Genomic DNA, 144,179 nt, shown 5'->3' with positions numbered 1-144,179 from the left:
TGATAACTTCCCCCCTAAATCATGGGAATGTTTGAGTAGATGTAAAGTAAGTGGGATTAACTGAGGGAGAGGACGTCAAACTATAGAATGTTGCTATTTCACCTAGGGGTCCTTTTACTAAGGTGGGCTGAAAAATGGCCTGTGCTAGTGTAGGCGCGCATTGTGGACGCGTGCAGATCCATTTTTCCGTGCGCCTGTAAAAAAATGACCTTTTTAACCAAAACTGGACGTGCGGCAAAATAAAAATTGGCGCGCGTCCATTTTGGGTCCGTGACCTTACCGCCACCCATTCACTTAGCGGGAAGGTCTCACACGCTAACCGGGCAGTAACGGTCAATGTGCGTACAATGCCTATTACTGCCCATGCAGTAATTCCATATTGACGCGCATTGGGCACGTGTAGGCACCCACGCGGCTTAAGGGTCCCCTAATTGGTTTGGATTCAGCTAGGCAGAGCACCTTCTTTTTCTGCTGCCGTTATTGTGGAATGCTTTTCCTTCGGATGTTCAATCCGAGGCCTCCCACGTTAGGATCAGGTCTTCTTTTAAATTCCATCTTTTTAAGCTAGCATATTGGAGCCATAGGCAATTGGGCATCTCCAGGCCTTCAGTGATGTTGCTGTTGAATTTGTATATATTTTTGGGTCAACGCTTGTCCTTCAAGGATTTTATTTGTCACATTGCTTTTTAGCAATATATACTATTGTGGTTCAGTCTGTGGCATCCAGCATGCAATAGCTGCTAGGATTGCCTGACAGGGCGACTAAAATGATAGCGGGGATGGGACGACTTCCCTATGAAGAAAGACTAAGGAGGCTAGGGCTATTCAGCTTGGAGAAGAGATGGCTGAGGGGAGACATGATAGAGGTATATAAAATAATGAGTGGAGTGGAACAGGTGGATGTGAAGCGTCTGTTCACGCATTCCAAAAATACTAGGACTAGGGGGCATGCAATTAAACTACAGTGTAGTAACTTTAAAACAAATCGGAGAAAATTTTTCTTCACCCAACGTGTAATTAAACTCTGGAATTCATTGCCGGAAAATGTGGTGAAGGCGGTTAGCTTAGCAGAGTTTAAAAAGGGGTTGGACGGTTTCCTAAAGGACAAGTCCATAAACCGCTACTAAACGGACTTGGAAAAATCCAAAATCCCAGGAATAACATGTATAGAATGTTTGTACGTTTGGGAAGCTTGCCAGGTGCCCTTGGCCTGGATTGGCCGCTGTCGTGGACAAGATGCTGGGCTCGATGGACCCTTGGTCTTTTCCCAGTATGGCATTACTTATGTACTTATATCTCTCCATTGCCATCCTAATTGGTTTCTGTATTTTACTGATTAAATAGTAATGACTCTTGAGGTTGGCTTTTTTTTATTGCCGAAACGCAGGACTTTGTTGAGTCAATGTTTTAGTTTTTTTTGTATTTTTTAATAAACTTACCTTTGAGCTGGAATTTCTGTGGTCACTTCCCAATTTTTTTTTCTTGTTTTTCATTTTTTGTGTGTGGTTTTTGGGGCATCTTTTCCTTTTCTGCTTGTACGTTGTGTATTTTTTGGTATGTTCTATTTGTTTTTGTCCATTTGTTGTCCCCCTGTTCTAAGATGGAGTTCTTTTCACTCATTACTTTATAGTATTGTACACATCTTTGCTTTGCCTGCCATTAAAGGCAGCATGTTAAGTAACAATACATGTAAATACAAATCAGTAAGAAATAGAATTTTGCTCTATATCAGAAAATACGAGCAAGAGAAGTGTGGGACGACTCCTGTGCATTCAATTAAGTAGCATTCCACATGCAATTGCTCCTCAAGTTAGGCACCATTATTTTATATAACTCCTGTTATTCTTCCATCGCTGCGTACCCCCTGTGCTGTCTATTCAGTTCTTTCAATGTGTATTGTGTTTGACATTGTAAGTAGCAATACTATGCCTTAATGGGAGAAATACTATAACTGGCATTCAAAAATGAGCACTGAAAAAAAATAGACACTAAGCATTATTCTGTAAAGGGCATGTGCCAGAGGCATAGTCAGACCTAATATTTTGAGTGGACCACTGGGCAAACTGGGTGGGCACATGTGGTCTCTACATCCTCCCTCCTACCTTGGCACCAATAAAATAACATTAAATACCCGAGCTGGTGGGGATCCCCTAGCCCTACCTGCTGCAGAAGTCCTCCAGAGGCACGAACAGCTCTCTCTCCTTCTTGCTGTAGCTGGCTACACTGTGCACACGCCAGGGGCATAGCTACGTGGGGCCACGGAGGGCCTGGGCCCCCGTAGATTTGGCCCTGGACACCCCTTCCGACAGCCCTCTTGACCTCCCCCTCCTGCCGCCAACCCGCCGTCGCCGCCTGCTACCTTTGCTGGCGGGGGACCCCAACCTCCGCCAGCCGAGGTCCTGTTCTTCCTTCGTTCTGTTTCTGAGTCTGACGTCCGGCATGTACAACGTGCAGGACATCAGACTAAAACGAAGCCTTGCGCGGGATTGGGAAGAAGAGGACCTTGGCTGGCGGGGGTTGGGATCCCCCGCCAGCAAAGGTAGGCGACGGCGGGTTGTTGGCGGCGGGAGGGGGGGTCGAGAGGGTCGTCGGCAGGGGGGTCCAGGGGCAAATCTATGGGGGCCCAGGCCCCCGTGGCCTCACATAGCTACGCCCCTGAATGTAATGATCTTAGAACTGGAATTATGTGCTCCTTATCCCACGATATTTTATAATTGACGCAATGCCCTTCATGGCTGAATGTAAACATTACAATAACCTAATCCTGACCAGGGCGGTCCCGAGGGCTGTACGAATGCTTCAAATGCACAGGACAGAAGGGAGGCAGGGCTGCAAAAATTGCTACCCCTCCATTGTCTCCCCTGCTTGGCTGTGGCACAGTGGGAGGGGCAGGAGTTTTAGGAGGCATGCTGCACATGGCGCAATTCCATCTTGGGACACTCCTGGTCCTGACCTGAGGATGAGGATTTGGCCTTCAAAAGCTAGTCAAAAAATGTAGGGGCCCTTTTAACTAAGCCGTGGTAAATAATGGCCTGTGGCAGTGTAGACGTGTTTAGAAGGCGCATGCCAGGTCAGTTTTTACTGAGTCTGCAAAAAAAGGTGTTTTTTTTTTAATGTGACGGGAAAAGGACATGTGGGAAAACTGAAACCAGCGCACATCTAAAACCAGCCTGAGCCCTTAATGCCACTCATATACTGTGCATCAAACCTATCTATGCAGTTACAGTACATAATGGGGTAAATTCTATAAATGGAGCCTAAAAAATTGGTGCCAAAAGAAACTAGCTTAAGCAGTATTCTATCCTATATAATAAAAAGCACCTCCAACATTCTGAAGCTGACTCCGTGGCACTGTGGCAGTGTAGGGTTCGTAAGTCTGTAGTTCAGCGTTTCATTGGCTCTCACTGTCAACGAAGAACCAATCAGACAGAACGGAACTTGGAGGAGGGAAGTGGAGTGGATTGAATCTCTAACAAACAATCATATACAGGGAGGTACGAACATCAGTGGAGGCAAGTGCACAGAATGGAAGGGAAGACAAACATTTAATCACTTTGTCACTCACACACACACACACACACACACACACACACACTCAATCACTCTGTGTATCTTTCTCTTACACTGTCTGTAAAACACACTGTCACTCTCAGTCTCTCACAAGTAAGGAGCTCTTCTGATGTGATTGTTAAACTGATTGAAGGGCCTGAACAAGGAAAACTTTTACCACATTGTAACACAGTTTACACAAAAAATATTGTATATTTATTTATTTATTTATGGCATTTATATCCCACATTATTCCCGCCCATGGACAGGCTCAACGTGGTGTACAATAGTCTATTAAACAACATTAATACAAAATACAGGAATTAGCGTCAGAGAAGGGAAAGAGGAACAACAGGAGGGAGAGGGAGAGAGGGGAAGGTGACAATTTGTCGATGTGGCTGCCGTGGCTCAGAGGGATGTAACACCAGGAGGGCCCACAGCATATGCTCTACCGGAAAGGAAATCACTGAGATGGTTGATTTTTAGATTTCGTTCGTGTCAGATAGATGAGAAGAGCTCTCAAGCAGTCTAAAGTGTGCAACCGTTGGTGTTCCTCTGTTTCATGTGGAGGAGGATGAAAGGTTGGCAGCACAATGAGTTGATTCATATGAAAAGGAAATCTTACACATGTAAACAACAATTATATTCAGAATACAACCGTGGAAACATTAATGGCAAGAACTCATTACATTGCTAGCGCCCGTTTCATTGCGTTAAGAAACGGGCCTTTTTTACTAGTAATTCTATAACTGCCCCTAAAGTTCCGCACATTTTATAGAATACATGCTTAAGCAGAAAGTGAACTTGAAAGGACCTTACAATAGCGATGTGGGGACCTTTGCAAGAGCAGACCATGACAAACCTCTACCCCGATGAAGAAAAACGAAACCTGGCCATGTCAAATTTTTGAAAATATCGGGTAGATCTATGAAGATGCACACAGCGCCATAATTATATGGGACGCTGTGCCCAAATGGGAAATGCTGTTGATTATTCTGATGATCCCCGTTCTTAAAAAAAAAAAAATGTAAAAGAAAGGGACTGCGGAACGTATAAAAGTGTGGATGTTTTTGGACATAATTTAAGCAGAAAGTCAGGCATAAATTTAGGCACAATCATTTGCACCGATTGAAAACGCATGCCTAAATTTACACGTGGAGCACCATTATTTTGTAATTACATGTGTAGCTCAAAGCCACTCCCCTGTTCCTCCCTGAAATGCTCATGACCCTCCCATTTCTGCGCACCCTTTTTTGGAATGTGCGTAAATTTTAGATCCTGCGCCTAGCTTTACATGCGTTGGTCCCAATTAAATCTAATTTATGCCAATAACTGCTTGTTAAGCTAATTATTGGTACTAATTGGCTTGTTATTCAATTAATTTGCACACGCAAATCAGGAACGCATCTAAATTTGCACATGCAGTTTTTGGTAACCTTTACAGAATTGGGGGGGGGGGGGGAATCTTTATGACAAGAAACAAATGCCATAAAATCAGAAAGTGCAGGTAAAAAAAATTGTATCTGTACACTGCAGCCCGGACGCCGCACCATTACCCAAATCCCAAAGTTCAGGCCATATCACTTATTCTTTTTTATAGGTATTTAATAATGATTTCACAAGCAAAACACACTTGTTACAGCAACACAGAGAAGGAATAAACAGAAATTGGATTTATATTTCAGGTAACTTCAATCTCTTTCTTAGACCACAAAAACCGAGAAAGGGGGAACATGTCCAAAAAATAAGGAGATCAAGTCATGAAAAAACTCTAGTAGGCAAAACGTAACGTGAGTTTACACCCGCTACATTTTCAATTAATCAATTGGATAACTCAGTAAATCAGTAGCACCCGAGTCTTTGGTTTCCTGTCTCATAGCTAGGAATAATTTCCTGCGGTTTTGTGTAGACTCGGTAACATCAGGGTAAACCCATATTCTTTTTCCAAAAAACACAAAGCCTTAGAATACTGGAAATAAGCTCTTAAAACCATTTGTAAATCTTGCTCAAATACAAAGGCAATAAGTAAAGTTGTACGTTCCATAATTTCCATATTAAACTGTTCGAAAAAAATCTGAAGGATTATGTAAATCTAAATTTTTCCTAACATCTTGTGCTCCTGGTTGTCCTCCTGTATCTTTTTTGAAGAAATATAATAAATTCTATTTAATGGAGGAATAGTTTCAGTAGTAAATTTCAATACATCTAGAAGGTATTTTCTGAACATATCAGCAGGAGTTAATTCAGGAGACTTAGGAAAATTTAATAAATGTAGGTTAAGTCTTCTAAACTGGTTTTCCATCTGTTCAATTTCCTTTTGGGTCATTACTTTATCTTTCATCAAAAGTCAATAATGTTTGAAAGGCTTTAACTTCACTTTGTACTTGATCTATTTGAGTGGTACATGTGGAGGGGCATAATCGAAAGAGGCGCCCAAGTTTTCCTGAGGACATCCTCGCAGGACGTCCCGGTGAAGGGGCGGAGAAACCCGTATTATCGAAACAAGATGGGTGTCCATCTTTCTTTTCGATAATACGGTCAGGGACGGCCAAATCTTGACATTTAGGTCGTCCCTAGAGATGGTCATCCTTAGACTTGGTGGTTTCTGATTTTCGGCGATAATGGAAACTAAGGACGCCCATCTCACAAATGACCAAATGCAAGCCCTTTGGTCATGGAAGGAGCCAGCATTCATAGTGCACTGGTCCCCCTGACATGCTAGGACACCAACCTGGCACCCTAGGGGGCACTGCAGTGGACTTCAGAAATTGCTCCCAGGTGCATAGCTCCCTTACCTTGTGTGCTGAGCCCCCTCCCAAACCCCACTCCCCACAACTGTACACCACTACCATAGCCCTTACAGATGAAGGGGGGCACCTACATGTGGGTACAGTGGGTTTGTGGTGGGGTTTGGAGGGCTCATATTTATCACCACGTGTAACGGGTGGGGGGGATAGGCCTGGTCCGCCTGCCCGAAATGCATTGCACCCACTAAAACTGCTCCAGGGACCTGCATACTGCTGCGATGGACCTGAGTATGACACTTGAGGCTGGCATAGAGGCTGGCACAAAATATTTTTAAACTATTTTTTGAGGGTGGAAGGGGGTTAGTGACCACTGGGGGAGTAAGTGGAGGTCATCCCCGATTCCCTCCGGTTGTCATCTGGTCAGTTCAGGCACCTTTTCGTGGCTTGGTCGTAACAAAAAAAGGACCAAGTAAAGTTGTCCAAGTGCTTGTCAAGGCCGCCTTTTTTTCAATTATGGGTCGAGGACGCCCATCTCTTAACCACGCCCAAGTCTCGCCTTCGCTACTCCTCTGACATGCCCCCGGGAAATTTGATCGTCCCTGCGACGGAAAGCAGTTGGGGATGCCCAAAATCGGCTTTCGATTATGCCGATTTGGGCGACCCTGGGAGAAGGACACCCATCTTCCGATTTGTGTCGAAAGATGGGCGTCTTTCTCTTTTGAAAATAAGCCTGATAGTCTTTACTTGCTCTATATAGTGGTAGCAAGCAAATCTACCTTACTCACAGTAGCAGACATTTCTGCCATTGATTTCATCACCATTGCTTCTAAACTTTTCATGGCTTTCCAAATACTTTCCAAAGTTACCTCCACGGGGAAGCCATTATCATCTGCTCCCTGGATGTCTATTCCAGCAGCATTTTCCCTGACAGTCGCACCCTCATCACAAGGCTTCTGACCAACTTCGGGAATGAGGCTCTGTTTGCAAGCTGTAAACTAGACATTAATAAGCCAAATTCTTCCCTGCTATCACCCTTCATTGGCAACAGCAAATGCAAGTCATAAGCAAAACAATAACACCTTAAGCTCAATTGCCTAATGCATATAATTCTTATTATTTTTTAAAACTGTATCTGCTGTAAGTGAATCGCTTCATAAAGGCAGGTAATAAATCTCCATTAAATAAATATATTCAATAAATTATGGAGGGGGGGGGGGGGGGATGAATGTTTCATGGCTTGGACCTCAATGGGCAAAACCTGATACTGTGATGAATACTTTAGGAGGACATAGAGCAGCATGAATTGCAGACTCCTTTTCTGACCTGCCTGCTGAGCAGCTCAGGTTTACTGATGAGAAATGGTTCCCACCTACCTTATACTGACAGCTGAGTCCTTAAAAATGTTCCTGGTGTAGCTGAGCATCTATTATAGCTCTTTGGCCAGAGACACAGATAGGACCTGCCGAATCGCACTCAGGAGGCAGAGGGGTGCCAAGAGGCATGGTGGGGCACAGCATGCTTTAAAAGAGGAGGTAAGAGAAACATACAACCATCCCTCTGTGAAGTAGCACAAGTTTGGGAGAGGGCTAGTAAGAGATAGAGACAGTCCCCTTCAAAGGGAACTCTGGGGAGGGGGATCCCTTCCTGTTCTGAGTGGACCGGAGGGAACTCGGTGGAGAATGGCTAAGAAGCACAGAGAAAATTATCCTCAGTATAGGACAAAGGAAGCTTTGTATTTGGGTTGAGGTGGATAAGGGGCTTGAAGATCATATTCAGCACTGATGGACCTATCAAGTGATGTATCTGATGTGGACAGAGAGAAGTATGACAGTTCAGACTTAATCTTTTATTTTTAACTTACTCTCTTCTGACCGTCATTTTTATTTCCTTGAGTTCAAACTTCAAGCCTTGAACTTTCCAAGGAAGAAATGGCACATAGCAGCCTCCTTGTGTCTTTCTAGGTTCTGCCCCTCCCCCCTCCATACTCAGTGTTACTTAACCGGCCAGGAATGGCTCCTGGCCAGTTAAACAGTGCTTAGCCAACTAAGTGCTAATACTCAGTGCGAGATAGCCTGTCATCTCCACTGAATATTAGCGCTTAATACATAGTGGCTAATGGGCTGTATTGCATATAGCTGACTATTGGTGAATATTAAAACACTAGCCAGCTAAGTTAGCAGGCAAGTCTGACCGCATAAATAGCAGTCCTATCTTGCCCACTATAAATTTAACCAGCCAGTGCTGAATATTCACTTAGCTGGTTAAGTTTGAGCTGGCCAAAAAAAAATAAAAATGGATATTCAATGCCAGTCACAGAAAATGACCCAGCATTGAATATCTGGGGTCAATGCTGATTGCTGCACTTATGCAGGCTGCCTCCTGCGGTCTGAATATCGGGCCCTGTGTCTTTAGGCTTTGGTAGGGTTGTTGTTGTCCCTCCACCCCTAACTCAGAGCTGGTAAGTTACCCATTCCAAGAGGAAGACTGTTTGGCCAGTCCTGGATTTCTGCCAACCTCATTCTGGTGGGTTCTCACTCAGTCCTTCTGCTTGTCAAAATGTTTGTCCAAGTTTGATAGAGACAGACTCTGGACATTAACTTTCATATGCCCACACTTTTTGTGTACTTGGGTGTGTTCATGCTGTTAAGTAGGCTTGGAGGCCTATGATAGTAGCTCTATATGTGGAGGGGCATTTTTGATATGTCTAATTCCGATTTTGGACATTTTGTAGAAAACGTTCAAAAATCCAATAGTGAATATGGCCATTTTCAAATCAGAAAAACGTCCAAATTTTGTTTTGAAAATGGCCATTTGATAGATGTTTTTGTGCTCAGTGCATCTATATTTTGAACCATTTTTTGGAAAAAAAAACAAACAAACCAAAATATCCAAGAGAAAAACACACAAAAATAAGCCATTAGGATGTATGAAGGGGGGTGGGGGATGGGGAAGCATTATTAGTAGACTGGCCACACAGGCCGCACCCCGTCAGTCCCTCTCTTTTTCCTCCAGCGGCACTTATGGGCTGCCTGCGGCCTGCACCAGGGTTTTTTCTCTGAACTGTCCTGCCCCTTCTGATGCAACTTCCTGTTTTCTGAGGAGCAGGAGAGACTTGCTGAACTAAACATGTATACTCTAGAGGAAAGGAGAAACAGGGATGATATGATACAGACGTTCAAATATTTGAAAGGTATTAATCCGCAAACGAACCTTTTCCGGAGATGGGAAGATGGTAGAGAGGACATGAAATGAGATTGAAGGGGGGCAGACTCAAGAAAAATGTCAGGAAGTATTTTTTCACGGAGAGAGTAGTGGATGCTTGGAATGCCCTCCCGCGGGAGGTGGTGGAAATAAAAACGGTAACGGAATTCAAACATGCGTGGGATAAGCATAAAGGAATCCTGTGCCGAAGGAATGGATCCTCAGGAGCTTAGTCAAGATCGGGGGCGGGGCTGGTGGTTGGGAGGCAGGGATAGTGCTGGGCAGACTTATACGGTCTGTGCCAGAGCCGGTGGTGGGAAGCGGGACTGGTGGTTGGGAGGCGGGGATAGTGCTGGACAGACTTGTACGGTCTGTGCCAGAGCCGGTGGTTGAGAGGCGGGGCTGGTGGTTGGGAGGCGGGGATAGTGCTGGGCAGACTTATACGGTCTGTGCCCTGAAGAGCACAGGTACAAATCAAAGTAGGGTATACACAAAAAGCAGCAAATATGAGTTATCTTGTTGGGCAGACTGGATGGACCGTGCAGGTCTTTTTCTGCCATCATCTACTATGTTACTATGTTAGTGGTGCAACAGAGATGGTAAACAAGGAGCGGATAAAGCAGATCCTTGTGGTAATTCCCAGTCTAGTTCCAATCCATAACCACCCTCTCAAATCTCCTCTGTACAAATGCTGTATGCAAACCATTCTAACGCAGTTCTCCAAATTCTATATACGACGCTAAAAAATGTGCAAGTGCAATTTAATTGAATAACAAGCCAATTAGCACCAATAATTGGGTGCTATTAATAGGTTATCGGCGCTCATCGGTACTAATTAAAATGTTTAGGCACTGAGATCTGCATGCAAATTTTGCGCAGCTCCAAAAAAGGAGCGCATCCATAGGAGGGTCATGGGCGATTCGTGTTCGTGTGATTTATATGCATTGTTATAGAATAAGGGGGATCTGCATCTAATTTAGGCATGAGGATTTTACACCAGAATTCAGTTGGTGTAAATTCTCGTATTCCAGTGCTAAGCACTATTCTATAAATGGTACCTAATTTTTAGTGAAACTCTATAATGAAACAGGGAAATCCAAACTTAATTAATAACTATTCAACCACTCCAGAAAGTTTGCACAATTAGTTTGCGGGTGTCTCCCCAATGTTAAACAATTATACAAATAGGAACCACCATACCCTGAAGATAAGTACTGTTGGTCTTTTAGATTGCACCTTGATGGTCCTCGGGGTTGATAGTGGGGACTGACTGTTTTGTGGGGTTTTGAACAAGGGGTGGTCCGTGCAGTCTTTATTTCTCATTTGAGTCGAATACAGTCTGTGTTACTTTGGTGTTTGCTGTCCCCCATTACATGATTGGTAAGGAAAAAAAAGGGGGTTTTAAAATCATTCGTTTTTCTCACTCACACTGAGTTTTTGCGTTTGATTGGTTTTTCTCTTTTTTCTCCTTACTGGAACCAATGATATTAATGGAAACCTAAATAGATGGTGGTTTGTTAATACATTTGTATTTTTCCCTATCCGGAGATTTGAGGTTCCTATTTGTATAATTGTTTAATATTGGGGAGACACCCACAAACTAATTGTGCAACCTAACTTTTAATGCCATTTATAAAATAGCACCTAGCGCTATTTTTTTTTTCAGCACCAATTTTTTGGCATCATTTATAGAATTTGGTCCTCTGCCACTTATCCTGCACATTGAGCATGAATAACCACTGCCAGATCATGTTTTGATAGACTAGGGTGCAAGTTAATGAGAGTCATTTGCATGCAGCTATGGAACGCACTACCGAAGGCCATAAAAACAATGCAAGACCTAACTATCTTCCGAAGGCTACTGAAAACAGATCTTTTCAAGAAGGCATACCATAAACATCCATCTTAAACACTAAATAGTAACATCATACACGATCTATACAAAACCGAACTTCTATCGCATGAATGCTTAACCTCTTTGCTATTAATGATCAAGCACTACCACTATATACCTTATGTCAATTATGCTCTCTCTATAGTCGATAACCTAATGTATGTTACAATTCAATTTATTATTCAGGAACCTTCATGCAATACCATAATGTATTCTTCTTTACCATGTATGCATGTATGTATGCACATGGTATATATATATATATATATATATATATATATATATATATATATATATATACCATGATCTGTTCCATATATATGATGTTCCATGTATGTTACCATGTATGTATGCACCTTAACACAATACCATATATAATTCAGTTACCCGGAAATGGCAACCGCCATTACGGCAAATGTAAGCCACATTGAGCCTGCAAATTGGTGGGGAAATGTGGGATACAAATGCTACAAATAAATAAATAAAATTCACTGACGACAGCTGAACCTTCTGTCCAACTGGATCCCTAAACTAGGAGCAGTTTCCCGGGCCTGGAGAGCACTTCCAATACAATTGGGAAGGTCATCAGTACTCTTTGTCATCTACCTAGGAAGAGACACTTTGGATTCAACATGCTAACCACACTCGTTGATTTCAGCTCCTGAAAGCCAAATGCCCAAAGCAACCATGTTGGACAGAACACACATTTCTGAAGTAATTAAAGAAAGCAATAGAAGATTATGGGCTGAAGATTATGGGCTATCTTATATTTGCTAAAGGTTCATCCACAAGGGAGCAAGAATGGATCTAGTTATTGAAAAGAGGAGTTTTTAGCAAAGTTACTTTTCCTATCCACTCTTTATCCATCCCTAGTGAGAGTGGAGAGCAGGAGAGATTTGCACTAAATACTCTTTCACCCTGGTGTTTTGCTCTCGTGATCCCAGAAGAGGAAGAAAGGGCATTTTCTTTTCAACAAGATTGAAGATAACTTCCTCTTGAGAATATCACTCCCCCTGAGACTCTCTTAGTCAAAGAAAGAACCATGGAAAAACCACATAGTAATATATAAGAAAGGAAGACTAGGCTCCAGAAACCACATCTCTAAATCTTTGTCAAAAAGAACAGTAGGTCCTGCTCTTCTCTTGCCTTTGATGGCGGAGCCTGGTCTGTTCTCAGTTAGACATTTGTAACATAAGCGAATTGATACGTCGTATTGTTTGGTATGCTGTACTAAGTTCTGTTCACCAATAAAAAACGATTTTCAGAATAAAAAGAAAATAAAAAGGAAGACTAGACATTTATTTTGCAATAACCGTTCATGCAAGAAGCAGATGGTCTATGAGGCCTAGTGAGAGAAACAGGTGAGCGCAAACATGGAAGGAAAATTCACTTTCATAGTGTTAAGCATCAGTCACCAGTGATTAACTCCTTTGCAAAGTCATTTGGTGTCAGCGATAATAACAACACTTTAATAGTAATTGCAGTGTCTATTGGTATTTAAACAGCAGCACTCATTACAGGCATCATGGAAGACCACTGCTGATGGTATGAAGAATGATGCCTGCAGAATGTAACAAGACCTAATGAAGCAGTTAAACCTGCATTACGACTTCTTTCTGTGTGTGTGGGCATGTGTTTTGTATAAAGCTATTTTTATTCTGAAAATGAATTATAGGATTCACTTCGCTAAATATGGCTGCTCCCACTTTTAACTCATTCTGTATCTTCTCTCTGGATTGCTGATGTGTACTGAGAGAGCAGGTCTGGGCCCCAGGTGGGTATAGAGAAAACAGAGTTGCCAAATTATCCAGTTCCCAGGAGGGAGACTGTGTGGCCACCCTGGTTCTGAATTTAAATCCCAAAGTTGTGTTGCATTTGTAGTGTTTGATTCTATGCATTGAAATCAGTGCTCCTGGTCCCAGAGAGCACTAGGATAGGGTTGCTTGAATTCACAGACTGGTTAAAACCTGGAACTGGGTAACTTCACAACTCTGTGATACTGTTCGCCTGGGCTCACATTCTACACTTGAGATTCAAATGAGTGTATGATCATAAAGGATCTGTGAGGGAAGTGGGGGGGGGGGGGAGTGGTGCCTGCATGAGAGAAGAGATCTTCCTCACTGGGAAGGAAGTGAGAGGGAACCCTTCTCCTTCTATTCTGCCTTCTTCCCCAGCCCTCCCCAGTTCTAAATCCCTATCCTAGATCCTCTCCTCCTTAGTTCCAGATCCTCCTGTCCTTCCTCCATCCTAGAATCTTCATCCTTCCTTTCCATTTCATATTATCCCCCTCTACCATCTTTGATCTTTCTCTTCTCCATCTCTATCCAGTCCTTTCCTCTCTCTCTCTGATTCTTCTTCACTTTTCTCTCTCACTCCTGAGATCATTTCGCCATGATTCCGAGGGAACGGTACACTCTAGAGAGTAAAGAACTTTTGTGCACGAAAAAGGAACAAGACTTGGGTGTGATTGTATATGATGATCTTAAGATGGTCAAACAGGTAGAAAAGGCAACGGCAAAAGCCAGAAGGATGTTTGGGTGCATAGGGAGAGGAACGGCCAGTAGGAAAAAGGAGGTGATGATGCCCTTCTATGAGACTCTGGTGAAACTTCATTTAGAATATTGTATACAATTCTGGAGACCACACCTTCAAAAAGATATAAAAAGAACGGAGTTGGTCCAGAAGGTGGCTGCTAAAATGGTCAGTGGTCTTCATCATAAAGAATATGGCATGGAGACAGACTTAAAGATCTCAATATGTATACTTTGGAAGAAAGGAGGAAAAGGAATCTCTGGAATGAGGAGGCATAGGATGAAGGTGAAAGGGGATAGACTCAGAAGTAACATGAGGAAATATTTCTTCATGGAGAGGGTGCTGAATTTGTGGAATGGCCTCCTGGTGGAAGTGGTGGAAACAAAAACAGTATTCAGGAGAGCTTGGGTCAAGTACATCTCTAAGGGAGTGATAGGGAGAGTTCATGGCATGGATGGACAGACTGGATAGGCCATATGGTCTTTATCTGCCTACATTTTTCTGTGTTTCTATGCTACTGTACTTCCTGTCTTCCCTACATCAATCACTCTGATCCCTTTTCCCTCATCTGAAAAAAAACCCTTCAAAAACCTTCTACCCAGAAAGCAACTGTCACTGGAAACAAAGGACCTCATGTGGCTTGATGATCAGCACACGTGAGTAACATAGTAAATGATGGTTGATAAAGACCTGTACAGTCCATCCAGTCTGCCCAACAAGATAAACTCATTTTACATGGTATGTGATCACATTTTATATGTATACCTGAGTTTGATTTGTCCTTGCCTCTCAGGGCACAGACCATAGAAGTCTGCCTAGCACTGTTCTTGTATTAAATGCTCTGAAGCTAATGTTGAAGCCCCTTTAAAATTTACACTCCAGTCCATCAATATCTATTCAGTCACGATCAGGGCGCAGACCGTAGAAGTCTGCCCAGCACTGGTTTTGCTTCTAAACAGGATTCCTTTGTGTTTGTCCCTCACATGTTTGAATTCCATTACACAGAACATTTGACACCTGAGAGTCAAATTCCAATCCTCCTCCTGATACTTTCATGCCCCAGTTTGACTGTGTAAACCTTTACATGTGAGTTTTGTGGTCAATGGGTCTGAATGGGATTATCAAAGATCATCATTCACCCCTTACTCCCAGGGACCATTTCTGGATAGGGGGTGGTGTGAAACAGACATCCAGGGTCCTGGTTTTGTGTGATCCAAGTATAATGGTCCAAAGAAGTGAAATGTCAACAAAATCTAGACACCCATTGATTTGGCTGTTCAAAAACGAATTTAATTTTGCTGGTTGAATTTGTGGATGCAGGACAAATGGCAGCCGAAAAAGACAATGTAAACCAGAAGTTATCTGGTGGTATCTAGTGACATAGAAGATGATGGCAGATAAATACGTAAAAGGTCCTTACATACAATCTGCCCAGTAAGGTATTTAGGGTTGTAACTACTGCTCTTTGTAGTTTATCCCCAATGTCTTTGTTTAGAGTTCTAACATGTTAGTTTTAACATTGGTGATACAAAGCTGAGGTCAACTGAGGCGAACTCTAACAAATTAGGTGGGAAGATACCAAATCCTCTCCCAGTCTGGCTAGGACTCACACTTGATGATCCAGTATTTCCAGTTGATTCTCTCCTGGTCTAGACCAGCTACTACCTAACTGACAGAATCTTCAATTGTAGTCTCTACTCTCCTCCAGCATCTCAACAGAGTTGTGGTGAAACCATTCCAACTCCTTAACATGAGTCCTCCAGACCCTAGTTTCTTTTCCCAAGCTCCAGGTGCTCTAGAACTTCTAGGAGCCCACTCTCTAGTGCCCCAACATTCCTGCCTGAGTTCCAGCACACTTTAGGAAGTGCAGAAGCATTAAAGTTACATAGAGGGGCATAATCGAACGGGGGCGCCCATCTATAAGGACTGCCCCGTAAAGGGGCGTCCCCCAACCGTATTGTCGAAACAAGATGGGCAGCCATCTTTTGTTTCAATAATACGGTCGGGGACGGCCAAATCTCAACATTTGGGTCGACCTTAGAGATGGCTGACATTGGTTTTTCACCGATAATGGAAACTAAAGACGCCCATCTCACAACCGGCCAAATCCAAGCCATTTGGTCATGGGAGGAGCCAGCATTTGTAGTGCACCAGTCCCCTCACATGCCAGGAGAACAACCGGGCACCCTAGGGGGCATTGCAGTGGACTTCACAAATTGCTCCCAGGTGCATATCTCCCTTACCTTCTGTGCTGAGCCCCCCCAAAACCCACTACCCATAACTGTACAACACTACCATAGCCCTTACAGATGAAGGGGGGCACCTACATGTGGGTTTGTGGTGGGGTTTAGAGGGCTCATATTTACCACCACAAGTGTAACGGGTGGGGGGGGGGGGGGGGATAGGCCTGGGTCTGCCTGCCTGAAGTGCATTGCAGTACCCACTAAAACTGCTCCAGGGACCTGCATACTGCTGTGATGGACCTGAGTATGACACTTGAGGCTGGCATAGAGGCTGGCACAAAATATTTTTAAACTATTTTTTGAGGGTGGAAGGGGGTTAGTGACCATTGGGGGAGTACCTACATGTGGGTACAGTGGGTTTCGGGTGGGTTTTGGAGGGCTCCCATTTACCACCACAAGTGTAACAGGTAGGGGGGGGATGGGCCTGGGTCCGCCTGCCTGAAGTGCACTGTAGTACCCACTAAAAACTGCTCCAGGAACCTGAATAGTGCTGTGATGGAGCTGGGTATGACATTTGAGGCTGGCATAGAGGCTGGCAAAAAATGTTTTTTAATTTGTTTTTTTTTGGGTGGGAGGGGGTTTGTGACCACTGGGGGAGTAAGGAGAGGTGATCCCCGATTCCCTCCGGTGGTCATCTGGTCAGTTCGAGCACCTTTTCAAGGCCAAAGTTTATGGGGGCGTGTCCGAGGAGTGGTGAAGGCGGGACTGGGAGTCTGGAGACACGGTCCGTGTTTCGGCGTCACAAAACGCCTGACTCAGGAGTCACGATAATATTCAAAGGATATACTGAACAAACAAAGCTGCCCGAAGGCATCCGCTCGAGAGAAAATACTTACGAACCGGCACTCCCCAAAGGAGTCCGCTCATTGTTTGTGTTGGGTCCTTGTGTTCAAGCAGCAAATAAAGCGTCTTTTAAGCACTATCGATGTTGGATTCGTCCTTTGGTCAGCCTCTACTCTTGTTTGATTGGATGATTTGGCGTAGAGGTTCTTCCTGTTTGCTGTTCCTCATCTATTTCTCCCTGACATAAGAATGGGCCTGTTTCACCTCTGCTGGCACACCGAGCTCCTAGGCACTGCTGCAAAACTCCTGGCTGGTCCTACATATCTTCCTCATTAGCTCCAGCTGACTTCAGAACAGCAAGTCAGGTCACCAGTAGCCAAATGGTTGCAAGGGCAAGCTGAATATGTCTTCCACTCTGTTTGGAATGTCGGTCTTTCTCAATGTCTGCTGGTAGCTGGCCCAACAGTAAATCCTTCTGACTGTGCTTTCGGCAGCTCCTGGAATCACTTCCGTAAGGTCATCTCTGTGATGCTGCAAGCAGCTGTTGCAGAGAGGTTAGGAACTTAGATATCCTCTCTTGTAACACAAAGTTCCATGCATCAGAGACCTGTGAATGCCATCAGGTCTTGTGGGTAACTCTGCAACTGAGACAAACTCTGGGCAAACAGTTTCTCTGCTTCATTAGTCACCAGGTGTCTCATTTAGACCAATCAGGCAGAGGTGTATGCATGCTTAGCAGATGGGGTAAGGCCTCAGATAATGAGGGACATTATTGAGCCATCCAGGTGGTACAGGATGGTGCACTAACAAGGGAGTTAACTATGAATACCTCAGCCCTGTATCTTCTCTGTGAGCCTCTCTTCCCCAAACTTCCCACAGGGAGAACTGGATGGAGACTGCACGCAGTCCTTTCACACAAACAATATGTGCTTGGATAATATCAGAGCAGCACAGCATCCGGAGAACAGTACTGCAAGAAATTATGTAGAAGCCATGGTAGTGTTGCTCATAGGTGGTCGGTGGCCCAACTGTTTGGGGAGGCTAAAGGGGGCGGGGCCAGGGGTGGAGCTTAAATCCATAATTGTCTGATAACACACAGAAAAAAATAAATAAAAATAAAAGTCACAATTAATATCTTTTATTAAATTTAGATATTAGATATGTATCATATGTCAAAGAATAAAGTGGTTGCTCAAAGCATATTCTAAGCACAATCGCTCAACTGCAAAACATTATGCACAACTTTGTGCAAAAACACACTCAGAACCTTACTGTACCATAAATATTACACTGGGCAGAAACTAATACACCAATATACCACCCATACGGAAAATGCAGACCGTCAACAATATGAAACAAGGGATCATATCATCACAATTCTCATGTAGAGCCACAAAACACCCTAATTCATGTTTAATGTGGGATAAAATGCCATAAATAAGTAAATAAATATAAACTTTTAATGTTGAGCACCTGATTCTCAAAGTGGACATATTCCAAACAATATAATGATAATAAAATGATCTTTTCTACCTTTGTTGTCTGGTGACTTTTTCTAATCATGCTGGCCCAGTATCCGATTCTTCTGCTATCTGTCCTCAGTGCAGGTCAGGAAGTCATCCTCATTAAATATCCCCCTGGCAACCCAAGACACCTCCAGCCAACCCCCCTTGCTCTCCCAGCAGTAAGGTAAACAAACCATAAACCAATTTCTACAACTGGTTACACAAGGCTAGAGGGCTTTCACTGCAGCTCCTGCTGTGAGGATGGAGGTAAATCAACAATTTAAACCCCTCAGAGCACAGCAGGGGAGGCTTAGCCTCTCCAAGCCTCTTACACCGGGCGCCTATGATGTTGCTCATGAAATGGTTCATGGCCTGTTAGACCTCAGGCCTTCAAAGGTGACTCAGGCAACATCTCTAAAGAAGGGTAAAGAAGAAAGAGTTTTGACAGAACTTCTCTTTTCATTGCACCTCCTCTTGAAGTCTTTCATGACCATTTTGATTTGATTTATTAACTTAATATTCCATTACTTGAAGCACATCATGACAGATTACAATCAAAAGTACTGTGCTCAATTTTGCCATAAATAATACAAAAGCAGTGAAAAATAAGTCCAATAATTTTCTACTCATGTTCAAAGCGTTCTTCAAGCAAAGTCCTAAAGGGCAAATAATGAAGCTTTTCTCTTAAAACTACAGGGAAGTTATTCCAGATGTAGGGTCCCGCATAAAGAAATTACCCTTGCTTAAGTGGATGACAGATGTGGATGTAATGTGCCCACACGATCTCACAATTTTCAGAGCCTGTGACGATTCTAAACTTGTTAGTAATGGACTTGCACTTAAATAGTAGTGTTGTTCCTATAGGGACAACTTTGAGAGATTTCCACAGATAAATTAGGGGCCCTTTTACAGAGCGGCGGTAAGCCCAATGAGGGCTTACTGCTCGCTATTCTGGGGACTACTGCTGGCCCAATGTGGCTGCTGGCGGTACTTCTTCCAGGTTTGAGCGTGCACCATTTCTGGGGGAAAAGAAATGGTTAGCACAGCAGTCACCTGGCGGTAATCAGGCATCGCTGTGTGGGTTACCATGGGAACCCTTACTGTCACCTCATTGGGTGGCAGTAAGGGTTCCCTGCCACATGGCCACACAGTAAGAGTTTTCTTACCGCATGGTCCATTTTGTGTTGGGGGCTTTTTACCTGCTGCAGTAAAAAGGGCCCTGGCACGTGGGGAAAACAGCTACCGCAGGGTCCTTTTTCCCCGCAGCTTGGTAAAAGGATCTCTTAGGGTTTTAAACCCCCTTTCAAAACTGTCTTCCCCTGTCTGTAAAGGAAAGTACTTGCACGGTTTTATTTGTCCCGTTTTTGGATTGCGCTCACACCTTTATTGAGTAGTACATCAAGGTGAGCTACATTCAGGTACACTGGGTAATTCCCTGTCCCTGGAAGACTCCCAATCTAAGTGTGTAGTTGAGACGATGTAGGGTTAAATGACTTGCCTAAGATCACAAGGAGTAGCAGTGGGATTTGAACTCAGCACCGTTTGGAGATCAAGACTGACACTTCAACCACAAGGCTCACCTTGGGGAAAGGAGACCGGGCTGGGGTGGCCTACTTGAGGTACATTCTGGGGTTTAATTTGAAATCATAGCGCTTTCCGTATGACGCGTGACTCTATGGGGAAAGCGCGCATGTTGGACTTGATTCAGTACGTGGCGCCCAACGTTATACTATAAAGGGAGCTCCTGCGTCAAAATTTGGGCTCTAGGACTCGCACCGGAGGCGTAGCCAGATCTCGATTTGGGAGGGGGCATGAGCCCTAAGTGTGTGTGTGGGGGGGGGGGGAGGAGAGGGCACATTATGCCATGCCTCCCTGCCGCTCTCAACCCCCACCGTAACCCCACATACCTGGGCTGGCAGGGGTCCCCAAGCCCTGCCAGCAGAAGCTTTCCTGTAGCAATATTCACCACCGTGCCACCTGCCCTACTTTCCCACCCCGGCGTGCATGCTCGTTTTTAGTATCCTATAAAGGAAAGGATGCATCTACTTTTCTTCATCGAATAGGATTGAAATAGAGGAATGGTCTAGTGAACTTTGAGCTGTTTACCTTTTGTTTGTTTGTTACATTTGTACCCCGCGCTTTCCCACTCATGGCAGGCTCAATGCGGCTTACATGGGGCAATGGAGGGTTAAGTGACTTGCCCAGAGTCACAAGGAGCTGCCTGTGCCTGAAGTGGGAATCAAACTCAGTTCCCCAGGACCAGAGTCCACCATCCTAACCACTATGCCACTCCTCCACCCTAACCACTAGGCCACTCCTCCACTGTTGCTACTATTTGAGATTCTACATGGAATGTTGCTATTCCACTAGCAACATTCCATGTAGAAGTCGACCCTTGCAGATCACCAATGTGGCCGTGCAGGCTTCTACATGGAATGTTGCTAGTGGAATAGCAACATTCCATGTAGAATCTCCAATAGTAGCAACATTCCATGTAGAATCTCCAATAGTATCTATTTTATTTTTGTTACATTTGTACCCTGCGCTTTCCCAGTCATGGCAGGCTCAATGCGGCTTAAATGGGGCAATGGAGGGTTAAGTGACTTGCCCAGAGTCACATGGAGCTGCCTGTTTGAATGTGCCTAACTTTGTGCTCTGGACATTTACAGTTGAAGATAACAAAGGAAGCTAAGTGCATGCATTTAATACTATATATATTAGAGGCACTGCTCAGATCTTTGAAACTGTTGTATATGTTTTTATTATGAAAACTGAGTAAGGTAATAGCCATATTATTTTCCTTATTAATGGCAGTTGTTTTTTTTTCTAGCAGTGTTTTTTTTTTTCTCTCCCTGTTGTTTCCCACTGCGGTTTTTACAATCTGCCATTGAGCTGATCAGAGCGTGCCCTATGGGGTTATATCTTGTAAAAGTCTACGACTTATCCCAGGGCTGCTGAGGCTGGTATTGATTAAGAAGTAATATGCTAGTGGCCTGCTGTTTCTCAATTTTCAAGAGCAATATACGTTTTTAGGTTTTTGTATTTATACCTCATAAGCATGCATTAGAGCATTCAATTAACATAGATATTTTGCGCCTGCTGTTCGTGAAGGCTGACAATACAGGGTAAATCCATGCATGCACAAATCAAATATTCCCATGAAATTTTCCTCTCATGACCTAAAAACATCCCCCCTCTCCTCATAGAAGGGATCACCTCTTTTTAAAACAACTTTGGAAGCCCACATTTACTCACAGTCAGGCAGCAGTGTTCGGCCAGGGCTACTGACCTAGGCAAATGACTTTGGAAATCACCCTCTATCAGTATATACAACAACGATGTAAAGGAAGCTACAATGTTTACAGCACCATGACACAGTTTCTGCTGTCAAGATATGACAGTTCACATCCCATTGAATTATTTATCCATGTCAGACCGTCTCTTGGGAGCGGTGACAGCTCTCTAGAACTGTTTCCTCTGCTTGGCCCTGAGGGCACCTGACAGGACAGATACCTCTTATTTTAGCAGCCTGGGGATCATGGGGAGGGGCAGAGAAGGGGGAAGTTTATTGATACCTGGTGTACTTTTCCAATGCAGAGTCACAGATAAAGGGATCTGAAGAGAGAAGGTTCTGGGACTGCCATCCTAGAAGCTCATGAATGATGCCATCTCTGACTCTTCTTTGCCAGTCTAGTAAAAGGTATCAAACTGCAGAGACTGGGCATCCAAAGGTCAGATGACATTTAATGCAAGTGCAAAGTGATGCATGTGGGAAAGAGGAACCCAAACTATAGCTACATGATGCAGGGTTCCACATTAGGAGTCACCGACCAGGAAAAGGATCTCTAGATGTCATCGTTGATGAAATGTTCAAACCCTCTGCTCAGCGTGCAGCAGCGGCTAAGAAAGCAAATAGAATATTAGGAATTATTAGGAAAGGAATGGAAAACAAAAATGAGAAAGTTATGATGCCTTTGTATTGCTCCGTGGTGCGACCACACCTTGAATACTGTGTGCAATTCTGGTCACCGCACCTCAAAAAAAGATTTAGTGGAATTAGAAAAGATACAGAAGAGGGTGATAAAAATGATAAAAAGGGGATGGGACGACTTCCTTATGAGGAAAGGCTAAAGTGGACAGGGCTCTTCACCTTGGAGAAGAGACATCTGAGGGGAGATATGATAGTGGTCTATAAAATAATGAGTGGAATGGAATGGGTGGACGTGAATTGCTTGTGTACACTTTCCAAAAATACTAGTACTAGGGGGCACACAATGAAGCTTTTAAGTAGTAAATTTAAAACAAATCAGAGAAAATATTTCTTCACTCATGTAATTAAACTCTGCAATTCGTTGCCAGAGAATGTGGTAAAAGCAGTTAGCTTAGCAGGGTTTTAAAAAAAGTTTTGGATAACTTCCTAAAAGAAAAGTCCATAAGCCATTGTTAAGATGGACTTGGGAAAATTCCACTGCTTATTTCTAGGATAAGCAGCACAAAATCTATTTTACTGTTCTGGGATCTTGCCAGGTACTTATAACCTGCAGGGCCGTGCCGATGCGGTAAGCGGGGTAAGCACCGCAGGGGGGCGCCCACCTCTGGAGGGCGCCGCCGCGGTGCTTACCCTCACCCCGCGTCGCCAAGGCCTTTAAATCTTTTACCTCGGTCGCAACAGCGTCAGTGAAAGCGCTGCCGACGTCTCCCTTCCCTTGCACTCGTTGGTTCCCTCAGTGTCCCGCCTTCTTCTGACGTCAGAAGAAGGCGGACACTGAGGGAACCAAGAGCATGAAGGGAAGGGAGATGTCGGCAGTGCTCCGCTTTCACTGACGCTGCTGCGACCGAAAGTAAAAGATTTAAAGGCCCCAGGGCGCGGAGGGAAGGGCAGAGAGGCATGGATGGGAGGGCAGAGAGGCATCGATGGGAGGGCAGGGCCCAGGGAGAGGACAAATTGCTGGAAGGGGAGGGGAGAGAGGATTGCTGGCTATGGATGGAGGAGGGAAGGGCAGAGAGGGACAAGGATGGACATGGGGGCCCAGGGAGAGGACAAATTGCTGGAAATGGAGGGGAGGGGAGAGAGGAGGATTTCTGGCTATGGATGGAGGAGGGAAGGGCAGAGAGGGACAAGGATGGACATGGGGGCCCAGGGAGAGGACAAATTGCTGGAAATGGAGGGGAGGGGAGAGAGGAGGATTGCTGGCTATGGATGGAGGAGGGAAGGGCAGAGAGGGACAAGGATGGACATGGGGGCCCAGGGAGAGGACAAATTGCTGGAAATGGAGGGGAGGGGAGAGAGGAGGATTGCTGGCTATGGATGGAGGAGGGAAGGGCAGAGAGGGACAAGGATGGACATGGGGGCCCAGGGAGAGGACAAATTGCTGGAAATGGAGGGGAGGGGAGAGAGGAGGATTGCTGGCATGGATGGAGGAGGGAAGGGCAGAGAGGGACAAGAATGGACATGGATGGGAGGGCAGGACCCAGGGAGAGAGGAGAAATTGCTGGAAATGGATATAGAGCAAGAAATGAAGAAGAAAGGAGAAAAATAAAGAAATAAATGGAAAGGAAGCCCTGGAAATGGAGTTAAGAGGACAGATAGCAGCAGAATCAGATACTGGACCAGCATGATTGAAAAAAGAAAGTCACCAGACAACAAAGGTAGAAAAAAATCATTTTATTTTCATTTTAGCATTTGGAATATGTCCACTTTGAGAATTTACATCTGCTATCTTATTTTGCAATGTATAGCAATTTGTTTCTAAGAATATTGCTGACAATTCCTTTCAGTGTGGCAAGTGGTGAGCGATCAATTTCATGGGGGGGGGGGGGTGATCATTTTCACAGGGGGGGGGGGGGGGGCGCCAACTGATAGTCTGCAGGGGGGCGCCAGAGACCCTAGGCACGGCCCTGATAACCTGGATTGGTCACTGTTGGAAACAGGATACTGGGCTTGATGGATCTTCGGTCTGTCCAAGTATGGCAACACTTATGTACTTATGCTCTTATGAGAGCCCAGGTTTCTCTGTGTTTAGCCAGGCAGCTAGATCACTATATGACTGTTATTAGGGAAACAAAAATGCATCTCCTCCCATTCTCTCTCTCTCTCTTTCTCTCATAGAAACACCCCCCCCCCCCCCATCCTAACTGTACCTATAAAGGAAACATAAACCATCCCCATAAGTGCTGTGAGCCCCATCCCCCGCCTTCCAAACTCTCTGAGCTGAACCCGGTTTATAATCATACCGTTCACAGTATTAATTTTTTTAAAACCCTTGCATGTTATCTGATTTTATGATTTCTTTTCTTCCTTTGCCACCCACTCAAGCAAACTAAAGATGAATGCATCCTATGAAACCATGCAGATAATGTTTTAAGCTATTATACCCCTGTGGACAGAATATAGGACATTAATTCTAAGCTCTTTTTCTTTCTGTAGGTGAGAGTTTCAACGATTCCATGAAAAATATTGTCCTTCCGTGTTGCAAATCGGGATTATTATGCAGAAATGAGACTGGAGGAAAATTACCTTTTATTTTAGGCCTCGTAAAGAGGCAGAGAAAGATAGGGAAGAACAAAAATTGCCCCGTTTCCCTGGGAAGTAGCAATTTGTTGCTAGCGTATGTGCAAAATTGAATAGCACAGTGAAGTGTGTGTATTCGAGTGGATGATGGGAAAGGGAAGACAGAACAGTAGATTGTCTGATCACTGCCAGTGGTGGGTGATATGGGCATTGCATTTTGTCTAGCAAAAAAGGTGCCCGTACTCAAATGCCAGGCCACCCTTCAGGGATGGAGTGATCACTGAGGGACCCACCCCACAATAGCCAGGCCCCCTGCAACCAGACGCAGAATCTATGACAAGGCAGAATTTGTATGTAGAACCTGAGCTCTTTCATTAAAATATGAGAATCATGGGTCAATTTTAGCAGACAACGGAAAAGGTGCCGGTACTCAGTACCCCCAAGGCCCCCCTCAAAAAAAGCCCTGGATATGGGTGTGGTGCATGAGGCATCTCCACAGCTTTCTTGCTCAGAATAATGTGCTGAGGGGTCCTTTTACCAAGCTGCGGCAAAAGGGAGCCTGCGCAGTGTTTGTGGCTTGCGCCGAGGCCCCCTTTTACCGCAGCAGGTTAAAGGCTATCTTTTTCTGAGGACAAAAAGTGGAAACAGGGAGCTCTATCAGATGAGGCAAGGACTCTACAGAGAGAGGCTTTAGGTGGATGAGAGAAGCAGCATGCTTTCAACACAGCAGCACTAAAGGCAAGTTTGGAGGGCTGAGATGGGCAGGAGCAGAGAATAAGAGGACATGGACTGTGAGGGGTGGGGGTGGGGTGCAGGAGCACCAGGAAAGGTAAGCAGGAGAAAAGGGAAAAGTGAAAGATGCAGACCCGGGGGGGGGGGGGGGGTGGAAATAGGGGATGGAAAAAGCAAAGAAGGGAGATGGTGCCCATGGAAGGGAGAAAAGAAAGGGAGGAAGGAAGAAATGATGACCATGGAGATGGTGCCCATGCAGAGGAGGGGAAGGGGAGAGAAAAGGCAGCAGATGGTGCCCATGGAGGGGAGGAAGAGGGAAGGGAAGAGAAGAGAGAAAGACGTGAACGTGCCTATGGATAGAGGGGAAGGGAAGAGATGGAAACTGGATAGATACAGGGCAGGAAGCGAAGGAGGAACAAAATGATTAGAAAGATAAAATCATGAGACAACAAATATAAGAATAATGATTTTTATAATTTTTAAAGTTAATATGTAAGCCTGAAATCTTTTGGTGGCCCTCGGAGCTTTCTCGAGACCACTTTGTGGCCCTTTATGTGAGAAAGGTTGAAGACCACTGGTTTAGGATGTCTGTACATCCCTCAACATCTGAGATGATTGTTCTGTGCATATAGAATATTCACGCTTTCCTAAGTATCTAAAATTGTCATGTTGTGAGATTTCCCCTGGGCATTGACTTATTAGCGCACTGTATTAATTATGAGACATAATCTCCTGTAGCATAACACAGACATATGAGGATATAACTAAAGCTAGAGTGCAATTATTGAACAGTGGTTGTTTGATGACTTGAATAAGAATAAGATGGGGAGGGATTCAATTGGATATTGTCCTTGGTTAAAGTTCATGTTTAGAATGTGATGCCTGCTAAAGCTCAGAAAATTCCTATAATGAAAGTAAGAAGGTTGAGTCTTTGTGCTTTCATCTAATCTCAGTATTGCTTCTGTCCATAACAGTTTCTGAAAGAAACCCACTACTGTCAACCCTTGTTCTGAAAATCAGTCATGCTTTGGAACTACTTCTACTATTACTACTACTTATCATTTCTATAGCAGTACTAGACTTACGCAGCCCTGTACTCTAAATATGAAAGCGACAGTCCCTGCTCGACAGAGCTTCCAATCTAATCAAGACAGACAAACAGGACAAATAAGGGAGAAGGACAAAGAGTAGCAAGATTCCGGAATCCTAGAGAGTAGCAAGATTCTGTGTAGAATCCCCAAAATAGCAAGATTCTGTGTGGAATCCCCAAAAGTAGCAAGATTCTGTGTGGAATCCCAAAGAGTAGAAAGATTCCGGAATCCCAGAGAGTAGCAAGATTTTGTAATCCTAGAGAGTAGCAAGATTCTGTGTGGATTCCCAAAGAGTAGCAACATTATGTGCAGAATCCCAAAGAATAGTAAGATTCTGGAATCCCAAAGACTACTACTACTAGTACTTATCATTTCTATAGCACTACTAGACGTATGCAGCGCTGTACACTAAACATGTAAGAGACAGTCCCTGCTCAACAGAGTTTACAATCTAATCAAGACAGACAAAAAGGACAAATAAGGGAAAAGGGAATTACTTAAGGTGGGAATGATAAAACAGATATGGGTACTGAACAATTGAATAGGGGATAGGAGTTAACAGCAGCCTTGTAAAGGTGGGCTTTTAACCTAGATTTGAAGACCGCCAGAGCTGGAGCTTGACGTACTGATTCAAGAAGTCTATTCCAGGCATATGGTGCAGAAAGATAAGCTTTGGAAGTTCAAGATTCTTGGTATCTAAAGGCAAATAACAAATTTTCCATTCCTCAAACAAATAAGGATTTCTATTTTTTTGTTGGAGCAAATCTGAATAAGAATATGACTGCTATGGGAGCAAAAATGTTTACCCTGGGAGATTCTGAGGGTCAAATATAGAAATAGGGATGCAATTACTTACTTGTTTTTTTAGGATTTAGTTACCACCTTTTTGAAGAAATTCACCCAAGGTAGTGTACAGCAAGTGTAACCTGGACATAGGCAATAGACAATTACAGTAGTAAAAAAACATTGAAATAGCAATAATGTTATAATATAGTATGCTACTTTCATTGTCAAGACCTCTCACATTTAAACTTCTTAGTAGACAGATTATGGCTAGACAGATCTGAATGGGCAGGAGTGGGTTACGACAGCAACTCCAGTAGTGGGCAGACTTCTATGGTCTGTGCCCTGAAAATGGCAAGGACAAATCAAGATCAAGAATGCCTATGTTATATTGCATCATACCATATGCTATGAATTTATCCTGTTCAGCAGACTGGATGGAACATACAGGTCTTTATCTGTCATCATCTATGACAGCCCATGGAGTCGTAGCAAGTGCAGCTGCAGTAAGTGCAGCCAATGTTAGTCCTTGTCCCCCAAATTCTAGAAAAGTCGCTAAAAATTGCGCACACAATTTCATTGAACAACAAGCTAATTAGTGCTCTTTCAATTGAAAGGAAGTTCTGGAATGAGGGGGTATAGGATGAAGGTGAAAGGGGATAGACTTAGAAGTAACCTGAGGAAATACTTCTTCATGGAAAGGGTGGTGAATTCGTTGAACGACCTCCTAGTGGAAGTGGTGGAGATGAGTGCTTGGGACAAGTACATAGGATCTCTAAGAGAGTGATAGGTAGAGTAGATGGCATGGATGGGCAGAATGGATAGGACATATTTATTTATTTTATTTATTTGTTGCATTTGTACCCCACATTTTCCCACCTATTTGCAGGCTCAATGTGGCTTACGTAGTACCGTATAGGTGTTCGCTCAGTCCAGTAGAGAGCACATACAAGGTTATATTGTAGTTAAAAGGTCATGTGTTTCAGACACCAAGAGGGTTGGAAGGAGGAAAGGTTGTATGTTGTCCAGTACGATGATTGGTTTTGCTGTGTTGCCGGGTGCGGGGGTTTACGTTGGATCGGTAGGGTTGGCTAGCCTAGTAATCTAAACAGTAGCCTACTCCAAGATGGAATTTGACAATGTATAAACATATGCTGCCAGATTCTATATAGCGCGCCTAGTGTTCCATGCTGAAATCTAAGCGTATTCCATAACAACGCGCATAATTTAATTGTCTTAACAAGCTAATCAGTGTCAATAACAGCACCTAACAAGCAATAATGAGCACTAATTGGCAATAATTAGAATTTACACATACAACTCATTAAGGGGTCCTTTTATTAAGGTGTGCTGAAAAATGGCTTGCGGTAGTGTAGGTGCGGGTTTGGGGTGCACGCCAATCCATTTTTCAGCGTGCCTGTAAAAAAGGCCTTTTTAAAGTTTTTGCCGAAAATGGATGTGCGGCAAAATCAAAATTGCCGTGCGTCCATTTGGGGTCTGTGACCTTACCGCCAGCCATTGACCTAGTGGAAAAGTCTCGCTTGGTAACCGGGCGGTAATGACCTACGTGCATTAAATGCCACTTGCTGCACGTCTGATACGTGCGTCTGCAAATAACAATTATTTTTCAGCCGTGTGTATTGGACGCGCGCCAAAGATGAAATTACCACAAGAGCCACGTGGTAACCGGGCGGTAACTCCATTTTGGCACGTGTTGGGTGCGCATAGATGCTTACCCGGCTTACTAAGAGGGTCCCTAAGTGTATTCTGTAATGAACTGCGCCTAAATTGTAATGTGCACAGTTCAAAAGGGGTGTGGTTATAGGCGGAGAAATGGGCATTTTCTGGGCATTCCAAAATTTACATGCATAGTTATAGAATATGGCCCAATGCGCATAAATCTACATGCAGGGGATTATACCACATTTTCAATCGTGTAAATGGTGGCATGTAGTTTTAAACGCTGGGATATCAACTAAGCATATTCTATATACTACGCCTATATCTAGATGTCGCTTATAAGTAACATAGTAACATAGTAGATGACGGCAGAAAAAGACCTGCATGGTCCATCCAGTCTGCCCAAGACAAACTCATATGTGTATACCTTACCTTGAATTTGTACCTGTCCTTTTCAGGGCACAGACCATATAAGTCTGCCCAGAAGTATTTCCCGCCTCCCAACCACCAGTCCCGCCTCCCATCACCGGCTCTGGTACAGACTGTATAAGTCTGCCCTCCCCTATCCTTGCCACCCAACCACCACCCCCTCTTCCCCCCACCTGCTCCGCCACCCAATTTCAGCTAAGCTTCTGAGGATCCATTCCTTCTGCACAGGATACCTCTATGCATATCCCACGCATGTTTGAACTCCGTTACCGTTTTCATCTCCACCACCTCCCGCGGGAGGGCATTCCAAGCGTTCACCACCCTCTCCGTGAAAAAATACTTCCTGACATCTTTCCTGAGTCTGCCCCCCTTCAATCTCATTTCATGTCCTCTCGTTCTACCGCCTTCCCATCTCCGGAAAAGATTCGTTTGCGGATTAATACCTTTCAAATATTTGAACGTCTGTATCATATCACCCCTGTTCCTCCTTTCCTCCAGGGTGTACATGTTCAGGTCAGCAAGCCTCTCTTCATACGTCTTGGAACGTAAATCCCATACCATCCTCGTAGCTTTTCTTTGCACCGCTTCCATTTTTTTATCATCCTTCGCAAGATACAGCCTCCAAAACTGAACACAATACTCCAGGTGGGGGCCTCACCAACGTCTTATACAGGGGCATTAAAACCTCCTTTCTTCTGCTGGTCACTCCTCTCTCTATACAGCCTAGCAATCTTCTAGCTACTGCCACCGCCTTGTCGCACTGTTTCGTCGCCTTCAGGTCCTCGGGTACTATCACCCCAAGATCCCTCTCCCCGTCCGTGCCTATCAGACTCTCCCCGCCTAACACATACGTCTCCCTTGGATTTCTACTCCCTAAGTGCATCACTTTGCATTTCTTCGCATTGAATTTGAATTGCCAAACGTTAGACCATTTTTCTAGCTCTTCAGATCTTTTTTCATGTTTTCCACACCCTCCGGGGTGTCCACTCTGTTGGAAATCTTGGTGTCATCCGCAAAAAGGCAAACTTTACCTTGTAACCCTTCGGCAATGTCACTCACAAATATATTGAACAGAATTGGCCCCAGCACCGATCCCTGAGGCACTCCACTACTCACCTTTCCCTCCTCCGAGCAAACTCCATTCACCACCACCCTCTGGCGTCTGTCCGTCAACCAGTTCCTAATCCAGTTCACCACTTCGGGTCCTATCTTCAGGCCGTCTAGTTTATTTAAGAGCCTCCTGTGGGAAACCGTGTCGAAAGCCTTGCTGAAATCTAAGTAGATGACGTCCATAGCACGTCCTTGATTTAATTCTCCTGTCACCCAGTCAAAGAATTCAATGAGATTCGTTTGGCACGATTTCCCTTTGGTGAAACCATGTTGTCTCGGATCTTGTAACTTATTGGCTTCCAGGAAATTCACTATCCTTTCCTTCAGCATGGCTTCCATTACTTTTCCAATGACCGAAGTGAGGCTTACTGGCCTGTAGTTTCCAGCTTCTTCCCTATCCCCACTTTTGTGAAGAGGGACCACCTCCGCCGTTCTCCAATCCCTCGGAACCTCTCCCGTCTCCAAGGATTTATTAAACAAGTCTTTAAGAGGACCCGCCAGAACCTCTCTGAGCTCCCTCAGTATTCTGGGGTGGATCCCATCCGGCTTTGTCCACCTTTAGCTTTCCAAGTTGTTGATACACACTCTCTTCCGTGAACAGCGCTCTATCCACCTCATTTTCAGGTGTACTTTTGCCAGTCCCTCTCGGTCCTTCCCCAGGGTTTTCTTCAGTGAAAACAGAACAAAAGTATCTATTTAGCAAATTGGCTTTTTCATCATCATTTTCTACATAGCGTTTTGTTGTATCTTTTAGTCTCACAATTCCCTTTACAGTCTTTCTCCTTTCACTAATATACCTGAAGAAGTTTTTGTCTCCCCTCCTTACATTTCTAGCCATTTGTTCTTCCACTTGCGCCTTCGCCAGACGTACCTCTCTCTTGGCTTCTTTCAGTTTCATCCGGTATTCCTCCCCGTGTTCCTCCTCTTGAGATTTTCTATATTTCTGGAACGCTAACTCTTTAATCTTTATTTTCTCAGCCACTTGCTTTGAAAACCATATCGGTTTCCTTTTTCTCTTGCTTTTATTTACTCTCCTTACATAAAGGTCTGTATGCCACACTGGGAAAAGATCAAGGGTCCATCGAGCCCAGCATCCTGTCCATGACAGCGGCCAATCCAGGCCAAGGGCACTTGGCGAGCTTCCCAAATGTACAAACATTCTATACATGTTATTCCTGGAATTGTGGATTTTTCCCAAGTCCATTTAGTAATGGTTTATGGACTTGTCCTTTAGGAAACCATCTAACCCCTTTTTAAACTCTGCCAAGCTAACCACCTTCACTATGTTCTCTGGCAACAAATCCCAGAGTTTAATTACGCATTGGGTGAAGAAAGTTTTTCTCCTATTTGTTTTAAATTTACTACACTGTAGTTTCATCGCATGCCCCCTAGTCCTAGTATTTTTGGAAAGCGTGAACAGATGCTTCACATGCACCTGTTCCACTCCACTCATTATTTTATATACCTCAATCATGTCTCCCCTCAGCTGTCTCTTCTCCAAGCTGAAAAGCCCTAGCCTCCTTAGTCTTTCTTCATAGGGAAGTTGTCCCATCCCCGCTATCATTTTAGTCGCCCTTCGCTGCACCTTTTCCAATTCTACTATATCTTTCTTGAGATGTGGCGACCAGAATTGAACACAATACTCAAGGTGCGGTCGCACCATGGAGCGATAGAATACGCTTAGCTGGAAATGTTTACCGCGCAGATTTTTTGGGTGCCCATGGTCTTTATCTGCCTACATTTTTCTCTGTTTTTTAAATGTTTTTCTATGAGATCTGTGGTTAAGCGCTATTCTATAAAGGTGCGTACCCTTCACAGAAAAGCGCTTAGCGTCTATTTTTTTCTGGCATCTGATTTTTGAGTAACCAAAAACACAAAAACCAATACAAAACTACTCAAATGAAAAAGAAAAGAAAATTACAAAAAACATTATTAATGTGGTGGTCAGACCCAGTGCAAATTGATCAGTTGGGAAGCAGCTTCTTATACAAGTGCACTATCCGCCATCATTGCACCAGTCCAACCTGCCTTCCTAACACTTCAGAAGTCAAATGCTACTAGCATAATACAGTTCAAAGATAGAAAATCCATGAAAATGTTAATTTTTTCTTATCTTGCAGGCATATCTTCTGATGCCAATGAATTCTGAAATCAAAACAAACTCTCCCATACAACAGTCTCTGGATCTTGTTCAGAGGCAGCTCCTGCACGATCAATGAACCAAAACAATCCCCTTCTGTGCTCAGCTCACAAAACTCTCATCCCAAAATCCAGTGCCAAGTCTTCAAAATGTTTCTTTTCTCCAGTCTTTGTTCCCATAATTCTTGCTCCCTACATGGTGACCATGTTTCACCCTAAGTCGGCATCATCAGGGAAACAAACTATATAATAAATACAAAAAGCAAAAAGTCAAAAATCCAAAACATAACAAAAGCACAATCATCAAAATTAATCCTCAATCTCAATCTGTAAAACTATAAACAATATCCACAGCTACCTGCAGTAGGACTCAATCATTCCCCGCCAGCGCTTCAGAAGGACGCCGGCGCATGCGCTCCTAGAACCAGGTTACCCGCCCATCATCTCAAGTGGGAAATTTAAGCCCAAGATTTTAAAGTAACAGCTGCCACTTGATTTCCTTGTTTAGGGGTCCTTTTACAAAGGCGTGCTGAAAAATGGCTTGTGGTAGTGTAGGTGCGGGTTTTGGGCACGATCCATTTTTAAACTTTTTGCCGAAAATGGACATGTGGCAAAATGAAAATTGCCGTGCGTCCATTTTGGGTCTGAGACCTTACTGCCAGCCACTGACCTAGCGGTAAAGACTCACACAGTAACCGGGCGGTAATGACCTACGTGCACCAAATGCCACTTGGCGCGCGTCTGTTATGCGCGCCTGAAAATAAAAAATATTTTTCAGACGAGCGTATCGGACACATGCCAAAAATAAAATTACCGCAAGAGACACACGGTAGTCGAGCGGTAACTCCATTTTGGCATGCTTTGGGCATGCATAGACACTTACATGGCTTAGTAAAAGGGACCATTAGTCCCTTAGGGGCCATGGTTTGCCAATCAAAAATAAATGGAAATTGAACTTGATATACAGCTGTTCTGAGGTTTTTGCAACTACATTCAAAGCAGTTTACATATATTCAGGTACTTATTTTGTACCAGGGGCAATGGAGGGTTAAGTGACTTGCCCAGAGTCACAAGGAGCTGCAGTGGGAATCGAACTCAGTTCCCCGGGATCAAAGTCCACTGCACTAACCACTAGGCTACTCCTAATAATGCGGCACTGTTACCTCTTCTCTTCAGGTCAATTTTTAACAACACCACAAACATTAAATCTTGCTCAGTATGATGACACAGGTCCCAGTGGCTGACCAAAGGAGCCTCAGCCTTATGTGTATGCAAAGTGCTAAGGTGTTCCGCTATCCTGTGTTTTATCCCGTGCTTTGTACATAAGTACGTAAGTATTGCCAAACTGGGAAAGACCAAAGGTCCATCGAGCCCAGCATCCTGTTTCCAACAGTGGCCAATCCAGGTCACAAATACCTGGCAAGGTCCCAAAAAAGTACAAAACATTTTATACTGCTTATCCCAGAAATAGTGGATTTTCCCCAAGTCCGTTTAATAATGGTCTATGGACTTTTCCTTTAGGAAGCCAGCCAAACCTTCTTTAAACTCCGCTAAGCTAACCGCCTTTATTGCATTCTCTGGCAACAAATTCCAGAGTTTAATTACACGTTGAGTGAAGAAAACTTTCTCCGATTCGTTTTAAATTTACTACATTGTAGCTTCATCGCATGCCCCCTAGTCCTAGTATATTTGGAAAGCATAAACAGACGCTTCACATGTACCATTTTCAACATGGGCATTGTACCCCATACACCAGCTGGGATGTATTGCAATCATGGCGTGCTCTCAACTGGAACATCAAACCAGTCACAGGATGTATCACTTCACGGGTGACGCACGCGTGCTTGCAATACACACAATGGTCACACGCCATATAACCTCTGTCTGAGCCATCCCTCACTGCGTTACCACGACTTGCTAGTATGTCACCCAAATCCCTCCCTCTAGTGTAAGCAAAACAAGGGAGACTGGTAAAACCATGCAAAGTTAGGAGGGGCCAGTGCTGGCAAATAATTTTCCTAATTTTGAGTGCTATTTATAGAATCCAGCTCAAGGTGTTCCATCTACAGCGAACGACGCTCCAGAAGAAGATAACAATTTATTGGATTACAACAGGACTCGACACAGCTGCGTTTCAGCCTAAAAGACCTGCATCAGGAGTCTTAATGTGGCTATTGTCATTGGTTTCTCAGTCAAAAACTTACTGCGCTTTATGCACCGAAGCAAAACAGGGCTATGATCTCTTAACACTTTCTGACTCTGAGCTCAACCTCGTAGTTGTGAGGAAATTATGGACTCCGAGTTCAGCCTCACAGTTTTGGAGGAGATTATAGCCCTGTTTTGCTCTGGAGCATACAACGCAGCAAGTTTTTGTTTGAGAAACCAACGACAATAGACACATTAAGACTCCTAATGCAGGACTTTTAGGCTGAAACACAGCTGTGTCGAGTCCTGTTGTTATCCAATGAATAGTTATCTTCATCTGGAGTGTTGTTAACTTTTTGAGTCATCTCCGCTGTAATGGGACCGCTGCTTTTTAACATATTTATAAATGACCTAGAGATGGGAGTAACTAGTGAGGTAATTAAATTTGATGATGACACAAAGTTATTTAAAGTTGTTAAATCGCAGGAGGATTGTGAAAAATTACAAGCGGACCTTACGTGACTGGGAGACTGGGCGTCTAAATGGCAGATGACGTTTAATGTGAGCAAGTGCAAAGTGATGCATGTGGGAAAGAAGAACCCGAATTATAGCTATGTCATGCAAGGTTCCACGTTAGGAGTCACAGACCAAGAAAGGGATCTAGGTGTTGTCGTTGATGATACGTTGAAACCTTCTGCTCAGTGTGCTGCTGCGGCTAAGAAAGCAAATACAATGTTAGGTATTATCAGGAAAGGAATTGAAAACAAAAATGAGGATGTTATAATGCCTTTGTATCGCTCCATGGTGTGACCGCACCTCGAATATTGTGCTCAATTCTGGTCGCCACATCTCAAAAAAGATATAGTGGAATTAGAAAAGGTGCAGAGAAGGGCGACAAAAATGATAAAGGGGATGGGACGACTTCCCTATGAGGAAAGGCTAAAGTGGCTAGGGCTCCTCAGCTTGGAGAAAAGGCGGCTGAGGGGAGATATGATAGAGGTCTATAAAATAATGAGTGGAGTGGAACGGGTATATGTGAACCATCTGTTCAGGCTTTCCAAAAATACTAGGACTAGGGGGCATGCGATGAAGCTACATCGAATCAGAGAAACGTTTTCTTCACTCAACATTGTAATTAAACTCTGGAATTCGTTGCCAGAGAAATGTGGTAAAGGCGGTTAGCTTAGCGGAGTTTAAAAAAAGGTTTGGACGGCTTCCTAAAGGAAAAGTCCATAGACCGTTATTAAATGGACTTGGGGAAAATCCACTATTTCTGGGATAAGCAGTATAAAATGTTTTGTACATTTTGGGGATCTTGCCAGGTATTTGTGCCCTGGATTGGCCACTGTTGGAAACAGGATGCTGGGCTCGATGGACCTTTGGTCTCTCCCAGTATGGCAATACTTATGTACTTGGGATTCTGAATGGAATCTTGCTACTCTTTGGGGTTCTATATGGAATGTTGCTACACTTTGAAATTCTGTGTGGAATCTTGTTATTCTTTAGAATTCTAGAATCTTGCCACTCTTTGGGGTTCTACATGGAATGTTGCTATTCTTTGTTTTTCTGCCAGGTACTTGTGACCTGGATTGGCCACTGTTGGAAACAGGATGCTGGGCTCAATAGACCTTTGGTCTTTCCCAGTATGGCAATACTTATGTATTTATGTACTTTTCACATCGTTCAATCTACAGCACCACATGTTCACGCTCGAACAGTGTCTCCCCCACGTTTGTTTGAAGTAGGGATTTCTAGAGCAGAAAAATAATGCTCATCAAAAGTTGGCCTGATATTTTAGCTAGTAAGCCACTAAGGGGCTTCAACTTTTGCATGTCAAATGTAGCTTCTACCTTCAACAAGTCTTGTGCACAAGGATCTGGATTTGAGATGCTAATTTCTCACCTTTCCAAATCCAAGTTCATGGTGAATTAGAAGTTCAGGTATGTAAGTTAGTTCTCAGTCCAAGCGCACTTATAATCTAAGCTGCACCTGAAGCAATGGAAGGTGAAGTGATTTGGCCATGGCCAGTGTGAGAAAGAGAACCCGTGAGAGAAAGCAGGATTTGAATCCTGTTTTCCCTGGTTCTCAGCCAGCTGCTCTCACCATCAGGTTCTAGTGTTCCTCTGTTCCAATCTAGCCAAGGACAGCACCGAAAACGAACACGTTGTATTGAAACAGTCCCTACAGAGCTAGGCATCAGCACAAACCAATTGTTATTGCTGGTGGAACGCAGGGTTTTGTTTTGGGGGCTTTTCTTTTTTTTTACTAATTAGGATAATTTAAAACCAGGCCGACATGTAAATAAAGGTATTTGCATCCTGGGCTTGTTCGTAAAAATGTCAGACCTAATACATTTTATCTGTTAACCGGAGATACAACTATATTCTTTTAATATCTGTACCAATGCAAGTGCTGTGTGATTAAGCTGCAGGATATCACACTCTGCATACTGCAATATTTTGTGTGGAACGCCTACTCAGTATTCAAAAGATTTGTCCAGAGAACTTTGGGAGTTGCCTGCATTAATCATTGGGTTTTAAAAATCCCCCCCTGCTGAACTACTCAAAATGTATCAGGTAAACCATCTTGCAAGCAAGGTTATTCCAGCAGCTGAGGAGCATCGAGCCTCAAAGCTGTGGCCCGATGCTCCCATGCCAGTGCCTGCAGGGCCTGTGCCTTTCCTCACAGCCCCCAGTCATCCCCCTCTTTCCCCAAAGGGCCCCTCACCATCTCTGAGGGATTACCAGCAGTATCCCTGGTGGTCCAGTGGTCTTCAGGCAGGAACGCTACTAGTAGTAGTCTTGCGTTATGTGGCAGCGTGGCTGACAGGCATGGAGCCGTCATAAACACAGGCAGAGCGCAGTGGCGTTCCTGGGGGGGCTGGCACCCGGGACGGATCACCGATGCGCCCCGCCCCCTGGGTGCAATGCCCCCCCCCGATGCAGCGCGGACCCCCCCCCGGCGAAAGGACCCCCTGCGAAGGAACCCCCGGTGCACGCTGCTGGGGGGGGGGGTGCCGTGCGCGCCTGCCCTCCGTTGGTCCATGCTTCTTCTCTGCCCCGGAACAGGAAGTAACCTGTTCGGGGGCAGAGAAGAACCATGGAACAACGGAGGACAGGCGCGCGCGGCACCCCCCCAGCGGCGTGCACACGGGGCGGACCACCCCCACCGCCCCCCCTAGGAACGCCACTGGCAGAGCGTAGTGTAAGCTAAACGAAAATCTTTATTATTGAACCAGCAATCAAAATAGTACAGTCTGTTCCTGTCAGACTCAGGCTCAAGCCTGGGCAACAATCACATCGACAATTATTTCCTCGCCTCTTCACAGTTCTATCTTGTCAGGCTTCCTCAGCACAGTTCAAGTTACTCACACATAAATCCAGGCCTGGCTCCAGTTGGGACACTCAGGATCTGGGTCTTCACAGATAAATAAAGGCATTCTTTTATCTTTGAAGTCTTCTGTTTCTTCTCATGAAATCCCTGGGCATCTACTTCTTAACACAGGACGCAAAACCTCTAAGCTAAGGCCCTCCTTGCTTCCCTGGGACTTCCCCACAGGTACTGCAGCCCAGTCAACACTCTGGGAGGCTTCCTTCATTTGGAGCCTCCTTCCAGGAGACCTATGCACTCGGGGTCTCTCTCCTGAAGACGTCTTCCCTCAGGACCTCCCTGATCTGTTCTGCCCCAGGACATTTAATCACCTCCCTGCCTGACCCCTACCCCTCTGACTCAGCAGGTTAGCTCCACCTACCAAGGTGGTTTAACTTCAATACCAGTGAGGGAATGTTCTTAGCAGGGGCGTAGCCAGACCTTACGGTGGAAGGGGGCCAGAGCCTGAGGTTGGGGGCACATTTTGAGTGCCGCCCCGCTGCCCTCCCCCCACCACCATGCCTCGCCTCCTCGCCAGGGTTGTCAGATGGGCAGTTTTCCCGACCCCTACTGCCGCAGCCGATGACCCCGTTGTCCCGGTACTATCTGAGGGGCCCTGGTGGTCTGTGAGGGGGAGCATAGTCTTTCCTAACTACTGCACTGTCGTTATTCCCCCACCTGCCCCGGTTGCCCTAACGGTCAGTCCACCCCTGGCCATAGACCTTTCAGGAATTTATCAAGAGCTTTCTCTGTGTGATTGCATGAGTCCCAGATGGCTGTGCATGGTAGGGGGAGAGAGAGTGTTCTCCTCATTAGCTGGTGAGAGTTTTGATAGGACTGCCTGTAAATCCTGATGAAAACCTTTAATTTTGTTGGCAAAGTATGTGGCAAAATCATTGCTGGTTAGTTGTGACTGGGAAGGCTGGTTCTGTTGCGGGGTTTGCAGTAGGCGGTTTACCTATTTTAAACTGTTGCTTGGTTGAATTTGCAGCTTGTTCGATGTGTTGAGAGAAATATTGTTTATTGGCTGTTGTTAAGGCCTGGTGGCACATTTGCCATGTGTTCCTTACAATTGAGCCTGTCTGTATCTAGGTTAGAGTTTTCTTTAAAGCTGACGTCCTTGGTGATCAAATTCTGGGAGGAACCATGGGAAACGTTTGTGCGAAGAGCATAAGACCTTCTTTTAGAGGAGCTGGTTTTCCCTAATGCCATTGCTAAACGTGCATTCGCATCCCAGCCGCAGTTCAAAAGCTATCTAGGAAGCGTCAGGGTGCGCCACTTGTGCTCTTTCATACCAGAATTCCATGAAAATGAAAAACCACTAAAGGAAAATTGGAAAGCAGTACCAGCAGAGGATGACTGAAGCAGTTACGCATAAGCTCCATTCTCTATATCAAGGATGTGAGTGGTATGATAATGTTTTGGAACTATCTTTAACGATGTTTATTATAGCAGAGCTGATAGCCGTTAATATCTAATGCTCAAACATCAAAACACGAAAGCATGAAAGAAAGATGAGAAACTGAGTTTACTGTACTATTCAGAGCATAAAAATAACCATCTAATATCCATGGTAACTAACTGCTGAAAATATTACATCCATCATGGTAACTAAACCTGGGAACAATGTATTATATAACTCATTGGTAATTGCTGGATAAAAATAGGAAAGATGTTTCTAGTTATCTCTTTCTTTTAAACTAGAGCAGTAACAAGAAAGTTCACAAAACATGAACAATTCAGATATTGACCCGTACTAGGTGCAAGGATTGGTTGACTTGCAAGAAGTTCAAAACTCTGCTGCCCGTCTCGTCTTCCGCCAGGGTCGCTTTACTCATACTACCCCTCTCCTCAAGTCACTTCACTGGCTCCCTATCCGTTTTCGCATCCTGTTCAAACTTCTTTTACTAACCTATAAATGTACTCACTCTGCTGCTCCCCAGTATCTCTCCACACTCGTCCTTCCCTAAACCCCTTCCCGTGCACTCCGCTCCATGGATAAATCCTTCTTATCTGTTCCCTTCTCCACTACTGCCAACTCCAGACTTCGCGCCTTCTGTCTCGCTGCACCCTACACCTGGAATAAACTTCCTGAGCCCCTATGTCTTGCCCCATCCTTGGCCACCTTTAAATCTAGACTGAAAGCTCATCTCTTTAACATTGCTTTTGACTCGTAACCACTTGTAACCACTCGCCTCCACCTACCCTCCTCTCCTCCTTCCTGTACACATTAATTGATTTGATTTGCTTACTTTATTTTTTGTCTATTAGATTGTAAGCTCTTTGAGCAGGGACTGTCTTTCTTCTATGTTTGTGCAGCACTGCGTACGCCTAGCGCTATAGAAATGCTAAATAGTAGTAGTAGTAGTAGTAATCACTGGAAGGGAGAATTATTGTTCTGTTTGGAATTTACTTTTTGCATATGTTTGATTATCTGTTGCTGAGAAGAGGAGGGAAGAAATTCATTCAAGCTATGTGCATTGGTCCATCAAATTTTATTTGGTATGTCAGCATCCTATATGAATGAACTCATTGATTTACCTCCATGCAATACTTCCATGTCATCCAGAGAACATCTCATTTTACATTTCCCCAGTTGCAGAAATGTATCTTACAAAACTATCCACAATGCAAACTTTTCTTGTCAATGCACTGAAATCTTGAATTTTCTTGCTAAACAAATTAGATATACTAGTGATTATGGGTTATTTCATAATTTATTGAAAACTTACTTTTTTTTAGCTCAGTCTTTAACAATGTTAGAACTCAGTGCTGAATATTGTTTAGGGGTCCTTTTACAAAGGCATGCTGAAAAATGGCTTGCGGTAGTATAGGCGCGGGTTATGGGCGCACGCCAATCCATCTTTCAGCGCACCTGTGGAAAAAAAACTTTTAAAAAAATTTTGCCGAAAATGGACGTGTGGCAAAATGAAAATTGCCACGCATCTATTTTGGGTCTGAGACCTTACCACCAGCCATCAACCTAGCGGTAAAGACTCATGCGGTAACCGGGTGGTAATGACCTACATGCGCCAGATGCCACTTGGTGAGCGTCTGTTACACGTGCCTGAAAATAAAAAAATATTGTACAGATGCGCGTATCGGATGCGTAATCCAAAGTGGAAAAACAGGGGGAATCCTCTACGATGACGAATCACAGCAGGTAAAAGTAGAGGCTGACCAAAGACGATTCACCACTGGAGACTTGAATCCAACAGTCTTTATTAGTATAAGTAAAATAAGGACCCAACACAGGCTGTGTTTCGACGCATGCAAGCGCCTACATCAGGGGTCAAATAAAATTCAAACCAATATGCATAATGATCTACATATATCAATTTCAATTTACATGTAGATCATTATGCATATTGGTTTGAATTTCAATCTTCATATTCTTTTGAATTCCGCTATAAATGTTTGTTCATGGTTATTTCATGATTATTTTATGATTTTTCATCCATAGAGTATTTTATTTAACCCCTGATGTAGGCGCTTGAATGTGTTGTTGAGGTTGTACCAGCCATGCAGCAGGGGCGTAGCCAGACACCCAGTTTTGGGTGGGCCTGGGCCCAATATGGGTGGGCAGAAGAACTCCACCCTGTCTGACAAGTAATTTGGTCTCTCCCTCTCTCGCCTGAATACCATATGGTCTCTCAAACATCCCCCCTCCCCCACATAACTTTTAAATAGCAGATTTTCACCGGCAGCGAGCAGCAACTTATACACACTGCTCATGTTGGCCCCACAGCCTTCCCTCTGATGCAACTTCCTGTTTCTGCATAGGCGGGAATACATCAGAGGGAAGGCTGTGGGGCCAGTGCAAACAGTATGTATCAGTCGCTGCTTGCTGCAGGCAAAGATCTGCTATTTACAAGATATGCAGGAGGAACAGTAGTTGAGAGTTTTCGGCTGGTGGGGCTTGGGGATCCCTGTCAGCCACATCATAGGTGTGCTGCTACTGGGTGGGCTTGAGCCCAAACTGGGCGGGCCTGGGCCCACCCGGGCCCACCCTTGGCTACGCCACTGCAGTGCATGCTACATTCACCATGCTTGTGTTGTTGCGGGTTATTTTCCCCATGACTTTCTTGGAGTGCAAAAGTAATTACATAGCTGAATTGCCTTATCTTGGTTTGTGTCCTCTTACCTTTTATGGATCCACTGTGCCTATACCAATAACCAATGTTCTCTTATATTCTGCAAAAGCCAGTCAAGTTCAATGTGGATTACAAAATGCGAAGACCAGATAATCTCTGGAGAAAGACCAGCAAAAAATAAAACCTATGTTAAAAAATTGGTTGAAAAGAAAAACCTTCAGTTGTTTTCTGAAAAGATCATATTTTGTAATTGTTTTTATTTGAATGGGAAAGGTGTTCCATGCATGTGCAGCAAGATAAGCAAAGCTAGATGAGAAAACGGCTCTCCAACGAATGTCCGTAGGCTTAGCAGATTGTAACTGCAGTGGTTTCCTAGCTGCAGCTGATCTGATTGATGATGGTAAACCAATCAATCAATTCTAGCATATAAGTTGGAGCATTACCATATAAAATATTAAAAATCAGAGTGCACAATTTAAACTGCCTGTGAGCCAATGCAATGTTCGCAAGATTGGTGTAACTCTCTCATTTTTATGAGCCCATAAAATTAGTTCAGCTGCCGTATTCTAAATACTTTAGACTTTTTTCAATAAAAATTTAGAGCAGCCTAAATATATACTGTTACAATAATCCACTCCTTTATGAATTTTTGCTTCTACATCTTTTGGGAGGACATTCCAGCTTTTCTCTCTAAGAGATTTTGCAAGGTGAGGATGACCAAGCCAATACAGGAAAGGAATATAACATAGTAACATAGTAGATGATGGCAGAAAAAGACCAGCACGGTCCACCCAGTCTGCCCAACAAGATAAACTCACATGTGCCATTTTTTGTGTATACCTTACCTTGATTTGTACCTGTCTTTTTCAGGGCACAGACCGTATAAGTCTGCCCAGCACTATCCCCGCCTCCCAACCACCAGCCCCGCCTCCCACCACCGGCTCTGGCACAGACCCTATAAGTCTGCCCAGCACTATCCCCGCCTCCCAACCACCAGCCCCGCCTCCCACCACCGGCTCTGGCACAGACCGTATAAGTCTGCCCAGCACTATCCCCACCTCCCAACCACCAGCCCTGCCTCCCACCACCGGCTAAGCTTCTGGGGATCCCTTCCTTCTAAGCAGGATTCCTTTATGTTTATCCCACGCATGTTTGAATTCCGTTACCGTTTTCATCTCCACCACCTCCCGCGGGAGGGCATTCCAAGCATCCACCACTCTCTCTGTGAAGAAATACTTCCTGACATTTTTCTTGAGTCTGCCCCCCTTCAATCTCATTTCATGTCCTCTAGTTCTATCGCCTTCCCATCTCCGGAAAAGGTTCGTTTGCGGATTAATACCTTTCAAATATTTGAACATCTGTATCATATCACCCCTGTTTCTCCTTTCCTCCAGGGTATACATGTTCAGGTCAACAAGTTACCCCTGTTACTGATTGTTATTGTCATGTGTTACAATATAATACTAACGGGCTCATTTTCGAAAAAAGAAAAACATCCAAAAAGTGGCATAAATCTGCATTTGGATGTTTTTCTCACAAAAACGTCCAAATCAGTATTTTTAAAACATATTTTTAGATTCTTTGAAGTCCACCAGAAGTGCATCCAAATCTCAAGGGGGAGTGCCAGGGGCATGTTCAGGGCGGGACTTGGGCCTTTCTAAGACTTAGTTGTTTTTCAGCCATAATGGAACAAAACAAAATCATCCAGGACTAACACTTAGACGTTTTGAGGTAGAACTGTTTTTATTATGAATAAGGCACAAAAAGGTGCCCTAAATAACCAGATAACCACTGGAGGGAATCAGGAAGGACCTCCCCTAATTCCCCCAGTGGTCACTAACCTCCTCCCACCCCCCAAAATGTGATGAAAAACATTACTTGCCAGCCTCTAAGCCAGCCTCAGATGTTGTACTCAGGTCCTACCTCCCCCTACCTGTTACTCTTGTGGAAGAGCCAGAGAAAAACCACACGAAGTGTGGAGGTGCACTTAATCCCCACGAGACAAATAGGAGGGAACAGAGAAGGGGTGGGGAAGATAGGCTCTATCCAAACAATGGGAGAGATGTATAATTTAATTAAACAATGATATTTATTGCAAATGGTTGACTCAACACAGCCGTGTTTCGGCGCCGTAGTGCCTTTTTCAGGAGTCTTCCAAAGGTATATTCAGTGTTTAGGTGGTTAACACCATTTTTAAATCTAGTTTAAAAGCCCACCTCTTTGATATTGCTTTTGCCTCCACCTACCCTCCTCTCCTCTTTCCTCTACAAATTAATTGCTTTGCTTGCTTTATTTTTGTCTATTAGATTGTAAGCTCTTTGAGCAGGGACTGTCTTTCTTATATGTTTGTGCAGCGCTGCGTACGCCTTGTAGCGCTATATAAATGCTAAATAGTAGTAATAGTAGTAGTAGTATATTCAGTGTTTAGGTGGTTAACACACTGAAAGATAAAGCACTGAGGAATACACAATTCCTTCTCTTCAACGAGCAAATGGCGGTGCAGCGAGTCACAAAAGTGGTTGCACATCCGAAACCATTTGCAATAAATATCATTGTTTAATTAAATTATACGTCTCCCCCATTGTTTGGATAGAGCCTATCTTCCCCACCCCTTCTCTGTTCCCTCACACTTGTGGAAGAAAGTGTGAGCTCGCCAAAGCTCACCAGAAACCCACTGTACCCACATATAGGTGCCCCCTTCACCCATAGGGGCTATGGTAGTGGTGTACAGTTGGGGGTAGTGGGTTTTGGGGGGCTCAGCAGACAAGGAAAGGGAGCAATGGTGAGTGTATCTGGGAGCTTTCTATGAAGTCCACTGCAGTGCCCCCCCCCCCTTGGGTGCCCTATTGCTGTCTTGGGATGTCAGGGGAACCAGTCTACTAAAAATGCTGGCTCCTCCTAAATTCCAATGGCTTGATTTTGTGCGTTTTGCACTTGGACATTTTTTTTTTTCAAAAATGGACCCCTCCCCCCCAAAAAAATGTCCAAATCACAAAACAGTTTTTTTGGGAAAAAAAAGGATAAACATTTTTCTTTTTCGAAAATGACCTTCTTTCCTATTTAGATTTTGGACGTTTTCTGCAAAACGCCCAAAGTCGGACAGACATCATATCGAAAATGCCCTTCCACAAGTTGCAAAATCGGAAAATTTCAATAAAAATAAAGTTTAAAAAAATGGGGAGTTCTCCAAGAATCTCCATTCTCACTGATCATCTCCAGAGTTGTCCTTTGCTTTCTGGGACAGGTTTTTCATGACTTGGCTTTTACATAGTTTACATATGATTAACACCCACCCAAGTACTTATTCCATTACAGAATTGTGAGAGCGTCTGGAGATCATTTTGGAAGGATTAGGCACAATAACAAATCTGAAGTGTGCAAATGGTTATAAGTAGTGATTTTAGAAAAGCCACTTCTTATACCGCTGCCCACATGCACAGATGTGAAGAGGGCGTGATTTGGACAGAGCTTGGAATGAGATGTGCATTTCCTAATTCATGCCCAGATGATCGGAAGCCCCGCGCTGTTCCAAACAGCGCTCTAAAAATATTGCCCCTATGATCAGAGATAATAGCATGTAAATTTATATGCGTTATTATTTCTGATCATAGGGTAAAGTGCAGGAGGATTGCACTGGGCAGGGCCATTTTCAAGGCAGCACTGCTGGAAGAGGAGGGAGCGTACCTCCCTCCTCCAACAAAGGTATGGGAGGGGGTGGGAAAGAGGGCCGCTAGACCACCAGGTTTAGGGGGGTTTGATTTGTGACCTACTGGGCCACCAGGGCTTTTTTGGAGGGTGGGGGCGGTGTGAGGGGAGGTTAGGGGGCGCTGGAGTACCACCGGATCTCCAGCCTCCCCTGAACTTGTGTCGGGGGGTTCGAGGGGACTGGAGGTCTGCCGGACCTTCAGCCCCTATGTTGCTGGCTGGGGATCGGGGTTCTGCTTCTTTGGGGAGGGTTGTATTAGGGGGAATAGGGGGCCTGCTAGCATGCAGAAGAGGGCTCACCATTCCTCCCCAATGGTCTGCAAACCCTAACACCAGCTCCGAGCTGGCGTAGGTTTTGCCGCAGACAGTATGCCAAAGTGCGCTGCTTGCTGATCTGATCATTGGGGAGGAATATGTTTAGCATGCATTTGCATGCCACTTGTGCTAAGAGCCCTGTTTAGCATGAATTTGCATACTAGTTGCGTTCAGAGCCCACAGTGCGTTGTTTCACGCTCTCGGGTGCTCTGATCATGTGGCGGTAGCAAACATAAGCGCTAGTATGGTGCTAATAACCTCTACTGCCCATGTTTGCTTCTGATCATCTGCCCATCAGCATGAAAGTAGAGACTGAGTTCAAGTATTTTCCCATTGCTCAAAGGCTTGCATAACTGTCAGCTAACAGCTTGTTAGACCCTAGGGTTTGGAAAAGTGATTGAGTGAGGAAATGTGCTTTCCTCGGTTCCTCTGTGCTGTCCAAAAGCACCTGTAAAAGCAGGCAGGTCCTCTGATCCTTAACCGAATCCCCTCAGGTGTGCAGGTTTGTAAAATCAGTTACTTACACATGTTAATGCAAGCACTTACTCAGGCAGATTGCAAAAATTCACTGCCTATGCGTGCGGGGGTGGCCCGACCCTTAGGCCACCTGAGGCGAGGGCCTCAGGCGACACTCTTTTGGGAGCAGCATTTCCCCCTTCCTTCCTCCACCCTGTTCTGGAGTTTACCTTCTTTCCTTCAGGTTCCAAAAGCTGGCGGCAGCAGGCGCAATTCCCTTACGCTGCCCTGCTGCCAGCACTCGCCTCTTGTCTTTACTGCAGCCACCTCTCTGATGTAACTTCCTGTTTCCTCAGAGGCGGCTGCAGTAGAGAAGAGGCCGGCGGCAGTGCATGGGAATTGTGCCTGCCGCCGGCGGCTTTTGGAACCTGAATAAAAGAAGGTAAACTCTGGAACAGGGTGGAGGAACGGGAGTAGCATCTCAGCCCATGGGGGAGGGGGGTGGCATCTTGCCTTTGCCTCAGCAGCATCTTACCTTGGGCCACCCCTATATATGTGTATATGCCAGCATTTTTTACATGTACAAAAGCGCAAAGGATGTCGCCCTTTGGTTTGTGTTTTATTGTTTGTATACTGAATGTTCCCACTATCCCCGAGATTTTTATTACGCCTTGATTTACGCACAGAAATAGAAGCGTATTCCATAGCAATGTGCATAACTTAGGGGCCCTTTTACTAAAGGGTTGCCGCGTGGCAACCCAGAGCTACTGCCGGCCCAATGCAGCCATCCGCAGCAGATCTTTCTTGAGTGTGTGCCATTTCCAGTACTATGGAAAATGATTCCATATTTTCTAGCGTAATCGGCGCTGCCTGACTACCACTGGGTTACCACGGAAGCCCTTACCACCACCTCAGTGGGTGGCGATAAGTGCTCCCTCCCAGGGCCGCCGAGAGACAAGGCTGGGCCCAGGGCAAGGCCGCCGCCGCTCCCCCCCTCCACCCACCCCCCTCTGTCCACCACCGGGCCGGACTCCCTGCATTGAAATCACAGGGCCTCTCACCTCCATGTGAAAGCACTGCAGGCAGCAGGGCAGCAGATCGCCTCCCTTCAGCCCTCCTTCCCTCCTTGTGTCCCGTCCTCGTGGAAGTTACGTCAGATGAGGGTGGGACACAGGGAGGGAAGGAGACCCAAAGGGAGGCGATCTGCTGCTGCTGCCTGCAGTGCTTTCACACGGAGGTGAGAAGCGCTGTGATTTCAATGCAGGGGGCCCGGCCCAGTGGCAGACGGTCGACGACGGAGGGCGGGTGGGAATGTGGCGCCGGGCCCCCCTTGGAGGCCCGGGGCCGGGGAATTTTGTCCCCCCCCCCTGTCTCCCCCTCTCGGTGACTATGCTCCCCCCCCCCTTCCCGCATGGCCACACAGTAAGAATAATCTTACCACATGGCTATGTCTCTTTTAGGGGATTTGTACCCGCTGCAGTAAAAAGGGCCCTGGCGCATGGCAAAAACAGCCCCTGCCGCTACTGCAGGGCCCTTTTTACCGCAGCTTATTAAAAGGACCCCTCAATTAGTTAACAGGCTAATCAGCACTGATAATTGGATGTTAACAAGCAATTATCAGCACTATTTGGAGTTAATTAGAATTTAGGCGCACTACTTTCTAAGCGTATTCTGTAAATATAAGTGTGGTTATGGGAGTGGAATGGGCGGATCATGGGCGTTTCTAAAATTTATGCACGTTATGATAGAATATACCCGCTCACCCCTGGATTCTATATAGTGCGCTTAGATTTAGGGGCCAAAAATCGGCTTGGATTCCATAACATCGTGCATAACTTAATTGGCTTAACAAGCTAATGAGAACCAATAATGAGCACTAATTGGCACTGATTAGAATTTAGGCTAAGCGTATTCTGTAACAATGTGCGTCAAACTTCTAATGCATGGAGGCAAAAAGGGACATGGTTATGGATGGGGAAATGGGCACTACAAAATTTGGAGCCTAGTAATAGAATATAGCCCAGTGCACCTAAAACTATGCGCTGAGATTTACACCAGGTTTTCATTGGCATAAATGGATGCGCGCATATATAGGTGCTGAAATATCAACTAAGCATATTCTATAATCAGCGCCTAAATCTAGATGCCAATTATAGAATACGCGGAGTTGGCACTGATTTCAGCACTAACTTTTTTGGTGCTGTATATAGAATCTCCTCCTCTCTGCCTAATTTAGACATCTGGATTTACACCAGGTTTTAGATGACGTGGAGGGGCATAATTGAACGGGGCCAACCATCTCTAAGGGCGCCCATCTCTAAGGATGTCCCGGCAAAGGGGCGGGGAAGCCCGTATTATCGAAACAAGATGAGTGTCCATCTTTCATTTCGATAATACGGTCGGGGATGCCCAAATCTCAACATTTAGGTCGACCTTAGAGATGGTCGACCTTAGCGATGGTCAGCCCCAGTTTTCGGCCATAATGGAAACCAAAGACGTCTATCTCAAAAACAACCAAATCCAAGCCCTTTGGTTGTGGGAGGAGCCAGCATTTGTACTGCACTGGTCCCCTTGACATGCCAGGACACCAACCGGGCACCCTAGGGGGCACTGCAGTTGACTTCAAAAATTGCTCCCAGGTGCATAGCTTCCTTATCTTGGGTGATGAGCCCCCCCAAAACCCCCCTCCCAGGTCCGCCTGCTTGAAGTACACTGCACCCACTACAACTGCTCCAGGGACCTGTATACTGCTGCGATGGACCTGAGTATCTCATTTGAGGCTGGCATAGAGGCTGGTAAAATAGTATTTTTAAACTTGTTTTTTTTATGGTGGGAGAGGGTTAGTGACCATTTGGGGAGTAAGGGGAGGTCATCCCTGATTCCCTCCGGTGGTCATCTGGTCAGTTGAGGCACCTTTTTGAGGCTTGGTCGTGAAAAAAAAGGGACCAAGTAAAGTCGGCCAAATGCTTGTCAGGGACGCCCTTCTTTTTTCCATTATTGGCCGAGGACGCCGATCTCTTAACCACGCCACAGTCCCGCCTTCGGTACACTGCCAACACGCCCCCTTGAACTTTGGTCGTCACCGTGACGGAAAGCAGTTGAGGGTGCCCAAAATTGGCTTTCGATTATGCCAATTTAGGTGACCCTGAGAGAAGGACGCACATCTCCCGATTTGTGTCAGAAGATGGGTGCCCTTCTCTTTCGAAAATGAACTGGATAATTGACCACAACTAAATTTAGTCACATGGAACAGCATTTGGCGTATTCTATAATGTACATCTAAACTAAAGCGTACGTTATAGAATACGCTTTGATTTCTGCTCGGAAATCGAGTAACGATATATAAAATTTAGCCCTATATGTGCTGCAAAATACACATATATTTTCTATGGGGGTGAACTTCTCCAAGCATCAATTATGACCTTAAAGACAAATTAAGGGAGGGGGGATAACCCACACAGAGTCACAAGTACAACCCTGGTCACCTCTCTGGGCAGACTGGAAGGGCCATGCTGGTTTTTATCTGCCGTGATTTACTAAATTATGCATTATGGGGTCCTTTTACTAAGCTGCAGTAAACGGGGGCCTGCGCTAGCGTCAACATGTGTTTCTGACATGCGCTGAGGCCCCCTTTTACCTCAGTGGGTAAAATGCTGTCTTTTCTTCTCAGAAGGCAAAAGTAGAGACTAATAGACGATTCACCACTGGAGACGTGAGTCCTGTTGGATTATTTGTAGTAAATAATTAGCAGATTTTAGTACACACAGCTTCAGCTTTAGAAATGTTAATTTCTTTCTTCATCTCTCTCTCATTCACCCTGAATAATTCACTGCTGAGTCACTTTAAAGTTGAAGTAACAAAACATCTGTTTACTCACAGTTTGTAGTTAGATTATAATCAGACAGGCTTATATATACATATTACTATACATTTGTATTATCAGCTCCTTCCATGTGCTTAGATGGTAATGGATGCTCACACCACCATAGATCCTCTCAGGTTAGGAGAGATCATGAGCTCCATGTGCTCCATGTGCTGCATCTACTGCATCTATCCCCCACAGGAAGTTGCATAGCTGTGTGACCTCTCTAAGTAATTCACATCAGAGGTCACAGAGTAATCACAGAGAAATAATAGGTGACAGGCAATGCATGCAAAATACAATTACATTCCAACAAACCCCTTCTCATGCATAACTGTCATGCAATTATTTATTCATACAAAGTCCAAGCTTTATACGCAGATTCACAAAATGTTCTCTGGGTAACGGTTTGGTCATGATGTCAGCTGTCATCTCACTGGTGTGACAATAGTGTAGACTGATGACCCCTTCTTTCGCCAACTCTCGCACGTTGTGGTATTTCGTTGCGATGTGCTTGGTGCGTGACTGAACCTTGTCATTCTGTGACAGTCGGATGCAGCTCTGATTATCTTCCATTATCTGGATTGGTCTCTTTTCAGCTATTCCAAAATCCAGCATAAGTTTTTCAATCCACATCAGTTCTCTGCACGCTTCCGATACGGCCACATATTCAGCTTCTGTAGAAGACAGACTCACAATACTTTGTTTATGACTGGCCCATGAAATGTGTACATTTCCATACATAAACACATATCCACTTGTGGATTTATAATCAGAATGATCCCCTGCCCAATCTGAATCACAGTAACATATTAGTTTTGGATTACTATTGGCTGAAATCTTTAATTTACAATCAATGGTACCCTTTAAATACCTTACCATCCTTTTAACTGCAGTCCAATCTGATTTGGTAGGTGAGCTGACCCTTCTGCTCAAAATTCCTACTGCATTTGCTATATCAGCCCTGTATGTGGTAGCTAGATATAAAAGCTTACCTATGGCTGATCTATATTGGATGTTATCTGGTAAAGGTTCTCTTACTGTTTCATCCTTCAGAAAATCAGTGATCATGGGAGTGCTTACAACTTGGGCATCTTGCATACCTAAACTTTCAATAAGCTCATTTATTTTCTGCTTCTGGCTTAGAAGATAAGAACCATCATTTTGTTTCTCAATTTCTATACCAAGATAGTATGACACATTACCAAGTTCTTTTATCTCAACATTGTGGTTTAAACACTTTACAATGTCCTTGTACTCTTGCTCACTTTTGCTTGCAATGAGCAGATCATCAACAAAAGCTAAAATGTATGCATATTGTCCATTTGTGCACCTAGTGTACAAACATTTATCTGCTTCACCTTGCTTAAATCCTAAATTTGTCAATATTTCATGCAATTTTTCATTCCAACATTTTGCACTTTGCTTTAATCCATAAAGACCTTTGTTTAATTTACACACTAGCTGTCTTTGTTTTGTATTTATGAAACCTGTTGGCTGTTCCATGTACAAGTCTTCAGTTATTTCTCCATGAAGAAACGCTGTTTTCACATCAATGTGGTTGACTTGCATGCCTTTTGAGACTGCAATGCTCAGAAGTGTTCTGATTGTCGTGTGTTTCACTACAGGTGCAAACACTTCATCAAAATCTTCTCCATATTTTTGAAGATATCCCTTTGCCACTAATCTGGCTTTATACCTTTCCACTTTTCCTTGTGCATTCCCTTTTAACTTGAATACCCATTTGCATCCTATAGCTTTCTTGCCAGGAGGTAATTTTGTAAGAATCCAAGTATTATTTTTATCCAATGCATCAATTTCTTCTTGTGCAGCTTTATGCCATTCAGCAGCTTCTTCTGCTGGCATTTTCTCAATCTCATCCCATGTTAAGGGCTCTTGAGCTTCTGCTGACTTTGTTAGGTAAGACAGTCTTAGGGGTGGAACACCTTTGTTTTCCCTGGATGAGCGTCTGACAACAGGTTGGTCTGACCTTTCCGCATCCTCTAAATCTGAGAGTCCTTCTCCAATTGATTCCCCTTCTCCAACTGTACTGTCTTCTTCAATGATCCTTTCTGTGTCTGCTTCCTCTGCCTGTTCCTCGTTAGATACAGGTGAGTTGCTTTCAGACATCTGCCTTGGTATGGCATTTATATACACTGGCATGTCTATTATGGTTCTAGTTTCATATTCTGGATGATAAGGCTCATCTGGGATAATCCAGCCTTTATCAACCCTTTTGTTTTCATCAAAATATGTAACATGTCTTATGCCAACAATGCCAGTTTTCAGATTCAAAATTCTATATCCTTTGTGTCCTGGAGCATAGCCAACTAAAATGCCCCTTTCTGTTGTGGAATCCAGCTTATGCCTTCTTTGCTTTGGTACATGAGCATATGCTGTACTTCCAAATGTTCTTATGTGTGACAGGTTTGGCTTCCTACCATGCCATGTCTCATGTGGTGTGCGCTCAGCGCCTTTAGTTGGCATTCTGTTTTGTAGGTACACTGCTGTGAGAATGGCTTCCCCCCATAGTCTTTTAGGGAGATTGCTATCTGACAGCATACATCTGGTCATTTCCACAAGTGACCTAAATTTTCTCTCTGCAACAGAATTTTGCTCTGGTGTATAAGCTACTGTTGTGATATGTTGAATGCCTTCTTGTTCTAGAAATGTGCGCATGCTTTGCGAAGTGAACTCACCACCATTGTCGGTCTGAAGAACCTTTGGTTTTCTTTCAAATTTATTGCTCACCATGGCTACGTATTTCTTCAGCATGTCTGTGACTTGACTTTTCTCTTTCAGCAAATAGGCCACACAGTATCTAGAGAAATCATCCAAGAATATCAGCACAAATCTGTTATTTCCCAATGATGGGATATTAAACGGTCCACATAAGTCACTGTGTATTAAGTCCAGCACTTTATTACTCCTATTTCCTGTGTATGCAGGAAATGAGGGTCTCATACCTTTTTGAGTAACACAGTCTATGCATTTCTCCATTTTACCAGCATTCTTCCTTACTTGCGCCATATGTGAGGCTTCACCTGAAATGTTCAGCTTATAAACATCATTATGCATAAAAGCTTCAGCATACACTTCATCATTTTTAGAGATTGTGCACTTACTGTTTTCAAAATGAATCACAAATCCCTTCTTATCTAATGTAGATACACTAAGCATATTGCAAACTGCTTGGGGAATATACAAGACATCACTTACAGGAATTTCTTTAACTTCATTAGACACTTTGCATTTTAAGAATCCAATACCTTTTGCTTGGATCTTAGCAGTCCCTGAGTTTGCAGTTTTAAGAATACCTTCCTCTGGACACATTTCCTGAAAGAAATCCTTACAATTGGTTAAATGGCATGTGCTCCCCGAATCCAAAATCCAAGTACTTTCATTTGAATTATTATTTACCATAGTCAAAGATTTTTCTGCCATTAGAAAACCCTTGTGTTTATCTTTGTCCTTCATACATTTCCTGGTTTGAAAATTCTTTAGTTCCATTGGCTTAGGTGAGCTAGAGGGAGTGTTTTGTGTTTCCTTACACCATTTAGATACATGTCCCTCCTTTCCACATGAGTAGCAAATCAGCTTGCCCTTGGGTGGAGTTTTCCCATAGCTCCGCCTTCCTCTGTTCTTTGCCAAGAAATTTGTTTCATTTCTCTCTGACTGACTTTGAGAACACATCTCCTCAGAATCATTTATTATGCATTCCTGCCTTAGTTTTGATGTTGCCTGTTCAAAAGATTGCCCTTCAATGGCCTCATTTACAGACCTAAAAACATCAAACTTCTTTGATAGTGAGGTAAAAAGAAATGCTCTTTTCAATGCATCACACATGGGAATTCCAGAAAGTTCTAACTTTTGAAATGAAGACATAAGATACATAATGTGATCATTACATTTACTTTTATCCCTTAATTTGGTTTCATTCAACTCTGCCAACCAAATTGGTTGCTGCTTTGCATATGTAGTTGCATACATAGTTCTCAGTTTATATAAAATGTCCTTTGGTGTATCTTTTCCCTCCACTAATATGGCTTGTTTCTCTGAGAGAGCTTCCAAAAGCATGCACTTCACATAATAGTTTGCATTGTCCCATTCAGCCATATTTTCAGCTGTTCTGTCTTGGTCTAAGCATATATTTAATCCTTTTGCTCGAAGGAGACATATGAATCTTAGTTCCCACTGCTGATAATTAAACTCAGTTAATCTAGGCACCTTGAGAGAATAGAAAAATGGTGAATTTCTTCCCTCAGCCATTTTCTTAGCCTTCTGTCTGCTGTGTGGGGGGAGAGAGAGACAGACTGAATCTTTCCTTTAAAACTTAAGAGAAAAATGTGGCCTTTTTTTTTTGCCTGGTAATATTTCTCTTCTTTTTCAATTCCTGGACCCTGGGCCCATAACCCTTTTGTTGGATTATTTGTAGTAAATAATTAGCAGATTTTAGTACACACAGCTTCAGCTTTAGAAATGTTAATTTCTTTCTTCATCTCTCTCTCATTCACCCCTGAATAATTCACTGCTGAGTCACTTTAAAGTTGAAGTAACAAAACATCTGTTTACTCACAGTTTGTAGTTAGATTATAATCAGACAGGCTTATATATACATATTACTATACATTTGTATTATCAGCTCCTTCCATGTGCTTAGATGGTAATGGATGCTCACACCACCATAGATCCTCTCAGGTTAGGAGAGATCATGAGCTCCATGTGCTCCATGTGCTGCATCTACTGCATCTATCCCCCACAGGAAGTTGCATAGCTGTGTGACCTCTCTAAGTAATTCACATCAGAGGTCACAGAGTAATCACAGAGAAATAATAGGTGACAGGCAATGCATGCAAAATACAATTACATTCCAACAAGTCCAACAGTCTTTATTATATCAAAGATAACGACCCGACACAGGCCGTGTTTCGACGCTAAAAAGCGTCTGCATCAGGGGTCAATAAATACACCAAGTAGTGAATGCAAAACGAAGAGTCCTACTTGTATGTGTGTTGTCAACTCACTGATCACCTAGCACCAAACAGAATATGCTGGATACAAACATACAAGTAGGACTCTTCGTTTTGCATTTACTACTTGGTGTATTTATTGACCCCTGATGCAGACGCTTTTTAGCGTCGAAACACGGCCTGTGTCGGGTCGTTATCTTTGATATAATCAAGACTGTTGGACTCATGTCTCCAGTTGTGAATCGTCTATTAGTCTCTACTTTTGCCTTCTGTGATTCGTCATCGTAGAGAACTTTTCCTGTTCTATATTTTGGATTTTGTCTTTTCTTCTCAACAAGAAATGGCTGTGCGGTAAGCGAACCACTTACCTCACGGCCATTTCGGGAGGGAGCACTTACCGCCACCCATTGAGGTGGTGGTAAGGGCTCCCGCCAGTGGCGTAGCTACGGGAGGCCACAGGGGCCTGGCCCCCCAAATAGGCTCTGGGGCCCCTGATTTGACTGGCAGTGGTCCCCAACCCCCGCCAGCTGAAGCATTTGTCCCGTGCTGGTCTCGCCGCATTGCCTGCCCTGCTCTTCTCAATCGCGCCGTGCATGCTCGTTTTAGTGAAACGGCTGCAGTGGCAGGGAATGTGGGCCAAATTGTGCCCTCCACTTTGGGCTCTGCCCCCCCCCCCCCCCCCCCCGTATCGAGATCTGGCTACATAACTGGGCAACATGCAGCGCTGTCTGATTACCGCCGGGTAAGCCCTACAAAAAATAGAAATGGGCAATGCTGGGGTGGGAAATAACCGCCGGGCTCCTGTGGTAACCCGGCGGTAGTTCTGAATTGGTGCACGGCAAGCCCATCGCTGCATGACAACCCTTTAGTAAAAGGGCCCCTATGTTAGAAAATCCTCTGTGTTCATTTAGCTTTTTGTAAAATACCCTGCAAATGATGTCAGGTTCTGATTTTGTCTACTTTGGAAAAGCGATGTCTATCTTTACATAGCAGTTTGCAGAAAAAAGTGTTATACATATGTAAATTAGTGTTCCTTCCAAGGTGTAAGGGAGTCCAACACCACATTCATACCATCCTTTTAGGGTGCTACTACACAGAGGTGCCAGCTCTGTGGGTGCTGTAGGTGTTTCAGCAATATTGAGACGTCTTTGCTGTAGTCGGGGAGCATTTACTTATATCCCCCCCCCCCCCCCCCCCCCGCTGAATATTGCCGGTTAGCACAAAATGGATAACTGGTTATATTATGCAATAGAACTGGCTCTCCGCTAATATTCAGTGCATCACCAGCTAAGTTAGGTAGCCAAATTAGGCTGCTGAAATAGCAGGCCTATCTTTGGCTGGTTAAACTTAACCATCCAGCATTGAATATCGGCTTGGCCTGTTAAGGGAAAGGGAAATAGGACTTGATATACCACCTTTGTGAGGTATTTTGCAATTTCATTCAAAGCAGTTTACATATATTCAGGTACTTATTTTGTATCTGGGGCCATGGAGGGTTAAGTGACTTGCCCAGAGTCACAAAGAGCTGTAGTGGGAACTGAACCCAGTTCCCTAGGATCAAAGTCTGCTGCACTAACCACTAGGCTACTCCTCCACTAGCAACATTCCATATAGAATCTCAGTAGTAGCAACAGAATCTCAAATAATAGCAACATTCCATGTAGAATCTCAAATAGGGAAAGGGAAATGGGACTTGATATACTGCCTTTCTGTGGTATTTTGCAACTACATTCAAAGCGGGTTACATATATACAGATACTTATTTTGTACCTGGGGCAATGGAGGGTTAACTTAACTGGCTAAAAAAAAACCCCACCTGGCAAGTCAATGGGGGTCACCAGAAATGGCCCAGCATCTACTTGCGTACAATACCGATTATCGCCTGGTTAGCGCCGCACTCCGGAAAATAAAATATATTTTCCACTGTGCATAGAGAACATGCATAAAAAATGAAATTACCATCTGGGCCACGCGATAGCCAGGTGGTAGTTCCAAATTGACGCAGTGCGTGTGTAGGCGCTGATGCGGCTTACTGAAAGGGCCCCTAAGTATTTGTACCTGCGGCAGTGGAGGGTTAGGTGATTTGCCCAGGGACACAAGAAGTTGCAGTGGGAACTGAACATTGGGTCCCCTGGTTCTCAGTCCACTGTACTAGTTGTTAGGCTGCTCCTAGCTAACGACACATCATCCTAGGATTTTATTATTATTAGCATTTGTATAGCGCTACCAGATGCACGCAGCACTGAACACCTGACATAAAGAGAGACAATCCCTGCTCAAAAGAGCTTACAATCTAAATAATACAGACAGACGAGACAGCTACGGGTGAGGGAAGTAAAGGTGAGAAGGAAGGAAGGGACAAGGGGGAGGGCAATTGAGTAGTGGCTAGGAGCTAAAAGCAATAGTGAAAAGGTGGGTTTTCAGCATAGATTTGAAAACAGTTAGAGATGAAGATAGACGTAAAGGTCCAGGAAGTCTATTCCAGGCATAAGGTTCCGTGAGAGAAAAGGAACGAAGCCTGGAGTTAGCAGTGGAGGAGAAGGGGGACGACAAGAGAGATTTGTCCAGTGAGCGGAGTTCACGGGGAGGAATGTAGGGAGAGATGAGAGTGGAGAGGTAATGGGGGGCTGCAGAGTGGATGCATTTAAAGGTCAGTACGAGAAGTTTAAACTGAATGCGGAAGCGGACAGGGAGCCAGTGAAGTGACTTGAGGAGTGGGCTAGTGTGGGTATAACGATTCTGGCGGAAAATAAGTCATGCCGCAGAATTTTGGACAGATTGGAGAAGAGAGAGATGGTTGAGCGGAAGACCAGTGAGAAGTAAATTGCAATAGTCTAAGCGAGAGGTGACAAGGGTTTGGATAAGGGTTCTGGTGGCGTATTCAGAAAGGAAGGGGCGAATTTTGCTAATATTGTAGATAAAGAAATGATCTGTTGAATATGTGCAGAGAAAGAGAGAGAGGAATCAAAGATGACTCCAAGGTTACGAGCCGAGGAGACAGGGAGGATGTGAGAGCTATTAACAGAGATAGAGAAAGGAGGAAGAGGGGAGGTGGGTTTAGGGGGGAAAATGAGAAGTTCTGTTTTGGTCATGTTTAGCTTTAGATGGCGTTGGGACATCCAAGCAGCAATGTCGGACAAGCAGGCTGAGATTTTGTCTTGGATAGAGGTTGAGATTTCAGGGGTGGAGATATAGATCTGAGAGTCATCAGCGTAAAGATGGTATTGAAAGCTATGGGATGAAATCAGGGAACCAAGGGAGAGGTATAGGTGGAGAAAAGGAGCGGTCCAAGGACAGAACCCTGAGGCACACCAACAGAAAGTGGGATGGAAGTTGAAGAGGATCCACCAGAGTGAACACTGATTTTAGGCCAGTCTTAGTTTCTAAGTCTCATTCCAGTGCACCCAGCAAAGCAAACAAGGCCAAGAATTATAAAACAAGGATGTACTAGAATATCAGTAATACAGAAATGTTTAATAGCAGTGGTAAAATCAGAATGACCTCAAATTAGGTTAAAAGTGCTGTCCAGAGAGAGGGTCTATGGGCAAACAAGACCATTGGGTCCTCTCATTTGCCAGCCACTATTTTTCATTAGAAAAGGTATAATATTTTAAACAGTGTTCCTATGTCATAATATTTTATCACTTGCATTTTAACAGCTGAATAATTGACTAATGGAATCTAATTTACATAGAAGCCAAAGTTACAAGAAATAGCTTCCCCTCACAAAATCTATACATTTCTGTTGAGCTCGTAAAAAGGCATTCTATTGCATTATGCATGAAAATCTTTATACTCAAGAAAAATTAGTCTCTACCAATGTAATAGCAGCTGACATAACATTTGTCAGGAACTGGCACAGTCAAAATTTATATCCTGGTTTTGAAATCCTTAAAGTACGTTCTTTTTTTTTTTTTCTTTTCTTTTCTTGCCTTCTTCCCGCCTTCTCTGGGTAACTCTACTGATCTGACTTCAGAATTAATTAAACATGTGGTCACTGGCAAAAAGTGCTAGACAATCTCGACCGAGCAGTCTAGCACCTCACCTGACAAAACCAAAATTTTTAGCAGAAACACTGGAGCCTAATGGATTTCTTAGGCTTATAGTCTGTAAACAGGCTTCTGCACATCAATTCTTGTGCATATTTATTTATTTATTTAGAACATTTGTATCCCACATAATCCCACCATGGCAGGCTCTATGTGGCTAACAACATTCATGAAAAGTACATCATACTAACTCAAGGTCAAACAGAGAATAAGGAACATCTGGGGAAGGGGGGAAACAACAGGACATACAAATGAGGGACGGCAGGAAGTTAAGCCGTGATCGTATAGAGGTATGAGCTGGGTGCAGGAATTTTGGCATCAGATTTAGGGGTCCTTTTACCAAGTTGCGGTAAAAAAAAAGGCCCTGCGGTGGTGGCGGGGGTCATTTTTCTGGCGCAGCAGGTAAAAAGCCCCTAAAACAAAAATGGCCACGTGGAAAGATTGCTCTTACCAAGTGGCCATGCAGCAGGGAACACTTACCACCAGTGGCGTAGCAAGAGTGGGGCGGTGGGGGCGGTCCGCCCCGGGTGCACGCTGCTGGAGGGTGCAGAGAGCAGCCGTGCGCCTGTCGGTTCCCCTGGTTCCTTGCTTCCTCTGCCCCGGAATAGGTTACTGGGTTACTGAGGGTTCTGGGTTTCTGCGCAGAAAGCCCGTTGCTGCACGGCAACCCTTTAGTAAAAGGGCCCCTCGATCTGTTAGGATCCCACTTGTCAAAACTGGAGCTTTCTGCTGGTAGGGATCAATGAAAGAACGTTGGCATCCTGAAACTGACAACCACAGAAGAACAAAAGTCCTCGCACAAGAGCAGCCAGGTAAAGAAACACAGCAGGGGTGACACGAAAGACGATGCAGCACAAGCAAGGTCCAATGGACTCAAAGAGTCCACATTAGAAGTTTTTATTCAAAGTTAAAATGGACTCGACACGAAATTGTGTTTCGGCGGCAAAGGCCTGCTTCAGGAGTCCCTGTGAGTGGAAATCATGTAGCTTCACAGCGTTCTGTGCATATCCAGGTCAAAATACCTGGACAAAAAGTAAAAATCGTAGGACTGCTATAAAGCAAAGTCGCGGCTTTGGACCTTGCTTGTGCTACGTCATCTTTCGTGGTATTCTGGAATTATCACTAAGAAAGAAGAAAGCTACATGACCACTCTTTGCCTGTTATTTTTTTGTTACATTTGTACCCCACGCTTTCCCACTCATGGCAGGCTCAATGCGGCTTACATGGGGCAATGGAGGGTTAAGTGAATTGCCCAGAGTCACATGGAGCTGCCTGTGCCTGAAGTGGGAATCGAACTTAGTTCCTCAGTTCCCCAGGACTTTCCACCACCCTAACCACTAGGCCACTCCTCCACTGTCGCTACTATTTGAGATTCTACATGGAATGTTGCTATTCCACTAGCAACATTCCATGTAAAAGTCGGCCCTTGCAGATCAGCAATGTGGCCATGCAGGCTTCTGTGAGTCTGTACGTGCAGGATGTCAGACTCACAGAAACAGAAGCCTGCGCAGCCTTCTACATGGAATGTTGCTAGTGGAATAGCAACATTCCATGTAGAATCTCCAATAGTAGCAACATTCCATGTAGAATCTCCAATAGTATCTATTTTATTTTTGTTACATTTGTACCCCATGCTTTCCCACTCATGGCAGGCTCAATGCGGCTTACATGGGGCAATGGAGGGTTAAGTGACTTGCCCAGAGTCACAAGGAGCTGCCTGTGCCTGAAGTGGGAATCAAACTCAGTTCCTCAGTTCCCCAGGACCAAAGTCCACCACCCTAACCACTAGGCCACTCCTCCACTTGCATTCATTACATTGGTTGTCAATTGAAAGTATATATAGTTTGTAGTTGATTAAGACTTGTTATCCCACCCAAGTTAACTTGCAAATCTGGGCAGTTTACAGACTAAAAAACAAATATAAATAAAAGTAGGAAAACAGCTACAATATTGAACAGGAAAGGAGACAGCCAACCATAGCAGATCAATCAGCCTTGACAAGGAGGTGATAGTACCTTGTACAAGTCTCTGGTGAGGCCCCATCTATAAGTAGATAAGTACATAAGTATTGCCATACTGGGACAGACCGAAGGTCCATCAAGCCCAGCATTCTGTTTCCAACAATGGCCAAACGAGGTCACAAGTACCTGGCAAGATCGCAATACTGTGTGTATTTCTAGAGATCACACTTATGGAAAGATATAAACAGGATGGAGTCGGTCCAGAGGGATACTACAAAACTGGTCAGCGGTCTCAGTCATAAAACATATAGGAACTGGCTCATGTACCTCAAAATATATACATTGAAGGAGTGGCGGGAGAGAGGGGAGTGGCCTAGTGGTTAGGGTGGTGGACTTTGGTCCTGGGGAAATGAGGAACTGAGTTCAATTCCCACTTCAGGCACAGGCAGCTCCTTGTGACTCTGGTCAAGTCACTTAACCCTCCATTGCCCCATGTAAGCCGCATTGAGCCTGCCATGAGTGGGAAACCGCAGGGTACAAATGTAACAAAAATAGATACTATTGGAGATTCTACATGGAATGTTGCTACTATTGGAGATTCTACATGGAATGTTGCTAGTGGAATAGCAACATTGCATGTAGAATCTCCAATAGTAGCAACATTCCATGTAGAATCTCCAATAGTATCTATTTTATTTTTGTTACATTTGTACCCCACACTTTCCCACTCATGGCAGGCTCAATGCAGCTTACATGGGGCAATGGAGGGTTAAGTGACTTGCCCAGAGTCACAAGGAGCTGCCTGTGCCTGAAGTGGGAATCAAACTCAGTTCCTCAGGACCAAAGTCCACCACCCTAACCACTAGGCCACTCCTCCTAATTGGGTTAAACGCTTGTCCAAATAGCCAGGTTTTCAAGGGTGTTTTAAAGTTCCTAAAAGATCGTTTAGAATGAGTGTCAAGACAGAGAGAGTTCCATTGGAAAGGGACTGTGAAGTAAAAGATACGGTGACAGGTAAATTCAAGTTGGGCAGATTTAGAGGGAGGGTGAATCAGTCGACGGTCATTAATTGAGTGGTGGAGGTGAGGTGAGCAGGGGAATACCGGATAATCTGGTTTGTGAGATAATCAGGGGCACCGAATCTGAGAGCTTTGAAGGCGAGTGTTAAGTATTTTAAAAATCATACGTTTCTCAACAGGAAGCCAATGGCGTTTCTGAAATAAAGGGGACACATGCATAGGAGCCAACTTTTCAAAATTATTGGGGGTGCTAAGCCCAATGGAAATCACCCCTCCCTGGACCCATACAAGGAATTTTCTCAATATTGGGGGTGCCCAAGCACCCACAGCACTCACAGAGTCGGCACCTATGGACACATGATCACACTTTCATGCATGGTTTGTGAGTTTCATAGCTGTACTTTGTATTGATTGCAATTTCTTTAATTTGGATCGAGAGCATCCTAAATACATTATAATACAGTAGTCAAGCCTGGTAATAAGTACAGACAAAACAAGAGAGTGAAAAGTGTCCTGATCAAAGTACCTGCGGACGGAACGGAGTTTGTGGAGGACATGACAACTGGTTTTACTCCAGTATAATGTATACTGTTTAAAAGTATGAAGTTAGGTGATTATTTTAAAAGGTCTTATTCAAAATTTGATCATGTTAATGTTGATTTTAAAAAGCCAGGATAGTCACATCCAAATTACAAATCTGTGCGTAAAGCAAGACGGCATTGGCATGTTTTGGATGAGACTAGGGCGGGGCTAAATATACACACACATTTATTTCCCATTTCAGAAGGGGAATATGCGATTATGCCCGCCGAGATTAACATCAGGATTTACTGCTGCTCCCAGGGGCCCCTGGGTTGTTTAAGATGCTCAGTTTGTGCCGCGCTGTATTGGAGGGATTTAGGGAAGGTTTCTCCCTTATTACCTCAGTGTTTTTTGTCTCTCCCCACCAAACGGTACTGGTAAATGATATTGGACTGCTTGGAGATAAATAGATGTATCAGTTTCTACAATGGCTTACACATACTTATCTATGTGCTGGCACATACAACATGTTTATGTTCTGAAATACCAACAGGCACATAGATGTGACTATTGCCGAGCTGCCTCCAATGCTATAGCAGATGTTGATATGTACAAAATGGGTGCTGCCACCCAGTGGCAGTCCTACCATTTGGCCACCTGAGGTGGGGGGCCTCAGGCGACACTGTTGTGAGGTGATATTGCCCCCCCACCCTTTCCTCCCCAACCCCTTCCCCGAAATTACCTTTTTCCTTTCTTGTCTTGTTTTTCAAAAGAAGGCGGTTGCAGTCACTCCCATAGGCTGCCCTGCTGCTGGTCCCGGCCCCTTCTCTCTGCTGTGGGCACTGCCTCCGAGGAAACAAGAATTATATCAGAGAGCCCTTCTCTCTACTGTGGGCACCGCCTCCGAGGAAACAAGAAATTACATAGAGAGGTGGGCTACCCAGAGTAGAGAGAAGGGGCCGGGACCAGCAGCAAGGCAGCCTATGGGAGTTGCTTTCCGCCGCTTTCTTTTCAAAAGCAAGAAAAGAATAGAAAAGGTAATTTTGGAGAAGGGAGTTTATGTATTTATTTATTTTTTACATTTGTATCCCACATTTTCCCACCTATTTGTAGGCTCAATGTGGCTTACATTGTACCGTGAAGGCGTTTGCCAACTCCGGTAGAAAACAAATACAGTGAAGTTATAGTCGAATAAGGTTCATATGTTACAGACACATTGGGAATCGTAGAGGAGAGTTATATAGTGTTCATTACGAGCTTTAGTTATATTGTGTTGCAGGGTTCAGGCACTTAAGTTGGGTCGGGAGGGTATGCCTTATTGAACAGGTTGGTCTTTCGTGATTTCCGGAAGTTGAAGTGGTCATACGTTGTTTTCACAGCTTTTGGTAATGCATTCCACAGTTGTGTACATATGTAGGAGAAGCTGGAAGCATACGTTGATTTGTATTTGAGTCCTTTACAGCTTGGGTAGTGGAGATTTAAGTATGTACGTGTTGATACCACTGTGTTTCTGGTTGGTAGGTCTATGAGGTCGATCACGTATTCCGGGGCTTCGCCATAAATCATTTTATGGACCAGGGTGCAGCTCTTGAAAGCAATATGTTCTTTGATTGGGAGCCAGTGCAATTTTTCTTGGAGGGGTTTGGCGCTTTCGAATCGCGTTTTATCAAATATGAGTCTGGCTGCTGTGTTTTGAGTGGTCTGAAGTTTTTTTATGAGCTGCTCTTTGCATCCCGCATAGATTCCATTACAGTAGTCAGCATGGCTTAGTGCCATTGATTGTATCCGTTGGGAAGGGAAGGGCAGGGGCAGCGGCAGCAGAGGAGCCAGGGCAGCAGCTCATTTTCTGTTTCAGGTGGCAGATTGTCTTGGGCTGCCCCTGCTGCCACCACACGTAGCCAACGTACCAAGGGGCACATCCATTCCTGCAGGCTTTTTAGAAAAGGTTCTACATCAGCAGATTCTTTTCTAAATGTTAGCAGAATTTGAGACATCCTGTCCTGGACATCTCAATTCCGATATAGCACCAATGCTAACATAGCAAATATCAGCAGATAAAGACCGGCACGGTCCATCCAGTCTGCCAACAAGGTGGCAAGAGTTGAATCTGGCCCTCTTTACAGGTTCCACGTCTTCGTTAATTTCTGTCTCACCCCAAACAGTGAACGTTCCATAGACCCCAAAGACTGGGTTCCTTCTGTGACAGCAAAAACACACATTCTGGTCTTCCTTAGCCAGGTCAAATCTGTAGGTCTGTTATTTCTTTTTTTTTTTTTTCAACAATACCAAGACCTCAGATCATTAGACAGATGGTACCAGTCAAAAGCAAAAATACTTGGAGTGGGCGGCTGGTAATCCTGATGCAGGGCTTTAATCACCTCATGCTCCTGTCAGCAGCAGGCAGCATCTTAGCAACTGGTCTACTGATTGATTCGCTGGAATTCAGAAATACAAAAACTTTCATTCTTTGTTCTCCGTTCCACTCATCTTTGTATGAATTTGTAATACTCTGTTTGCATTTGGAGATTCGTCTCTAGCTAATACTCTGGAGCTAGCCTGACAGCAAATAATGAGGGGACACTGCATTATTCCCCCCACCTCTTTCCCCTCAAAGCACCTTTCAGTGGAGTCTGCAATCACCATCTGCTGCGAAATTTCAGCAAATGTTGGCGACAACCGCAGGCTCGATTCCTTACCACAGGTGTGGGGATTTACAGATGTTCATTTTGTTGCCATCTGCCAGCTTTGCAGCATTATTCTGTCATGCTTAAAATGTTTAAAGAAGAACAAGTAAAAATGCAACCAGACAAAAGCAGAGAAAAAAATAAATGAGCATAAAGGAATCCTGTGCAGAAGGAATGGATCCTCAGGAGCTTAGTCAAGATCAGGAGGCGGGGCTGGTGGTTGGGAGGTGGGGATAGTGCTGGGCAGACTTATACGGTCTGTGCCAGAGCTGGTGGTGGGAGGCGGGGCTGGTGGTTGGGAGGTGGGGATAGTGCTGGGCAGACTTATACGGTCTGTGCCAGAGCCGGTGGTTGGGAGGCGGGGCTGGTGGTTGGGAGGCGGGGCTAGGGCTGGACAGACTTATACAGTCTGTGCCAGAGCTGGTGGAAGGAGGTGGGGCTGGTGATTGGGAGGCGGGGATAGTGCTGGGCAGACTTATACGGTCTGTGTCAGAGCCGGTGGTGGGAGGCAGGGATAGTGCTGGGCAGACTTATACAGTCTCTGCCAGAGCTGGTGGTGAGAGGCAGGGCTGGTGGTTGGGAGGCGGGGATAGTGCTGGGCAGACTTATACGGTCTGTGCCAGAGCCGGTGGTTGGGAAGCGGGGCTGGTGGTTTGGAGGCTTGGGCTAGTGCTGGGCAGACTTATACGGTCTGTGCCCTGAAGAACACAGGTACATATCAAAGTAGGGTATACACAAAAAGTAGCACATATGAGTTATCTTGTTGGGCAGACTGGATGGACCGTGCAGGTCTTTTTCTGCCGTCATCTACTATGTTACTATGTTACTATGTAAAATGACTCAGACTGCAAACTACATGGGCAGAAGTGGCCTCCACACCGCAGGGTGATAGACTGAGTGTGGAGGAAGGAAATGGCCTTACTTTTGGTAGACAAGATTCTGTCCTGGAATGGAAGAGAAAGAGAAAAAATAGAGATTACAGCAGAAGATAAAGAGAATTGATGAGATAACAAGGAAGAAGAATGGAGACAGGGAGAGAAATATGAGCTTACAACAGAAGGTAAGAGAGGGAATGAGAGATACAAAGAAAGATAAAAGGTGATATATGTGGAAAAACTTCAATAACAACAGAGAGGTAGAGATACAGAGAGTCTCTGAGACGACCAGAAAAGGATACATGAAGTCAGGAAGAGAGGATCATGTTAGGTTCGTTGGTGTGCCCTAAGAACATGTAGGGATTCGATATTCAAAGCGATGTGAAGGAGCATTTTCGATGTGACGTCTAAATATGGCCGTCTTTGAACCTGAAAAACGTCTATCATTGTGTTTTGAAAATGTCCATTTCCTAGACAGTTTTAGACGTTTTGGACTTGATTCTACTTATCGTGCTGACAATTCCACATGGAAATGAAAGCATATTCTATAAAATACGCTTTAATTTAGGCACACTTTATAGAATAAACCTAGCACCGGTTCTCGTGGTCAATTATGCCAAGTAAAGTCTGGTGTAGATCCTAATGCCTAAATTAGGCGCGGAGCAGGGTGTATTCTATAACAACGCTCGTAGATTTCTGAAACACCCTTGACCCACCCATTCCACGCCCATAATCACACCTACTTTTCAACTATGCGACTTATATTTACACACAGCATATTACAGAATACATTTAGCAAGCAGTGCGCATAAATTCTAATTAATGCCAATTACTGCTGCATGCAAATCTTTCTCATGAATATTCATTGTGGAGATTCTGAAAACCTGACTGGCTGAGGTGCCTGCATGACCAGGTTTGGGAATCACTGCTCTATATTAAATGAAAGACTCACCTCTTTCTCACAATAAGATCAGCACAAAAAATCTCCACTACCCAAGTACTAAAAGACTCAAATACAAATCAACTTATGCATCCAGCTTTTCTTACTTAAGCTTACAACTAATTAACGCTCTGCCAAAGATAATAAAAACAATGAACGACCACCTACATTTCTGGAAAGAACTAAAAACAAACCTTTTCAAAAAGGCATATCCCACCAACCCAACCCAACATAAAAACCTAAGTTCCTGCGACACTGCAAAACCAAAGACTATAATGGACATGCCTTAAATCTCATCCCCCCCTCCCTAACTTCCCCAATGTATCTACCAAACACGAACCTTCTTTTACCACAATAACATCTGTCCCTTCCTTCCTTCTCACCCATTACTTCCCTCACCCGTAACTGTCTTGTCTGTCTGTATTATTTAGATTGTAAGCTCTTTTGAGCAGGGACTGTCTCTTTATGTAAGATGTTCAGCGCTGCGTGCATCTGGTAACACTATACAAATGCTAATAATAATATTTATTCATACTGCAACTGGCGAACGCCGTTGCGGTACCAGGTAACCCCCATTGAGCCTGCAAATAGGTGGGAAAATGCAGGATACAAATGAAATAAATAAATAAATATCAGCCCTTAATAGCAACGTCAACCCATTTCTTCAGAAGCAGTACACGAGTGAAAAAAGTGTAACCTGTGCAGAATGCCAGATACAATTCTGGCTGCTTTGTTGGGCAGAATAGACGGAAAGTACAGGACTTTATCTGTTGACGTTTACTATGATGTGAGTAATATGCAGAGAACCCTAAATAACAAACCACAAGCCCTATGACCAATCCTGGGCTCTTCCATTTGCACTGCAGATCAGCGTTTCCTCTTGAAGGGAAGTGGATTTTTCTTCAGCAGTCAGAGTAAGCTCAGACTTAATCTCGCTGGAGATGGGAACATCAGTGTCGGAGCATGGCTGTTGTGTTTTCCACGAAACAGCCTGACCTTTTTGGAAAGGAGAAATATGATACATATTCTCCAGCTTCTGCTCTTCCTAAGTAAGACGGATGGGCCGTAAGTCATTCTCCAAGCCTATGGCATGGGGCATTAATCAACAGGACACTGTTTCAAGGTGTTTAATGTGCTCTCATTCCCGGTTCTTCTCTGCAGATATTTGAAGCCTTTTAGTATTTATTAAGTTACTTAGTTACTGCTCTTCATATGTGTCTTTTCTTAAATCTTGAATGTCTTTCCTTTTCTCTGAACTACTGGGGACATCTGCTTTGTGCAGAGTCGATGAGCTGTTGTATTAGATACTCAAATCATCATAGAGAAAAGGGAAAGGGAAATGGAACTTGAAATACCACCTTTCTGTGGTTTTTGCAACTAGATTCACAAGATTGTCTACGGAGAAGCCCCAGGTTACATGTACAATCTGATTGACCTTCCAGCCAGAAACGACTCAAAATCTTCTCGAACTTATCTCAACTTACATCTCCCCAATTGCAAAGGACTTAAGTACAAAACTTACTGTGCATCCAACTTCTCCGTCATAGGCAGTCAACTATGGAATGCTTTACCAAGATCCATTCGAACAGTCATTGACTATCTACCTTTCCGGAAGCTGCTAAAAACTTACCTCTTCAAGCAAGCCTACACAAATGACCTGACTTAGACTATGAGTCCATCTGCGCTACCCGGATCAGACTATGAAGACTGAACCTGCAATATGCTCCCTATTTAATCCTTTCTAACACATCCCTCTTCCTACCCCTCCCTATACATTCTCCCACACTTAACAACACACTAATCCCAATATACACCCTCCTCCCACTCCCCGACCTTTACCATCCCCCTTTCTTGCCCACCTTACCTATCCACATCTAAATGACCACCTCTTTACTTACTGTATTACAGCTGCATCCACTCTATGTTACTTTGTTAACCTGATATACTGACACGTAAGCCGCACTGAACCTGCTAGTGAGTGGGAAAGTGCAGGGTATAAGCATTGCAAATAAATAAATAATACATTCAAAGTGGTTTACATGGTACATACAGATACATATTTGTACCCAGAGTTACAAGGAGCTGGAGTGAGAATTGAACTCAGTTCCCCAGGATCAGAGTCTGCTGCACTAACCAACAAGCTACTGGTGAAGATGAAAATAGTAATGGAATTCAAACAGGCCTGGGATAAACACAAAGGAATCCTGTTTAGAAGAAATGGATCTATGGAATCTTAAGGGAGATTGGGTGGTGATGCCACAGTCTGTGCCCTGATCGTGACTGAATAGAGTAAATTTTAAGGGGCTTCGACATTACCTTCAGAACTTTTAGTACAGGAACGGTGCTGGGCAGACTTTTACGGTCTGTGCCCTGAGAAAGGCAGGGACAAATCAAACTTGGGTATACATTTAAAGTAGCACATACCATGTAAAATGAGTTTATCTTGTTGGGCAGACTGGATGGACTATTCAGGTCTTTATCTGCCGTCATTTACAATGTTACTATGTTACTCCCCCACTAGCAACATTCCATATAGAATCTCAAATAGTAGCAACATTCCATGCACAATCTCAACTAGGGAAAGGGAAATGGGACTTGATATACCACCTATCTGTGGTTTTTGCAACTACATTCAAAGTGGTTTACATAGTAATGTACAGGTCCTTATTTGTACCTGGGGCAATGGAGGGTTAAGTGACTTGCCCAGAGTCACAAGGAGCTACAGTGGGAAATGAACTCAATTCCCCAGGATCAAAGTCCACTGCACTAACCACTAGGCTACTCAGAGGCTCAGAAACCCTTTAGAAAGACAAAATTTACTATTAAGAAAATAAAAATGAGAGATTAACGGGTCAATTTTTCAAGCGATTTTACCGGATAGAAGTCCCCGCCTGATTAAATTGTGTTGGCTGGCCCAGGAACAGATACTCAGTGGCATTTAATTGGACAGTGCCACTGAATATCTGCTGTTACCCCAGCAGCACTCCTGGTCAGTGCAGACCCGTAAATGATCCCTGCACTGCCTGTATTCAATGGTGGTGCCCAGAGAGGTCACCAAGCATGCTAGATTGCACAAAAGCTCTCCAAGCTATACCCGGTTAGCTACGCAGATACGACACTTATTTATGTATTTTATTTATTTATTAGGATTTATTTACCGCCTTTTTGAAGGAATTCACTCAAGGCGGTGTACAGTAAGAATAAATCAAGCATGGGCAATAGACAATTACAGCAGTACAAATGTTCAAATAACAATACAAAGTATGGCGTAGTATACAACTTACGATGTCAACACAATACGTAATAGAACATTTTAATTGATAGTGAAGGGCAAAGCAAAGATGGAGCATAGAACCTCTCGCAGATGGTGTCCAAAAATGTTCTTAAAGATGATTGAAATAAAGCATTTTTGGACACCATCTGCGAGAGGTTCTATTCTCCTCTACTGTTTTGTTTTTTTTTGCCTGGTGCATCCTATCTGTGGAGGTTTTTTGTTCTCTTTGTGACTGACTAAAGCAAAGATGGAACATATAGATAGGTAAGAGAGTAAGAAGAGTTAGAAAGTAAGGTGACTAATATAAAGAAAGTTGCACATGAGGTCAGAGAGATGGTTAAATATTATCTCAGCTAGGGTAGGAGTGGATAAACATGTCCTCCTGCAGTATGTGAAGTAATGTCAGCAGTCCTCTATAACATCCAGGCACTGCCAGATACTTGAATACTCAGTGCAGATGCCTGGATAAGTGTCTGCACTGTATATCCAGGCTTAATTCTGCCCGTGGCGGTCAACAATGACAAAAATGCTGACTGCTATGGGGCAGATATCTGTCCCTAGATAACTGCAGGCCTTGAGATAAAATCTAAAACTCACCATCATCGGATAGGTATTCAGCGCTTTACTGAACTGAGTAAGCAGTCTCAGCCCCAGGTCTGTCTGTTGCAGGGGAAGGGGAATGGAGTGACTGTTCTGGGCAGTGCACTTCAGGCAGGGGTGTGCTGGTAAATTTTTAACAGCCCTGCAATCTGGGGGACCAGGGGTGGACTGGTGGGGACAACTCATGCCTCCCTCCCCTCCCCCCTTTGTTAGGGCACGCTAGGCATACCTTTGCTGGCAGGGATGCTGAGTTCCACCAGCCAATAAATGGACCGCCACCACTCTTCGCTGCTTGTTTCTGGCTCTGAGCTGCATTCTGGGACTTCTCTCGCATGCACAAGAAGTTCCAGCCTGCTGCTCAGAGCTGGAAACAAGGAGCGGGGAGCAGCCAGTTGTTAAAGTAGCCATGGGGGTGGGCTACTTTAACAACCAGCTCCCAAAATTCTTAAAAATTTAACAAACGGCTCTGGCGAGCCTGTGAGAGGCCACTCCAGCACATCACTGACTTCAGGAAGCTCTTTACTCTGCCCCCCCCCCCCCCACACACACAAATAACTTGTGTATCGCCAGCAATTGTTAGATCTCTCTCCGCCACATGCAGTCCTCTCCCAGAATATGTCCCTGACACAGTTCCCTCCCTTCTTACCATGGGCGCCTCCTTCTCTATCAATTTAGGGTTACCATATTTACTCCCCCCCCCCAAAAAAAAAGAGGACACGCCCCAACACAATCCCACCCTACCCTCTGTCAAATACCACCCCACCCCTTCACACCCCCACCCCACCCGTCACACCCCCTAAGGGTGTCCTATCCTCCCCTCACCTTACTGTACTGCCCTGGTGGTCTAGTGACCCCTTCAGGGCAGGAAAGAGCCCCCTCTTTCCTGCCCGGAGTGGCTGCAGACTGTCTCTTGTTGCCTCCGGTCAGTGGCGTTCCTAGGGGTGAGAATAGGGAACAATAGTACACCAGTAGGCCCGCCAGCCTGCCCGCTTGTCCGCAAATCCAGACAAACGGGCAGGCTGGCAAAACCTGCCCGGTTGCCCAGCCATGTCCAGAAAAAGAGGACATGTCTGGGTAAAACTGGACTTATGGTAACCCTATGTCAGTTTCAATCTGAAATACACAGTGGTCTATAGTCTTATGGGACCTGCTGATCCTATGCAGTTCACGCCTTAAACTGTGGTAGAGAAGTGTGGTAGCCGTGTTAGTCCACTCTTAAGGTTATCAATAGAAATCAAACAAAATAAAACATGGAAAAGAAAATAAGATGATACCTTTTTTATTGGACATAACTTAATACATTTCTTGATTAGCTTTCGAAGGTTGCCCTTCTTCGTCAGATCAGAAATAAGCAAATGTGCTAGCTGACAGTGTATATAAGTGATAACATTCAAGCATTACTATGACAGTCTGACAGGGTGGGAGGATGGGGGTGGGTAGGAAGTATGCATGGGGACATCAAAGCATATCATTGATATTCTAACAGGGTGGGTGTGGATAGGTGAGGGGAGGGTGATCAACAGAGACATACAGCTTTATGGTTTATAATGGGCTAGGAACCCCAGATCCTTGTTAAGTCCTTTCTGTTGGGTGTTAAAATATTCAATCATTCTGACTTCAAAGGTCTTACGTTCTTGTATGGTTTTAAAGTTACCTTTGAGGATTCTCACTGTGAAGTCACTGGTGCAGTGTCCTGGTCCTGTAAAATGTTGTCCAACAGGCGTGGGAACCCTGCTGGCACCAGTATTGTTTATATGATGTCTATGTAAATTGAATCTTGTCTTAAGCATCTGGCCTGTTTCTCCAATATAGCATCCTTCATTACATTTTTTACACTGAATGATATATACCACATTGGAAGATGAGCAAGTGAAAGATCCCTTTATGTTGAATATCTTTTCTTTGTGGATGACTTTGGGGTCCTGTGAAATATTTTGGCATAGTTTGCAACTGGATAAATTACAGGGAAGTGTGCCCTTCTGTTCCTTTTCAGTCTGTGAAGGAAGTTTACTTCTGATTAGCTTGTGTTTTAAATTGGGTGGCTGTCGGAAGGCCAGTACTGGTGGGGATGGGAATATCTCTTTCAGTAATTCATCCTCCTGGAGTATAGGTTGTAGATCTCTTATGATTTTCCTCAGTTTTTCCAGCTCTGGATTGTATGTCACTACAAGCGGGATTCTGTCTGTGGATTTTTTCTTTTTGTACTGTAGCAGATTCTCCCTGGGTGTTTTGAGGGAGGAGGCAATATTCTTGGAGTTTATTTTGGGGTTGTAGCCCTTCTGTTTGAAGGATTCAGTCAGGGTTTTAAGGTGTCTGTCTCTGTCCCCTGGGTCAGAGCAGATACGGTGGTATCTTGTGGCTTAAACTGAAACTACTGAAGAGCAGGCAGATCTGGGTAAGGAGCAGTGCTCTCTCCCTGCTTCTGGAAGGGGATCACATAGGTGCAGGGAAGGGTGGTGATTCCACCAGGGCCCAGCAGGAGTAGGGGGTGGGATTGATGTTTGAAAAGAGGTAATGATTGGAGGCAGGAGAAGAGATGATGATTGTGCAGGGGAGGAGAGTGAGAAAGAGAGATAATGGTTGAGACAGGGTCTGGGGGTTTCTGCCACACAGTCTGATTCATTCCTAGCCTGGCGCTTCCTTAGATTTACCACTTCTCAATTCAATCCCCAAATATGCACATTAATAAATCTAGAACCAGATCTGGCATCCCTCATGGAAGAGTCAGGGTTAGTGGCCAAGAACAGAATCATTGTGAAAAACATTAGAGAGACAGACTTGAAGACTAACATCAGGGCAGGATTAACCCTTTAGTGGAGCATAGGCAAACGAGCTTTGAGCCCCCTCACCTTAATATACATTTTAAAAACTCTCACAAGTGGGCCCCTGGTTTTGAGGAGAAAACCAGTGGAGGAGGATGCAGCAGGTAAGAAATGCTACTAGCCAATTCCTCCCCCTGACTAGAGGACAGTGCATGGAAGCAGGAGAATAGACACACTGCATGCAGCAGTGACTCTATACTCCCCCAACCCCCCTCCCCCCCCCCCCCCCCCCCCACTACATACACCATTCTTTTTTCTGCCAGCAGTTGATTTGCCAGGCAAAAGTCTGTGTTGGGACCTACTGAATTACACATCTGCAGGGGCCCCTTCCTGAACATTTCATCCCTAGGCAAGGGCCTAGTTTGTCTATGCCTTAATCCTGCCCTGATTAACATTGCCTCAGGTACAAACTTAGATTGTGAGCCCTCCTGGGACAGAGAAATATCCAGTGTACCTGAATGTAACTCACTTTGAGCTACTACTGAAAAAGGTGTGAGTAAAATCTAAATAATTAAATAAATTAATAATAATAATAATAATAATAATAATAATCTTCCTGCCCTGAAGAGGTCACTAGACCACCAGGGCAGTAGTAAGGTAAGGGGAGGGGGGGTGACAGGGTGTGTGACAGGGAGGAGGGGAAAATGTGATAGGGGGTGGAGTGAGGGCGTGAAAGGGGGACGGAGTGTGAAAGGGGCGGGGCGGGTGTGTGGTGGGGGTGGGGCATGTGTCCTTTTGGGGGGACAAAATATGGTAACCCTAGGGTTATTGACGCTTTGTAAAAGGGCCCTGAACATTGGCACTTAACTGGCCAAGTGCCAACTCTGCCCCCAGAACGCCCCCAAAATGGCCGGTTTTCATTTCAGCAGCACTGTCTGGTTAAGTGCCACTGAAAATGAGCAGTTATAGCCCCAAACAGGTGATTTAATCAGCCAGGAGCTGTTTCTGTCTGGTTAAATTGCTTTTTATATTGACCCCTGAGTTTCCGGATTTTCAGCCTGCTACTCTAACCAGCAGGCCACTCCCCCCCACCCCGGATTCTATATAGCGTGCCTAGAGATAGTGCCGAAGTCCAAGCGTATTACATAACAACGCACTGTCTTCAGAGATCTCACTATCTAAATTTGCACGTATGTTCATAGGAGGTTAAATGACTTGTCCAAGGTCACAAGAAGCAGCAATGGGATTTATTTATTTATGACATTTGATATACCATATAGATTTATTTAGATTTTGCTCACACCTTTTTCAGTAGTAGCTCAAGATGAGTTACATTCAATTCAGGTATCCTGGGTATTTCCCTGTCCCAGGAGGGCTCACAATCTAAGTTTGTACCTGAGGCAACGGAGGGTTAAGTGACTTGCCCAAGGTCACAAGGAGCAGCAGTGGGATTTGAACCAGCCACCTCTGGATTACAAGACTGGTGCTCTAACCACTAGCCCACTCCAGATTAAACTCGACATAGGCAACATGGCGGTTTACAATTTTACAAAGAGGCTCAAAGGAGAGAATGGTAAAAAAGGGAATTGGGAAGGAAAGGGAGAGGAGCATAGCGCTAAGTAAGGGCAGAGGAATCTGAACAGGGCTTCCATGGTTCTCAGGCCATTGCTCCAACCAGTAGGCTATTCCTCCACTTCTAGAGTTTAAGCTTCTTTTTTAACTAACAGAAAGCAAGAATGAGGAATCAACACACTCTGGGCTCTCCCCGGGAAACCATTTCCAGACACCGGACAGGGAATTTCATAAAAGAAAGGCTTGCGGCTCATAAGCTTATCTTATTTTCAATTCATTTTACTTTTGGCAGGCCAAAACTGTTTCTGCCTCATTCTCACAGTCTCACTGGTGTTTTATAAATCAGCTTTGTCTGAGAATTCCAAGGGCTGTGAGTCAAGAGACTTCCCACTCGGGCTCTTAATTTGTCACCGCACAGGGTCGCTGCCTGTAGGCAGGTCCCCTGTATCCCAGGGATGGGCTGCTGTTTGCAATGACATGAGAAGTGTTAAACAACATGTTCTGGGTCACCTGCATGTTATTAAATGAAAATATGCAGAAAACAAAAACAACACATTTTGAGGTAGATTGAAGAAAGGGCACCAAAAGTTAGAAACACAAAAAATTGATCCTTAAGTAAGTGTTCTATAATTTATTTATTTAGATTTTGCTCCCACCTTTTTCAGTAGTAGCTTAAGGTGAGATACGTTCAGGTACACTGGATATTTCTCTGTCCCAGGAGGGCTCACAATCTAAGTTTGTACCTGAGACAATGGAGGGTTAAGTGACTTGCCCAAGATCACAAGGAGCAGCAGTGGGATTTGAACTGGCCAACTCTGGATTGCAAGACTGGTGCTCTAACCACTAGGCCACCCCAAAGAATCTTGTTACTCTTTGGGGTTCTACATGGAATGTTGCTACACTTTGAAATTCTGCATGGAATCTTGTTATTCTTTAGAATTCTAGAATCTTTATTTATTTATTTAGATTTTGCTCACACCTTTTTCAGTAGTAGCTTAAGGTGAGATACGTTCAGGTACACTGGATATTTCTCTGTCCCAGGAGGGCTCACAATCTAAGTTTGTACCTGAGGCAATGGAGGGTTAAGTGACTTGCCCAAGATCACAAGGAACAGCAGTGGGATTTGAACTGACCACCTCTGTATTGCAAGACCGGTGCTCTAACCACTAGGCTGCTCCTGACAAAGTTGGGTGCTAAAGTCGTTATAGAATAGTGGCATAAGTTGGTATTCGAGTACCTGCCAAAAGCTAAGCAAAATGCTGGTGCCTATTTCATTCAAATGAATAATTTAAAAACTCACTGGAAACAATATATAAATGCCCAACCAAACCAGGAGTAAGCACTATATTAAATTAAATGGAGGAGGAGTGCCCTCAGACCTTTTTTTTAGACCTCCCACACAGCAGTCAAATTTAATGATCACTAAAGAGTGAAATATTGCACTTCTTTCATCGGGTCATTCACTCCCAGTGAAATTTAAGGGGCCATTTTACAAAGCTGAAAGGGAAGTACCACAGGGCTACCCCAGCCCAATGGTAGCTCCCACCCCCCCAGCATGCGCCATTTCCGGCGCTACAAAAAGTATTTTTATTTTTGTAGCACCGGTGTGTACCCGGGGGTATCACCAGGGTAGCACAGGAGCCCTTACCGCCACCTCAGTGGGTGGCGGTAAGCAGTGGCGTAGCTAGCTGGGGCGCCAGGGGAGCGGCCGCTCCCCCAAATGAAGTTCTGCCGGCACCGGCGCCTATTTTTGTCTCATCATGTTGCATTGAAAATGTGCGCCGGCGGAAGTCCACTCTCGCGCTGCTTTTGCTCCCCCTGCGCCGTCAACCTGGCTCCGCTTCTGGCGGTAAGTGATCCCACCCGAAGTGGGCGCACAGCAAGTGCTTCACTTGCTACAAGTCCATTTCTTTTCTTTTTAAAAAAAAAACCCTGTGTTTTACCCGCTGTGGTTAAAGGGAGCCTTGGCATGCATCAAAAACACGCTCTGATGCCAGTGCAGGCCCCCCTTTGCCACAGCTTAGTAAAAAGACCCTTAATTGCAATCATATGTGGCTTGTGCTTAACCAACCCAATGTGAATCAAGTGTGCATTAAATCAAAATTAACATATCTCAGCAAAATGTTCATAGAATAGGCTTTACCACAAAACCATAGCGTACTTATCTTGTGAGCCCGGCATCTATACTCAGCCATGTCGCCATGGGCTCTGATGAAACATAGAAGAGATCACACCAAACTCCTCTGCTGTAAAAGCGCCTGACGCCACGGGTTTTGGTTAAAAAGTACATAAGTACATAAGTAATGCCACACTGGGAAAAGACCAAAGGTCCATCGAGCCCAGCATCCTGTCCCCGACAGCGGCCAATCCAGGTCAAGGGCACCTGGCAAGCTTCCCAAACGTACAAACATTTTATACAAGTTATTCCCAAAGTTGTGGATTTTTCCCAAGTCCATTTAGTAGCGGTTTAGGAAACTTTTCTCAAGAACTCGGGTGAGGGCCGTCTCTCAAAAGTGGCGCTTTTACAGTACACTCAGTCATTAGCTTTCACAACAGAATTTACAGTACACATCTGAACCATTAACAGCTAACCCAGCAGCAACAGGGGTATTGTAGCACTGTGTGTGAGTACGTGTACATCTGTAGATATGTGTATATATATGTGTGTATGTTTGTGTATCTGTGTGATTAGAAAAGCAAACAAAGTGGGGAGAGGCCATTTGAAAGGAGCAATTACCTAACCACCGGTGGCATAGTCATGGGAGGGGGCCTGGCCCCATCACCTTCGGCTCGGGCTCCCTCTCATGACTGGAGGGAATACCAAGTCCTGCCAGCCGAAGACGTCTTCTGTATGAATCCCGCTTAAAATTCAGCAGGTGCTTCGACCACTCATGCCTCCTCTCCTGCACATGCTCACTTTAGTCTAATTGAACATGTGTGGGAGAACCGGAATGAGTGGCTGAAGCACATCTCCTGAATTAAGTGCTGCTCGTTCAGCACAAGCAGGACTCGTGCAGGAGACGTCTTTGGTTGGCAGGGCTTGGCATCCTCATCAGCAAAGGTGGCTGCAAGGGAGGGGGAGAAAATACTGGGCCCCCTCAATCCACCTTTGGGAACCCCCCAAAAATGAACTTCTGGCTACACACCTGCTAACCACTATGTATCAGCGTGTCAAAGCTTCTATGCTGCTTCTCCTATAGAAATGTATTGGGCCATTTTTTGAGGAGGGGGGAGCATAATCTTGTAGAATCTGGCCATTTTCAAACTCTTCTCTCACCAGGTTTCCCTCATGCCAAATGTAGTCTTAATCCATTAAATTGTTGGAGTGTTATTTTGCCCCCCCCCCCCCCCCTCCAGACAGAGAGATATTCTCTGTTAACTTCTTTCTTTCCAACTTTCCAACATCCGGTGGGTTGGAAAGAATAAATAAAAAAAATTACATTAAATGGTGCCTCCACCCCCCCCCCCCCCCCCCACACACACACGCACACATTCCATGCCCAAGCAATCTGTGAAGATAAATTGTCTCTTTATCCCCCTGGACTCTTCTGTCTGTTATCCCATCAATATGTTTAAATTGGGGAGCAATCCTCAGGAGCCTGTACCCTGTAGATGATGTATTTGAAAATAGCACAGGCCAACCCAAGGGGGGGGGAGGGGGAGGGAAGGCATTACTTTTTGTAGGCTGGGCGAGCAGATGGATGAAGTGGTACTGGGAGGCAGAAGTCCTTTGATTGAAACTTCCTGTTTTGTTTCAAATGTAAGCACATTCCTAATAAGTAATCATATTTTGTGGGTGGTCACAAGTAATGGACAGGATAATCCGGGCAGTGTGAGGTGGCCAACTGGGTTTTCTGTCTTCCTCTAATACTGAGGCTGGCATTTGATTGTAAGCAGAAAAGTACATGTCCTGAAGGATTTATGGGGTAGTAATGAGTGGTTAGGTCCCCTTTTTGCCTTTGCTATTAAACAAATGACTTTTAAGGTTGGAAGGTGACTGAATATGTTCTAATTACTATCACTTAGGCGCAGGTCCTTATTAGGGTGGTGCATTCATTACACTAGTCTGATCATTTCACACTGCTGTGACAAAGGAGGCTGGCTGATTTGTCACCCAGTAATGTGGAGAAATTGGAAATAAGAAGGGCAATGGACATTATGCTGTCGGCACTGCCCTTCCCCCAGCCATTCATAGATTCCTCTCACAACCTCCCTCTCCATCACTCAGTTTTATACACCCTCATTTTACATTTATGTGTGAACTTGATATACCAGTCTTCTAGCCGAAAAATCAAAGTGGTTTACATCAACACAATACAGAAAATTTAAAAAAAAAAATAGACAATAAATCAAAACAGGGAAAAATAGCAAGATCAGTCATATCGTAGCATTCTCTCCAAGGCCCCTCACACTGACCGGATTATCCTGTCCATTACTTGTGACCACCCACAAAATATGTACCAATATGGGAACCTTGAGGTTGATGTGATAGAATATAGGAAGCCAGTGTCATTCCTTAAGGTAATGCTTCTCAACCCAGTTCTCAGGGCACACCCACCCAGTCAGATTTTCAGGCTCTCCACAATGAATATGTATGGGATAGATTTGCATGCACTGCCTCCTATGTCATGCATATTCATTTGGATATCCTGAAAACCTGACTGGCTGGGTGTGCCCTGAGGACTGGGTTGAGAAGCACTGCCTTAAGTAATGGGTGTAACATGGTCATATTTACCCTTACATTCCTGAACAAGCTCCTCTTTTTACACTACTCTCCTCTGTATATCCTCAGGCTGCTTTCTCACCTCTCCTGTCCTTACACTCCTATCCCAACCCCTTTCCTTATATTTATAAGTGTTCCAAGGCAGATTTAATGGCCTACCTACATTTATATTTAGCTCACAAAGGGAGTTACAGTAGGTATCGCCTTGCCTCCTCTTCTCTGTCACCTATGTTCACATTCCTTTATCATCGCCTACTCTCTTCATCTTTGCTTCCCCCTCTCCTACTGCCCCTTCTCCTTATATTCCTTGTTCACTACCTCTCCCTCTTCTTCTCTGTATCCTCACATTCCTATCTTACTTCCTTATTCCTTGCCCAAGATCGGAGGAATTTGAACCAGGATCCCCTGGGTGTCAGCCCAATGTTCTAATCACTAGGCTACTTCTCCATTCCTTCTCCTGCCTCTTCTTCTCTGTCACCTATTTTCACATTGGCGATCAGGCATCGCCACGCACTGCCCAGTTCCCACTGGGTTAGCGCGGAAGCCTTTATCGCCACCTCAATGGGTGGCGGTAAGGGCTTCCCATTGCATGGCCATGTGGTATGAGTTCTCTTACCGCATGGCCATGTTTGTCTGGGGGCTTTTTTACCTGTTGCAGTAAAAAGGGCCCCTGTGCGCAGGAAAAACATCCCCCGCTTCTAGCGCAGGGCCTTTTCCCCACAGCATGGTAAAAGGACTCCTCAACCAGTAGCACAGGGATGTGAACTGATACTCGTTATAATTTATTTCTCTTCCCATATCCTGATCAGTGGCGTAGGAAGGGGGAAGCGGGGGGGGGGGGGGGGGTGGTCCGCCCCGGGTGCACGCCGCTGGGGGGTGTCGGCTCCGCGCTGGCGCACTACCCTCTCTGCCCCGGAACAGGTTACTTCCTGTTCCGAGACAGAGAGAGCAATGAACCAGCGCGGAGCCGACACCCCCCAGCAACGTGCAGTCGGGGCGGATCGGCCCTCCCGCCTGTCCCTCGCCACAGGTATGCATTCCGGGGGGGGGGGGGTGCGCTCCAGCGGGAGGAAGGTGCGCCGTGCTGCACCCGGGGGGGGGGGGAGCGCAGCGGCGACCCGCCCCGGGTGTCAGCTCCCCTCGCTACGGCTCTGATCCTGATTATTGTATATACATCACTATCCTCCCTTCCCTTTCACTTCTTCCCCTGTTCCTTCTACCCTCTCTAATGTCATTGTAATTGATCCAACAGTACATAAGCCACTTTGAGTCTGCTTTATGTGGAAAAAAGTGGGGTATAAATGTTCAAAAATAAATAAATATATACTGTTGTGCTATTCATTCTTTCCTTTATTTTTTGCCACTGTCTGTTGTCTATCTTTTTACCTTACTTAATTTTTGTGCACTGACTTTTATTGCTCATATTGTACATTGCTTTGATATCTTCATTGAACTGAAGTATTTATTTATTTAGATTTTGCTCACACCTTTTTCAGTAGTAGCTCAAGGTGAGTTACATTCAGGTACTCTGGATATTTCTCTGTCCCAGGAGGGACCTCTGGATTGCAAGACCAGTGCTCTAACCACCAGGCCACTCCTCCACTAGCAACATTCCATATAGAAGCCTGCCCTTGCAGATCAGCAATGCGGCCGCGCAGGCTTCTGTTTCTGTGAGTCTGACGTCCTGCACGTACGTGCAGGACGTCAGACTCACAGAAACAGAAGCCTGCGCGGCCACATTGCTGATCTGCAAGGGCAGGCTTCTATATGGAATGTTGCTAGTGGAATAGCAACATTAACATTCCATGTAGAATCTCCTATAGTAGCAACATTCCATGTAGAATCTCAAGGTGAGTTACATTCAGGTACTCTGGATATTTCTTTGTCCCAGGAGGGCTCACAATCTAAGTTTGTACCTGAGGCAATGGAGGGTTAAGTGACAAGATCACAAGGAGCAGCAGTGGGATTTAAACTGGCCACCTCTGGATTGCAAGACCAGTGCTCTAACCATTAGGCCACTCCTCCATCCACAATATAATAAATGTTAATAAATAAATACATCCATTCATACCTTTCTTTCACATATCCCCTTCTCTCTATCACATTCCTCTTTTCCCCATCTCTTCTTCCAAGCCTCCATTCTCATTCACCTCTCCCAGCTTCTTATCCCTCAGCCATAGCTTTATCCTTCCTTCTCTGACCCCTCATCCTTTTCCTTCTAAATATCTCACTGTAGTTAGAAATGTAACTAAAGAATAGAACACAGTTCAAAACAGTGGAGAGCAAGAACCACTTGTGAACCAAAGGAACTTTTATGACCAGCATCAATAGCATGTACACTGCGACACGACACTCATCAGGAGTCTACACAGTCTTTCACAGATTGCATGGATAACATAATGCAAGAGTGAACACTGGTAAAGACCTTCAAAAACTGTTCTCAAGATTTTGTGTTAAATGCACAGCTCCTACACAGATATCGGCATACAGCTCCTGCACAAATATTGGGTTTTACAATTTTATTGAAGAATGACCCTAAGCCGAATTTCGGCAACAGCTTTCTTCAGGGGTCAATACTACCTTCAATGTGAACTCAAAAGGACATAGGTCCATGCATAATCTCCCTGGATCAGAAGCAGTGACCCAATGGAACCCCAGTCAGCAAGCTGCAGAGGTGTTTCCTTTCTACCGTTGTCAATGAAGCACAATTCCCCTCCTCACTTCTGCATCCAGCTCCCTGACTACATGAAAAGGAGAAAGCGAGGCAAATATCACCAAGAAGGTGTTGCTGAAACTTGGCCAAGTAGGGTCATTCTTCAGGAAAATCTTTTGTGGAGCCTTTGTTTTTCTTCTTTCCTGGACCACCACTGTTGTTCTCCAGACCATGTCAACATTACTGCATGGCCATTAATGGAAAAAATAGAAAATTGAGATTTCTATGGCTGACATAAAAATGACCTTAGTTCATGGAAAGACCCACACACTAAGGCCATTTCTTACCCAGCTTAGTAAAGGGACCTCTAATCTTGATATTTCTACAGTTTACACTTGTATATGGATGGCAGATTAATGTCCTTTGCTTTGGCAATATTCAGGCGGGTGTAGATTATTGCAGAAGACAGTGATGGAGCCTAAGAGTTTTCGCCATTTGGGCCCCTGAAGCAGCTAAGCAAAATGCTGGCCATCGTTGGCCTGAGGCCATGTGTTTTGCCTGAGAAGCGACGGCTGGGCTCTGTTCCTGCATTGGTTCACTGGCCTTGTAAAGATGAGTGCTGTTTTTCTGGTGCTGCATTTTGATATGGACATATATAGTAACAAGGAGAATATGTAAATGAGAAATAAGATGTAAAGAATATTGGGAAATCCCCTCAAAAGAATGCTGTGAAGCACCTAATTAAAGGCCCTGTTTACAAAGGCGCATTAGCGTTTTTAACACGTCTACAATTAGAGCACGGGCTACTACTACTACTACTATTTAGCATTTCTATAGCGCTACAAGGCATACGCAGCGCTGTACAAACATAGAAGAAAGACAGTCCCTGCTCAAAGAGCTTACAATCTAATAGACAAAAAATAAATAAAGTAAGCAAATCAAATCAATTAATGTGAACGGGAAGGAAGAGAGGAGGGTAGGTGGAGGCGAGTGGTTACAAGTGGTTACGAGTCAAAAGCAATGTTAAAGAGGTGGGTTTTCAGTCTAGATTTAAAGGTGGCCAAGGATGGGGCAAGACGTAGGGGCTCAGGAAGTTTATTCCAGGCGTAGGGTGCAGCGAGACAGAAGGCGCGAAGTCTGGAGTTGGCAGTAGTGGAGAAGGGAACAGATAAGAAGGATTTATCCATGGAGCGGAGTGCACGGGAAGGGGTGTAGGGAAGGACGAGTGTGGAGAGATACTGGGGAGCAGCAGAGTGAATACATTTATAGGTTAGTAGAAGAAGTTTGAACAGGATGCGAAAACGGATAGGGAGCCAGTGAAGGGTCTTGAGGAGAGGGGTAGTATGAGTAAAGCGACCCTGGCGGAAGATGAGACGGGCAGCAGAGTTTTGAACCGACTGGAGAGGGGAGAGGTGACTAAGTGGGAGGCCAGCAAGAAGCAGATTGCAGTAGTCTAAACGAGAGGTGACAAGGGTGTGGATGAGGGTTTTGGTACAGTGCTCGGAAAGAAAGGGGCGGATTTTACGGATGTTGTAAAGAAAGAAACGACAGGTCTTGGCAATCTGCTGGATATGAGCAGAGAAGGAGAGAGAAGAGTCAAAGATGACCCCAAGGTTTCGAGCTGAGGAGACAGGGAGAATGAGAGAGCCATCAACAGAAATAGAAAACGGGGGGAGCGGGGAGGTGGGTTTGGGGGGGAAAATGAGAAGCTCGGTTTTGGTCATATTTAATTTCAGGTGGCGTTGAGACATCCAGGCAGCAATGTCAGACAAGCACGCTGAAACTTTGGTTTGGATGCAAGGTGAGATATCAGGGGTAGAAAGGTAGATTTGGGAGTCATCAGCATAGAGGTGGTAGGAAAAGCCATGGGATGAGATTAATGAACCAAGGGAAGAAGTGTAGATAGAAAAGAGGAGGGGACCAAGAACAGAACCCTGAGGTACGCCGACAGGCAGAGGGATAGAAGTAGAAGAGGATCCACCAGAGTGAACACTAAAGGTGCGGAGGGAGAGGTAGGAAGAGAACCAGGAAAGGACAGAGCCCTGGAATCCAAGTGAGGACAGGGTATCGAGAAGTATGCTGTGATCGACAGTGTCAAAAGCAGCGGAAAGATCAAGAAGAATGAGGATGGAATATTGACCTCTGGATTTAGCCAGTAATAGGTCATTGGAGACTTTAGTAAGCGCAGTTTCGGTTGAGTGGAGAGGGCGAAAACCAGATTGTAATGGGTCAAGAATAGAATGTGAGGAGAGAAAATCAAGGCAGCGGCGGTGAACAGCACGCTCAAGTAATTTGGAGAGAAAAGGAAGGAGGGAGATGGGTCGGTAATTAGAGGGACAGTAGGGTCAAGTGAAGGCTTCTTAAGGAGAGGTGTGACCACAGCATGTTTAAAGGCAGCAGGGACAGTCGCAGTGGAAACCATGTAGGCGCCTATAGGGATATTGTAGGCACGTACAAGGTTAACGCGCTTTAAAGACACTATTGTGCACCTATAACGTGGCTTAGTAAACAGGGCCTAAGTCTTTTTGGAAGGTTTTTTGCCAATGATGAAAGAGTAAGATATCGTTTAGATCCTTTCAGCTCTTTAAATCTTTTCAGGTTTTGAGCTCTTTTGAGGCTTTTTCCTTCCTTTGCAATGCACATCGGTTATTTTTCTTTGAGTGGATTTCTAGTGAGTGATTTTGCTGTCCTTGGTTTACATAGAGGGGCATAATTGAACGAAAACGCCTATCTCCATGGGCGTTTATCTCCGAGAACGGGTCCGTGAAGGGGCGGACCGAACCGTATTTTGGGAAAAAATAGACACCCATGTTTTATTCAACAATGTGTGAGCTGGGCATTTTTGTTTTTCAGCGATAATGGAAAATGAAAGCGCCCAGCTCAAAAACGAATAAATCCAAGACATTTATTCGTGGGAGGGGCCAGGATTCGTAGTGCACTGGTCCCCCTCACATGCCAGGACATCAACCGGGCACCCTAGGGGGCACTTTTACAAAACCAAAAAACAGGTAAAAGAGCTCCCAGGTGCATAGCACCCTTCCCTTGTGTGTTGAGCCCCCCAAATCCCCCTCAAAACCCACTGCCCACAAGTCTACACCATTACTATAGCCCTAAGGGGTGAAGGGGGGCACCTACATGTGGGTACAGTGGGTTTGGGGGGGTTGGACGACTAATAAGCATTAAGCAGCATAATTGTAACAGGTAGGGGGGATGGGCCTGGGTCCACCTGCCTGAAGTCCACTGCACCCCCTAACAACTCCTCCAGTGACCTGCATACTGCTGCCAGGGAGCTGGGTATGACATTTGAGGGTGAAAATAAAAAGTTGTGAAACATCATTTTTTTGTGGTGGGAGGGGGTTAGTGACCACTGGGGGAGTCAGGGGAGGTCATCCCCGATTCCCTCCAGTGGTCATCTGGTCATTTAGGGCACTTTTTGGGGCCTTATTCGTGAAAAAACAGGGTCCAGGAAAAGTGTCCTAAATTCTAGCTAAAAACGCATACTTTTTTCCCATTATCGGTAAAATGCGCCCATCTTTGTTCGGCAGATAACCACGCCCCAGTTCCGCCTTCGCCACACCTCTGACACGCCCCCATCAACTTTGTCCGCATCCGCGACGGAGTGCAGTTGAAAACGTCCAAAAATCGGCTTTCGATTATACCGCTTTATTCGTTTTTGTGAGATAAACGTCCATCTCCCGATTTAGGTTGGAACTTGGGCGTTTTTCTCGTTCGATTATAAGCAGGATAGTAACATAGTAGATGACGGCAGAAAAAGACCTGCATGGTCCATCCAGTCTGCCCATGACAAACTCATATGTGTATACCTTACCTTGAAGTTGTACCTGTCCTTTTCAGGGCACAGACCATATAAGTCTGCCCAGCAGTATTTCCTGCCTCCCAACCACCAGTCCCGCCTCCCATCACCGGCTCTGTTACAGACCGTATAAGTCTGCCCTCCCCTATCCTCGCCTCCCAACCACCACCCCCTCTTCCCCCCAACTGCTCCGCATCCACATTATGCGCCTACATTTTATGCAAACAAGATTTTAACAGGCAGTGATCCACTCTTAAGTTAACCGTACAAATTGCCTTCAATACTGACCAGAATGTTTGTAAAACCAATCGTTAAAATATAAGCAGCGTTACTAAATTGCTAAAGTCTGATATAAAAAGCATCCTGGGTGGTGACCCAATGTCCTATGTGTCCAATGATAAAAATTAACCACCATTATATCCAATCAGTTTCTATTTTAGGGGGGGGGGGGGGGGAACCCTCAATTTTTGAATTCTCTTTGTAATAAAAAGAGATGAAAGGGTCTTCACCCCAGTGCTTAAACCAGGCATATAACATGCAGAGCAGGTACAATCAGCCATTGTAAACCCTGTAAGGTTAGGGAGATAAGTTTGGTACCTTAGTGTAACTTACCTTGAATTACCACCAAAAAAAGTGTAAGCAAAATACCCCCAAATATTAATAACATCATAACCAGGCACACTCATGACTGAGGACCTCCCTCCATTTTTTTTCGGTTAGCAGAACCCACAAAATCTGTTCAGTACTTCAGCTGTTTTTTCTTCTGGAGAAAATATACAGATTACGGACAGTGGGACACCATTTTTGGTGGTAATGGTGAGGGGGGGAGGATACAAACAAACCAACATCCACTCCTGCTCTCTCTCAAAATCTCTGTGGAGCAAAAGATTGGTCAGACCATGGCTCCTATAGCCCACACTATTGCGCTTTTACCATTCAATGGAGTACCATAAGCTTTCAGTTAAAGACAAGGTGAGACCAGTTTACTGTGGGGTTATGTCTCCATCTGCTGTCAAAACTAGAGAAATGCACAGGCATCATTAACTGCAGCTACAAACCATAATAGAACTTCCCTTCTCTTAAAATATTAGGGTAAAAGTGTTCCTTTAAAAAATGAAAATCAAGGTGTGAGGGTATAAAGTTTGGAATCAGTCCTCGTCTTCTACCTTAGATGAGGTAGCCTGGACATAATAATGACATGATGAAAGTTAAAGCAAGTACAACATGGGTTAAGAAAACTGTTATTAATTACTGATTAACGTATACTCGGTTGTTAATTGCTTACAAGGTATCATTTCTCCACTGTTAATGAAAGGACTGTCTTTTCCAGCAAATTAAAACTGCTTTAAAAAAAGCCTTGTGCACTATTTCAGATTACTAAAAGGTTAAAAGAGAAGCCCACAAAAAAAATTGAAAGTAGCTGTGAATAAATGTCATAATTCTTTAACAGCACCTGTGTTGGAACTTTGTGAAAAAGACTTGAAGCAGTTCAGAGGAAGGTGACAAAATTGGTATGGGGTTTGTGCCGCAAGACCTATGGGGTCCTTTTACAAAGCTGCGGTAAACGGGGCCTTGCGCTAGTGGTGGCAGCCATTTTTGCCACACGCTGAGGCCCTTTTTACTACAGCGGGTAAAAAGGCCGAGAAAAGAAATGGACATGTGGTAAAACAGCACTTACCACATGGCCATGTGTGGGGGAGGGGATCACTTACCGCCACCCACTGAGGTGGCGGTAAGGGCTTCCGTGCTAACCCAGAGGTAACCAGCCAGTGTGCAATGCTGCCCGATCACCGCAGGGTAACCCCCTGCGGAAATAATTTTCAAATATTTCCGCTAGCGCAAGAAATGCCTGCATGGTAAGCCTGCGGTGGGCTTACCGCAGCTTTGTAAAAGGGTCCTAATGAGAAGAAACTGAATATATATACCCTAGAGGAAAGGAGGGACAGGGAAGATATGATAGAGGCATTTACCCCATTCTTTTGTAATCTTGGTACCTAAATGTAAGCTCTATTTGTGTGCTAAGATGATAGAACATGCATGCATGAATGTAACATTCACACATGTAACATAGTAAATGACGGCAGATAAAGACCTGTATGGTCCATCCAGTCTGCCGAACAAGATAAACTCATTTTACTTGGTATGTGATATTTTATATGTATACCCAAGTTTTATTTGTCCTTGTCATTCTCAGGGCACAGACCGTAGAAGTCTTCCCAGCACTATTCTTGTACTAAAAGTTCTGAAGCTAACGTTGAAGCCCTTTAAAATTTACACTCCAGCCCATCCATATTTATTCAGCCAGGATCAGGGCACAGACCGCAGAAGTCTGCTCAGCACTGTTTTTGTACTAAACGTTCTGAAGATTCTGGAATCCTAAAGAGTTACAAGATTCTGGAATCCCAATTAGTAGCAACATTCCATGTAGAACCCTAAAGAGTAACAAAGTAACATAGTAAATGACAGCAGATAAAGACCTGTGTGGTCCATCCAGTCTGCCCAACAAGATAAATTCATTTTACATGGTATGTGATACTTTATATGTATACCTGAGTTTAATTTGTCTCTGGCTTTCTCAGGGCACAGACTGTAGAAGTCTGCCCAGTACTGGTTATGTAAAGGTTATGTTCATGCTAAGCAGTATTCATCAACGTGTATGCACATATCACATAGTGCATATCTGCAAGGGGCAGTCAGAGAAGGAGGTTCATACAAACTGTGTTGCCCTGAGCCAACTTTTGGATCAGCGCCTCCTCCCCCCTCCCACACACACACACACACACCTGAGCCAGTTGCTCCATGTCTATATAAAGTCCCCCTTCCCCCAATTGATGGTGATAAAGGACACCAAGTTCCCTAATCGTAATCTAGTATCTCCCCCTTCCTGCCCAGCAGAGGGAAGAGAGGAGACATGCCAGACTAGGATTTTGGCGCCTGTTATCACCAGCTGGCCCTGGGGACATAGGTGGTGCATGGACGTGTCTTGCACTTATGCATCTAAATTACAGAATACTGTAAGTTACACGTAAAGAACAACATTTAGGTGTATGTGTTTAATGTAAGTACATAAGCATTGCCATAGTGGGACAGATCAAAAGTCCATCAAGCCCAGTATCCTGTTTCCAACAGTAGCCAATTCAGGTCAGAAGTACCTGGCAAGATCCCAGAACAGACAAATTGTAGGCTGCTTATCCTAGAACATGCAGTGGATTTTCCCAATTCCATCTTAATAATTTTTATTTATTTAGATTTTGCTCACACCTTTTTCAGTAGTAGCTCAAGGTGAGCTACATTCAGGTACTCTGGATATTTCTTTGTCCCAGGAGGGCTCACAATCTAAGTTTGTACCTGAGGCAATGGAGGGTTAAGTGACTTGCCCAAGATCACAAGGAGCAGCAGTGGGATTTGAACTGGCCACCTCTAGATTGCAAGACCGGTGCTCTAACCACTAGGCCACTCCTCTATGGCTTATGGACTTTTCTTTTAGGAAATTATTCAAATATTTTAAACCCTGCTATGCTAACTGCTTTTACCACATTCTCTGGCAACAAATTCCAGAGTTTAATTACTTGTTGACACAAGTGTACACACCTAAATGTTGGCATGTAAATGTCATCTTATGCTAGTATTCTGTAAAAGAATCTGGGCGTGCAGCAGTTTATCGCCCATCTTTTGGTGCCCTTTGAAGAATTGACTACTTAAATGCTTGAAAAATTTTAATATACAAACAAATCTTTTCCAGAGAAGGGGACGCAGTAAAACTAGAGGTTTCAGGGTGGTAGACAGAAAAACATCAAGACATAAGAACACAAGCATTGCATATTGGGACAGACTAAAGGTCAATCAAACCCAATATCCTGTTTTCAACAGTGGCCAATCCAGGTCAGAAGTACCTGACAAGATTCCAAAACAGTAAAACAGATTTTATGCTGCTTATCCTAGAAATAAGCAGTGGATTTTCCCAAGTCCATCTTATTTAATTATTTATTTATTTATTACATTTGTATCCCGCGCTTTCCCACTCAAAGCAGGTTCAATGCGGCTTACATAGTAATAGGGAATACAGAATATTGTTGGAGAAAGTAAAGGTTAAATATACCAGAATGACAGAAGAGATGAGTAGGTAGAGATAGGCAATGGAGATGTGGAGGAGTGGCCTAGTGGTTAGGGTGGTTGACTTTGGTCCTGGGGAACTGAGGAGCTGAGTTCAATTCCCTGCACAGGCAGCTCCTTGTGACTCTGGGCAAGTCACTTAACCCTCCATTGCCTGCCGCATAGAGCCTGCCATGAGTGGGAAAGTGCAGGGTACAAATGTAACAAAAAAAAAAAAAGAAGGGAGTAAGGTAGGAGATACAGTCTAGGTCAGTGTCCTTAGGTAGATGGGCTCATAAGATTAGTCTGGGTCATTAGGATAGGCTTGCTTAAATAAATGGGTCTTCAGTGCTTTCCGGAAGGGCAAATAGTCATAAATTGATCGGATAGGTCTGGGAACGGCATTCCAGAATTGGCTGCCTAGGAAGGAGAAGTTGGATCCATAATAGGTTTTGTATTTGATTCCTTTGCAATTGGGGGTAATGCAGATTGAGGTAATTTTGCGAAGATTCAGACATGTTTCTGGTAGGAAGGTCAATCAGATTAAGCATATAGTCCGGAGATTCACCGTGGCTAATCTTGTGGATTAATGTGTGGATCTTGAAGTTGATTCGCTCTTTGATAGGGAGCCAGTGAAGTTTTGCACGAAGAGGAGTTGCGCATTCAAAACGTGATTTGCCGAAAATGAGTCTCGCTGCTGTATTTTGGGCCGTCTGAAGTATTTTCAGGATATGGGCCTTGCAGCCTAAGAAGATACTATTACAGTAGTCGACATGGGTAATTACCGTGGATTGCACCAAATTCCGGAAAGTTTTCTGGGGGAGATAGGGTTTTATGCGTTTCTTAATAATGGGTTATGGACTTTTCTTTTAAGAAATTATCCAAACCTATTTTAAACCCTGCTAAACTAACTGCTTTTACCACATTCTCTGGCAACTAATTCCAGAGTTTAATTACTCATTGAGTGAAGAAATATTTTCTCTGATTCATTTTAAATTTACTAGTTAGTAGCTTCTTTGCATGCCCCAGAGTATTTTTGGAGAGGGCAAACAAGCGATTATTAATGCCTACTTTTTCACAGAGTGGGTAGGGACAAAAACAGTGATGGAATTCAAAAGCATGAGGGATAAACACAGAGGATCCCTATAAGAGGACTGAATCAAAATAAAACTTAAATGACCTTCACACTTTAAACAGGGCACAGAGGAGTGCAACCTGGACGGAGTGACATGTACAACTCTGGCTGCCTTGTCCTGCAGGTTCTTTGTTTTCCATCTTTTACTATGTTACAGTGTTACTAAGTAACTGTTGATTTCTGGGAAATGAGAAATCTTTAGTGCAGCTCCTGCTAACACAGTGTTAAGTTTAATATCTTTTGGTGGATCACTCCACCTATGTATTTGATACTTGCCCTTCTAAATTAATAGGAGCTTTGAAAGAATTCATGGTGGGTGAACTCAGAGATGGCTAGTGCCTCATTCATTGAAGGGGTGTTTCCTTTGGTGTTAAAGAAAAAAAATATTCTCTCCTTACTAAAACAAGATCCTTCAGACCAGCAGGGCTGCCGAGAGGAGTGGGGGTGGGAGTAAAATTCCCCAGGCCCAGGCCTCCAAGGGGAGCCTGGCGCCGGGGTCTCTCTCTCTCCTGCTCCTGATGGGACCCGAGTGATCGCATCCCGACAGGAGCAGGAGAGAGAAAACTCTAGCACCACGGCCGGGCCTCCCTTGGAAACTGGGGAAGACCCGGAGGAGCACCTCCAGCGCTGCTTTTCTGCCCAGCTGAGCGGCTGCTTTTCCTCTCAGGCGCACGTGCTTGGTTTTGAAACCGAGCATGCCCTGAGAGGAAAATCAGCCGCTGGGGCAGACAATCGGCAGAAGAGCAGCGCTGGAGGAAGATGTCCTCTGCTGGCGGGGCATCGGGATCCCCGCCAGCCAACAAGGTATTTCAATTGCGACAGCAATCCGGGGGGGAGGGCAGCAGCAACGATTGGGAGGGGGGGGCAGCAGCGATCTGGGGGAAATGGTGGCCCTGCCCCGGGCCCAGTTCAGTCTCTTGGCAGCCCTGCAGACCAGGCCAGTTCTCATCCTACATCTAAAACCAAAAGGGCCGCTCTGACTCAGCTCAAGGATGATTTGATGTTTTGGTTGGGTTTCAACGTGCATTCCTATGCCTGTCCTTGACTCAGGATCTTGATGGCAGAGGCACAGTAGTCATGGTGTTTCTCAGCATGAGACCAGCGTTCGACATTGCTAGCCATGATGTTCCTTTGGGCCATTTGCTAGAACACAGTTCTCATGTAGTTTGTTTCTTTCCTGTCTGGAGTGTGTAACGAGTGTGGGTTGAGAACAGATGTTCAATATGGAAATCTGTTGTGATGGGAGTAACACAGGGATCTGTGTTATCAGTCGCTTTGTTCAATTATTGTCTTCTGCACCTGGAGTTGCTGCTTCATTCATAGGATTTCAAATATAGATTCTAGGCAGATAACATTCAATTGCTTTTGCAAATCCAGATGAATGATTCCTCTCTCTTCAATAATCATATTGCAACTGCTTGTCTATGCTTCAAGAATGACTAGCCCAAACTAAATTGACTATAAACCTTGCCAAAATGAGGTTCATTGCTCAAGGTGGGTATCTTTCTGACTGCAAATAAACCCCTATTTGATTATGTCAAAGGCTCGGAAACTGGGAACTGCAGCTGAAAACTCAAGTTATAGCCATTGCTAAGGTCACGTTTTTTAACCTTAGGTTACTGAGACATATGAAGTGTTTTTCTTCTCCTAGAGAATTAGAACAGTTCTTCAATCACCTGTGTCTATTCTATTCTATTCTATTCTAGACTAGTGTAACTGTTTGTATACTGGTGCACATATACTTACTTATTCGTAGGTGTTGCACTTAATGCAAATGCAGTGGCCAGGTTACGTGGAGGGGCATAATCGAAAGGGGCCGCCCATCACTAAGGGTGCCCATCTCCGGGAACGGCTACGAGAAGGGGCGGTCCTAACCGTATTATCGAAAAAGATGGGCGGCCATCTTTTCTTTCGATAATATGGTTGGGGCCGGCCAAATGCCTAGGATTTGGGCGGATTGGAGATGGCTGGCCTTGGTTTTCGGCGATAATGGAAACCGAAAGCAGCCATCTCAAAAACGAACACATCCAAGGCATTTGGTCGTGGGAGGGGCCAGGATTCATAGTGCACTGGTCCCCCTCACATGCCAGGACACCAACCGGGCACCCTAGGGGGCACTTTTAAAAATAAAAACAAAACATTAAAATACCTCCCAGGTGCATAGGTCTCTTACCTTGGGTGCTGAGCCCCCCAAATCCTCCACAAAACCCACTCCCCACAACTCTACACCATTACCATAGCACTTATGGGTGAAGGGGAGCACCTAGATATGGGTACAGTGGGTTTGGGGGGGGGGGGGGTTGGAGGGTTGCCATTTACCACCACAAGTGTAACAGGTAGGGTGGGGGGTTTGGCCTGGGTCCACCTGCCTGAAGTGCACTGCACCCACTAAAAACTGCTCCAGGGACCTGCATACTGCTGTGATGGAGCTGGGTATGACATTTGAGGCTGGCATACAGACTGGTAAAAAAACGTTTTTAAAGTTGGTGGGAGGGGGTTGGTGACCACTGGGGGAGTCAGGGGAGGTCATCCCCGATTCCCTCCGCTGGTCATCTGGGCAGTTCGGGCACTTTTTTGGGACTTGGTCGTGAAAAAAAGGGTCCAAAAAAAGCAGACCAAAGTTTCACTACTGCCGCCCTTTTTTCGATTATCGGCAGAGGGCGGCCATCTCTTAAGCACGCCCCAGCATGCCCCTGTCCCGCCTTCGCTACCCTTCCGACACGCCCCCGGGAACTTTGTTCGTCTTCATGATGGACTGCAGTTGGGGGCCCCCAAAATCGGCTTTCGATTATACCGATTTGGGCGCCCATGGGAGAAGGGCGGCCATCTCCCGATTTGGGTCGGAATATGGCCGCCCTTCTCTTTCGAAAATCAGCTGGTTAGTAATGTTGGTTCACATTAACATATCACTCTAGTAACTCCACAGTTCAGAAAACTACATTGGTTATCTCTTAGGTTAAGGGTACATTCAGGGCCAGTCTTATGCAGGGGCGACAGAGGTGACCGCACAGGGCCTCGCACTCACAGGGGCCGCGGCCAGTCACATCCAGTCCGTTGCGTTGCGATCGAAGTCAAACCCCGCCGCCTCACTCACCACTCCCACCGCAATTTCTGTTGTCTGACACTGCGCATATCTTCTTCTGCCAGGTTCCCCCGGCCCGCCGGACGCCTTGACGCAATGTCCGTGATCTCTCTTCTGCCCGCCAGGCAGGTTCCCCGCACGGTACAGTCACTTGTCAATCCTGGCGCCTGCCTGGTCCGCTGATGCCGGAACTTCTGTTTGCTGTGGCCCACCCCCTTCTGACGTAACTTCCTTCTTCTTCAAGGGCGGACCGCAGCAGAGAAGTTCCATTCAGTCAGCGTCACTTCAGCAGAACAGGACTGAACCCTGAAGAGTAAGTACATACAGGGTGGTGCAGCTGAGGACACAGGGCCCCACTCGCTCCATGGGTCACTCTGGAGGGAGTGGGGCCCTGTGTCCTCGGCTGTATCACCGTGTATGTTGGTCTGTTCCATTCTTCCTCACAGGCACTGCCTGGACAGCACAGATCTGTCTTCTACTCTGACCACCTGAATGAGGACCCAACTCTCCATATGACCTGGGTTCCTTGCACAGCAGCATGAGGTCAATGGTCAGTGTGGGGGAGGCAAGGGAAGAAATAGAGAGAGGACTAAGATGTTACCATTTGGGTGCTGAAAAGTCTGGTGCCAATGTGTATAGGCACCGAAATGGTGGTGCCCAAAGGTCCTGCTTTGAGGTGTCTATGTTGCCTATTGGGCTCATTTTCAAAACAGAAAAACATCCAAAAAGTGGCATAAATCTGCATTTGGCCGTTTTTCTCACAAAAACGTCTAAATTGGTATTTTCAAAACCAATTTTTAGACGTCTTTCTATGAAGTCTGTGAAAAGTGTGCTTAAATCACAAGGAGGCGTGCCAGGGGCGTGTTAATGGGTGGGATTTGGGCGTTTATAACACTTAATTTTTCAGCCATAATGGAACAGAACAAAATAATCCAAGACTAAGATGTTTTGAGCTAGACCTGTTTTTATAACAAATAAGGAGGGAATCAGGGGTGACTTCCCCTTACTCCCCCAGTGGTCATTAACTCCCTCCCACTCCCCAAAAATGTGATTAAAAGCATTACTTGCCAGCCTCTATGCCAACCTCAGATGTTATACTCAGGTCCATTAGAACAGCACACAGGTCCCTGGAATAGTCTAATTGTGGGTGAAGGGCACTGCAGACAGGTGGACCCAGGCCCATACCTCTCCATACCTGTTACACTTGTGGAGGAAACTATGAGCCCTCCAAAACTCACCAGAAACCCACTGTACCCACATATAGGTGCTCCCTTGACCTGTAAGGGCTATGGTAGTGGTGTACAGTTGGGGGTAGTGGGTTTTGGGGGGGCTCAGCAGACAAGATAAGGGAGCAGTGGTGAGATGTGTACCTGGGTGCATTTTATGAAGTCCACTGCAGTGCCCCCTAGGTGCCATATTGCTTTCCTGGGATGACCAGTCTACTAAAAATGCTGGCTCCTCCTACATCCCAATGGCTTGATTTTGTATGTTTTGCACGTGGACATTTTTTTGTTTGAAAATGGACCAAAAAAACAAACGTCCAAATCAGAAAACCTTGTATTATCGAAAACAAAAGATAAATGTTTTTCTTTTTTGAAAATTACCTTCTTTCCGATTCTGATTTTGGACGTTTTTTGCAAAACGTCCAAAGTCGGACTTAGACGTCATATCGAAAATGCCCTTCCACATAAAATAGGCTTAAAATAGGCATCTTTTTTGGAAAGCTTACATAGATGTTATGTTATAAAATCAGATCCTTAAAGGTAAATCATCCCATTTCGAAGTTCAGGCTTGAACACATAAACTTATCTGTGAATCTTTATTCATTCACCATCCCATTGAATACTTAACACTATCTCCAGTGTCATGTTTAGCAAAGTATCCTATATAATAATTTCCAACTCCAACGTTCTGAAGCTGACTCCCGTGGCACTGAAGGGTTCGTAGTGTCCGTGCTGCCTGTAACCATCTGTCTCATTGTCCCGCCCTCGCGTCATAACGTTATGACGTTGAGGGCTGAACACTGAGAGGGAAGGGGACGCAGCATTGTTGCCAGGCAAAGCAACGCAATGTCACAAACATGAGGGTGTCGTTGTCCCTCCCTCCCTCCCTTCCTCCCTCCCTCCCTTCCAGTTCCAGGTCCCCTCCCTCCGATGTTTAAAAGCCATCTTCACTTACCAAGTCAGGGTTACGGCGGCAGACAGCAGCGGTAAAACGCATGCAGCCTCGGCCCTTTTCTCTCTCTCAGCTGTGGTCCCGCCCTTGCGGAAACAGAAAATGAAGGCGGGACCACAGCTGAGAGAGAGAGAAGGGCCGATCCTGCACTCCTTTTACTGCTGCTGGCGGCCGCCGTAACCCCAATGAGGTAAGTCAAGATGACTTTTAAACTTCGTAGGGAGGGGGCCTGGACCTGGAAGGGAGGTAGGAAGGGAGAGACGGTGACCCTGGAACTGGGAGGGAGGGAGGGACGGAAGAAGGGGGGACCCTGGAACTCAGACAGAGGGAGGGAGGGACCCTGAAACTCAGAGGGAGGGAGGGAGGGAACCTGGAACTCGGAGGGAGGGAGGGGACGATCCTGGAACTCAGAGGGAGGGAGGGAATGACCCTGGAACTTGGAGGGAGGGAGGAGGGACGACCCTGGAACTCGGAGGGAGGGGGATGACCCTGGAACTTGGAGGAATGGAGGAAGGGGGACGACGACCCTGGAACTCGGACAGAGGGAGGGGGATGACCCTGGAACTGGGAGGGATGGGGGACGACCCTGGAACTTGGAGAGAGGAGGGGGATGACCCTGGAACTGGGAGGGAGGGAGGGACGACCCTGGAACTGGGAGGGGGGGATGACCCTGGAACTCAGAGGGGGGGAGAGGGGTGCCCCTGGCACACACTCTCAATCTCACACACACACTCTCTCTGTCACAGACACACTCACACCCAGTCTCACTCTCTGTCACACACATACACTCGCACATTCACTCTCTCTCTCACACACACTCTCACACACACTCTCTCAAACATACACACTCCGAGGAAAACCTTGCTAGCGCCAGTTTAATTTTTTTCAGAAACGGGCCTTTTTTACTAGTTTCTAATAAAAGTCTCTACTGTACCACAGTGCTAAGGAATGCCTTTAGCTCAAAATAATTGACGTGCTAGTTAAATGCATAACATTGCGTGCCGAGTGCAGGGATGCCTACAGTTGACTCATAAATATGCGTGTGACGTGCTGTGTGCCATTTCTTTCCTGTAGTAAGATGGATTTTGTAATTAAGAATCAAGTGATGAATGAAACAGCTCATGTATAGGAAAAAACTATATCTGCATTCCTCCTATGCGCCCGATGTGAAGTAAACCAGGATGCAGAAATCAGGCTGCTTATTTTGCATACAGTCTCTTCCAAGGGGGTGTGGGGGGAGATGGGGGGAATTCTCTTCTGCTCTTCATCCTTTCATTCCTGCCAGCTTCCTCTGGTCTGATTTGCAGTCCTGCTGAATTCTGTGCATGTACTACTGTGGGGAAAAAGAGAGAGAGAGAGAGCGATGCCAGCGAGACAGATCAAACTGCTGCATTTTTGGAAGTGGCCAGTAGGAGGCCCAAAAGGCTGGTGGAGATTGAAGGAGCTCACTCTAGCCTTGCCTGGCCTTATTTGCACCCCATCCATCTACTCCTAGCAAAGGGATGCTTACAAAATGGAAGGTCGAGCAGGGGAGGAAGAAGTGGGATACATTAGAAATGGAGCAGAGAGACTGTGTCATGGTGCTGTGGCCATAATACTGCAAATGGACCAGCTGTCTTGCTGTAGGCACTTCTGACAATCTGTAAAAAACAAACAAACCCTCAGTATAATGAACACGACTAGAGTGAAACTCTCCTGCTCAGGAGGGGAATATCTGTCCTGAATCCAGGCACCATAGACTCTGTGAAGGCTGCTGCTTGCCTTCTTAAATCCCCTCCCCCCCCCCCTCTCTCTCTCTCTCATTTTAAAATAGAAATAAAACATTTCTCTGTGGTTTGCAGAGGCATCCTGCCACTAGCGTTCCAGCATAGGTGGCCAGTGACCTAGTCAAGCCCCTAGGGATAATCCATCTGTCATTAGACTGGGCCAGCCTGCATTTTTATGGTTCTTAGTCCTGTGGTGGTAAATGTGGAGAGGATTTTGACAACCTGAGTTGTAGCTGATCTGAGCTGTGTCATTACACCACATCTTTCCTATCAAGCAGCCTCTCCGCCGTAACTGTCAAGTGGCCTCATTTTGGGTTTGACTTTTGTTGCATGCATCCCTTTCCATGTTGGTTCTTAGGCAACCACGATGCACATTGATTTGTAATTAGCACAACAACAACAACAAAAAGTGGAGGTGTAGCAGAGTGGTTGGAGCACTGGTCTTGATATCCAGAGGTGTCTGGTTCAAATCCTACTGCTGTTCCTTGTGATCTTGGACAAGTCACTTAACCCTCCAGTGCAAACTTAGATCATGAGCCCAAAATAGCCAGTGCACATAAATAGAACTCCTGTGTTTGGTGAGATTGTGTTAACTAGAAGTCATTTTTCTCATAGGTAACATGTACTCCTGGATGCATGACAACAAGTTACTGTGCAACAAATAGACAGCCAAACATAGTAACAAATTTCTAATTAAGGCTGTCATTACTGTACTCATAACTTTAATTAAAAAAGAAACTCCAGTATTCTTATGTGTATCAAGGACAAAAATGAAAAATGGAAAATGTGTGTTGATCCAAAGCTCAAGGGTCGACATTCAGCCAGCAGCAGTGAGCGATTTTTTAGCCACCGTTATTCCTGGATATTCAATGCCGGACCATGTCCAGGCACTGGTATATGCAGCCAGCTATCTCGTATGTGGTTAAGTTACTCTTCTGTGCAGGACGTCAGAAACAGAACGAAGCCTTCGCGGGAAGAAGAGGACCTCAGCTGGCGGGGATTGGGGTCCCCCGCCAGCAAAGGTAGCCCACGGTGATGGCGGGTGAAGGTTAGCAGCGGTAGGGGTGTCAAGAGGGTCGTCGGCGGGAGGGGGGTCGAGAGGGTCGTCAGCAGGGGTTGTCAAAGTTGCGGCGGCTTTGGCGGGGGGGGGAGTCGGCAATGGTTGGGGGGGTGTCATTGATGCCGGGGGGAGGGGGGGTAAAATGTGCCCCTCACCTCGAGCTCTGGACCCCCCTCCCGCCGAAGTCTGACTATGCCCCTGCTGTCTACTAGAGGCAACCACCGCAATCTCCTATGAACAGGAGAAATATGTTGATTCTTAGCCAACCCATATAACATACAAACAGTAGAATTCTGTACAATTTGTAAATGACTGAATAAAAGCCGCTGGGAACCCAACATACCCAATGTTGCAATAATCGAGTCCTGACAGTCCCAGACTCTTCAATACCTTTTCAAAATCTGTTTGAGAAATTAATGGTTGCAATTTACTCAAGAGCCTCAACTTATAATAAGACTTCTTCACAACTGTCTGAATTTGGGACCTTAAAGGCAATGCTGAATCAAACAAAACTCTCACATTTTTGTGCACACAATTTAATGAAATAATGAGCCAATTAGTGCCAATAATTGGGCCCTTACAATCAAATATCAGTGCTAATTGGCATTAATTTAAATTTACATGTGTATATTTATGTGCTGGGATCAGCGCATAAATTTTATGCACAGGTCCAAAAAAAGGGTTGCAGCCATGGGAGGGTCATAGATGGATCAAGGGCGTTCCCACAATTTATGCGCACTGTCATAGAATAAGGGGGATTTGCGCCTAATATAGGTGCAAAGATTTACGCCAGGGTTCAGTTGGTGTAAAAATGTTCACACCTAAAGGTAGTCACCGATCCAAGCATTAAACCCTGGATTCTATATAGCGCGCCTAGACTTCTGCGCCAAAATCCAAGCGAATTCTGAAACAACGCACATAACTTAATTGCCATAACAATTCAATCAGCATTGTTAACAGCAGTTAGCAAGCAATAATGAGCACTAATTGGCAATAATTAGAATTTATTTATGTGTTGCATTTGTACCCCACATTTTCCCACCTCTTTGCAGGCTCATTGTGGCTTACACAGTACCATAAAGGCGTTTGCCAATCCGGTAGAGAGCAGATACAAGGCTATGTTGTGTTCGAATAAGGTAGGTGTTTTCCCGGCTCCAGTAGGGTCGAGTGGAGGGGGGTTGTTTATTGTCCAGTTCGTTCTTTAGTATAGTTGTGTGGCCGGATGTGGGGATTTACGTTGGATTTACGTTGGTAGGCCCTTTTGAAGAGGCTGGCTTTTAGCGATTTTCTGAAGTTTATGTGGTCGTGAATTGTTCTCACAGCTTTTGGGAGTGCGTTCCATATTTGTGCGCTTATGTAGGAGAAACTTGATGCATAGGTTGTTCTGTATATGAGTTCTTTGCAAGTTGGGTAATGGAGGTTTAGGTATGTACGAGATGATCTGGATCTGTTTCTGGTTGGTAGATCTATAAGGTCTATCATGTAACCTGGGACTACACCATAGATAATTTTGTGGACCAGGGTGCAGATTTTGAAGGTGATCTGTTCTTTGATTGGGAGCCAGTGTAGTTTTTCTCAGAGGGGTTCGGCACTTTCGAAGCGTGTTTTACCAAACATCAGACGCACAAATCCCTAAGCGTATTCTGTAATGCAATGTGCCTAAATTCTAATGCATGCAGGCAAAGTGGGCATGGTTATGGGAAATGAGCATCTCATGGGTGTACAAAATGTACGTGCACTGTTATAGAACATGGGCTAGTGCGCATAAATATATTCGCCGGGATTTATGCCACATTTTCATTGGTGTAAAAAGTTGTGTGTAATTTTAGGGCACTGTGAATTCCACCTAGGCACATTCTATATACTGTGCCTACATTTATTTACTTATTTATTATCTCATTTATACCCCACATTTTCCCAACTGTGTCAGGCCCAATGTGGCTTACATTGCACCGCAAAGGCGGCCGCCAATACAGTAAATTAAGCTAATACATCATTAAACCTGCAAAAGAAATAAAGGAGAGGATGGGGAAGGAAAGGAAGGAACAGGAAACCAGGGGAGAGAAGGGAAGGGTGGATGAGACCAAAATTGTCATTATATTGATGTGAATCAAGAGGTGGAGACACATGCTGAGTCTTCGGGGTAGGCTTTTCCAAATAACAAAGTCTTAAGAGATTTCCTGAAATGTAGATGATTGTGAATTGCTTTTATAGCTTTTGATAAGGAGTTCCATAATTGTGAGCTGGATGAAGCATATGTGGATTTAGGTGGTGTTTATAGAATACGCTTCGGCGGAAATGTTTGCCGTGCCGATTTTTTAGGTGCTATATGTAGAACCTGGCCCTAAGTGCTTTTCGGTAAACAGCGCCTTACTTTGAGCGCCGTTTATAGAATCGCGCTGTGCTACTTTATTTGGTGCCATTTAGAGAATTTGGTTCTAAGTGTACAAATGTGCAAACATTTTTATTAAATCAGGGGACTAGTGAGCTCAATAGCACCACTATCTGGATAGCACCGGCACTGACCGCACTGCATGGATTTTCAGCACTTTTTACTATCCAGATAGTGGTACCAAATATCCACGTTTTTATTTAGCCACCATGGCTTGGTGTTTAAAATGAATGCTGATTGCAGTGGCTGAATATTGACCTAAAAGATTCCGTTTAACAACCTCCTCCTCCCTCCCCCTTTTCACCAGGATTTTCTTTTCTCTCTGGAAACGTTTCCTGTGCTTGAAGAGATAGGAAAGCAGTAAGAGTTAGCAAATTTTAGACAGTTAGCTAAGACCCAGCTTTTTATACAAATGTTATAGTTTATAGTGTAGTTAGGAGAATGATCGATCTTGCTTGCATTACTGTATTTTATGATGTTTTATGTAGTTGATTCATTTCATGAGTCTTTATATTATTTTGTTTCATCACATTGTATTTTATGTTTTGTGTTCTGTTATCCTGCCTTGGGCATAAATTTAGAAAGGTGAGCTATAAATTTTAGAATTACATTAAATTATTGCTAGAACTGTGTTATATTTGTTTGCAGGAAGTTGGATCCCCTTGCTTTTGCAATGTTTCTAACATTATTGTGCTCCCACTTTGGGGGGGAGGGGGGGGTCTGAGGTGGCAGGGTGTCAGTTCCATCCTCAGATTGTAGATTCTCAGTGTAAGAAAACAACCAAGAACTGACAGTCGCACTTCAAGAAGAACTTGAACAAACTGGCTGACTTCTTGCATACAGCTCTGCTATGAACAATCAAATGTGCCTCTCAGCTCCAAAGTCAAATCTCATCAAATTAGAGCAGTGCCAGTGCTATCTTAAGTCTGCCTTGCTAAATACCATCTGCAAAGCTGCTACATGGTACGTTTTTCACATTATTGTTTGGTCAAGTGGTGCTGGCCAGTCAGTCCCTCTGAGCTAACGACTGTCACAATTTGCTGTGACAGGCCAGCTAAAGACTAAGGGCAGGGCCGCCGAGTGACTGAGCCGGGCCTGGGGCAGGGCCAACGTTGGGTCCGCCCCCCCCCCCCCCCCCCAGGATTGTCACTGCCACTGTCACCATCCCCCCAAGAATTGTCGCTGCCACCACCCCTTGCCCGCCTGCCTCAATGATTGTCACTGCCGCCGCCCGCCCACCACATTCCGCCCCCTGCCGCCTGCTGCAACTGTAATATTTCTGCTGGCGAGGATCACAAGGCCCCGCCAGCAGAAGAGTCTTCCTCCAGCGCTGCTTTTCTTCTCTCTGCCGCATGGCCTGCCCCTGCGGCTGCTTTTTCTCTCAGGTTGTTCATGCTTGGTTTCAAAACCGAGCACGTGTGGCCTGAGGGGACAATCAGCCGCTTGGAAGGCAATGCGGCAGACTGTGAAGAAGAGCAGCACTGGAGGAAGACTCTTCTGCTGGCAGAGCCCCCCACCAGCCTGCTGTGTCTGCTCCTCTGGGTCCTCCCTAGCCTCCAAGGGGGGGCCCAGTGCCGGAGTTTTCTCTCTCCTGCTCCTGTCAGGATGCAATCACCCGGGTCCAGTCAAGAGCAGGAGAGGGAGAAAGACTCTGCCCCCCTCTCGGCGGCCTGGACTAAGGGGCCAATAGTCAAACTGCGGGAGGGAGCCCAGCTAACTCCCCCGGTCAGCCCGGATATTCAATGCCAGGCCATTTCCGGTGACCAGCATTGAATATCCAGCTTACTTTCGGCTGGTTTAAACTTAACCGGTTAAGTTGATATTCAGAGATAGCTGGTTAGGTTTCAACCAGCCAAAGATAGTCTAGCTATTTACGTGGTCTGATGTGGCTGCTTACAATAGTCAGCTATGTGCTGGGTATTTGGGGACGGCCGGCTATATCGCATGATATAGCCAGTTATCTCCTAGCCGCTAACCTGGAATATTCAGCGGGGGATAGCCAGCTATCCCTCGCTGAATATCGACGGATAGCCGGTTAATTGCCATTTAACCGGCCAGGTGCTGTCCTTGGCACTATCCACACTTAATTATTTGTTTGTCCTTGAGACATAAGTGCACAACTATGGAATGGCCTCCCAAAAGCTGTGAAAACAATCCATGGCCACTTTAGCTTCCGGAAATCACTGAAGACCATCCTGTTCCAAAAGGCATACCCTACTGACTCAACTTAAATGCCTGAATTCAGCAACACAACGAAACCAAAGCCCGTAACGAACACTATATAACTCTTCTTCTCTACGATTCTCCTAATGTATCTGTAACACATGATCCTCTTTGATAATATCATCACTTTGTATCTGTTTCTCATTGAAGGCGACTAACGCCTTACGGTATTATGTAAGCCACATTGAGCCTGCAAATAGGTGGCAAAAATGTGGGGTACAAATGTAACAAATAAATAAATAAAATAGTCTAAATCCATGGTTACTTACTGCACACGTATTAATTTGCTTCTTGAACTTATTGTAATTTGTGTTGTATTCTGTACATTTTTATGTTTTATTCACTTTATTGTTTGTTTGTAAGCCTCATTGAACCTAAGTCTATTTTAGGATAATGTGGGGCATACATTGGTTATTACTCTATTTATCATTAACCTTCTCTTTGCTTCATGTACAATTTCTCATTCATATTAGATTTTCTAAATGTTAAACTTCCATAGATATTCCAGTATGTTTACGATGCTGTATTGTAAAACTGAATTCTTACAACAAATTACTTTCTTATGCATTATTCTTTGTTACGTATCCTATACTGTTTATTGTAACCACACTGAACTCAAACTTGTTTGGGACAATGTGGGATATAAACATCAAAATAGAAAACAGGAAAATCCTCTACGACAACGAAACACAGCGGGCAAAAGTAGAGGCTGACCAAAGACGAATCACCACTGGAGATATGAACCCAAATACTTGTGCAATCACAGCTCCTACAGTCGTTGCAAGAAGCTTGTCCATTTGCTTTGACTGCACAAATATTTGGGTACGGTCTACAGCTTTAGACACGAACAGGGCTGCGGTCCTGTGCCTCGATCTGGAGTTTACTGTTTGACCCATGGTGTAGACGCTTGTCGGGTCCTTTATTTATAACAATAAAGTCTGTTGGATTCATATCTCCAGTGGTGATTCGTCTTTGGTCAGCCTCTACTTTTGCCTGCTGTGGATATAAACATCACAAACAAATAAGTACATAAATAGATAAAAATAAATAAATAATTAAAATGAGAATGTAACTGCACAGAGGTGAAATTCCATAAAGTAGTGCCCACATGCTTTAGTGCATGACTTGTGCACATTGATGCTTGCAATAGACATGGCTTAAGTGGGTGGTGCCTAAATCTAGGGATCTCACTGCCTGCTTATATTAATAGACCTTTAAAAAATTGTCTTTATTAATTGTTTAAAACTCCCAGATGTGAAACAGCGTTGCCTGACATGGTCATGTTTCTCCAGACAGCTGTATCAGCAGCGAGAAATACTAAAATAATATAAAACAGTTATTAATAAGACATAACAAAAAGAGCAATACTGTAAATTTACAAATATGCACTATAAAAACTGCATGTTGATAAAGTAATAGTTCACATTAAAAATATAAATAAACTTAGAAAACACATCTTGACACCTTCACCATAAAATGGAACATATCAGCAGCTCAAAAACAAGTGTAAAAACATGAAAAATGGAGATGACAAAACAAACACTAGAGCAATTTTAAGTCATGGACTATCATACAAAATAAAAACATATATATGCAGTTTTTATTGTGCATATTTGTAAGTTTACGGTATTTATGAATTGTTTCTGTGATCTCTTTCTGTTATGTCTTATTAACAACCGTTTTGCATTATTTTAGTATTTCTTGCCCCTGACATAAACATGGCCATGTTGGGCAATGCTGTTTGACACCTGGGAGTTTTAAAGAGTTAATAAAGACTATCCGCCCGATATTTAGCGCTATTTAACCAGTCAGGACACATGCTGACCGATTAAATAGCGCTTAACCAGCTATCTGCCAATATTCAACGGGGATAACCGGCTAGATTGTAAGCTCTTTGAGCAGGGACTGTCTCTCTTTGTTCAATTGTACAGCGCTGCGTAACCCTAGTAGCGCTCTAGAAATGTTAAGTAGTAGTAGTAGTATCCTCTGCTGAATATCTGCGGTTAGCGGCTGGCAGATAGCCGGTTATATCATGCAATATAACCGGCGAGCTGTCAATTTTTAAACCAGGTTTGGCGGTCATATTTGGCTGTATCAAACCCTGGTATATCATTGGCCGGTTTAAAGATAACCGGCCAAAGTGATGCATGTGAGAAAGAGGAACCCGAATTATAGCTACATAATGCAAGGTTCCACGTTAGGAATCACCAACCAGGAAAGGGATCTAGGGGGTCCTTTTACTAAGATATGCTTAAAAAATGGCCTGCAGTAGTGTAGATGTGTGTTTTGGGCCCACCTGTAAAAAATGCCTTTTTAAAATTTTTGCCGAAAATGGACATGCGGCAAAATGAAAATTGCCATGCGTCCATGAGACTTTACTGCAAGCCATTGACCTGATGGTAAGGTCTCACATGGTAACTGGATGGTAATGGTCTATGCTTGTCAATTGGCACTTGACGCACGTAGCTACCACACGTCAGAAAATACAAAATAGCGGACACGTGCCAAAATTGAAATTACTACAAAGGGCCACGTGGTAACCGGGCAGTAACTCCAATTTGGCACGCGTTGGGCTTGCATAGGCACCTACACGGCTTAGTAAAAGGACCCCAAGGTGTCGTCGTTGATGATCTGTTGAAACCCTCTGCTCAGTGTGCAGTGGTGGCTAAGAAAGCAAATAGAATGTTAGGTATTATTAGAAAAGGAATGGAGAACAAAAATGAGGACGTTATAATGCCTTTGTATCGCTCCATGGTGCAACTGCACCTTGAATATTGTGTTCAATTCTGATCGCCGCATCTCAAAAAAGATATAGTGCAATTAGAAAAGGTACAGAGAAAGGCGACAAAAACGATAAAGGGGATGGGACGACTGAGGGGAAATATGATAGAGGTCTATAAAATAATGAGTGGAGTGGAATGGGTAGACGTGAATCGCTTGTTTACTCTTCCCAAAAATAGTAGGACTAGGGGGCACGTGATGAAGCTACAAAGTAGTAAATTTAAAACGAATCAGAGAAAGTTTTCTTCACTCCAGGGGCGTATCTGCGTGGGGCCACAGGGGCCTGGGCCCCCGCAGATTTCGCCCTGGACCCCCCTACCGCCGTTAACCCTCCCCCGCCTACCGCCAACCCTTTCCACGCCTACCGCCGTCACCTACCCCGAGGTCCGCTCCTGCCGTTTTTTTAAACTATTACTTCAGCTGGCGGGGGACCCCAACCCCCGCCAGCCCAGCCAAGGTCTTCTTTAACTTCATCTTCATCCTCGTGCTGTTAAAGCTGCATGATGCATCCTTCCAGTTGGACGGAGTTTGACGTCGCAGCACGTTGTACGGACGTCAACGTGCTGCGACGTCAAACTCTGTCCAACTGGAAGGATGCATCATGCAGCTTTAACAGCACGAGGATGAAGATGAAGTTAAAGAAGACCTCGGCTGGGCTTCAGCTGAAGTAATAGTTTAAAAAACCGGCAGGAGTGGACCTCGGGGTAGGTGACGGCGGTAGGCGGGGAAAGGGTTGGCGGTAGGCGGGGGGGGTTAACGGCGGTAGGGGGGAGGGTTGACGACGACGACGATGGCAGCAGGGGGGGGGGGGGGGCGGCGGCGGTAGGGGGGGTTATAATGTGCCCCCTCACTCTAGCCCCTGCCCCCCCTACCGCCGAATCTCAGATACGCCCCTGCTTCACTCAACGTGTAATTAAACTCTGGAATTGAGAATGTAGTAAAAGCAGTTAGCTTAGTGGGGTTTAAAAAAGGTTTGGATGGCTTCCTAAAGGAAAAGTCCATAGACCATTATTAAAATAGACTTGGGGAAAATCCACTGCTTATTTCTAGGATAAGCTGCAAAAAATGTATTGTACTTTTTGGGGGATCTTGCCAGGTATTTGTGACCTGGATTGGCCACTGTTAGAAACAGAATGCTGGGCTTGATGGACCTTCAGTCTGTCGCAGTATGGCAATACTTATGAACTTACGTAATATTGACATAGCTGGTTATGTTCAAACCGACCGAAAAAAAAACCCTGGATATTCAATACTGTAAGTTGTGTTCCTAGATGGACACTTTTAGATGCCAGACACACGGAACAGTGGAGAAAGATGACAAAGGATAACAGAAAAAGATGCTTAAGAATCCTTTATTGTAATTTCTGCTCACTCGACTTGACATGGCTAGAGTGCCTGCAGCAGGACTCTGAAGATGACGTATCAAGATCAATTCTGAGTAGCGATACACCTAGTAGTGTAATATTACATCCACGAAGGCACGTTGTTCTTCAAGCTAAAGTGTCCCCAACCCCTGCCAGCTGAAGCCTTCGTCCAATGGCCAGCGCTGCCGTATTGCCTGCCCTGCTCTCTCGTCCTCTCACTTCCAGCGCACTTGTTTTAGTGAAACTGAGCATGCATACAAGCTCGATTTCATTAAAACGAGCGTGCTGGACGTGAGGGGAAGAGAGAGCAGGGCAGGCAAAGCGGTGGCGCCAGAGACCAGCGCACGATGAAGGCTTCAGCAGGCAGGGGTTGGTGACCCCCACCCATGGCCACAGAGAGACTGGGCCGGGCCCGGGGCAAGGCCGCCCCTGGGGCCCCACCCCCGCCGCCACCGCCCGAGGTTGCCGCTGCCGCTCCCCCCCTCCACCCTCCCCGAGGTCGCTGCCACTCCCCCCCTCCGTCCGCCACCGGGCCGGGCCCCCTGCATTGAAATCACAGCACCTCTCACCTCCGTGTGAAAGCGCTGCAGGCAGCAGGGCACATCGCCTCCCTTTGGCCCTCCTTCCCTCCTTGTGTCCCGCCCTCGCGGAAGTTACATCAGACGAGGGCGGGACACAGGGAGGGAAGGAGGCCCGAAGGGAGGCGATCTGCTGCCCTGCAGCGCTTTCACACTGAGGTGAGAGGCGCTGTGATTTTAATGCAGTGGGCCCGGCCTGGTGGCAGACGGTCGACGACGGAGGGTAGGTGGGACTGCGGTGCCGGGCCCCCCTTGGACCGCTCTCTTCTTTTCGGGGGTGCAAGCTTACACACTATGTGTATTGCTACTCAGAGTTGATCTCGATACGTCATCTTTAGACTCCTGATGCAGACACCTTAGCTGAAACATGTCGAGTCGAGTCAGCGGAAATTACAATAAACGATTTTTAAGCATCTTTTGCTATTGCTCTTTGCCATTTCCACTGTTTCATCTGCCTTGTGCTTTGTGTGGAGACTAGTTCTTCTGTTTTGTTTTGTTAACATTTAGGTGCCAACATTTATACTTGCCTTTGACATGTTGTACGCGTTGGTGCCAAATTAGGTTCTATTCTACTGGGCACCCAGATGCCATTAGGGAATATTATCTTAGACTCAAGATTTTGGACTCTTAATTGTTGGCTTCCTTTGTAGCACTGGTTTTCAACCTAGTCCTCAGGGGCCACCTGGCCACCAAGAAGGCAGTGCTTGCAAATCTATCTCATGCATATTCATTGTGGCTCCTGAGGAATGGGTTGAAAACCACTGCTTTATAGAATTGCCCCCTAGGTGTCACTGTTGTGTGAGGGTTAATGCTCACCAGGAGCTATGATGACTTGTTTCTGTAGAACCTACTGGTCTGACAGGGGAATAAAACCCAGAACATCTGCAGGCCAGTGCATATCACTGTTATTGAGCGATAGGGTGGGCCTCCCTGGGTTACTGTTAATGAAACAGTCACTGGGCTATTACTTACAACTGATTGAAGGAAATCAAAAAAGCCATTGCATTGGTTGTACACATTTCCTACAGCATGCTTTTAGTAAGTACATCAATATTTTAGGTGTGCTGAAAAATGAATGAAGCTGGGAGCTCTCTCAAGATGTAGTGTGGGGATACACGTACACACATCCCTTAAATATGGCTTACAATGCTGCCTCTTCAAACGTTATCTCTATTACCTGTTCTTATAGAGGCATTTCAGCAAGTCACTTGCGAGCTCTTTTTCTCCAGGCTATGTGTAAGCGTGTTCTGCAGATGCCGAATTTTCTTAACAGGGTTGAGTCTTTCAGCTCTCCAGGCTCTGCCATGATTGGATTTGTATTTTCTGCTGCCTGAACCCGACTGAGCCACTTTTTCTTTTGTATACTTTCAGGGATAGTTATTCAGCTACAGGCCCTCAGGGGTCCTTTTACTAAGGTGCGCCGAAAAATGGCCTGTGCTGGCGTAGACGCAAGCATTGGACGCACCCAGGTCCATTTTTCAGCACGCTTGCAAAAAAGGCCTTTTTTTTAAACTGAAAATGGACGTGCGGCAAAATTCCATTTTGGGCCTCAAACCTTACCGCCACCCATTGATTTACCAGTAAGGTCTCACGCATTAACCAAGCGGTAATCGTCAGCACACGTACAATGCCAATTAATGCCCGGTTAGTGCCGCGCACTGAAAAAGTTTCCAGCGCACATAGTGAATGAGCGTTAAGAATGAAATTACCCCCCGGGCCACGCGGTAGCTGGGCGGTAGTTCAATATTGATGCATAAAGGACGTGTGTACGCGCCTACGCAGCTTAGTAGAAGGGCCCCTCACTGTTTTGCTGACCGCTGCTTGCATTGTCCCTGAAAATTGAAAGCATTTAATTTCTGGATATACGCAGGTGGCGAAAACATAGCCCGTTATTCAGCACTCAAGCAGCTATAGTGAACCACATAAAGATAGGACTGTGCTGTACTTGTTGCATGGCCATTTCCTGCAGGAAAGAGAGACTTCCCTTTTACCCGCTGCGGTAAAAGGGGGCCTCGGCATGCATGAAAAAGACATGCCGACGCCAGCGCAGGTCAACCTTTTGACACAACTTTAAATACACAGAACCAGAGGCGTAGCTATGGGGGGGCCATGGGGGCCTGGGCCCCCGCAAATTTCGTCCGTGCCCCCGGTTTGGCTGGCGGGGGTCCCCAACCCCTGCCAGCTGAAGCCTTCTTCAGCGCCGGTCTCCGGCGTAGCCGCGTTCCTGCCCTGCTCTTCTTTCCTCTTTGCTCCTCCTGTGCACGCTGACACTCCTTTACGTGAAACTGAGAAGGAGCGTCAGCGTGCACAGGACAGGAGGAGCAAGAAGAGTAGGGCAGGAACGTGGCTGCACTGGAGACCGGCACTGAAAAAGGCTTCGGCTGGCGGGGGTTGGGGACCCCCGCTAGCAAAAGTATTTGTTTGCAAGGTGAGAGGAGGTGTGAGGAGGTGAGGGGAGCCAGTGGCGTACCAGTGGCGGTCCGCCCCAGGTGCATGCCACTGGGGGGGGGGTGCCGTGCGCCTGTCCACTATGTTCGTTCTGTGCTCCCTCTGCCCCGGAACAGGTTACTTCCTGTTCCGGGGCAAAGGGAGCATGGAAACGAACGAAGCGGACAGGCGCGCGGCAGCCCCTCCAGCAGCGTGCACCCGGGGGGGGGGGGGGTTCTTTCGCCGGGGGGAGGGTGTCCTTTCACCAGGGGGGTCGCGCTGCACCCGGGGGGCAGGGCGCATCGGCGATCCGTCCCAGGTGTCAGCCCCCCTAGGAACGCCACTGAGGGGGGCGAAGAGACGCGAGGCAAGGTGAGGCGGTGGGGGGGAGAGGTGAGGCGAAGCGAGGCATGGTGGTGGTGTGGGGGGGGGGCGACGGGGCGGCACTCAAAATGTGCCCCCAACCTCGGGCTCTGGCCCCCTCCCGCCGTAAGGTCTGGCTACGCCCCTGCACAGAGCAAAATGAAAATTAGTATAAATGAAACTAAACAAAATGAACATTTTTGGCCTTACCTCTTCTCTTGTCCATGCCTTGGAGCAGGTGCAAAATCCATCACAGGCATTTTGTAAATATATAGTTTAGTAACACCTATTTTGTAGGTGGTAAGGGCTCATGTGCGAACCATGTGGTAATTGGTTGGCATCTGGCAATGTAGATGCGCTAAATGATTAACACTGGACAGACCTACTTTCCAACCCCATACACATTCCCAGTGTTAAAAAAAATTTAAAAATATATATATTTAGTGTGTGGGAAGCATGTGCAGATACCAAAACTACCGCAAGACGCCAGAAATCGGTTTTGTCTCAAACTGTAAACCCAGTGTGAGGACACGACCGGTTTCTGTAAATTTAAAGCATAGAAACATATGTAACACGAAATGGAGACAGAGCTAGTGAGTGTGTATGAAGTTTGGGGTTGGGGATAAAGGGGGGGGGAGGGGAGCAGAAGTGAACAAATAAATTGCACGATAAGAGCTCAGTCTGTTGTAAAATGATAAATGTCCTCGCACTGCGGCTGAGATTATTACAGAGACAATAGACGTCTACAAAGGGAATTTATGAACCCTTCATTCTGCGAGGAGATCGGGGAGAAAAGCGGCAAAATGCATTATCCATTTAGATTGGCGGCATCACAGGGCAAAGGTCACCACAGCCAATGGGAAGCAATTTGCTGTGGGAAGTGTAAGAAATGGGTTCATTGTCTTGCCCTTGAATGAGTACTTGTCTTGGACGCTGTGCCGACAGATATTATTAGCATCACTTCAGTTAAAGGCTTGAAACTCTTCCCTTAAACATTTTTTCCCATCTGATTGGCTGGCAGTGTCCTCAGCTTAAAACACTCAAAGTGGCTCTATTTATTCTGATAGAGATCTCCCATCATCTCAAATTGCATCTTATCTTTCTATAATACAACGCTTGGGCTTTGTTTGTGGCCAAGAAATCACTCTCGGCACCTTTCAAAGCAAACTACAGCAACTATTTACTGTGCCTTCCTTTGGATGCAGCCTGGGGATTTTAAGGCCCTCGAAAGCCGCAGCATCACATGTTCATGACTTTGTGGTTACCTACAACCAACGGTTCTATCTTGGTTGTCTAATGGTCGAAGGCTCGTCCTGAAGACCCCACTATTAACATGCAGATGGGTGGCCCTCTTTCCTGATAAGGGGGAGGGGGGAGGACCATATTGCAAGGAAATTCAAATGGGGCAATAGCGGAAGGTTGTTTACCTGCAAGAAGGCCCTGGTGTGTAAATCTTGCTCTGGGATTAGTGGGCAGCGGAGCTGGGCAGGTAGCGCCTGAGGGTATATAATGTGTCCCTTCCAAGAATCAGCCCTGGTTCCTGTTCCTCAGAGGTGACGCTTCCTCTCCCACCTTACCCCTATTTTCCTCTTTGATATGTTGTGTTTTTTATTGGCTAGTTAATGTTTTCTGTGTTATCTGCTATTACTGATCCTTAATTTTACAAGGCAGTAAGTTAAGGTGCATATATTTAGGTCAATTGACTCGGTGGCTGGGGCACTGAGGTCTATGCATGCTCCCTATTCCATAGCTGAATTATGGCAGGGACTGAGTGAGTTTTTTCCTTGTTTGATTGTTTACTACTTAGCTGCATAGGGCAGGTAGAATTTTGTTGAACAATTACAAATGTTATGTTCTACTTACACTCGGGCGCAGAATTTTTGATTTGGTTGTTAATTGCAATAAAAAAAGCTGCAACCTTGTTTTACCATAATCTGTTGTCTGTTTCTTTTCATCTCTTGTACATTTAAGATAGAAATTAAGTTGGGGGCAAGAGGGGGGGGGGGGGGATTGGGAAATCTTATTGGCTTTAGGGAACAAGTAGTCACGGTTCCCCAAAATTAATCTTCAACTGAGCTGAGAGTCACATTGCTAAAAAAAAAATAGTGTGTTTCAGAGTATTCAAGGAAAAAAAAGAGGGGGTAATTGGGGGATTATTTTCTTTACAGGGGATGCTGAGGTACCAATAATTTCAAAAACACACAGCTAAAATGAGTTTTGAAAGATATAGACTCTCTCCTACCACTTTTAAAAGGTTATATACCTGACAGACAATATTTTATTTTATTTATTTATTGCATTTGTATCCCACATTTTGCAGGCTCAATGTGGCTTATATATTGCTAAAAAGGCAATTACAAAATTAAGATTTGTAGAAGTCTAGTACATAATACAGAAGTACAATAAACGCTTAGGTTGATATATTAGCATATTGTGAGAGAGGTAACTTTTCGTGACGTACGGTGGTGTGGGATTAGGCAGATCCAGGGGGGAAAAAACTTCTTGAAAAGATGTGTTTTCAGGTTTTTTCTGAATTGTAGGTAGTTTTCTGTGAGTTTTAGGTCTTTGGGTAGTGAGTTCCAAAGTTGTGTGCCTATAAACGAGAAGCTGGCGGCATATTTAACCAGCACCGGTGAACGTTTTTTAATTCAATGTCAAGCCATGTCTGGGCAGTTATCTGGATTCTAGATGATAATCAGCCAGGAGGCAGATAAGAGTCTTATCCAGGTCCCAGCTGAATATTGGCAGCACCCAGATAAAGGGGTTTGTCACTAATGTGACAGGTCCTCCAACTGATTGTAACCACAGAAAGCTGGTATATCAAATCCCATCCCCATCTCCATCTTCATCGCCATCCATTTCCCCTGTTTCTCATCCCCCCTCCCAGTGGCGTTCCAAGGGTGGCTGACACCCGGGGCATATCGCCGATGTGCCCCCCCCCCCCCGGCGAAAGGCCACCTCTCCCCCGCGAAAGGACACCCCCCCCCCGGCAAAAGGACACCCCTCGGGTGCATTTTTACCTGCTGGGGGGGTGCCGCGCGCCTGTCTGCTTCGCTCGTTCCATGCTCCCTCTGCCCTGGAGCAGGAAGTAACCTGTTCTGGGGCAGAGGGAGCACGTAACGAGCAGACAGGCGAGTGACACCCCCCCCAGCGGCGTGCACCCGGGGCGGACCGCACCCACCGCCCCCCCCTAGGAACGCCACTGCCCCCTCCAATTCCTCTTCCATTCCCCCAAATTCTGATCACCCTTCCAAACACTACTTCCTGATTTTGATTCCCTCCGCCCCCAACACAACCCTTCCCAACACTCTTAGGGGCCCTTGTACAGAGCGGCAGTAAGCTCAATGCGGGCTTACCGCTCACTCATCCGGGTCTACTGCCGTCCCAACTCAATCACTGACGGTAGCCCCGCCCCGAGCACACGCTATTTCTGGGAGAAAAAGAAAATCCCGAGAAATGGCTTGCGTAGTGATAACCCAGCGGTAATCAGGCATCACGGTGCGCTACACGGCTACTGTCGGGTTAGCATGGGAGCCTTTATCGCCACCTTAATGGGTGGCGATAAGAGCTTCCCACTGCATGGCCATGTGGTAAGAGTTATCTCATTCGTGTGGCCATTTTTTTCTGGCTTTTATCAGCTGCAGAAGATACGGCCCTGATGCATGGGTAAAATAGCCATGGGGGGAGGGCTTTGGGGAACTGGTGGGTTTGCCCTCCCCCCCCCCCCCAAGGTCTGCTGGTTTGGCTGGTGGGGGTCCCCAAGCTCCGCCAGCAGAAGCCTTCCTCCAGTGTTATTTGCCCCAGGCTGTCAGCCCTGCTTCCCCCCCCCCTCCACGCATACTCAGTTTTCCTCCCCCCAGCAAAAACAATCTGGAGCTTCTCCTCCCTGACGCCGTTCTGCCTGAGCTGCTGCCTCCCTAATTCAGTAGAAACTGTGTGGGACCATAGAGCCTGCATGCATGTCAGTGACAGCTCTGCCATAACCACCCTATGATGCAACTTCCTGTTTGGGAAGGACCCGGCAGAGCTGTCAGCGACATGAGACTCTATGGCCCCGTGCATAGTTTCTACCAAATCAGCGAGGCAGGGAGGGGAAACTCCAGCTTGTTTTTCTTTTTGCTGCTGGGGAGAGGAAAAGAGAGAAAGAGAAGGTAATGTTGGAGGTAGGAAATGGGAGGAAAAAGGGGGGATAATAGGTGGAGGGAAGAGACAGAGGGCAAAGCTGTATGGTTTTTTTTGGGGGGGGGGGGAGAGACAGATGAGCAAAGCTGTATAAAGGAAAGAGAAACAGGCAATGCTGAATGGTGGGAGAAGAGAGGCTGAGGGGTGATTGGTAGAGTGAAAATAGAGAGAGGGAGGGGCAATGCTGGATGGTGGTGGTGGGGAGACAGGTGCATTGTTGGATGGGGAGAGACAGACAGAGAAGAGATCGTGGATGGTTTGGTGGGGTGAGAGAGAGATAGAGGAGATCCTGGATGGATGGAGGAGGGGAAGAGAAAGAAGAGATGCTGCATGACAGGGGGAGGGGACAGAGATGGGTGATGTTGGATATAAGTACATAAGTAATGCCACACTGGGAAAAGACCAAGGGTCCATCGAACCCAGCATCCTATCCACGACAGCGGCCAATCCAGGCCAAGGGCACCTGGCAAGCTTCCCAAACGTACAAACATTCTATACATGTTATTCCTGGAATTGTGGATTTTTCCCATGTCCATTTAGTAGCGGTTTATGGACTTGTCCTTTAGGAAACCGTCCAACCCCTTTTTAAACTCTGCTAAGCTAACCGCCTTCACCACTTTCTCCGGCAACGAATTCCAGAGTTTAATAATACGTTGGGTGAAGAAAAAATTTTCTCTGATTTGTTTTAAATTTACTACACTGTAGTTTCATCGCATGCCTCCTAGTCCTAGTATTTTTGGAAAGCGTGAACAGACGCTTCACATCCACCTGTTCCACTCCACTCATTATTTTCTATACCTCTATCATGTCTCCCCTCAGCCGTCTCTTCTCCAAGCTGTATAGCCCTAGCCTCCTTAATCTTTTTTCATAGGGAAGTCGTCCCATCCCCGCTATCATTTTAGTCGCCCTTCTCTGCACCTTTTCCAATTCTACAATATCTTTCTTGAGATGCGGTGACCAGTATTGAGCACAATACTCAAGGTGCGGTCGCACCATGGAGCGATACAATGGCATTATAACATCCTCACACCTGTTTTCCATACCTTTCCTAATAATACCCACCATTCTATTCGCTTTCCTAGTCACAGCAGCACACTGAGCAGAAGGTTTCAGCGTATTATCGACGACGACACCCAGATCCCTTTCTTGGTTCGTAACTCCTAACGTGGAACCTTGCATGGAGAGAGAGAATCAGAGAGGAGATGTTGTATAGCAGGTGGGGGGCAGAGAGACACACACATACACAGACAAGATCCTGGATGGTGGGGTGGGAGAGAGAGAGACAGGAGATCATGGATGGGAGGGGGGTGAGAGAGATAGAAACGGATCCGATATGGTTGAAGGTGAATTAAGTCTGAGTGGTCAGAGAGGCAGAAAAATGGAAGAATGCAGAGAGGAAAATATCAGTGATGGAGATGGATGTAGTGGAAGATGTGAAGATACGAGAAGAGAGAAAAATGATAAGTTGATGGGAGATAAAGAGTTAAGAGAAGACAAGAAAGCAGTAAACGGAGAATACAACCTGCACAATTAGAAAAATTAAATACCGGATAGCAGACATAAAAGAAAAAATTTTATTTTTAATGCAGGGTGAAATAGTGTGGTGGCCGAGCTAGTCCACTATAAAGGTTAATAAATAAAAATAAAACATAGAAAGTAAAATAAGGTGACAGCTTCTTATTGGACTAAATACATTTTTGACTAACTTTCAGAAGTCTAAACCTCGTTCCTCAGGTCAGTAAACTCCAAAAAGCTAGTCAAAAATGTATTAAGTTAGTTCAATAAAAAGGTATCACCTTATTATCCATTTTTGCTTCATTTATTCATTTTTAATTTAGTGAGTGGAATGTGTCAGTTTTTGAAATTTACATCTGTTATCTTTATGTTTTGTACAGTTCCACAGATTTTATTCCTCTGGTGTTGCACTGTATGCAGATTCTGGTATCTTGGGGGGGGGGGGGGGGGGGGGGTTCAGTTACATTTTTGTCTATACTGTATATATTTCTATTTTTCATTTGTGGATACTTATTCTTAGTGAGGACCTGTCTGTGTTTCTGCGTTAAAAACAAAACAGATATTGTGTTAGCATTCAATGTCTTAATAGAATAGATCCATACTAATCTTGCTTATTCAATTTTCCTAATAGGTGTGTCGATGTTCTATTCCAGTGTGTACAGTGTTGCCTTTTAATCGGTAAGCCCTTGCTACGTGACTCCTGGAATTTAGTGTGATTATGGACAAATTCCTGGAGGAAAAGTCTATAGTCTGCTATTGAGATAGACATGGGGAAACCACTGCTTGCCCTGGGATCGGTAGCATGGAACGTTGCTACTATTTGGGTTTCTGCGGTACTTGTGACCTGGATTGGCACTGTTGAGAACAGGATACTGGGTTAGATGGACCATTGGTCTGAGCCAGTATAGCTATTCTTATGTTCTTATGGTACAGTAGATTTGCCTTATAGGTCCTGAGTGAGTTTTATAAGGTTTTGTATTACTTTTCAATAAGCCTAATATTAGAATTTGGATCTAGCTCATAGCATTCGCAGTAGTAGCTCAAGGTGAGTTGCATTCAGCTACACTAAGAGGGGCATTTTCGAACGGGGACGGCCATCTCTAAGGGCGACCATTTCTGAGGACGTCCCCGTGAAGGGGGTGGGGCATCCCGTATTGAAACAGAGAGAAATAGAAACTGAAATGCAAGATATCAAAGATGAACATTTCCAACATCTGACATATTCCAATTAATACATTCAAAATAAAATACTTTTTTCAACCTTTGTGGTCTGAGCATGTTATATTTTCCATTCACTTTTGTCCCAGTGTCTCTTTTCTATTTTCCTCGGTTGTGTTTCTATCTTTGCAGGGTCTCTGACCATTTGACATTTCTTCTCTCTCCATGTCAACCATCCATTTTCCCTCTGCATTCCTATTCATTCTGTCCAGCATTTCCCTTCTGTGTCCTTGTGCATGTTCAACATCTGCCCTCTCAGTGTTCCCATTCTACCTCTTTTCTAGCATCATCCATCTGGGTCCCCATCATCTCCCCCCCTTTTCAAGAATCACCCCTTAGGTTCCTATCACACCCATTTTCCAGCATCTCCCCTCTATGTCCTTGTCTCACTTCTTTTCCAGCACCTCCATTTGTGTCCCTGTTTCTTCCCTCCCCCATGTTTGCCATCTGCCCTCTCAGTGTTCCCATTCTACCTCTTTTCTAGCATCATCCCTCTGGGTCCCCATCATCCCCCCCCCCCTTTTCAAGAATCACCCCCTAGGTTCCTATCACACCCATTTTCCAGCATCTCCCCTCTATGTCCTTGTCTCACTTCTTTTCCAGCACCTCCATTTGTGTCCCTGTTTCTTCCCTCCCCCATGTTTGCCATCTGCCCTCTCAGTGCCCCTATCTCCCCCCTTTTTAGCATTGCCCCCTTTGTGTCCCTACCTCCTTTCAGCATTGTCCCTTCTATATCTTTCTCCCCTCTCTTTTAGAATTAACCTGTATCCCTATCTACCCTCCTTCAGACTTGTCCCCTCTATGGCTCTCTCTCCCCTCCCCTTTTTCAGTATTTCCCCCCTCTGTGTGTCTATCTACCACCCCTTTCAGCACTGCCCCCTCTGTGTCCCGTTCTACCTCCCTTTCAGAATCGGTCCCCTCTGTGCCCCTATCTACCCCCCATTCAGCTTTGTCCCCTCTGTGCCCTTATCTAACCCCCTTTCAGCATTGCCTCTCTGCATCCTTGTCCTTATACTTCCTGCCTATCCCTTCTCTTCTCCATATCACTGTTTTCCCCCATGTTCAATTTCTCCCCTCTCTCTTCCTTTATTTCTGCACTCTGTAACCAGCATCTTTCTACTGCACCCCTGCCTTTCAGTGTGGCATCTCTCCCCCCTCTCTGGCCTCTCACTCTTCCTGCCTTCTCTCTTTCTTTCCCTGCTCCCTGGAGAGTCCTGCATCAGCCCCTCTCCCTTTCCCCACGGTCCTCCGTATTTTATTTTTTTTAAAGGCAGCGATTAAGACAAGCTTGTCAACATCAGGGCCTTCCCTCTGCGCATCCCACCTATGCGAAAACAGAAAGTTTTTTGCATTTTGGTGACATCTTTTTTTTGTTCACATCTTTCAAGTTTATTTGTTTTTACAGTTTGCAAAAAGCTCCAGGGAGACAGGGTTAAATGAGCCATTTAATAACATCAATAAGCTAGCTGCAAGAGTGAAAAACCCTCAATGTGTCAGTTTCTTTGTATCCATTTACCTTTTCCAATTACAAGGAGGCGCAGAGATACAACTCTGACCAGGCGCAGGCAAGACTCCCAGCTAAAGCTGAAGCAAGGGAGAGAAAAAATTGGAAAATTAAACATGTTTTTTTTTTCCAGGCCCTTTTGTTAAGCTGCGGAAGGCACTAACATATGCTTTCCACAGGTTAAAAGCCACAACCATGGGGTGTGCTTAGATGACCCGCGGTAGTTTTGGAATCTGCATCCGCTTCCCACATGCTAAAAGATACTTTTTATTGTTTAGCGCTATGGGTGTGTTTGGGGGGCGGAGAGTAGATATGACCAATGCTAACCGATTTGCATGTTGTTAGCACATAAGCCCATACTGCCTAGAAAATCGGTGTAGTTAAGTGATCACGTGCTAACGGCCATATGCTAATGGGAAAACTAGAATGTAGCCATTATTGCAAAAATGGAATATGCAGCCATTTTACAGCCATGTGGTGTGCAAACAAAAACGAATATTAGCAAATACATTGACATATGGAAAAGACAGGTAGAGAGATAAAGGGAGATGGGTCATAGGGCAGAGGAAAAGAGGAGAGAGCCAGGTCAGATTGGGCACAGCGAGTTGTAGTTGAGGGTACAGGGTAGCATAGGGTACCTTGTTGGGTCCTAGGGCTCGGCTAAGAGTTCAGAGCAATAAAGGTCATTGCCAGGACAGAGGGACATTCCTGAGCTACAGAGACAACAAATTGTCAAAAACAAGGGTAGAGGGTTTGGGGCACATTTACGGTACAGGCAAACTAGGCACATACCCAAGGCCGTGAAGATGGGGTGGGGGGGGGGGGGGTTAAGCTCTACATAAGACACTGGGCTGAGTTGAGGGTAGTGGTAAGCTCTACATAAGGCATTGGGTTGACCTTGGAGAGAGCCTTTGAGCTTCCTGGGGGAATGGAGGTGCTGAGAAAGTGCAGAACTGGGAGAGAGAGGCTGTTGCAGGCTGAGGAAAGTAGCTGTTAGCAAGAACTTTGCAAGAAATTGGGAAAAGCAGTGTTGTATAGTAACTGACGTAAATGCAACTAGTTACTGTACTTTAGTAAATGTTTTGCTACTTTTACTTGTAAAGAAGTATATAACATTTGTTACTTTTACTGAAGTAATAATTTTGCCATTTTTTACTACTTTTACTTAGTTACATCTGATGCTTGCTGTTAAAAGTAAAAAGTAAAAATGGAAGGGAGATGGAAATGATGATTCCTCAGTAAACCAAGTGAAATAGCAAAACTGGGACTAGGATTTTGCTATTTCAAACCTCTTCACGCATTTTAAATTTTGCTGTTCAGTGAGTATACTAGTCTCCAGCCAAACAGAACAGTGATGAGTTGGGTCACTTTAAAGTGGAGATGAAACTGAAGCTGGTAGCAATTCTTGGTGGACAGACAAGAGACTGCTTATCATCCCATGGGAAATTTTACATTGGTGTAACTGTCCACTGGATTGATGCGTCTTTAGGGAAGAAGTCTGCTTGTCTGACTTTTAAGACTGAAGGGTTCCAACGCATTTGACATTCTTGCATCAGTTCTAAAAGATACTCAAACAGAGTTTGCCATCAGTTGAAAGGTTGTTAGAACAACAACAATGATTCCAACTTTGTGGAAGCCTTCGACGACATGATAATGATAATGAAGATAAAGATGAAGATGCAAGTGATGAATTAGATAGCACTGCTTTTAATGCAGATGATAAAGTACTCTTTGCTATATAGAAGTCAAATGTTTCAGAGATTCCCTAGATCATAACCTGCAGATCCAGTCAGAAGACATTAGTAATATCGCAACCTGGTCTGATTTGAAGGAACTTTTTATCAGACTAAACAATCCACTTTCTGCTAGTGCAGCTGCTTAACCTTTTTAGCTGTGCTGGACTCACAGAAACAGATCAGTGAATGCGCAGGAGACCGGCGCTGAAGAGGACTTCGGCTGGCGGGGGCTGCGGACCCCCGCCAGCAAAGGAACCTGGTAGCGGAGGGGGAGGGTCGGCGGCGGTGGGGGGGGGGTCGAAAGTGGCAGCGGCGGAGGTGGGGGAGGGGTTGAAAGTGGCTGCAGAGGCGCGGTGGGGGGGTCAAAAGTGATGGGGAGGGGCGGGCGGCGTGGGGGGGTAAAATGTGCCCCCTCACCTCGGGCTCTGAACCCCCCTCCCGCCGAGGTCTGGCTATGCCCCTGTTTTAAACTTGTATACTGCCAATCCCCTCCCCCCAATTAATTTTAAGGTTCAGGTTCACTTTATTTGATACTAGTAGAAAAGGCCCGTTTCTCAAACAAATGAAACGGGCGCTAGCAAGGTTATCATGTAATGGCGATTATGTTTTTAAGGGAACTGTTAGGAGAAATGTGCTGTGATGATAAGGAATAATTGGGAAGGGTGTATAATGAGTAATATGCTCCAGGGGTATGAGATGGAAACTGTACAAAGCAGATCGTAGATAAACCAAAAAATATATTAAAAAATATATTTATTGATATAGTGAAAATCAAAATAAAATATGCATACAGTGGATAGCCCGACACAGGCCGTGTTTCGCCCAACTGGGCTGCTTCAGGGGCTAGAGAAATGTTTCCTCACTACCAAGCACGGGATATGCTTTGGAAAAAGCAAGTGTATGAACAGAATCTTTAAAAAAACGGCTCATTCAGAGATACAAAAGCAAAGGATTGATAAACCTGAAATCATATGAACAGTCTCTAAACTCAGAGTTTAGAGACTGTTCATATGATTTCAGGTTTATCAATCTTTTTTCGGCAAACTCAGAGTTTAGAGACTGTTCATATGATTTCAGGTTTATCAATCCTTTGCTTTTGTATCTCTGAATGAGCCGTTTTTTTAAAGATTCTGTTCATACACTTGCTTTTTCCAAAGCATATCCCGTGCTTGGTAGTGAGGAAACATTTCTCTAGCCCCTGAAGCAGCCCAGTTGGGCGAAACACGGCCTGTGTCGGGCTATCCACTGTATGCATATTTTATTTTGATTTTCACTATATCAATAAATATATTTTTTAATATATTTTTTGGTTTATCTACGATCTGCTTTGTACAGTTTCCATCTTGGAGTTTGCAGATCGTCTGCCCCTTTGTTTTCTTGGACCCAGGGGTATGAGATGCAGATTGTTTTCTCTATGTATTTTTTATCTGTCTTTTGTTGTGATTTTTATTTATAGTATTTTTTAAAAGATAAAGAGTACGCAGAAATTGAAAAAGTTTTATTAGAAATATGGTTGTTTACATTTGTAAGATTTCTTTATAAACAATATTTTTAGTGACAACTTTGTTATAATACGGGAAAAGCTTTCCTTGTTCAGGACCATCTATGACTTTTACAATTGCATCAGAAGAGTTTTGAACTCGTGAAAATGCAACATACAGTTGCCCATGTGTAAACACTGGTTCTGGGAGGAAAATGCCAACTTTTTCAAATGTTTGTCCTTGTGACTTGTTAATTGTCATTGCAAAAGCCAATTCAACAGGAAATTGTTTTTGACATAATGTAAATGGGAGGTCAGTGTTAGATGGTGCTAGTTCAATACGTGGTATAAAAACAGTACTCCCTGCAGTTGACCCAGTGATTACTTGACTAATAATGAGGTTAGGTTTCAAGTCTTTGACTATTAAGCGAGTTCCATTACATAAACCTCGCTTGCTATTTAAATTCCTGAGTAGGATAATTCACGGCTTCAATTTTTAAATGCAGTTTATGGCAAGGCATGCCAGTTGGAGTTTGTTCATGAAGGAACTCTACAGGATATAACTGATGTTCCTCATCATTGGAGTCATGAATGGAGTCCGAACTTAAATAAGTAACTGTCTCACCTTCTAAAATATTAAGAACTGCCACATTTATCTTGTCTACATGTGCATTTTGGGGCAAAGAATAGCCTTTTTAGCAAAGTTGAAAACACTATCTGTGGTATTTGTTTCTCCAAAAACAGCATTAACTATATTGCTGTCACAAATGTGCTTCTGTGGGATTTCGATAATATCTTTGAAACTGTCTGGAAATGGAAGATTTCCGTCAGCTAACGTAATAAGCCAGTTGTTGAAATCTGGGTCTATAGAACGGACATTGTCGTTTGAGTATTTCAAATATTTTCCATAGTTTATTTAACTTAATGCTTGCTTCAATAATGTGAGCTCGATCACCGTGTGGTACCACTGGTAGAGTTTTTCGAAAATCTCCACCAAGGAGAAAATGGTTTCTGATTGTTCATGATGTCTTTGAGGAGTCTATCTACAGCAGTAAGTGCTATACTGGGTGCCATAGTTGATTCATCCCAAATAAGGATTTTAGCATCTCTAATGATGGAAGCATCGTTTGATGTTAATCTGATACTTGATGTTGACGTTTCCAGTAGAGGAACAGGTAACTTAAATTGTGAATGATAAATTTGTCCTCCTGGAAGGAGATTTGCAGCAATTCCTGTAGAAGCAACAGGTAGTATAATTCCTCCATCTCCTCGGATGGTGCTCAGGATACTGTTATACGTATATATTTTTCCACTTCCACCAGGACCATCTAGGAAGAAGCATGTGTGGGTTATGTTTTTTGTATTGCAGGCAGAAAGTATAGTATGAAATGCTTCCCTTTGCTCATTATTTAGGTTTTCTAGCATTTGTTGAGCTTTACGCTTTTCATCTCCAATGTTGAAGGCAAGTTCAGGATCTTCTAGTCTCTGGATGACTGTTGATAAACCAAAGCGTTCAAGTTTTTTGCCATGTGTAGTCAGAACGGCTTGGATTTTCTGAAGGCACAATTGTTCACAAACCGAGCAATCACCTTGGCAACCATGGATGTGTTGAAAATCTTGTATCATAGTAAGTTTGTATTTTTGGAAAATTTGGAAAGCATTTGATGGTACAGCAAAAACACAAATGTATGCAAAAAGGTGTCTGATTTCCTGTGGCATGCTGCATGTGACTGCATCGTCTAAGGTGTTCTCCCACAGAGCTTCATTGTCAATGAGCCCCATTTTCTTGGCTGTATCTTGAAATGTATTATAAAGAATACGTTCAACTGTTTTTAAAACACCCCTAGTTGGTGTAGTAGAATTAGCCTTAAACAGTAATGCTCAGGGTCTGCTGAAAAATTAACTGCATACATTCTCCCAATTGTTTTCTCATGTCCTGCTTTTCTGCGTTTCCACTTTCGTTCTCTTTTGTCGAAAGTATAGTACATAGGAATATCTATGTACAAAATGGTCTTTGGAGGATTCTCTTCTGCATTAAGTTTAACCCACGCTGTTATAGTGGTGTCCCTTGTTCTGGCTCTTTGTACAGCAACCTCAACTTCGTGAGGGTGAAAAACAATGCTTTGTTGATCTGGTAAGTGTACTTCCAGTCTCTGGATAGTATGTGATTAGTGATGCATTTCAAAGCTGTTTAATCGCCATGCAGTTTCGAGAGCACTAACTTATCTAGAGTCAGTAAACGTTTTAATTTCATCATGTTGTAAAGTTTGGTTCTCTGTAATAACCACATTGGTACAATCGTGTCCTTTATAGACATATTTAAAGAGGTACTTGACACTTTTAATAGATGCACATACTTCCACATTTATATGAGAATTGTACTTTAAAAGTAAGAAAGGGTTATAAGGGACTACCCAAGTGTTATCAATTAATTTTCCATTTAAGATTGTACCGACACCATTATCCCTTCTGCGGTATTTAGGATATCCGTCACAGTTCTAAATAGTTTCATTTTGGAATGGTTTTGGAAACTGTTTAGAGCACTTCCCATAAAGCATGCAGGGAAAATTTAAGTTTTGGTCACTGCATGGGCCATGTATCATACGTTTAGCAACTATTGCATGCAAATGTGGAAAGTTGTTTATTTCAGGAATTTCAGCGCATATGATTTTGTCAATTATTTCCTTTCTTTTCAGCTTATGTTCCTCTTTCAGGATAATTAATATATGAGCTTGAGGTAAACCACGCTTTTGAAATTCAATTACATGAATTTTTGCAAGAGGGACACCAAGTATGTGTTGTTTGCATATATTGTGTAGTAACTCTTTTAGTTTTAAATGAAATACCCTTGCCAATAAGTCAGGTCGAAACTCTGGTGCCTGACCTTTTTTTTAGATTTTGAGTAATTTCTTCCCATCTTGGGTTGCAGGTCTTAGTAATGAACAGATCTGGCTTGTCATATTTGCGAACTATTGCCATTGCATCCTGATCATTTTAATGCATATTTCTTGGGCTGCCGGCCAATGATGATGGTAAAATAAATGCCATGCCAGGTGTAAATCCTACAATTGCAGCTTCACTTGCAAGGTGGTCCATTAACCCAGAGTATTTTTCAACTCTTAACAGTTTTTGATTTTGTTGAATATAATTTAGTCTGTTTGCCTCTGTTTTAATACATGCATCAACAAAATATTGTTGCGTTAGTTTTCCTGCACTAAGAAAAGGATTGAATTCATCTCTTATTGCCAAACGGTACCCATAGTACTGCATTTGCGTAACTCTTACTCTTGGGTTGTTTGATTTGCGATGGAGGTGCATTATACATTTTGGTTGTTTAGACAAAGGAATATGTATCCCCCAGCTCTGAGCTCCATATGGAAAGAGTAATGGATATACCATTGCTTCTAGGTTGGGGTCCAACACACTGATCATCTCAGTTTTGTTTTCTTCATTTGGCTTGTTTCGGCACTGTATTATCAGATCTCTAGGTAAGGGAGGTTCCCCATCTGTATTTTGAAAAATGAAAGCCACCTCACTGGCTCTAGGGGCATTGTATCGTCTTGGATCGTTTTTGCGATCTTGAACTGTTGGAGGTTCTATTCTTCGTCGTTGAGCTTCACATATGCATTCATTTTCTACTTCGTACAGCATCTTGCATGCGTCTGCAAATGGATTTTCCCGTGCCATAAAATCACTTAATTGTCTCATTAATGTATGGTTGATGTGTGCATGCGGGGAGATTCATAGTCTCTGAATGGCTGCTTCATCAGGATCAAGAATATATAATTGAGCAAATTGTCTTTGATTGTCATTTGGAGGCTGTAGTGCTGCTGTTCTATGGTAAATAGTACCATTAATTCGAAAACAATAAGGGCCGAATCCGGGTGGTGGTGCAATGTTAGCTCCCATGGACACAAAAGCTAAGGAACTATTAATGGACCTAATGTTTTGTAAAAAAATTCTTAGAATATTGATGTTCCCCGAAGAGAAGCTGTTGTATTAATTCATTGTACCTAATTCCTGGAAGTTGTACTTTGCCCTTACTACAGCATTGTGTAAATAGGTTGTCAGAAGGTGTTTCATTGTGAAAATGTTTGGCATTGCAAAATACAGAAAAAACAGGTGGAAAAACAACTTCAAGGGATCAATCCAAGACAAGAGGTAAGATGCTCCAAAAAAACTTTATCTTACCTCTTGTCTTGGATTGATCCCTTGAAGTTGTTTTTCCACCTGTTTTTTCTGTGTTGGATTTTTGTGGAAATTTTTGGACCTTTTTTGCGGTGGCATTGCAAAATATACAGACTGCGTTCATTGGACCACAACTACAGTATTGAGTTTCGTCCTCATTGAGACAGTCTGTTATGGCAATTCCTGTGGTTGGAGTTCTGTACTGTGCTGTCACTGTATCCATTCTTCTTGCTTTATTTTGTGCTGTGTCACAGAGTTTTTTCTTTTATTGCAGATTTGCAACTCTTTTCAGTTCGAAATCTGTTATATTTTGTGTAGTCGTTCTTCGTTGCTTGTCTGTCATTTGTGCAAGTCTTTGCCTTCTAAATCTTTTCGTCTTTGTCTGGTTGTTCATCTCTGTTTCACTGTTATTTGTTTAATTCTTTCCCGTTCTAAATATGCTCTCCTTTTTCTATTTGTTGCTCTTTGTTCATGTCATTTTTTCAAATCTTTTGCGTTGTATAGCAGTGCGCCTTGTTCTGTCTGTTTGTCTCTGTTCGTCCGTCATTTCAGCAATTATGTGCCTTTCTAAATCGGCATTTCTTTGTCTGTTACTTGCACTTTCCTCATCAGTCATCTTTTGTATCCTGGACCTTTTCCTTGCAGTGGCTTGTTGACTTTCACGTGCCTTTTCGTCTTCACTCAGAGCTGCACGCCTTTTTTGTTGTACTTCAGCTCTTTTCGGTTTACCTTCAGCCTGCTCATCAGAGTTCTTTTTCGAGTCATGTGATGTGCACCACGTTAGAGTGTGTCTCTGCTTGCTGTTTGTGAGCTACAGTACGTTGGAGTGTGCCTCTGCTTCTCCTCTGTGCCCTGCCCTCCCCTCCATGTGCTGCAATTCTTCCCTCCCCTCTCATCCCCTCCGATGCAATCCATGTGCAGCGATTGTCCTATGCCCTCCCCTCCATCTCCAGCGATTGTGGTCTCTACATGATGTGCACTGATTCTCCTATGTCCTCCCCTCCCCTTGCCTCCCATGCCATCCATATCCTGTGATTCGCCTGTGTGTGTGTGTGTGAGAGAGAGAGAGAAAGAGAGAGAGTGATATATATATAGAGAGAGTGATAGAGACAGAGAAAGTGTGTGTGTGTGTGAGTGAGAGAGAGAGAGTGTGTGTGTGTGAGAGAGAGTGATAGAGACAGAGAAAGTGTGTGAGAGAGAGTGTGTGTGTGTGTGAGAGAGTGATAGAGACAGAGAAAGTGTGTGTGTGAGAGAGAGAGAGTGTGTGAGACAGAGAGACAGTGTGAGAGAGAGACTGTATGCGAGTGTATGTGAGAGAGAGTGATAGAGACAGAGAAAGTGTGTGTGTGAGTGAGAGAGAGAGAGAGAGAGAGAGAGTGTGTGTGTGTGTGTGTAAGAGAGTGATAGAGACAGAGAAAGTGTGTGAGAGAGAGTGAGTGTGTGTGTGAGACAGAGAGTGTGTGTGTGAGACCGAGAGTGTTTGTGTGAGAGGGAGAGTGTGTGTGTGTGTGTGTGAGAGAGAGAGTGTGTGTGTGTGTGTGTGTGAGAGAGTGATAGAGACAGAGAAAGTGTGTGTGTGAGAGAGAGAGAGAGAGAGAGTGTGTGAGACAGAGAGAGAGTGTGAGAGAGAGACTGTGTGCGAGTGTATGTGAGAGAGAGTGATAGAGACAGAGAAAGTGTGTGTGTGAGTGAGAGAGAGAGAGAGAGAGTGTGTGTGTGTGTGTGTGTGAGAGAGTGATAGAGACAGAGAAAGTGTGTGAGAGAGAGTGAGTGTGTGTGTGAGACAGAGAGTGTGTGCGTGAGAGGGAGAGTGTGTGTGTGTGTGAGAGAGAGACAGAGTGTGTGTGTGAGAGAGAGAGAGAGAGAGAGAGTGTGTGAGAGAGTGTGAGACAGAGAGAGAGTGTGAGAGAGAGACTGTGTGCAAGTGTGTGTGAGAGAGAGAGAGTGTGTGAGAGTGAGTTCAGTCTCTGTGTGTTCTGTCTCCTTTTCTTTTTCTTTTTTAGATATTATCCTTAATTTTCACACATATATGAATCCCTCGTCTAACTAAGCAATTGGTGTACTGGCCATCCCAGACGCCACCTTCAGTGTGTGAGAGAGGGAGAGAGACAGAGTGGGTATGATGAAGTCCAGGCAGCGCAGGAGTCAGGACATCAGCGGCGAGTTGTGGTACGATTTCCGCGCTAGCCCACTTCCCACCACCCTGCTGGTTACAATGGAGTTCGAGTGACACAGGAGTCTGGACGTCAGCGGTCAGTTGTGGTGCGAGTTCCTGCCTCGCAGCCATTCTGAGTTTGACACGGCACTCCTTAATGCGTACGGCAAGGCCGAGTGCATCCTGGGCAAGCTGGCACTGGGTGAGCAAGGTAACCCGATGCTGTGCTGCGCACGCCCCCCTCCCCCGGAGCTCAGCCCATCGACTATTTCCCGGGGTTCCAGTTGCGTTTTTTAAAAAAGTTTCTACTATATAAATCTATCTACTATATAAATTGTACCTTGGGGTTCGCTGGCTGCCCAAATTGAACCTCGGGGTTCGCTGGCTGGCTTGTTGTCTGTGTTGGTAGCATCCCCTGACGTCAGCTCAGCTCGCCTCCAGTGTCCCCTTCCCTCTCATTGTTCCGCCCTCTGACGTCATTACTTCTTGACGCGAGGACGGGGCAGTGAGGGGGAATGGAACACTGGAGGCTGGCTGACGTCATGAGGTGTTACGAACCCAGGCAGCCAGACATGGAACGTAGGTGGTGCAAATTATTATATAGAATACTGCTAATATCATGAAAATCTATAGCACTAATATAATGAAAATCTAGCCTGTTGGCCCCACCTCCAAGATTATGATAAGTAAACTCTACAGTCCCCACCCTACGACAGTTCTATATAAATGGATACTTGGACATCATGGTTTTAAATATTAAACTGTTTTGCAGGTAAAAGTAGGTGCTGATGGGTCTTAGAGTAGCTGTCAGGACTTTGCTGCTTTGCCATGGCTGAAGTAGTTTTTTGCTGCTCTCAGAAGTTGCCATCCTAGGCAACCACCTAATCTTTCCTAATGGTTGGGTCAACGCTGATTGAGAGTAACATTCCCCTCTAAGCTGCATGAAAGTACTCTGCCTATGTTCCTGCTGGCAGGGATGGTGTGTCAATAACCAATTTTCTATCACAAGGGTCAGGCAGGCTCTTCTGGATTCCCAGGGGACCCACTTGCCCTTCACAGAAATGTGAGTGGAGGACACCCCTGCAGCTTAGTGGGAATGCTGATCAAAAAGAGGCATTCTTGAGTGCACATTTTTGCTTTTAAAAGGCAGATAGAACTGGCCAGCATCTTTTGTACCCATGACAGTTTTTAAGGTGAGAGCACCCATGTACTTTTGCTGTGAAAACTGGGGAAAAGGCTGCAGGTAAAAACATATGAGCCAACTTTACCCAAATGCCGACTGTTTAAAAATTGTCCCGTTAAGCACAATTAAGAAAGAAAACACAGAGACAATTAGCATAACATGAGATGCAAATGTTAATATGATACAGAGCCCATTAACTGACGCCAGCTGGCACGAGTCAGCTATTGTTGCGACCAAGGATTCTATTCCAATTTTTTTTTCTTTTTAATTTCAATAGATGTGGACACATTTCAGGCCGGTGCAAGGATCAGCATTTTCTGATCACTTTGTGTTTCTCCTAATGGTCTTCCAAACAGATTTTTAATTGGAATTTATCTTCTCTGTCATTTCAAGCCTTGCATTACCTATAAAGCTGCTAGGCTAACATGAGGTGAATTCATGTTAGCTTAGCAGGTAACTTCCTTTTCATAGTGGAACTGGGCACAGAAAGTAGCAATACAGGAGGGAAAATGGTCTCTCTTGAGAAACTTGGGATAGGCAGGGGCTGCTGGGAAACTGGGAAAGCAGTCATATCAGACTATACTACCAGCTGATAGCAGCAACCTTTCCTTGCCTCCATTCTCCCCTTCCCCAAACTCTGTAGCTTTCCAGAGATCCACCGTCTTTCTTGCAGGTGTAAGTCCAGACAAGTTCCCTCCATTCTCTTATTTAGTAGCCTGACCCCTAGTGGTAAAACTGCAAGATTACCGCTGGGGGTTGAGGTGGCCATTTTGGAACCTGGAGCCATAAGTACAGGAGCAAGTGGGCAACACTCTTGCTCTCACCAGACACCTGAGACCCTGGTAAGGCTGAGAATGGATATTGGGATGGGGATCAATGAGTGGGATGTAAGGGGCAATGCTAGTGGAGGGCTTGTAGGTTTTGATGTTGCCGGGCGAGGAGGGTCAGGTGGGGAAGTCTTCATGCCAGGGTGTGGGTAGGAGGAAATTGGATGCTTAGGAGGAATCTGATCGCATGAGGAATTGGATTGGGGGGGCAGGAAGGGGGTTAGATGTGGGAGGCTGAGGGGTGCAGAAGCCTGTAGATATGATCAGTGGGGGTTGGGGGGGCTGGACCTTGGCATTGACAGTTACCTTTCAGAGCAGACACTTATGTATGTCTGGGGGCATATATATACACATCCATGGACTCCCCTTCTAAGACATGGAATCTACATGACAACCACATCTACTCCCCTCCTTGCCCCTACCCCGAGGTCGGTGCCGCCCCGCCTCCCCCGGAGTCGCTGCTGCCGCCCCTCCACCCGGCCCGAGCAGCACTGTAAACTTACATCCGCTCGCAGCAGCAGGCACATCAGCAAAGCTGCCGTCAGGGCGGGCTTCCTTCTCTGCCTGTGTCCCACCCTCGTGTGACGTAACGTCGGTGAGGGTGGGAACAAAGGCAGAGAAGGAAGCCCGACTGCAGATTTGCTGATGTGCGTGCTGCTGCTGTGGTGATGTAAGTTCACAGTGCTCGGGCCAGATGGAGGGGCGGCGGCGGCGGCGACTCCGGGGGAGGGGGCGCGGTTCCGACGTCTGCAGCATGCCAGTAGAGACTTCCCTCTCTGTCCCGCCCCCCGTCATCACGTATTGACGCGGGGGTGGGGCAGAAAGGGAAGTCTCTACTGCGCATTTGCGAGTGAGTACGGTCACTCGCCGTTTATATGTTTGATACTAATCTACCTGTATAAAGCTGCTATTTACGCATGGGGATATTGAAAGGCCTAGACCAGTGGTTCCCAAACCTGATCCTGTAGGCAGCCCAGCCAGTCAGGTTTTTGGGAAATCCACAATGAATATTCATGAGATACATTTACACGGACTGCCTCTACTGCATGCAAATCTCTCTCATCAGCATTCATTGTGGATATCCTGAAAACCTGACTGGCTGGGGTGTCTCTAGGATCAGGTTTGGGAACCACTGGCCTAAACTAAATGGACAGTGACAACAGCAATCAGCAGTGATGATATATTTTCAGCGCCGCCAACTACAGTGCTGAACAGACTTATTTATTTAAATACTGCAGCTGGTGTTTAAATAAATATGCTGATTGCTGCAGCTGAATATTGACCTCTAAATATTTTGTTTCAATGAAATGCTGTAAGTAGATGTCATATTTGCATATTTTTTCCATATGCGGTAAATGAACTTAATGGGGCTGCTTAGGGCCCTTCAGTTTCATTCTAACTAACTACCGGATTGCCTTTATGATGTCATCATCTCTAGATTGTGATGTAATTAGGGTTTCTGATTTTAGCTTTTAACGGATCAACCCCCCCCCCCCCCCCGATGCAATTTCAATAGTTGTTTATTGGATAAACACCATAAAAACACCACTCTCTCACCCCCCTCCCCTCCCCAGCTTGTCTTGTATTCTCTACTCAGTTTTTGTGCCTATGACTCTAAAGTTCCACAAACATATATATTTAATTCCACTGGAAAATATATTGAGCGCTTATTTGATTAATTCACAATGACCAGACCCTGAGGCAATATCCAGTGGCACTTACCCGGATAGTATTATTGAATGTCCCTACCAACCATAGGCGCCCCATATAAGAGGCTTGGGGAGGCTAAGCTTCCCCAGCCCCAACCGCAACCTTTCCCAGACCCCCACTGCCTCTCCCATCTTGTCTTATCCCATTTCTCTCTCTCTCCCCTTTCATCCACCCACCATGCAGCACAATATCCCTCCTGTTGCACTTTGCTGGGTCTGCGCTAATAAACAAGCAAGGCAGAGGCGTGGGACCGCGGCTCTCTGCTTGCCGCTACTGCTTCCTGTGCCGTTCTTGCCTCCTTTGGGGTTAACTTCCGGGCCAGCACAGGAAGCAGTAGCAGCAGGCAGAGAGCCGTGGTCCCGCGCCTCTGCCTCACTTGTTTGTTAGAGCGGACCCGGTGAGGTGCTGGCGCTCTTCATCTGTTCCTCTGTTCTCGCTGGCCTGCCAAACATCGCTCCTGTCGATCAGTCAATGTACTTGTCTATGCTCTCTCTCGACCACAACAAATAAAAGTTGCCTACCTGTAACGGTAGTTCTCCTTGGACAGATGATCTTGCAGCCACACAAATGAAGTGACTCTCCCGTGACATCACTGACCCGGACCAATACCAAAGCATTAAGCTTAAAAAGCTATCACAATATGCGCGTGTGCAGATTCCTGCTCTAGTCCATACTATATACCATCAGGCAAGAACCGCCCCTTTTCAGTCTGATATAATAGCTAGCGGCAACTTAAGGGAGGGTTGGGAGGGATTGTGTGGCTGCAAGATCATCTGTCCAAGGAGAACTACCGTTACAGGTAGGCAACTTTTATTTCTCCCTGGACAGAGTATCTTGCAGCCACACAAATGAAGACTCCCAAGCTACACAGGTAACAGATTAAGAAACATACATATGTCTATTGAAAATATAACTGGTACCTGTGTGAGGAGGAGGTGGTTGTTGACGCCTCAGAGTACAGAAGGACAGTATGACCAAAAACTGCATCCGTAGATGAAGTTGTATTGATGCAATAATGTTTCATAAAAGTGTGCACCATTGACCACGTAGCTGCTCTGCAAATGTCTTGTAAGGAAGTTCTTTGCAAGTGAGCCCTTGTGGCCGCCATGGCCCTGAGATTATGAGCTGTGACATGAGGAATGTTTGAGGGATTAGATGGCTGTGCAAGTTGATACACCAGCTGGAGAAACACTTCCATTTTGCTGTGTAAGATTTCAGAGTGGAGTCTTTTCTAGAGGTGAGGAGAAGTCTAAGACTGCCCTGTGAGAATATCATGCTGATTGGGACCGATCAGCCAAGCCGTGAGGTGGAGAGATGCAATGTCTGGGTGAAGAAGACTGCCTTGTTGTTGTGTTATCAGATCCAGATCCAGCAGAAGTGGAAGCTGGGACCGCAAAGTTAGGTTTAGGAGAACCGTGAACCATGCCTGTCTTGGCCAGTAAGGAGCTATCAACAAAAGAGACGCTCTTTCTAATTTCACCTTCTGGAGCGTTTTGAAAATGAGTGGAATTGGAGGAAAGGCATAGAGAAGGCCTTCTGTCCATGGAATTTGGAAAGCGTCTTCTGCTATTCTGTTCGAATTGGGAAACTTTGAGCAAAATCTATGACATTTGGCGTTGAGAGGGGTTGCAAACAGGTCGATGAGAGGCTGACCCCACTTGTTGAAGAGAGTGTGCGTAACAGTGGTCTTGCATGACCATTCGTGTGGTTGTAATTTTCTGCTGAGTGAATCCGCTAAGGCAGCCGCATTGAGCCTGCCATGAGTGGGAAAGCGCGGGTACAAATGTAATTTTTAAAAAAAAGGCATTTTGCACCCCGGGTAGGTAGGATGCTGAGATTGTGGACTGGAGACGTAAGACCATATGTCAAATATGTAGAGCTTCAATGCATAGCTGTCGGGACCCGGTACCCCCTTGCTTGTTGATATAGTACATTGCCACCTGATTGTACATTTGAACGTGAATTTGTTGATGAGAGAGGCGAGTGTGAAACGCGTGAAGAGCCAACTTGATGGCTCGCAGCTTCAGGAGATTGATACTGTATGATGTCTCTTCATGAGTCCAAAGACATTGTGTCTTGTAAGAGTTCATGTGTGCTCCCCACCCTTGTTTGGATGCAATGGTGGTTAGGTAAATTGAAGGTAGAGGAGGCTGAAATGGCATACCTTGAAAGAGATGTGGGGTGTGAGTCCACCATTGCAGAGAAGTTATCAGACTGTGAGAAAGTCCTAACTTTGTTGACATAGGTTGAAGAGCCTGGATCCATCAGTCCCTCAGGTGTCACTGTAAAGGCCTCATATGTAGTCTTGCTAAAGGTACTACTGGTATAGCAGCCGCCATATGACCCAGAAGAACTAATAATGTCCGAGCCGTGGTGAACGATACATGATTCAGGTGAGAAATGAGAATGTGAATTTGCGTGGCTCTGCTGAGAGGCACGTAATCTGAGGTGTATGAAGAACTGCTCCTATGAACTTGAGCGTTGAACTGGAAGGAGTTGAGATTTTTCTGAGTTGATGAGGAACCCAAGAATCTTGAGGAGAGAGGTGACCTTCTGCAGTGTTTGGAGAGCGTCTTGAGCAGTTGGTGATGAGATGAGCCAATCGTCTAGATAAGGGAAAATCGTTATTCTCTGTTGACGAAGATGGGCTATGATCATGATCACACATTTTGTGAACACCCTTGGTGCTGAAGAGAGGCCAAACGGGAGAACTAGAAATTGGTAATGATGAGAATCCACTTGAAAATGAAGATACCTTCTGGACAAATGGTGAATAGGAATGTGTAAATATGCGTCTTGAGGGTCGAGAGACACCAGCCAGGCATTTTGATCTAGAAGTGGGAGTATCATTTGGAGAGTTGTCATTCTGAATTTTTCTTTTTTGATAAATTTGTTTAGGGATCTTAAATCCGCATAGACCGCCATTCTTTTTCAGAATAAGAAAGAATCTGAAATAAAATCCTGTGTTCCGGTGAAATTCCTGTACTGGTTCAACTGCATTGATTTGCAGGAGACGGGAGATTTCTTCCTGAAGGAGATGAAGGTGACAGGAAGGAACCTGAGAGGTGACAATGTGTGTGTGAGGCAGAGGATTCACAAAGTGAAGACGGTATCCCTGGTGTACAATCGAAAGGACCCATTTGTCTGAAGTGATAAGGGACAAAGAAATTTGTCTGAAGTGATAAGGGACCACTGAGGAGCAAAAAAATTGAAGACGGCCTCCAACTGGTAGGTCTGTGGCAACTGCCGGGTCAAAAAGAAGATAAGGGTTTGGGTGCCATAGTGGGCGCTGGCTTAGGTGTTCTCCTTTCTCTATATGACTTCTTTGACTGCTAATTGGCTTATTGTTGTATTTGTAGTTAGAGTTGTACCTATTGAAAGAGTATGGTTTACGTGAATTGGATCTCCTTTTAGAAGTGACATATGATGAACATTGAAATGAAGATCTAGGCTGGTTGAGATTGTCATCTTCTAAAGTATCTAGAGTTGTGCAATCCTGTTTAATGTTATCAATAATGTCTTTAACCCTGTCACCAAAGAGATTGTCCCCTGTACAAGGAGCATCAGCTACCCGGTTGTGAACATCTTCGCGGAGACCTGACGCTTTTAACCAAGCCAAACGTCTTGTGGAAATGCCCACCGCAGCACCTCTAACTGAAGTGTCATAAGAATCGTGGGCGGCTCTGATTAAATTAATTGCACATTCTTCCAGGTTTTGGAGTAATGGTCGCAGTTGAGGTTGCATTGTAGCTGGGAGAGAATCAACCGCTTTAGACAAACTGTCCAGTATGGTGACTTGATAGTCGGTATAATGAAAAATATGAAGCCCTATCCGGGCAGTGATCATGGCACTTTGATACATTTTCTTGCTCAACAAGTCCATGACCTTCGTTTCCTTAGTTGGTGGAAAATTAGAATGGTCCCGTGAGCTCTTATGCTTACACATGGCTGAATGAACTACTATAGATTGATGAGATAGATGGGGCTTACCAAATCCCAAAGTGTCCTGGACCTTGTATTTTGTATCTAGACTCTTTTTTGTAGGCGTAGATGTGAAGGGAGTAGACCAAACAAGTTTATGTTGATCTGCGAGGACATTGTGTGACAGGGGGTGGAGCGGGGTGCGACAGGGGCAGGGCATGTGTCCTTTTTTTTCTTAGGTCAAATATGGTAACCCTATTCCTGTTTCATGCCTGATTCCTGCTCCTCTTTTGGTTTCTGATGCTTATATCTGCTCCACATTTGATTCCTGATCCTGTCTGATCTGTGCCTTTCTTGACCCTGCTCTGGGTCTAATCTCTCCCTCCATGCTCTTGCCCACAGTAGACCTTCACTGCCACATAGATTTGAAGGGGAAGCAAGTACCTATTTTTATCCTATTTTGTAAAGACACATCAATGTCTATGTGTCTTTATAAAATATTGTGGGTAAACCAGCAGAAATTGCACCTAGATTGACACTCAGGAGCAGGCGTGAATGTTAGCACATGAAGTATTTTATAAAGAACGTATGTACCTTGTGACACATGCAAACACTGGCCCAGAACACACCTACACTGTTTATGTGTGTAACCCAGTCAGAGGCGGACTAACCATTCGGGAAACCGGGCAGTGCCCGAGGGCCCAGAGGCTCTAGGGAGTCCACCGCTGCTGCTGCCGCACACTACAACCCCCCTGGTCCTTCAACCCTGGTAATCTAGTGGCCTCGGCGAGGGGGCAGGAAAGAACAACACTCTTTCCTTCCCGCTTTTGCTATTCTGCCCAGCGCCGCTGTGTTTTAAAAATGGCTGCTGCTGAGACTCCCTGCGGCAGTCTCGCGAGTCTATTGAGACCCACGAGTCTACTGCGGGAAGTCTCGGTCGCCATTCTGAAAACATGGCAGTGCCGGGCAGAATAGTGGTAGTGGGCAGGAGAGAGCAGAGTTTTTTCCTGCTCCCAAAGAAATTATTAGACCACCAGAGCCCTTCAAGGTAGAACCGGGAAGGGCCCATTGAGGCTCGGGGGACTGTGATGTGTGGGAAGGGGCAAGAGCTGCTGCGGCAGTGAGGGGGCCCAGATCACCCTCACTGCACGTGGGTCCAGGTCACTGTCAGTCCACCTCTGAACCCAGTGGTTCCCAAATCTGATCCTGGAGGCACCCCAGCCAGTCAGGTTTTCAGGATACCCACAACGAATATTCATGAGAGAAATTTGCATGCAATGGAGGCAGTGCGTGGAAATCTCTCTCATGAATATTTATTGTTGGTATCTTGAAAACCTGACTGGCTGGGGGTGCCTCCAGGACCAGATTTGGGAACCACTGGTGTAATCCCCGGGGTAATTGTATAAAATGTATTTTATGTATAAACAAACGCAGGGTGAATTCGGCTTGTGTCTGTATGTGACTTTATGGTAGGTGTTTCAGGGACGAATCTGGGTGGTCATGATTTACATGCTTAATTTATATGCTAACATTTATGCACGCAAGAGTAGATGTCAACAACCTGAAACTAGGTGTTATTTCTGCAGGAATAGAACTGGGAATTACACACATTCCATAAACAGAAATGACTGATCACCACCTTTAAGAAAGCCAGAGATTAGAAAGAGCCAGATGTGGAATTTGCCCCAGGCTCTCCCTCAGATCTTCCCTTCACTCAAGCCTTTTCTCTGTAAAGCTGGCATTCCAGATCCATCAAGCTGTCCAGCCACATTGGGGATATGTTATGACAGAAGAAAGGACCTTTCACCTCTTTACTGGCTGCTTCTCCACTTTAACTTCCTTGGCCCAGATGGAGCCCAGCACATCATGAAACATTCATGAATGTCCTGGACACTGTCAGGGATGCCTCACTGTATAGAGCTCTGTAGATAGCAATGAGCCTGACAGCTGGATAACAGATTGAGCACACTTTTTTGCTTCTGTTACAAAGGCGGAAGGTGAAAAAGTAGGGAAGGGAAAGGGAAATGGGACTTGATATACCACCTTTCTGAGCTTTTTGCAACTACATTCAAAGCAGTTTACAGATATTCAGATACTTATTTTGTACCAGGGGCAATGGAGGGTTAAATGACTTGCCCAGAGTTACAAGGAGCTGCAGTGGGAATTGAACCCAGTTCCTCAGGATCAAAGTCCACTGCACTAACCACTAGGCTACTCTTCCAATCTCACTGGTTGTTATAACCAGAGGAGTAGTCAGACCTCGGCGGGAGGGGGGGGGTCCAGAGCATAAGTGAGGGGGCACAGTTTAGGCCACCTCCCCCAGTCGCCGCCCCTCCTCTGACCCCACCCCCCCCCCCATTACTGGACCCCCGCTGCTGGACCAACCCCGCTGCCGCAGCCACAAGGTACCTTTGCTGGTGGGGGTTTCACTATTATATTTTCACTAGAGAGAGACAGGCAAGTTCTGCAGAATTCCAGGAAACCTGCCTATCCGTAGCAATTGAAAACACAATATTGAAACACCACCTCCTAATGGTAGCAATGCAGTTGGAGGACTTTCGTTCAGCTTAGAGAGAACAGTGCCCAGAGGCAGACATAACTTTTCCAGTTGAGTTTACACAGATACACTTGTATAGGGTTACCATATGTCCGGATTTACCCGGACATGTCCTCTTTTTGAGGACATGTCCGGGCAATCGGGCAGGTTTTGCCAATCTGCCCGTTTGTCCGGATTTCTGGGTGCTTTCCACGCTAGGAACGCCACTGATGGGGATTTCATGTCTGTATCTTTTTCCTTCTCAGAGCCTGAAGGACCAGTGGGATAGCCATTGGAGGGCATGGCCTGGGGGGCTTGGGCTCCTCCTTTTGGTTAAGGATGCTCAAAATTGCAATTGTGTCCCCAAGCTACACCAGTGGAGGAGATCTTCCAGTGGAGGCCTGGCAGTCAGCCTCCCCCGTCCCCCCTCATTCATGCTCAGTTTTCGCAAATGTGCAGGGAGGAGACCAATGAGGTGGTGACATTTTCCATGTGCTGCCACTGTGCTGGTCCTCCCTTCTGCTTGCTCAGTAACAAAGCTGAGCATGAGTAGGGGTAGCTGGGTCAGTGGCAGCCAAGCGCTGCCGAAAGCCAGGTCACCTCCGGATGACCACTTTCAGTGGCTGGGCTTTTGGATTCCTACCGGCTGAAGAATTGTCAATTTGTTTCCCTAATGGGTATTGTCATGAAGGAAAGGACACACAAGCTAATCGGGAAGATTGCAATATTTGTAAATAAGATTTCTAAACAAATTGTGCTGATTTCATTTGGGCTTCACCCTCTTGCCTGAGCTGTTAGCCGTATTATCTCCTGTGCAGATGATTGAATTAGAAGGTTTCAGGATGCAGAAAGTAGATTCTGACAAAATCATTCACGCAGACGCCCCAATTTACATGCTAAACCTTGTGGACTTGCCTCCCAGAAATGCCATAAGATCATCCCGCAAATTTCTCAATCTGCACTTCCCCAGCTGTAAAGGACTAAAATACAAGCTGATGCACGCCACCACCTTCTCTTACATGAGTACGCAGTTGTGGAATGCATTACCTACAGCCCTGAAAGCTTTTGATGAAATAACTAACTTCGGCAAATCTCTGAAGACACATCTCTTCCACAAGGCCTACAAAGAGAACCCATAGCCTTACAAAACTTCCTTACCAATCCACACAGTTATTACAGTCCACCTTCTATCCTGCCTAACACCTTCCTTCTTTCTTCCCTTACCTAATCTCTGAACATTACTAAATGTATCTGATATCATGGAATTATTATGTCATAACCAAACTCTGTAAGCCACATTGAGCCTGCAAATAGGTGGGAAAATGTGAGATACAAATGCAATAAATAAATAAATTTGGGAATCATGATGTGGTGGAGCACAGAGAGCAGGGCAGAGGCAGAGTACAGGAGAGGGCACAAATTTATACCCCCTCCTCCCCCCACACATGCACATTTTGGGCTCAGGCCTCCCAAAATCAATGGTTTGACTATGCAGCTGTGAAAAGCTGCACAGACAGGTATGAATGGTAATGCACTAGACTGCACATTTCTGCACAGAATAGCATTCCAAACGTGACAATATGTGTGCGTGTAATTCTGAATGCCAATATAATTTTTTCAAATAACAACAATAATATTGACGTGCAGAATAGGATTCCAGCACATGTGCAAATAGGCCAATGCCATTTTTTTGTGCCAGTGCAGAGTCATTGCACAAGCTTCCAGTGTGCTTTTTAAATGTGTGCACATAATTTTCACGCACAAATTATTTGCATACTATTTGAGCTGCAAATGCACAAAGCTTTAGAGCACATCTCTAATGCGAAGTTTACGGCATCAGCCCTTATGTACGTACCCTTTCATGGTAACATACTTACCCCCTGTTTACAAAACCGTGCTGGTGGCTGCCACGCGGCAATGACACACAGCCCATTCAAAGTGCATTATTGCACTGGCAGCCACTAGCGTGGCTTTGTAAACAGGAGCCTAACATAGCAGATGATGGCAGATAAAGGCCTGAATAGTCCATCCAGTCTGCCCAACAGTCACCCTCATTATCAATTCATTATTAAACCAACAATGAATTTGCCCATCTTCAAATCCTTGCTCAAAGCCCACCTCTTTAATGTCGCCTTCGGCATCTAACCACCATACCTCTTCTCAGGAAATCTAGACTGCCACAACTTGACATTTCGTCCTTTAGTTTGTAAGCTCTTTGAGCAGGGACTGTCCTTTTTTGTTAAACTGTACAGCGCTGCGTAACCCTAGTAGCGCTCTAGAAATGTTAAGTAGTAGTAGTAGTAGTAGTAAGTACGCACACTTGATCCTGTCTTTCTTTTCCAGTTTCGAGACACAGACCGTATAAGTCCACCTGGCACTGTCCTTATGTCCCAACTGCTGGAATTGCCACTGAAGCCCTCTCCAGCACATCCATAAGTACATAAATATTGCCATACTGGGACAGACCAAAAGTCCATCAAGCTGAGCATCCTGTTTCCAACAGTGGCCAATCCAGGTCACAAATACCTGGCAAGATCCTAAAAAAGTACAATACATTTTATGCTGCTTATCCCAGAAATAAGCAGTGGATTTTCCACAAGTCCATTTTAATAATGATCTAAGGACTTTTCCTTTAGGAAGCCGGCCAAACCTGTTTTTTTAAAACCCCGCTAAGCTAACCGCCTTTACCACATTCTTTGGCAATGAATTCCAGAGTTTAATTACATGTTGAGTGAAGAAAAAATTTCTCTGATTTGTTTTAAATGTACTACTTTGTAGCTTCATTCCATGCCCCCTAATCTGTCTTGCCATATACGGGACACAGACCGTAGAGGTCTGCCCAGTACTGGCCCTGGTTTCTCACAGCTGGAGTCACTGTCTAAGCACCACTCCACACATCAGGGAAAGAGGGAGGTAGTGCTTGCTGAGGATGGGCAGATTGGATGGGCCATTTGGCCCTTATCTGCCATCATATTTCAATGTTTCTATTCATGCAGTCATTTAAATTTGGTTTTTGTATCATACACTTTCAAATGAGAGATTCTCTTATTCATCCCATACCTTTTTGAATTCCATCACCATTTTTGTCTCCAACATCTCCCTCAGGTGGGTATTTCAGGCATCGAACACCCTCTCTTTGAAAAAATATATACTTTCAAACCTGCACATGGATTACTGTCTCGGTCATTGGTCTCTATGTATGTAATTCTGCAGACAGATGTAAGAGACAAAGAGGAAAAGACAAAGAAAAAGAAGGGAGAACAGAACAGAGGCTGAAAATAGAAATGTAAGGT

The 144,179-nt window shown here is 44.9% G+C and overlaps 1 pseudogene; it reads right to left on the bottom strand.

Annotated features, from left to right (window-relative positions):
- Nucleotides 1–126,588: 126,588 nt before the first annotated feature.
- On the bottom strand, nt 126,589–128,017 carry LOC115481012 (annotated as a pseudogene).
- Nucleotides 128,018–144,179: the final 16,162 nt, after the last annotated feature.

Source organism: Microcaecilia unicolor, chromosome 11, assembly GCF_901765095.1.
Source record: "Microcaecilia unicolor chromosome 11, aMicUni1.1, whole genome shotgun sequence".
Taxonomy (NCBI): Eukaryota; Metazoa; Chordata; class Amphibia; order Gymnophiona; family Siphonopidae; genus Microcaecilia; species Microcaecilia unicolor.
This window is presented reverse-complemented; position numbering and strand designations above follow the sequence as displayed.